The sequence below is a fragment of the Trematomus bernacchii genome, unplaced genomic scaffold (genome assembly GCF_902827165.1).
Source record: "Trematomus bernacchii unplaced genomic scaffold, fTreBer1.1, whole genome shotgun sequence".
Classification (NCBI taxonomy): Eukaryota; Metazoa; Chordata; class Actinopteri; order Perciformes; family Nototheniidae; genus Trematomus; species Trematomus bernacchii.
The window spans coordinates 2,392,914-2,502,953 of record NW_022987581.1 but is presented as its reverse complement, the minus strand read 5'-3'; the positions used below and the strand labels follow the sequence as shown (position 1 = coordinate 2,502,953).

General features: G+C 38.9%; 3 protein-coding genes and 2 long non-coding RNA genes across 6 annotated transcripts; all 5 read left to right on the top strand.

Annotated features, from left to right (window-relative positions):
• The first annotated feature begins 3,425 nt into the window (after positions 1–3,425).
• On the top strand, positions 3,426–31,488 carry LOC117479956 (adhesion G protein-coupled receptor F5-like). Its single transcript, XM_034127059.1, has 28 exons — positions 3,426–3,533; positions 7,546–7,756; positions 7,957–8,045; positions 8,862–8,975; positions 9,076–9,127; positions 11,989–12,135; positions 12,220–12,384; positions 12,716–12,868; positions 13,047–13,217; positions 15,426–15,523; positions 15,644–15,677; positions 15,785–15,934; positions 16,088–16,258; positions 16,727–16,993; positions 19,383–19,805; positions 21,211–21,317; positions 21,404–21,462; positions 21,552–21,694; positions 21,778–21,984; positions 22,161–22,370; positions 22,472–22,621; positions 22,719–22,894; positions 24,819–24,986; positions 25,358–26,764; positions 26,892–26,933; positions 28,485–28,544; positions 30,106–30,169; positions 30,254–31,488. The coding sequence occupies exons 4-28, from the start codon at positions 8,874–8,876 to the stop codon at positions 30,322–30,324; spliced, it is 4,797 nt and encodes a 1,598-aa protein (XP_033982950.1). The 5' UTR covers positions 3,426–3,533; positions 7,546–7,756; positions 7,957–8,045; positions 8,862–8,873; the 3' UTR covers positions 30,325–31,488.
• A 15,331-nt stretch (positions 31,489–46,819) lies between these two features.
• LOC117479955 (adhesion G protein-coupled receptor F5-like) lies at positions 46,820–81,968 on the top strand. Its single transcript, XM_034127058.1, has 27 exons — positions 46,820–46,901; positions 49,581–49,674; positions 51,890–51,993; positions 52,094–52,145; positions 55,421–55,567; positions 55,654–55,818; positions 56,817–56,969; positions 57,694–57,858; positions 58,637–58,780; positions 58,869–59,039; positions 60,344–60,441; positions 65,412–65,582; positions 66,311–66,347; positions 68,737–68,853; positions 73,628–73,734; positions 73,821–73,879; positions 73,969–74,111; positions 74,197–74,403; positions 74,573–74,797; positions 74,899–75,048; positions 75,146–75,321; positions 77,246–77,413; positions 77,785–79,191; positions 79,319–79,360; positions 80,881–80,940; positions 81,054–81,117; positions 81,202–81,968. The coding sequence occupies exons 3-27, from the start codon at positions 51,892–51,894 to the stop codon at positions 81,270–81,272; spliced, it is 4,401 nt and encodes a 1,466-aa protein (XP_033982949.1). The 5' UTR covers positions 46,820–46,901; positions 49,581–49,674; positions 51,890–51,891; the 3' UTR covers positions 81,273–81,968.
• Positions 60,583–64,856, top strand: LOC117479937. Of its 2 annotated transcripts, none has more exons than XR_004555609.1 (4): positions 60,583–60,625; positions 62,150–62,293; positions 62,382–62,552; positions 64,765–64,856. It is a non-coding gene; the product is annotated as an uncharacterized LOC117479937 (long non-coding RNA). The 2 variants fall into 2 exon arrangements; XR_004555610.1 differs by lacking the exon at positions 60,583–60,625 and adding an exon at positions 61,407–61,435.
• On the top strand, positions 64,960–66,197 carry LOC117479933. The gene is made up of 4 exons (XR_004555605.1): positions 64,960–65,001; positions 65,109–65,258; positions 65,412–65,582; positions 66,051–66,197. It is a non-coding gene; the product is annotated as an uncharacterized LOC117479933 (long non-coding RNA).
• Positions 81,969–99,040: 17,072 nt separating the features above from the next.
• On the top strand, positions 99,041–104,527 carry LOC117479953 (adhesion G protein-coupled receptor F5). Its single transcript, XM_034127057.1, has 7 exons — positions 99,041–99,129; positions 99,965–100,068; positions 100,169–100,220; positions 102,048–102,194; positions 102,279–102,443; positions 103,146–103,298; positions 104,487–104,527. Exons 2-7 carry the CDS (start codon positions 99,967–99,969, stop codon positions 104,525–104,527), a joined length of 660 nt encoding a protein of 219 aa, XP_033982948.1. The 5' UTR covers positions 99,041–99,129; positions 99,965–99,966.
• Positions 104,528–110,040: the final 5,513 nt, after the last annotated feature.

The following is a 110,040-nucleotide window of genomic DNA, read 5'->3' as shown; positions in this document are numbered from 1 at the left end:
ACAGGGTGTGAAGATGATTTAACATAACCCTCTAACAGCCAGATAGTCGATCTTAAAGTGTTTAATGACATTTAATGTTTGTTTGTACATTAGTACTGGTTTGCAATAAATCAGTGTACAAAACACTATGGCTCTTAGATGTTTATAAAAAGAATCTAAGTAGTAAAAGGTGCATACAAACATATCAAAAACTAACCATACATGAAAATATAAAGTTAAAAATAAATACAAATAATTTTAAGTAAATACAACCTATACAACTCAGGTGATGTAGTATAAAGCAACAAAGTTGGGCCACTGATTGTGTCCCTTGCCAGTCATGTCAGTTATGTAACCAAGTCACTTATGTAACCAAGTCACGTATGTAACGTAGTACCCTTACTTTTGCTGTTACCTTTGCAACAAAAACACATTTATTTTAACCCAAACCTTAAGCGATCCAAAACCTAACTGAGTAATCCTTTGTCCTAAATAATATTTATGACCAATTGTTTAGCAGAACAAGTTTAAAAGTGGACAGCCCTTGCGTGACTGTTGCAGATTATATCTTGTGTTTGGCAGTCACTGGCACATTTTATTTGAACCTGGTAAGGTATGAGGATGTTACTTGTGTAGTTGGATGCTTTATTACAATTGATTTAGCATGAGTCACTCACAACCACTCCCTTTTCCAAATAATAGTCTAATACGCACAAACTCAGATCAGATTCTCAATAAGCTGTAAGCACCAACCGTGGATTGATTTTAAAATAATTGTACTTACATACAAAGCGCTCAATGGTCAGGCACCATCCTACCTACAGGATCTTTTAATCCCCTATTGCCCCTCTAGGGCACTAAGATCCCAGAGTGCAGGTCTGTTGGTGGTTCCCAGAGTCCACAAAATAAGATCAGGTGCTCGAGCTTTCAACTACCAAGCTCCGTTCCTCTGGAGCCAACTTCCAGTGCTGATGAGGGAGGCAGACAGTGTCCACACATTTAAGAGTAGGCTGAAGACTTTCCTCTTTAGTACAGCGTACAGTTAGGACTGGTTTTAAACTCCCTTTTAAACATCCTCATGGACCCTTCATTTGATGGAATTGTAATTATGTATTCTAACTGTATTTGTCTCATTGTGTTTTGTACCCATTCATTTGTTATGTTCACATTTATCTTGTAATTTTACTATATTCTCAGATATGTTTGTTGTTTTTACATTACCATTCATGTTTGTTGATTTGTGAAACCCTCTGAGACAAATGTGTTTTGTGATACTGGGCTTTATAAATACATTTTAATTTAATTGAATTGAACCTTAACAACACTCAGACAATAGACCAATACCTGTTCATTGTTTGAAGGTACTGGTGTCTCTTAACAATGTTGTTCACACTTGTTATAAGCAAATCCATTTACCATAGAAGTCCAACTCGTAGATATTTGGCTATAGGTAAATAGGCTGAATGAACAAACACCCAAATGACGTTCTGTACTTTTAAGCTTGATACTCTTCCCTACTCGCTTGGACCACACCCATGTTCTACATACTTGGAGCATACTTGGCCTTCAATTGGACTCAACTAAACCCATGTAAAGTGTTACGACTGCATCTTTACGCTGACGATCTAGCACTGATTTGATCTGACATGAGAAGAATATTTGTTTCCCGTAAAGTCTCAGGTTCTTACAGGAAGACCTGTGAAACCTGCAGAGCAAGTCCTCCAGCTTTGATGCGGTCCCTTTTTCATGTGTCATTACCACTGGCACCATCGTAGCTAAAGAGATTGTTGCTGACATTGACCAAACACATCATTAGATCAGGTAGGGGTTGCGTGACTTGCCTAAGGGTATGTTTACAGTCACCAGGCAGATGGAGGGATTTGCAAAAACAACTACAGAACAGGAAACCATTTTCTATCTTTCACAAGAGATTGAAGATGCTCAACTATTTCTTCCAAATTCTGTCAAATGCTGCTTGCATCAAACAAACTGTCTTTAAAAAGAATCACTATTAGGAAGAAGGAACTTTCAGACTTAGGACTAACCCTAACCCTAAGAATAATAAAGAAATATTACTGCAAAGTTATACCCATCATTTTTATTGTATATTCTATTATCGTATGAACAGTTTCTTCTTAAACATCTGACATACCTTTTAAACTATGTTGGCTTACAGTAAAAAAAAAAAAAAAAATCAGAATTCAATGATGATAATTGTGTACAAAGTTGTGCAACTTGTGTTCTTGTCCTTCTGTCAGTTCCCAATTGTCTCCAATGAACAGTGGTAAAATCATGATGTCAAATTAGCATGTGATGTTTTGAACTTTTCATTTTTGAACTGTTTAGGGCCAAGGACCCATACATAGGTTTAATGCTTATTATCATTTGTAGAATTCAAATAATTTCAATGGCATCCATCATAAGTTTAATAGGTATTAGCATTATTGTATCAATGCTGGTGATTTGAAGGAGACAATAAACCAAACAAATTAATTAAGGCTAGCTCACTGCAATGACATAGTTCTAGGGGTTCAACATACACCATGCAGACGGTCTCAAATAAATGACAAAATACGTTTGTGCTTTCAAAAACTTGACTTAAATAAACATGTTTTATATTACGTTAGGTACTTGGATGGGTTTGAGGAAAACTAACGTTGTTTTTGTGCACTTACTTACTGTAGCATTTAGGTTATTTCTACAGGTCAGAGCAACTGGGTTGTAGACTAAATGACAAGTGTGCTTTAAAGTGCAGCTTCTGAGGATACAGCAATGAGCTTTGACGGACACATTTTCCCCCAAGACCAGGTGCATGTTGCGAAAAATGATTGTTACAGTTGATGAAGGGGGTGGGGGAGGGGTGTCTAAAGTCAAAGATGAATCTTGATTGGGCCAAATTTGACCCTGAGTCACCCAAAACAATTCTGCTGGGTCTCCCCAAACCCGAACACCAAATTATATACTTTTTTTTTCAGAGACCTTCAGACTTTGTCAAAATCTGTTTTGTAGTGTTTATAGCTGTTGTGGAGGATATCATGAAGCCTCGTTCCGATAAAAACTAGAGTGTAGTTATTATATAATTTTAACTTGAAACGGGTCACGGGAGACCCGAACACAACATAAGGGTTAAATAGGTGTTACTGTGCTGAGCACTGAGTCACTTCTGATGTTTTGGGTATTGTCTAATCTTTTACCTGTATTGCTGCTAAGGCCACCTCCAGAGAATGCCCCCCAAAGCAAACATTACAAAGTACCTTTCTATTTGATTATGATAAATCTACCTATTGTTCTCTGTGTTAAAATATATGCTTTGTTCCACATGATGCACAGGCACAAAGGCACAATGGCACAATGGCTGATAACATCAGACAGGAAGCTGTGGGAATAATTAAACCAACCAGCAGTCCCTTACTATATTACAGGAAGTTATTTGTGCAGCGTGTTTATCATCGCTCCACTTGCTGGTAGACAGTCTTCACACTCTGCAGGCTCCTGTGAACACCAGTGAGTCCAAAACATTAAAGTGGATAAACAGCAAGAAGAGAAAGATCATGGTAAGAAGCTAACCATCACTTTGAAAATGCATATTTGTTGGGACTTTATTGAATACGTTTTTTTAGTGTTTCACAGGACTGATCTGAGCTTGAATTTCATAGCTTTGTAAATGTGTGTGTTAGTGTGAAAGGATTTCGGTTGTGGTGAAATCACGTGCCCTGAGTTCTGTTTGGTTTGGCTGATCTGCATCTGTGTTTGCTCAGGCTGCACTGTATTTGCTGAGTGTTTTCTGTGACATGATGTACTCTTAATGACTGAAAAGACAATACTAATCAGATACAATTATTCCTTCACATTAAGTCTGTCAATATATATCACATGTATCCATCCTTAGGGATCCAGATTAGTTTTATATAACCATATTAATATTTAATCTTTATCATTTGCATATACAAAAAAGGTGCCATTTTCATAGTATTAACATCTGTATTTTTAAAACTTGATGGCTCTTTTCAAATCAAGTTTTATTTATATAGCACATTTAAAAGCAATTTTGATCGAGCCAAAGTGCTGTACATTTAATAAAAACACATTACTACAATCACAATAACAATTATTTTATCTTCTGCAAAATTGTTATTCATGCATAAAACAATGTATACATTTATTTGAATAATCAACAGAAGTTGAAAATATATTTTTTAAATTCCAAACCACCAACATTAACATTGACTAATGAAAAGAGCTTTAGACACTAAAAAGGAAAAATAGAGCCAAAGAGAAAGGCATCACTTCTGTATTCTTAGCAACTTTTCTTATTTAACTCTTTATTATGAAGATGTTTTATTGTGATATTGGAAAGCAATTGTGCTATGGGAATACGTTATAGTTTTTACTTACAGTACCTACCTGTTTCATACCATTAAGCTTCAAGATCTATTTCCTTAAGGGGAATTTAGTAAAGAATGCAGCAACATGATTGACCTAAAAAGACAAAAATGGAACAAAATGACACCTTTTCTCATTCCTGTCAGGCCGAGCTATTATCAGGTTGTTAAGTTGAGTGAGTTTTCCTGCACTTCTTTTGTATTTTTTCAAAGCAATATTTCGTATTTTCCTCACAGAATATCCCGTTTTTCTAATGCTCATTATGATAGAGGTCTCCTTATATGGCTATGGCTTGGTGCAGTGTACTGTATGTGTGTGCAATTCAGAGACTGTTGTTGTGTCTTAAATCCCACTTTATCGGTGCTCTACCCTTATTGTCCTTTATTTATTAAAATGTTCCAACATAAGGCATGAACATTAAACAGTTTCTGTTGTGGAGTGTTTTTTCCTGTTCGCCGTTAAAGGCAAAGGTGCCTGCCCTAAAACCAGTATTTATATCTGAAGAGGGTAAAAACTTGAAAACATAAGCAGAATGAAGATACAGACAGAATGTTCAGGAAGTTCAGATTACTTAAGTCAGGTACAAGCAGTGTCAGGATATCCGCCAATCAGGCAAGCAAATAGGGGTCCAAACCCCGGGGTCAGAAATGGGCAGATCAGATAACTGAGAAAATACAAACAGACCTCGGAGACCTTGGCCGTACACACCAGACTTTTTTACTTTTCTCTGTCAGGTGTTGTCCCACTCGCTGAAGAGAAAAGGATGACAGTCAGCAGGTGTAGCTGCCTTGTATACTGTGTGCCTGCGCGCGCATTCAGGTAGGCTCGCCCTGATTGGCCGGCTACGTTTATACAACTTCAGTGTATGAACGCTCACGTATCATTGATGAGAGTAGTACCCATAGAGTCCAGTAGAGGGCGGAGCCTGTGTGAGATAGAACAGGCAGTCTGTTCTTTAACACAAACCTGGTACTATTACATCACACAGATTTGATGCAGCTTCACCTTTGTCTTTGCCATGTCCATAGGCATGTTTTGGACATTAACGTCAGAGAAAACCGCTGGAAAATCTCGGTACAAGTGAAACAAGAGTGGGCTGAGAATAGACCCTTGTGGGACACCAGAAGAAGATACAAGCGTATAGTTATAGTTGCTATCCCATACCCACCCTTACCTCGGGACATCTTAAGTTAGTCGATGATTTGAATTACTTTGACTTATGAAATAGTTTTAATAAAAATAAATCTTTTACTGATCAGTTCTAGAGCAAGAGCAAGGTGGTTGTTGTAAAAGTTAAGTGATTAAACGCCAAATAGTCAATAAAGTAGTTATTAGGGATGTCCCGATCACCTTTTTTTGCTCCCGATCCGATTCCGATCATTTGATTTTGACAATCTGCCGATACCGATTTTTCCCGATCCGATCTTTATGCAATGCATTAAGAGGAAAAAAAAGGTAACAGATAACGGCTGGTCATCCAACGCGATGATTTCAGCTATCTTGGCTGTTATTTTTTTGGCCTTTTCACTGTTCTGGGGTAGTTTCTCTTTCCTTTTAAAAGTCTCTGAAAGTGTCGGTTGTTTCAGTGCCGTTACCTGAGTGGCCGCTGTGTACTCGTCGTGTTGTTGTTGGTGGTGTTAGATTGGTCATGTTGAACGTAGCTCTGTTCTTTCCACCACGCGGAACCTCCGCCTTGCAAACATTGCATCTGGCTGTTACACTGCCTTCGCTTTCAATTTTATAATACTTCCAAACTCCTGACATTTTCTCTGTCCCGACTCCCGAGTCACCAGCTGAACGTAGCCTCTTGTTAGCTTACTGCTACTATTAGACACTGCGCCCACTCTGTTGCCAGATTTGAGAGAAATAAGCAACCAGGTCTATGAAAACAAGCCCAAAAGAAGCAACACATACATGATGTTGTGTAATTTTAACCCAAAACTAAGGCCTCAGGATGACTTTAAGACGTGAACATGGTCATTTTTGTTTTGTAACATTAAATAAAATGTATAAAAATATTTTATAAAAAAATTCCGATCCCCGATTTTTTTCTCCCGATCCCCGATCACGTGAAAATCACGTGATCGGCTCCGATCCCCGATCACGTGATCGGATCGGGACATCCCTAGTAGTTATCCAAAGCTCTTTATTACTATTACCATATAGGTTCAGTTAATACAAAAAGAATCACAAGGAGACCCTTGCACACTCCACCCACATCCTACCCCTCTAGCTGTTCCAAATATATTAAAGATAATGTTTGTTTGCTATCTTATAAATCTGTCTTTTAACTGACATTTAACTTGCCATTTTACTATTTACACATTTTGAACATCAAAGGTTGCCTTTGAATACTGTACAGGTTAACAATGAGTCTACTCCTTATCATCCTGACACATTTCAAGGTGTGCATATATCTACAATTACATCTTACGAGATATAATCAGTTCAGTAGCTCTTAAAAAAACTATTGTTTGTTTGTTTGCTTTTAGCAGATGTGATTGACAGTTCTGAGATGAATACATTATATAAGAAAGATTTCCATTGAATAATAAAGAAAGCATGAGGGGTTTCCTTCATGTGAAAGGATGTCTTTGGCTGCAGTTTAATCTTTAAGCTGTTGGTTAAATCAGAAAGTTAATGTACTTCTCGTGTTTGCAACTGTGGGAATTGTATCGCTTTCCATTAGTATATACATGACATTTAATTTAACTGACGCTTTTATCCAAAGCGACTTACAATAAGTGCAATAAACCATAAAGATACAAACTCAGGACGACAATAAAAGTTGCTTCAAATAAGCCAGCCATACAGGTGCATTAGTTTCAAATTGGCTCTTCAATTGCTTTTTTAATTATAATTGAATGGCCAAGTTACAAGCGAAACAGGTTTTTCAGTTTGTGACAGAAGATATGAAGACTTTCTGCTGTCCTGATATCAATTGGGAGTCGTTCCACTATTTTGGAGCCAGGATAGCAAATAGGCTGTTTTTGTTTGTTCTGGTTCTAACTCACAGTGAAGGGAGAGCAAGCCAATTGACTATATGTTTTTTTCCCAATTGGGGTTACAGTAGGTCCAGTTCTAGGTTATTTTACTATTTGATTTTGAATCTGTGTGAAGATCAGTTTGGTACTGCTTTTTGCCTAACGAATAATCCTTTTTTCCTTCCATCCTTGTCTGTAGTTCAGGAACCATTGTGAGAAGTCTTGCTCCCGCAGTTAAAAAAAGTTCGACGAAAAAGAAGAGGATTTGTTGAAATAAAAAGTTGAATTCACTTTTGGAAACAACATATAAGCAATCCAGCAAAAACAAATGCTCTAGAAAATACTGCTCTATGATCTGAGGCTGCTGCGTGGCTTCTAGGAACCAGAAAACTGCAAGAGACCAGAACCAGGTTAACAGGCTTTATTATCTAACTGATAACCTGATCCTGATCAGCTGTCCAGTATCAAGGCCGCCGTAGCCACACCCTACTGCCAAACTGACATGTCAAATACATTCCAGTGCCTTCACTATGTTTCACACTCTTCAAATTCCGAACTAGTCTCTTAATCTTCTTAAAATTGATGAATCTTCTGTTGTTGTGCCACCCAGCAACACTGGATCTTGTTGACTGCCAGACAACACTATGTGGGAGTGTCTCTGTCCAATGCAGTTAACTTGAAGAGGAAAAGTCATTAAAGGTATGTTTACTTGAAAACAACGTGAGGTTGTGTCAAATTGTCTGTAAATAAAAACTACACTATCTATTTCACTTTTGACATGACATAGTACAGCAGGTATAGATAACATGTCACCTCACTGTTAACATTTTCCATTAGTTGGCTTTCATGAGTCTATTTGGGGGAATGGCAAATAACCAGACTGTCAGTAGTGCTCTAACTTCAGCAATAAAGCGACCTGTGATTTGAATCACGAGTAACTAATGTCACGAACAAGTACTTTAATTACACACGCAACAGAGCAACAACAGCCATCATGAAACTTGTTAATAGCTGGGCAAAGTGTTTTAACTTATAAAATACAAAATAACCTGTCCTCACAGATATTGCACCAATCAAATTACAGTACCAATTTTTCCAATAGTAATCAGAAATTCAATCCCCCAGACAAATACATTTTGGAAATTCATTACATAGACTGACTGAGCCAAATACCCATATACATGTGTTGGTTTCCCAGCTAAACTTTATTTGGATAAGTAAATATAGTTATTCTAAAATATACCTTGTACACATTTCTTAAAATGGTGGCCAAACCCAAAGCCATGATTGGAAATGCATCTTTATAGGCCTATAAAGTTGAATCCAATGATGTAATAAGATAATTATTAGGTTAAGAAACCCTCAACAATGTGCTTGACCTTATTTGTTCTGTGGTATAAGAACAAGGTATAATTGTGACAGTGTTGACAATATCTATGTAATTATCTAACAATACAAACAATGTAAAGCTGGGTGGTATAATTATATCATGTTTTCTTTTCTGTCCCTTTTAAGAAATTAAAAGGAATGGCAATATTTAAGACATGCTTGTCCATCTTTGCCCTTCTCCTGACACTAACTATCTTGGAAACAGGGAACTTCATTGAATCTCCAAGTCGGGTTTTGCCGGTAGGTCAACGGTGTTTATAATACTGTACAGAAAATATGGAATCACAGCCTTCAATACACAAAGCAATGATTTGAACCTAAACCCTATCTGTTGTCTCAGGAACACAACGAAGAAGAATCATGCATACCTCACACCAGGGGGAAAAGGAGTGGTAAGTCTCATTATTAAATATTAAAGAATATTGAATAAAGTATGGAAGTCAGCTTATGTCCTGCCTTTACTAAAAGGAGGGGAGGCCACCTTATTAAATAATTATAGACCCATCTCTAAATTGCCAGTTCTGGCCAAGGTTCTTGAACGCCTAGTGAGTGAGCAGGTAAAGGTGTTTTTATGTAAAAATGACATCCTATGTAAACATCAGTCAGGTTTCAGAAAGCAACATAGCACCATCACAGCGACAATGAAAGTGGTAAATGATATTGCGGGTATCTTAGACAAAAAGCAGAGTTGTACAGCTCTGTTTTTTAATCTTTCCAAAGCGTTCTATACCGTCGATCATCGCATCTTAAGTGCCTCCCCTCTCTCGTGCACGCGCTAGCTGCCAGAGCATGTGAGAAAACGAGAAGCTGCAAGTGGGAGTGCAACTGCCGCTGCGCGTCGGCTTGTTGACAAAAAAGACGCCAGAAGCTAAATGTTGAAGTATTTTAGCTATATCTCTGACAGTGAGGGCAAGCCTACGGACACCACGAGGCCTGTCTGTAAGAATTGTTTTAGATCCCTGCAAACCAAGGGAGCCAACACATCAAACTTGGCTAAGCACCTCGCCGACCGGCATCCAGAGCTGTTTAAAGAATTTAAAGACAGACAGGTTAGCGAATGTGATAGATAACATAATTACATCATGCTCAAGCCCATGCCTTCAAATCTAAGTCAAACAAGTGTAATTTATTTTGTGACAAACGAACGTTTTCGTAGTTTGACGAGGCAATTAATGGCAATGATAACTGTCTAATATGGCTATCTTTTTAGCTAACTTACCAATGTGGCTAACATCTGCAATGTACATTTTGTCAATAATTATTTATATTACTGTACTATTACATGTTAATAAAATATAAAGTTAACTATCAAAGAAATCACATAAACTCAAGTATAAAGAAGAGACCATGTTGTAAGAAAACACTTAACAGATAAACTACAATTTTATTAATCATGAAAATAATAAAAGAAAAGTATCGAAAAATAATCGGAATCGCAATTCTTGACTTGGTATCGGTATCGAAACCAAAATGTTGGTATCGTGACAACACTACCACTTTGGATATTGTTACTACGCAAGGACAAGTACTTGAAGTGGTTACCTGTTATAAATACCTTGGTATCTTGCTTGATTATTGTCTCTCTTTTAAACTTCAGGTCAATAAACTGCTTAGAAAGCTAAGGGTGAAGCTAGGTTTCTTTTTCAGAAACAAGTCCTGTTTCTCACTTGAGGCCAGGAAAAGTCTCTGTGACCTTTTTACCTGTGCTGCACTATGGTGATTTGATCTATATGAATGCACCTGCCCATTACTTAATCAAGTTAGATGCCGCCTATCACAGTGCACTGAGATTTGTAATTAACAGTAAAGTATGAACTCATCACTGTACCCTGTATGTCAGAGCAGGCTTGCCTTCACTAACTGTACTGTCAGTCACTGGTACATGTTCATCTACAAAGCCATGTTGGATAAACTACCTTCTTACATCTGCTCTCTGATCTCTCGACGAATTGAAAGTAGCTATTGCCTGAGATCTCATGATGTGGTTTTATTAAATGTGCTAGGACTGACTTAGGGAAAAAAGCTTTTAGATGCGCATCTCCACTAACTTGGAACAGTCTGCAAAAGGAATGGAAACTGAGCAATTTGGTTCCACTAAATGTTTTTAAAGCATGGATAGATGCTATCCAATCGGAAACTGTTGGAACCTGTAAATGTCACTAGCTATGTAAACTGTAGTCACTGTAAATATACTGTAGGATGTACTTTTTGTTTTTCTGTTGTTTTATGTTTTATATGTATTCATGTGGAACCTACTTGCAGCAGGTCACCCTTGAAAAAGAGATCAAAGATCTCAATGGGATTCACCTGCATAAATAAAGGTTTGAAATGAAATGAAATGAAATATTGGAATAATAACACTTTATAACTGATAGCTAGTTTAAAAGATTGAAAACATGAGAGGTGTGACTGTGCTGTCCCCGGTATATGTAGTGTATATAGCTTAACAGCCAGATAAACTCCCTCCGTACACCAAGACTCTGAAGACGTGAATCCTGTGCCTACAGGTTTATTGGTATAAGGATGGTGTGAAACTAAAATAAACAAGAAAAAATGTAATCAATTCTATGATCATTTTTACATGCACAAATATGCACAATGTATATATATCAACACAGCTTTAACATGAATTGAATTGCCTCGTTATATTTACTGTAAGCTTTTTAATGTATTTATTTTAATTCTAGAACTTAAACAGTTATAAATGGCATCATATTTTAAACATATAATCAACCATTTGTACATTTATTCATTTAACTCTCCTTGCATTAACCTTGCAAAAATATTGAGACAACTCCGAAGATCTCCAGCATTAAACACCACAGAATACAATATTTTCAAAAGATAATCATCTGTAATTGTTAATAACATAAACATAAACAATACGTACGTACATACGATGCGATCAAAGGCATGAAGACATATGCAGATGTAGCTGGATTTCTTTACAAACAATAGCACATTGCTCACAGAGCCATGCTTTGCCTATTTCCTCTCTAATGATCACCTGACACACCCATCTGATGATGTCATCCTGATTCTTAAAGGGACCACGACCAGGCACAATAGGCACACAAAAAGTAGCCCAGAAAATGCAAACAATACTAAACTTAGCTGTAACAGAACAGTGACTCATCTCATCGAACTCAAAAAAGTAGTTCCCCAAATACCAACTATTAAGAACTTGTATATTGTGTGTGGATGATTTAAAACAACATTCATATTTTGTTTGTATTTTTTTCAATCTCTCCAGTGGCTACAAACCAATGGAATTACACGCTTGATGTTGTATTGAATGCCTCTGAAGTGGCAATAATTCAGCAGTTTCAGTCCTCTTTGAACAGTTTTCCCATACAACTTGGTAACAACACAGAGATCTCGGACATTACCTTCACAACAGGTGAGTCATTTGAGTAGCTATGTTGACCTTCTTACCAACATATAAACACCTTTTATGCTATAATGATCACTTTTCTTTCATCAGTGTGTTCCTCGACTGCCACTGGCTTCCAGTGTAGATGTGAGGACAATTTTGCTTGGCCATACAGCACATGTGTCACGTATGGAGCCTGTGATTCCATTGTTAGTGGCATCTGTACATGCATTGATGCTATTCCAGCTGATGGACAGTCCTGCCAGGCAATATCAGGTGAACAAGTCATTACTTATTGATTTCCTTTCATTGCTAATTACCAGCAGCAGCCTGGTGAAGGGAGGGCACACAGGGATTTTAGCCTTTGCAGACCATTTACATGCACAAAAACCTTTTTAACCCAAGAAAGCATACCTTTTCTTTTTGAAGGGTCGCAGTGGCTAAAACTTTTAAATAAGAGACATTCAATATTTTACATTTAGAGTGATCATTAATAGACCATTAGCTCTAAGATAAAACACATAATTAAGTATTACTTTAAATGATTACAGCTTAATTTTAGTGATTTCTCTACATTGATGTCAATCATGTTGTTTTTTTACTACAGGGCTTCTGGCTCAGGTTGAGTACGATGTGGATGTTGACCTGCTTTTTACTGATATTGGGACCGTGGACGACCTTAGAAGCATCCTGGATGCAGGTGGCTTTTCCCTAGCCTTGGGTCCAACTGTGAACGTCACACACATTACCATCACCACAGGTAAGCATGGTGGCAAAAGCATGGGGGGAAAATGTTGTTAGACAAGACAAAGGGTGCCTGGGAATTAAAGTGTAGCCAATATCACCACAGGTAAGAACAAATGCATTATATCCTTTTTTAATATCTATTTCAAACTTCTGCCTTTTTCACAAGAGAAAATATGTTATTCTCTTTAAAGTTTGCAGCCAAGATAACACTGGGTTTCAGTGCCACTGTGAAAATGACTATCTTTGGCCGTGTGATAAGTGTGACACCTATGGGAAATGTGATGGTAATACAAGCAACACATGTGGATGCATCAATGCCATTCCTCCTGATGGACAATACTGCCAGCCTGCTGATCAATACAGTAAGTTGGTTTGCAGGTTTGTTTCCTTTTAGGATCATATTTCTATTTTCTGCCTCTACTGTAACATGTCTCCATGCTTTAATGTAGAAAAGCGCTTTATTTACCTCATACTGCCTGTGCTGCAGCACCTCTTTTCACCCTCTGTCTGAAACCAGAGCACAGTGTGCTCTGATTGGTTAGCTAGCCGTTTTTGGGATTGGTCAGGCGCTTAGAGATGTGGTTGAAATGTCCCGCCCCTAAGCGGGTTGCGAGTGTGTGGGAGGGAAACTCCCTCTGGAGGGAACACAGGGATTTTAGCCTTTGCAGACCATTAACATGCACAAAAACCTATATAACACACTACAGGAAAGGGAAAACCCCAAACCACAATAGTGAGATATAAAAATGTAAGATGACTCTTTTAAATATAATATTCAGAAATATATAGTAAGTTTTGTTCAAACTAGCAATGTCACGACATATAAGTAAGTATGTATATCATGTTAATAAACCACATTAAAATATGATGTAAATCATTTCTATTTTTTTATATATTTATTTATTTTTATTGCGAAAGTCGTGAAAGTTGTGACAGCCCTAATTTAAGCTTTTAAAATGTGCGTATGACAATATACAGTAGTAACTATCTTATTAGTCTCACCCTTTATAGTTGTTTCTACTATAGTTCTCTATCAGATAGACGGTTCGGCCACATGAGGCCGACATGGAAACGCAGAAAACGATAACGATAACGGGTCCCAAGGTGGGGAAGAAACGCTCTGGGGGGGCAAACGGCTCCGTGATTACGCCCTATAACGTTCATTTCCTGCTAACAATGACGCAATAGCCCCAGTGTTTCGAGCCAGGTCCCAGTATCTCGCAGGACAGTGCACCCAGCAGGAGCTTCCAGCTAGATCTGATCGATATGGACATAAACGCAAGTGAAGTCTAATCGGACAGGAGAGGAGACACGCAGCTCTGCATGATAGCCTGCAGCTCCGCCCGCTGTGATGGAGCGATGAGCGGAACAAAACACACACTTCAAGTTAGATCATCACCCTTAGCTATTTTAATTACCTCTCAAACTACCTAAACTAGCTACAAATATGTTTATTTTGACTGTCGGGTCACTCATTACTGGATCAGCCAGCTGCATGAGACCACGGATACTGATGGGCTGTCAGGAGAGGGGGAGGAAAAGAGAGGCTCCGTCCTCCGTGTATTATTCTTATATTATTATATAGAGTCGTTATTAATTTGTTTTAAAGCTCAATAAATAACAAAGAAGACCTTTGACTGGCACTTTTCTAATTTTGTCCGGAAGATTTAAACTTTAACGGACATGTTGACCGGCGAAACCCCACCTCTGCTGCTAAATCCAGCGCGGAGAATAAACAGAAGGGCAACCATGGCAACCATGCATGCGCGAGAAGTCTTCTTCGCTGCTTTTGGTGTATTTTGTGGCAGAAGTACAGCGCCACTTACAGGCCCGGCATATGTACTACAGCGTCTCCAGTGCTTTCGAGTGGTCTCGTGTGAACGTACACGTTTCTGGTGCCTATTGCGTGTGGACAGAAGACTTTTTTTATAACGATTTCGGTGCGTTTCCGTTATCGTCCTCGTGTGGCTGCAGCCTAAGATGACTCGACTCTTTTAAATTGTTATATCCAGAAAATGAAGTGAGTGATATTCAAACTTTCTGGTTATATAATAAATACAAATGATAATGTCATGTAAGCAATCCATCGATTTTCTTTTTCCCTTTGGTTATGGGCAGGGGCGCCGCCAGGGATTTTGGGCCCCATGAAAAGATATCACAATTGGTTACTTAAACATTTTTTTCTTAATGTTCTAAAATTGTTTGGGCCCCTGTCAGTCACGGGCCCTTAGAATTATCCTAACTTTTCACCCCCTTACGGCGCCCCTGGTTATGGGAACAGACTTTTCTTTATCTTTCTTGTATATCTATTTTTATTAGCAGTAAACAGATACAACGCACAATAATCAAATGTAAAGATAGATTTCACTAAAGCGTAATATTGTTATATTTCTTTTTGTTAAATGTCTATAGGTATCATGATATTATTATCACTAATTCATTTGGTCACATTTATTTTACAGTATAACATCTTTTTATATTCTGATAGCCCTTTTTCAAGCTCTTAAAATATGCATCATATAACAACGAGAAGCAATTATCTAAGAACTCCTCTCTTTTACTTCTTACAGATGTTACAGCTTGTCCTCTTTTAACAACTCCATCACCAACAACTCCATCACCAACAACTCTTCCTTCAACAACTCCATCACCAACAACTCTTCCTTCAACAACTCCATCACCAACAACTCTTCTTACAACAACTCCATCACCAACAACTCCATCACCAACAACTCCATCACCAACAACTCTTCCTTCAACAACTCCATCACCAACAACTCTTCCTTCAACAACTCCATCACCAACAACTCCATCACCAACAAGTAAGACTTAAAGGACAGTATTTTATAAAACAAAAACCAAATGATAATATTATTTACAAGTGAGACATCAACTGTATTTGTTTTTCTTTAAAATGCTCTCCCTGCAGCTCCTCCTATTCTCTTTGAATACATCATCTTGGCTGAGTTGAGCACCACAGATGTCACTCTAATAAATCAACTGAGTACCATTCTGAGAAGCATCCGTTACCCCTTTATCCTCAACAACGCACAAATCCTTGATGTAAACATTTCTACAGGTGCAGATACAATACTGTAAATAAGTGAAATATGTGTTGGTGTTGTCAACCCTAAGTGTGAATCTACAAGTTGTAAAACACACTTTACTAATATGACAGTTAGAAAAACTCATTACATGTGTGAAATTCATTGTGTTTTTGTTTGGTCTCCAGTTTGCTCTCCGAGCAGTTCTGGTTACCAGTGCAGATGTGAGGATCAGTATCGTTGGTCATGTGACCAGTGTTTACTGTATACATCCTGTGACAACATCACTGGGGACACATGTGGATGCATCAATGCCATTCCTCCTGATGGACAATACTGCCAGCCTTCTGGTCAAAACAGTAAGTTGGTCCGCAGTAATCACTGCATCCTGACCAGCATTTGATGTGCCTTATTGTCAAAGTCTTTATCCTTAATTGCATGACAATCCCTGTGTCTCACTATGTAATTGCTTGCTTTTGGGTTGTCGAAAGACAGGAGCTGGCCTGAGTCAGAAGGACAACTTTGGAAACACTGCCATATGTTGTAGAGAATCTATAATTGTATTTTATTGTTTTTAACTCAAATGTACGTAAAAAGGATTAGGGCCACTTATGATGACCAAAAGTGATGTTTTTGTTTGTGCCGGTAGTCCCAATTTTGATATTCAACTTTTTTTCTCAAACTAAAACGAAAATCACCTTTGGGTCACATTAATCGTACAGTATGGGGAATTTCAAACATTCTGATGGCTCTAGTTCTTAAAATATGCATCTTATCATATGCAGAAGCAATTAACTAAGAAATCATCTCTCTTTTACTTCTTACAGCCTTTACCCTTTGTCCTCTTACAACAACTCCATCACCAACAACTCTTCCTTCAACAACTCCATCACCAACAACTCTTCCTTCAACAACTCCATCACCAACAACTCTTCTTACAACAACTCCATCACCAACAACTCTTCCTACAACAACTCCATCACCAACAACTCTTCCTACAACAACTCCATCACCAACAACTCTTCCTTCAACAACTCCATCACCAACAACTCTTCCTTCAACAACTCCATCACCAACAACTCTTCCTTCAACAAGTAAGACTTAAAAGACAGTATTTAATTTATTCATTTTGAGCAGTTTGGATATTGTATCTTTAAGTTACAACATCTTCTTGTTTAATAGCGATTGTCTCAAAATGGCGCTATGGTAATGGCATTCCATATTATAGTAATAGTATGTAATCCCCAATTCAATAGGAACTCTCTGCTGAGTGCAATGATGCTTTCCACAACAGTCTGGCAAACGGTTCATGATATGTAAGGGGGCGTGGCAAAAGTGTGGGGGCGGGGCACATCATTACTAATGCAACAGGAACTCACTGTCTACGACAATGGGTTCATGGTTCATTTGTTATGAAAGGGTTTGGGGAAAACCAACGATAGGTATCTGACTTCACCATGTTGGCAGATATTTTCTTAGTTGAATTGTCAGATTCATTCTTCAGCTTAACAAAAATGATTGTAAAATTGTGTTTTTAGTCTCAACAACAGTCACTACGACCCGGGTGAACACTCCAACACCCACAATGTCAGCAAAAACAAGTGCAAAATAACAATTGTTAGATTACTTTTCCGTGTTGTTGGTTATCGTCTAAATTGACTTGTCAAACAATGGGTATGATGTTATTCTTTCAGACTGAACAACCGTTGCTTCAATTGGTATAAACTCCACACAAACTTATTTAAATTCAGCTGAGTTGAGTGTGTCCATGATGAAGATTGTTGAGATTATTAAGAATGTATATGCTCGAGATGAACAGTGACTGAGGACCTGTAGGGTTTGATCAGAATAACTCGAACAGTGTTCTAAGGAAATGCTTGAATTGCTGTTGACTTGTTCTCAATGCATTAGGCCATTATTCCTGTTTTGGTAAGAACAAATGGGTTTGAGGTTATATCAACAATGGGGGACATGTGCCTGAGCTTAGAGAACAGATGCAAAGGCTGAAAAGGTCAGAAGTGAGTGGTAGTTGTGTAACGTTAAGAGCAGGTGCCTGTTTTTGTAAGCTTTTGGTAAACAGCGAAACATGGGAATGGGAAGTAAAAAGACAGTGTTGGCCAGTGACTAGTTTAATGGTAGGACTGGTATGGGATGGAGATCCGATTCTGGGACTTGTCTGATATTCTGGAAAGAGAAACAATACAATGAATCAGCAATGATGTGGTGGTAACCAGAAATGTGGGATGCCCAAAGAATGAAATGAAGCTCAGCGCAAGTTCAATCAGGAAGACCAAGCTCTTCATTCAGATTACACGTCACCACATTACACTCTCCTTCCTCATTAAGTGATCGGGGGCGTCACTCCCCAGCTAACCAATCTCTCCTCTCTCCATTCTCACAAGCCTATCATAGCTCCCGCTAATCCCTTTATATTTGCTCTTCCCTCTGTCAGCTGTCATTTCAGGTGACAAAACGCAACCCTCCTCCACCCCTTTCGCCTCCCATCTCCTTCAGGACCAAGCTAAACCTTCTCCCTTCAGTCCGTTCCCACCTACTTATCACCACCACCAATGTCTAGACCCCGGGGGTTTCATCGGAGCGGTTCTTCCCCCTCCTGAATTATTATCCTGCAAACTGGGGCCTAATCTCCAAACACCATTTCATTCTCCTCTTATAATTGTGGCAATCATTATTTCATTCATATTATGTGTCCCGGTAATAAATATGTATTCCATACATCAACGTCTCTCCTGATTGAACTGGTGTTGAGCTGAGATTCAAGTAAGTCTGCGCGGGAGCTGCATGATGTCTAAAGAACAAGATATATATATTTTAAGGATCTACATGAAGGATCAATGTGTGTTTTCTGTGTGGACGAGTATGGATTTCCTAGACCACCAAAGAACAACAGCTATAAAAATGGCTTCTAACACATGGAGCAAATATAAAGACAAGCGGGCCTGTGAGGCGAGATCAATATCCTCAGGTTTGGTGATAAAGAGCTCGAAGAAGAAGGAGATGCAATTCCAAGACAACAAATCTTGCCAAAGACACTTTTCCATCTTGCATGCATCTTCCAGAACAACTCTATTGTAGAGTTAGGGTGGGCTGCAGCTTTATGCAGGTCGGACAGGAAGGATTTTGCTTGAGGAATGGTAAATGGCATAATTGATGTAACCAAGGAGGGCTACAAGCTTGCATTTGCTGCACCTGTCAGACAGCAGGTAGTTTGACAGAATCACAGTCTGAGGTAAGGATAGTGGAATGACAAAAAGACTGTGATAATGCTTGAGGGCATGATTCAAGTCTGTCGTCGAGTAATTCAAGATGGTGCTCAGATGTGTTGGTAGGGTTCACAGGTGATCATTGCTGTTTTTAAGGCTTGGCCCTGCTCTTGAACCTAAATGTACGAATGATCTACTTGACTTGTTAAGGTGTGTATTCTTCAGCTTAACCAACATAATTATGAAATGGTCTTTTCAGACTCAACAATGGCTGCTACAACAGTTGTGACCAATACAACAACCACAATGTCTCCAACAACCACAAGGTCTCCAACAACCACAATGTCTCCAACAACCACAATGTCTCCAACAACCACAAGGTCTCCAACAACCACAAGGTCTCCAACAACCACAATGTCTCCAACAACCACAATGTCTCCAACAACCACAATGTCTCCAACAACCACAATGTCTCCAACAACCACAAGGTCTCCAACAACCACAAGGTCTCCAACAACCACAATGTCTCCAACAACCACAATGTCTCCAACAACCACAATGTCTCCAACAACCACAAGGTCTCCAACAACCACAATGTCTCCAACAACCACAAGGTCTCCAACAACCACAATGTCTCCAACAACCACAAGGTCTCCAACAACCACAATGTCTCCAACAACAGGTAAGGGAAATATACCAATTGTTACATTACATAATGATACATATTCAGGATTTATTATTATCATTATTAAGCTGTTATTAAAACAATTCAGTTAGTCTTTATGTATTTATGTATTCAACATTTTGTATTGGCAAAAACCTTCTGGGAAACATTGTTTGAAACTATTAAGTCATCTCTCCTAATGGGAGATCTGAACGTACAAGTTGTATTTATCTTTTTTCAGATCCAAAAAAAGTGTTAAAATGTTTAACAAGTTTAATCAGAATATTTGGAATCCTGAGTCATCAGAATAAAATAAAATTGAATTGATTAATTGACTCAACATCTATTGACAAAACACATCTTAACACTGCAACACCTAACCTAATCCAGGAATATTTCCAATGAACTTCTTGCTTATAACAATGTAGTCACACCATTGTATATTGTATTTGAGATACACATACTTTCGGTGCAGTTTAAATAAAAAAGCAAGTGATGAAGGCTATAATAACTCGACTCATACTGTCAACAGTAACACACTTTTATAAAATAGTCTTTCAAACGCCAACATCTCTTTCAACCACCATCATTACCTGTATTTAGCAATAAGCGTTTCGATAACTCGTCCCTGGTTGTTATTTGTAGAACATTTTCTGTAATTCACTTTCACGTAAGGTATTTCCCTCTACAGATGATCTTACTTTATTACAGTTAAAAATAACAAAGCAACCAAAATAACAAAGCAGACGAAATTGAAGAAACAAAATATTTTTACAATACTCATAACTCAACCATCAACTAGTGTGACCAGCCAAAATACCACCCTTAGCTCCACATCAGACGTTACCTCGACCCCAGCTCCAACCACAGCACTCATAACTGCTGCTACTACCAAGGCTACACTTGCAGTAACAACGACGACTGCTCCTGGGAAAGGTCTTTTTTATTGACAGAAATGTAGTGATAACATTCATGTGACATCCCTGCAGCCTACATATGCTGATAGCTAAGCTTGTCTTAAATGATGATATTACTTTATTATGCAATTTTTTAAAAGCATCTATACAAAAAAAGCACAGGCGAGCCAAACGTGAAAAAAGGGCTTTGACCTCAGGGTGTAAATGGACGTATATGTCATTCATTCATAAATTAATTGATGAATTATAAATTGCAGTTCTGCTTGAATATAGGTCAGGCTATTTAATTGCTACCTTCCACATGACATCTCAACACTGTTGCTGAAAAGGATATTTGCATTTGATAGAGACATGGGTTTTATACCCTTGATCTGCAAGTCATGCAAACCAAATTAAAAAATGATTCACAATTGTGTCCTCTCTTCTCATGTCTAGCTAGTATATTCTTTAAATCACAACAAACTGAATTGTTTGATCTTGTTTTTATTCTCTTTTCAAATAAATAGGGTTCAATTTGGAAATGACAGTGCAATTAAACAAGACGTTCACAGAAGATTTGAAAGATCCAACAAGTGCTGCATACAACAATCTTAAAGACAGCATGGAAACAGCGGTAAGTGCATTGATAAATACCATATCAAATTGTAACTTGTATTTTCAGTTGAATTGGTAATGTTATTAACCGTATCTCTCCCACAGTTAAACACGGAGTATAGAAGAATCACAGGGTTTATTAATGTTTCTGTGACTAGATTCAGGTATGGTAATTCTGGCATTTAAGACATATGGAGGCAGGAAATCTGTACACATTTGACACCACCATTTTGTTTTGTGTTTGTTCTTACAGAGAAGGAAGCATATTTACAGATTTTGTTGTTGAGACTACAGGGGTTACATCTGCAGAATTGGATGAAGCAAATAAAGCATTTTCAAAAGCAGTAACCTCTACTATTGCCCCTGTCATTGGCTCTGTCACTGCATTGTACAACAGTAAGTCCAACATAGCTAGTAGGTAATTACATTTTGTTTAACTTGTATAAATACCAAACTGATGTGTTTTTCTTTCTCCAAAGGTGAAAAGGAATTAGGGATTACCGCCCCAAAGTATACTGGAAATAACATGACACTGGTGTGCGACCCCATCATTTATGTGGAAGAATTAAGAAAGTCCGAGTGGACATTTCGTGGAAGGGTAATTAAGCAGGCTGGAAAGAGAAAAATAACAAATTCTAACACAAGGTCTGTTCTAAGAATAGAGAAAGCCAATGCTGTGGATATTGGTAAGCAAAAGCTAGTAAAATAAGTAAAATAACAGCTTTTTTAATTGATGCTAATAGACAAATTAATTTGCTGCTTGGACTGGAATTTTCACTATTTAATATACTAATGGTATCATTCTTTTAACTTTTTTTACAGCATACCAATGTAATCATTGTTTTTATTATCTTAATCACAGGACTTTACCAATGCACTCTGATGGGCGACGTATTGCAGTTCAGACAAATAAGGAATGTGACTGGAGATGATATCCAAGAAGCTCCCATCATAGTATCAGAGTCTCACATACCTGTTAGATGTCTGGGGACGGAGGGACAAACAGTACCACTTAAGTGTTGTGTGCAGTTCCCTTTTAAGGTGAAGTGGTTTAGAGGCTCACTTGCTCTTGGTAAGTTTAAAATGTTTCAGAAAACTTCTCAATCTGACCATACTGAAAACACACCTCCAATAACAGTTTATTTTATTAACAACACTGTTAAATGTTTGCAGGATCTACTGTTACTGGAAATGGAAACCCATTCTGTCGCACGTATGAATACACGCTAGGAGCCTGCAGTACACCAACGTCACTAGCATTTACTTGTAAGGTCGATGGTCTCGATTATAGCCGGGTAACAACATTGACAATTTCCGAAGAACGTAAGTGCAATGTTTCAAAAGTGACTATGCTTTTCTTTTGCAGTCTTTTTCCTCAATATTTTGTGTAATACTAATTGATTATTATTTATCTCCTAAGCTTTTACATGTAAAGACGCTGATTATGGAGAAGGACGAGAAGGCGAACAATCTAGTACAGAATGTCCTACAGGTCAAGAGGGGGAAAAGATTGCGAAGTGTGATGATGGAAAGTGGATATTGGTAGAGAACACTTGCGTTATCAAAGTAATCAAGGAGTTGCTTGATTCTTCAGAGGTAAGTGATCAGCTGGGGATAACAATTCATCCCCATATTAAATCTATAAAACACACAGTATACCATAAAGTTATTAAAAAAACGGTCCTTTGTTCACTAGTTCTACGTAACCATATATTCCATGTTATGCAACAATTGTATGTAGGAACAATTTTCTTTCTAACAAACTACACCTGTCAACTCTGAGACACCATCTGTTCAACAAAAGCATGAAGAAAATCTAAATGTCATGTTTCTTATAAATCAACTCAACAGCAGAAATCATTACCAGTTGCTCAAGATAATCCACTGACCTTGTGAGAAGTTTCATTTAGTATGTATTTTATTTCATCTGAAGTACATTCGCGTGAGAAAGTGAGAAAAAATGAACCGAGCTAATTTGTTATAATATTTTGTATTGTTGTAAAAGACCCACGTTTTCGACCAACATCGGCACATTACATCACGGCTTCTGCTGTCCAGTAACTTCTTGTAACTAACTGACCACTGTTTTTATATAAAGTGTGGCTCTGCAACAACACTTCTTTAATCTTTAACCTGTTAAGCACCAAGCCTGTTTTTCATGTTTCAGGCTCGAAAATGACATGCCCAAAACAAATGACTACAACTTAACTTCTAAAAGGGTTATATGAATAATTTATTTTCTCAAAGTAATGATAAACCTGTGAGTTGGATGTAGAAAAGTCAGAATCAATATAGATGTTTTTTATTTTAAAGAAAATTCAGATTTTACATAGTAAAAAACTGTAAATTATAGTGTCCGTCCAAATATTCTTTTTTACTTATAGTGAAAACTACCCTTGGATGATGGGTTAGTAGACTAAAAGCTTTAGGAATCCAAAGTACAACATATAATAAGTACCCTGTATCAAGATTGATGCAAAACAAGTGACATTTGACCTTTTTAGAGAGGTTTAGCCAAAAACACTCCACCTCTGAGGTGATTTGGGTGAAAATTGTTTTTTTTTCATATCTCTGGAACCCATTGGTCGATTTTGATGGTTGACACCTCTTTCTGACCGTTAGAGCCAATAGAATCGAAGGGGGAGTCCCCCACACACACTCATTGTGAAAGAAAAAGGTTGGGGCTTTGCGCATGCAGTTTTGCATTAGAGTGAAGCTACAGTCTAGCTCTGACATCTAGAAACCTAAAAGCATGGATTATCCGTCTGTTTGCTCATGGATTATCAGAAATCATTTCAAAGGGACACAGACACATTGGATTAACCTATGGATTAACTTCAGCAGCGTTTTTATCATTTTAATGCCATTGAAGACCACTTTGGAGAGACTACAGAGCCAAGGTAAAAATGTTAGCATTTTTAGCTAACTAGCGTCACCTGTTTTGATGTCCGTTTTTGCTTATAACGTCGCCATTTCGTATAATTCAGTGATAATGAGGGTACCCATCGATTCTGTGTCACCTCACGATGTGAAACGATGTCATGGATGTAGAGAAAAGATAAATAATAAGGTTTTGTGAGTGATTTTCGGTGCAGTAAGGTGTTAGCATTTTTCGCTCGTTGCTAATTCAGAAGCTCAGTGTTAGCATTGTGGGTTTTCTTTTGAAAAAAAAAAAAAAATGATCAGTTAGATGAGTTTCTTCCCGTTACATGGATATAAAACATTCATAGTTTTATTAAATGAACATGCCCTCAGACACTGTTTCCTGCAAGATGTTGCGGCAGTGCCCTGGTACCGGGGTCTCTCGGGCTTAACAGGTTAATATGGGATAGGTCTCCAAATGGTAGTACCCTGTATCAAAGCACACGGCCATCCCTCACACAATCACATTCTTTTAGCCTCTTCTGTATTTTTGTGGCTTAAAATGTGCAGCTGTTGCCAGAAAAGAAACATCTCTGTATTTGTCATGGTTTACAATCTCTCATTATATAAATGTATGTGTTTTTAATATTTACTTTAGGTGTTGCTGGTGCAAGATGTCCCAGATTTTGTGGGGAAACTGAGTGCAGAGGTCGAAAAGGTGCAGAAGGCAGTAAGAGAGTCACCTAATACCATATCAACTATCGTGGACATCCTGGGCAACATTGCAGATATTGATACTCTGGTAGTCAATCAACCTGTCATAAGGGTAGGTTAAACCTTCCCATCAGCATTATCTTAGTTTAGATATGTCTTTTATGTCAACAAATATGTGAACTGCTCTATTGAAACCAGTCGGATGTCGCAACGGCGCATTGCAATTGGGGTTTTGGTTGATTCTAAAAAAACAATGTCTTGGCTTCAAGAATATCAATCTTTTATATCACATTTATACAATAAATACATTACCCCCCTCGGAAAATACATATATATTCGGAAAGCTAAGAATCTCCTCTTTCCAGTTATGTACATAACTCAAAATGTGTATCGGAGTCGATGTGACTGATTTTTATAGAGCAGTTCACGTATATTTTTTTGATGCGAATGTAACCTCACAATGAAATCTCTCTTCATCTGCAGAGTGTCCTTCAAACAGTTGATTTCATTATTGGTGAGGATTCAAGAGAGTCCTGGAAATTTCTGAATGCAAACGAAAGCAACAACGCAAGCTCTGATTTACTGGGTTCGATGGAACTCCTCTCTGATAAAATAAATGGGACATTTACCTTTGAGACTGCTGCAATCCTCTTCGACAGAAGCACCTTTGACCCTGACCTTATCTCGTTCTCCGCAAATCTGAACAGCAGCGTTGTCCTGAACATTTCTAACAACGGCTTTAGCAACGCCTCTATCACCACTATTACTTTCTTCACCCTAAATAATGTTATGCCAGTACGGAACTCCAGCTTTAACACCAGCCTCTTCAACACCAATAACACTGACCCCGTTAATGCCCTCAACGCAGCTGTGGTGCTGATCAAAGTAAATGAAACAATTCGGAACGTTACTTTAAGCTACACCAAGTTAAAGACGACTCTGACGCAAGATCCTCAGTGTGTCTTCTGGAACTTTAAACTGTTTGACAACAGGGGGGCTTGGGATAGTGAAGGGTGTGAGTTTGTTTCCGATATAAATGACACAGTAACCTGCAGATGCGACCATCTCACCTCATTTTCAATTCTGATGTCAACTGGTATCCCTAAAGAATTCAAAGAACTCTTGGATCTAATCACCTACATTGGAGTTGGGATCTCTTTGGCAAGTTTAGTTATATGTTTAATTATTGAAGGATACGTTTGGAAAGCCATAACTAAAAATAGCACTGCCTTCATGCGTCATGTTTCCATCATTAACACTGCCCTCTCTCTGTTGATCGCTGACATCTGTTTTATCATTGGAGCCTCCATTGCCGACAACCCAGCTGAAAACCCGGAGAACAAGAACTTTAATGTTCCAGTTGAGTCTTGTAGCACAGCAACATTTTTTATGCACTTGTTTTACCTTGCGGTGTTCTTTTGGATGCTAGTTTCAGGCCTTCTGCTATTTTACCGGACAGTCATGGTCTTCTCCCACATGTCCAAGTCAGTCATGTTGGCTATTGGCTTCTTATTAGGCTACGGGTGCCCTCTGATCATAGCTGTTATTACTGTTGCCGTCACAGCACCAGGAGAAGGATACATCAGGAACAAAGAGGCTTGTTGGCTTAACTGGGAGCAAACAAGGGCCCTGTTGGCGTTTGTGATACCTGCCTTATCTATAGTTTGTATCAACATAATTATCGTAATCGTGGTCCTGTTCAAAATGCTAAGAAGAGGCGTGGGAGACGCCGGCCAAAAAGAGGAAAGGCATACGCTGGTTGTCATTCTAAGGTGTGTGGCCATTTTGACTCCTTTATTTGGACTGACCTGGTCTTTAGGAGTGGGGACCATGCTAGATTCGACAAATAGAGGACTCCACATTGTCTTTGCACTCTTCAATTCACTACAGGTATTTGCAACCTTTAAAAATAACAAAATAACAACTTGTTCTTACATAGCAGTATTTTTATATAATACCTATTTTGGTCAATTTCTTTGATGTTAAATAAATATGCGTGTTATTTCATTTTCCTCAGGGTTTCTTCATTTTAGTGTTTGGGACACTATTCGATTCAAAGGTATGTTGTCTTTAAACTAATAATTGTGGATAGATGATTGATACCTCTTTTGATAGTAGTAGTAGAAGTATTCAAATCCTTTAACGTGCCAGAAGGTAAAAATACCAGATTATAACTTAATATCATGCAATGAAAAAGGATTAAAGTCATATCAGTTTTAGCATTATTGTTATCATATCTTATATTCCATAATGAGATTATCATGAAGCATTGAAACAAAATGATAGAGATTTCTGTACCTTTGTGATTTAGTGCCCCCAGTTAAAGATTTTAATTGACCTTTACACCATAACGTTGAGTGTGCATTTGTTATGTTAGCATTACTTAAGATAAAAACTAGCAGGTCGACAACTTTGTTAACAAAGCCAAACATCAACAATCAGAAACAGAAGTCCTTAACTGTCCAACGGCAGGAACATTTACAATGTTACAGCAAGCCCAGTCCCAAAGCAAGAGTACACAACACAATAAATAGAAGGCCGGCTAATCAGCTAATCTGGCTATTGACCCCGCCCACCTGGTTTATGTCCTGTAGTTCAGGCTGTGTTGATGCCGTTACTTTTTAATGGGAAAAAAATTATCCAAAGTGGAGAGAACAAGAAAAACAAATCCTGCCAATTTTAACAGAATTACTGGAAGAATGTTTTCGTTCACCATTTCGTAGTGAAGAGCTTTGGATCTTGGAAATACTGGCAGCCTAGTTTTAAGCCCTTGACTATAAGGAATATATACACACGTGTGAAATGAACTTGCTCACTCCATATAACTGGCTGCAATCTACAGTAATTACGAGAATGCACTCAAAGTATAGATATAAATATAACAACAAAAAAACGTACAGGTAATGCCATCTCAAGGGCTATGAACAAAGGATGGCACAGGATTAGCATGTATCAGCTTCACTGGAGCACACATGCCATTTTAGAATCACTAAAACTATCTTCCTGTCACGTAAGAGCTAGAATTCAAAGCTTAAAAACACACCAAATGGTTGGCGAAGCCATAACAGAGGGTCTCTATCTTCCTTGACAATGATGACATGCTGTATTCCAGCCAATCGTGACTTGCAAAAAGTATTCTGATGAGGTGACGCCATAGATGTTGCCAATGTGAAACATCCATTCATGCTACTCAGAGAACCTCAGAGAACTCAATGTTATTACAGTTGTTGTTCGGCATAGGTGGAGCTTGTTTTTACTGCTTCAAGCTTTGTTTTGCAATCCATTGTTTTTAAGGTAAACTGGTAATTGTTACATGTGTATAGAGGATTTAAGGGCATATTTGTTAATTACTTATCTCTGTAATGGATTGGTTGGAAAGAGTTATATACAAGTTCAGATAACAAAGTGTAACCCAAGGGCAGTACTGGAGAAAATGTAGCCTGCTGTGCGAATATGCTTAGCAGCCCCTCTAAAGCTCACTAGAGAGTTAATGTTAATTATAAAGCAAGTAAGCTTATTTTCTCTAAAATGTTGTGTAAAAATGTTAATCTTCCTGAATGTTTTCCAAATCGCACATAAGTTGATTGAGATGAATTTGATTTTCCTGTAGATCCGTTCTATCCTCGCAAGAAAATCACCTACAACAAGCACAGGCTCCAATACAACAAGAGTAAGTCATTTTAAAGTGTATGCAGTTTTTCTTGTTCATAAAGATATCCTGCAATCACCTATTTATTACGGTGGCCCTGAAGTGCAAGACACCACAGCATTTCACAAAACACAACAGCATTTCACAAAACACTACAGCATTTCACAAAACGCTACAGCATTTCAGAAAACGCCGCAGCATTTCAGAAAACACCACAGCCTTTCACAATGCTTTATTAATTCATGGTTTTTAAGGGGCTTATCTCCATGTAAATGATTACATTCTCATGTAAATACTATGGTAGACTACCCAATATTCGCATCGCTCTAATCGCTTGAGTTTCACCGCGGCTGTAAATCCTATGGGAGATACCAACTACAACAAAATGAACATATTTTACCGTGATTTAATTGTAATACACGTTTCAAAATGATGCCGAAGTAACAACATACTGATACCGGTTAGTAAAAACCATGAATTAATGCTTTGACAAGTCTGCAGACAGACGGCAGGCGAATATCCTTTTAAAATGCGTGTTTTCTGAATGGAATCGGATCGATCAGGCTAAACTAACCTGTAGCTGCTCCGTCCACACTCACAACAGCGTCATACAGACATAAATAAAGCAGCGACTGTATTCACCATGACATAGACAGTCTGTGGTTTGTACATGTTTAACTTTTGTCCAGTTTCTGAACAGATATGAGAAGCTGTGAGCTCTGAGTGTGTGCTAACTGCTAACGGCTGATATGTTGGGATATGTTGGGCTGTCGGGTGCTGCTGACCAATCACGAAGCGTCATTTCTTGACTGGCAGCAAAAACAATCAATCACAGCAGTGCTTCTCTGGCTGGCTGTCCAATCACGAACAAGAAGTGTTCTCCCTAAAGGAATACCCTTTCCGTCCAATATGAAATGCTGCTGCGTTTTCTGAAATGCTGTGGTGTTTTCTGAAATGCTGTTGTGTTTTCTGAAATGCTGTAGTGTTTTCTGAAATGCTGTGGTGTTTTCTGAAATGCTGTAGTGTTTTCTGAAATGCTGTAGTGTTTTCTGAAATGCTGCAGCGTTTTGTGAAATGCTGTTGTGTTTTGTGAAATGCTGTAGTGTTTTGTGAAATGCTGTAGTGTTTTTAAAAATGCTGTAGTGTTTTGTGAAATGCTGTAGTGTTTTGTGAAATGCTGTTGTGTTTTGTGAAATGCTGTAGTGTTTTGTGAAATGCTGTTGTGTTTTGTGAAATGCTGTAGTGTTTTGTGAAATGCTGTAGTGTTTTGTGAAATGCTGTTGTGTTTTGTGAAATGCTGTAGTGTTTTGTGAAATGCTGTAGTGTTTTGTGAAATGCTGTAGTGTTTTGTGAAATGCTGTAGTGTTTTCTGAAATGCTGTTGTGTTTTCTGAAATGCTGTAGTGTTTTGTGAAATGCTGTAGTGTTTTGTGAAATGCTGTGGTGTTTTGTGAAATGCTGTTGGGTTTTCTGAAATGCTGTAGTGTTTTGTGAAATGCTGTAGTGTTTTGTGAAATGCTGTGGTGTCTTGCACTTCAGGGCCACCGTAATTTATACCATATAACATTTGTTTTCTACTTTAGAGTACAAGTGGTGGCATTTCCTCCACTGGAGTGAACTGGTTCCATCGACTGCGTGGAAGAAGAAGCAAGTTTTTATTTTAAATTGAGCAGTTCTTTTCATTTACTGAGATATCATTTCCCTAATAACAATTTGTTATTTGTCTTTCAGACGTCTACCGTATGTCAGGGGCTGCAAACTCGGGCAGTGCTGGTGCGTCGGAGTCATTCTCCAATATCTAAATCAATACATTGAACCGTACACATTATTTCTTTAGGGCTATTTATTCAAAAGATCTGACAGTTATTGTAGGATTTTCAGCACATAATCAGAAACGATGCAGTTTACTGGGATGATATTGTAAGAGATGGTGCAACAGACAAGGTTAGTTTTGAAATCAGAATAGTTTAGGTCCTACACGCAGCATTAAAATAAGTTTGCATTGTAAAGGTACTGTTCTGTTATTCAAAGCCCTAAGAAAGCAAGTGTGACACAACATTGTGAATGAAACTTTGAAATGACATTTTATTTTGAAGTGTGAAATGTGATGGTGCTCTGAATCAATGACGTGCAATGATCAATTATTATCTTAATGTACAGTCGTAGTGAATCATACCTACTAGTTTCTAGGTGTTTCATGATAACATTGATAATACCATGACTATGTTCCTGGGGAAAAGAGCATAATACTTCCTTCATTAAAAGCAAAACCTAAAACCTAAAAAATGTGTAAAAAGATAAATAGATTTTTAGTAACAGTATAACTCAATAATGCATGTTAGCTAAACAGCAGCAGTTGTAAGAACAGCAATGAAATGAAACTAAGTGTAATGTTCATTGGCCCGCCCGCCCCCCCAAAAAAATGCTCGCCATTAAGAACTTTGTTTTTAAAACAGGTGTACAGTTCATAGATGTGTATATACAGTTGTTTAATTTTTTCATAAATGTTTTTTTATTATAAATGAAATGCTTTACAAGATTTAAAGTGTTTTCTCTTAATATAACACAAAGTATTGCCTTCCAACCATGTTCTTTTTCTGTAAATGATCAATCTTTCCCAATAAACATACAAATTAAAGCACTATACATAACACATTTTGAAGATAGATTGGTTCTTTGACAGTCAATATTGTGTTATAATGTTTAAGGTGACCTATTATGCAAAATGCACTTTTTGAGGGATGTTATACATAAATATGTGTCCCCGGTGTGTAAGGAGACTTACAAAGTATCAGAAAATAAAACCCTCTCTCTTTTCTTCCGTACCCACATCTCTAAATACGGGTGTACCATGGAGCTGATCCAGATTTGCTGAGAACTTGACGTCATGTGGTTAATATTTGCCCTTTTACATTTGTTAGATCACATTAATGAATTAAAGTGCTACTTGTTTTTTTGCCCGCTGACCGGCTGGTCCTGTGGCTCATCTTTTTTTTGTAACTAGCTGATGCTCAATCTCATCCTCTTCCTCACATTCTGAAGCCTCTTCCTCTTCCTCTACATCATCATCAAATGGTTCTCTCTCTTCCAAAATAATTTGCAAGGCCCTCTGAGCAGAGAATCTTTTGGCCATCTTGATCAGTTGTGATAAGGACCCAAACTGGCGAAGCTTTATTTATTGTGTCTTGCTCCAAATTTGCAGCTTGGATAGAGTGTGAACAAAATAAAGATTGGTTCCCGCGAGAGCAGACAAGTGTCGGTGCTTGAATTGATCAACAATGTTGCAACCTTGTGCGGGAATGGCAGGGGCAGAAACACAAAAGTCTCATACAGACGCACGCACGCACGCACGCACGCACGGCACGCACGCACGCACGCACGCACGCACGCACGCACGCACGCACGCACGCACGCACGCACGCACACACACACACACACACACTTTGTATTGTATTATTGTATGAGAGAGGTTCCAGGTTGAATTGAGGCGAATATTTGTAATGTTCAGAGGTTGTTGTGTTTAATATTCATGAGGATATTTGTCATTGTTCAAATGATAATAAACAAACATATAAAGCATATTTGTCCACTCATATGTTGATAAGAGTATTAAAAACTTGAAAAATATCCCTCTAAGGTACATTTAGAACAGATAAAAAATGTGCGATTAATTTGCGATTAATCGCGATTAACTATGGACAATCATGCGATTAATCGCGATTAAATATTTTAATCGACTGACAGCCCTACTCAACATACATGGTTACTATCTTCTTAGTACATTCTTGTTTTATCTCAGTTCCAGGTGACAAACGGGCAGACTAATCCAGAGGGAGTTGAGGAGGAGACGCTCCCCTTAGACTTGACTTCCCATGAAACATCAAAAAGTGAATGTGCTACTACTGAGGTAATTCAGTAATATGGAGCTGTCTCCACAATATGTTAATGTTGTCCTTTTCAAGATAGGACCTTTTTTTAAAACTCTTTTCTGATACAGCTTTAATCCCATTACTAATTGAGTGATTTGTGTAGATCTTACTGAGGAAACTGAATTGAACATATTTTTAGACTAGCCATAATGGGATTTGTTACATAAACCTGTCACACACACTGGTTTCTAGTCTTGACCTCATGGGACCCTTTTGAATCATTATGATTATTAGTTATAAATGTTTATTATTTACTGTCGTGTCGGGTCACTCATTCACTGGATCAGCGAGCTGCATGAGACAGAGACGGGCTGTCAGGAGAGAGAGAGAGAGAGAGACAGGCTCCATTTATTAAGCCCGCCGTGTTATTATCCAAAGTTACTGTAAACTTCTGAATAATCTAGTAACTACTAGTCTAGTCTGTCAAAGGGAGAATCTAGTAATTTTTTCACGCAATGTTAGTAACTATTGTGTGATTACTGAATTAATAACAGTTACTTTGTAACGCGTTACACCCAACTCTACTCTTAAACTTCTTAAACCTATGACATGTTATTATATGTCCACCTAGGGAAACAAACATTTGTGAAACGCAGCTGGACGTCGGAGGAAAGTGCTGCTGTGGAACAACACTTTGGTTATGAAATGGACAATCAAGAATCAGGTTCCAGGGAAAGATGCATGTGAGGATTGTATCTCTGCCGAACCTCAAGCCCTAACAAATAGAGACTGGGGAGCCGTTAACTATTACATGAAAAATGTTCTGCTCTCCGAATGAAAATGAAATAAAAGTGAACCAATGCAAAATACGTTCAATGTTGAAAGAAGGATTTCAAGTACCACTACCAAAACTAGGGGCTTTACCTAAACCAAACCAAATTCTCATCCTTGAATCGTCAACTAATACAAATGAAAGGGAAATCAATTGCGTTCCGCTTATGCTGCTAGAAAGAATCATTCATGTTTTCAAAGATTTCTTATTTTGCTTTTAGGGTTTTCCCTCTCCTGTCGTGTAGAAAATATATTTTTGTGCATGTAAATGGTTTGCAAAGTCTACTGTCTAGTTATCTTCTATGTTAAGATGAGGCTAATCACCTAAGTAATTACTTATCTTACCAGAAATGTGAATTTGTTGGTGTAAAAAATATCAAAGTAGAATGTAAATGTTCCTGATGCTGTTCTGCAGTTTCTTTGGTAACAAGGCAAGTAAGTGGGTAAAAAACTAGCATGATGACAAAAGCTTGGAATTATGTTTATTTCAAGTGATTATTGTGATTCTAATTTTTTCCTATATTGTCTGATTTTGCACGGAGGTCTAGTACAGTTGGAAAGGATGGATCCCACAATTGGGTAAAATAAGTTTGGGCCCCACATTTGGGCTTCACAAGACTGTGTGTGTGTGTGTGTTTGTGTGCGTGTGTGTGTGGCCTAGCATTACCATCCTTGTGGGGACCTAAATCTGTTTACACAGTCACGTGTGGGGACCCGCCCCCCTTATGGGGACATAATGGAGGTCCCCATGAGGGGAATCATTCATTTTAGGGTGAAGACTTGGTTAGGGTTAGGTGTATAAGGTTTTGAATCCTGTCGCCGTGAGGCGACAGGATCGAGTGCACACTCCAAACCGGAAGAATGTGAATATATGTAATTTTTGCATCTACTTGTCACGATCTGTCTATGTTTTAGTTTGTCTGTCTCTGTTTCCTGTTTTAGTTTGAAAAGTGTTCCCCCTCCCGTCTTGTCTGTTGCTGGTGATTGTGTTCACCTGGTGCCCTGTGTTTTCTCCTCCCTCCTCACCTGTGTCTTGTTGGTTTGATTAGTCCTGTGTGTATTTAGGTTCTGTTTTCCTGTTAGTCGGTGTGTGTGGGAAATCCTTTTTGCTGGTGACTGTGTTCACATGAGACAGTAATATTGAGGCTGTGTCATGTACCACAAGGAGTAATAAATGCCCACACCGGGTTGTATTTGGACGTTCTGCCTCTGCCTCCTTGCTTGGTCGGGCCGCTCAATGGTCAGCTTCACAGACACCATAAAGGTCTGAAAAAGTGAAGCCATGTGGCAGTGCCTTACATCTGCCTTCTTTTAAATGATAGCAAAATCAGTTTATGGTCTCAATCGCTAGTTCGAAGTCTTCTTTGTAAAAATATTGCCCCATTCAGTGTAAAATAGGTAATATATCAGGGTCTGCAACATTTTGATTGCCTAAATGTTTATGTCCAGCATTCGGTTGTACTAAAAGACACATAAAGGAGTTGGCTGTTCATTTTTTTTACATTACTATTTCCTCTTCTTTCATCTACCAACTCTCCCCACAATGGTTGAGCTTCAGTTATTGTATTTTTTGCACTTGATACAATACATTTCATTACATGCAGGAAAACAACATGATTGATAGTGATGTTGTGCATCCCTTTGTTAGCCTCTGGATGCAGAAGATCATGGACTAAAGTGAAAACATGGTGTGTGAAACTGAAAGCCTACACTTAAAAGACCAGTAACATTAAAGACTTGAGGCAGCAAAAACAGTTTTTATAGTGATGGCATAAACAGGGAAATGACTGTTATTGAAAAATGGACTCTCAGCTCTTGGTCAATAACAAAAATAGGGTTCACTTCAGTGTCCTTCAGCAGAGGGTATTATATATTTCAGGATGAGCAACGTGCTGCCAGTTTGGAGAGTTCATTTAAAATGTTACTGCATGAGAGTCTTCTTTGCAACACAGTGAGTTTAAATAATTGTACTGCATTGACTGGCAAAAGCGCGGGATTTCAGGAGAAAGCCGCAAATCAACGGCCATGCGAGCAGCTCTGTTACCTGCTAAAGGCTAGCATTTGTTAATTAGCAATGATAAAAATGAAAGTCAGTTCTATTTTTTTCTCCATCTAACTCTAATTTGTTGAATTATTAATCATTTTAGATCATGAGAATTCAGGGTTTGGGCAGCATTTTAGTTGCCTTAAAAAATGTCTTGTTCTGCATTCGATTGTACTTTAAGAGACAAGTTTTTTTTGTATACATTTTGTTATAAATTAAATAGTTTTTTGCTACACAATCAATAGTTGTATTACAGTTAACGTGAATTACAGATGGGCCCTGCTAACCAAGCTAGCATTAGCATGTTATTTAATGTTTGCCATGCTAATGAGACCTGGCCCCGCACTTTCTCATCTCCGCCTTCTCGTCAAAATATGGTCACTTTTGATTCCTAAAAAACAAGATGACGGCGTCCATAATGCCATAACCAAGCCATAAAAAAGCCATCATGTTGACTATGCTTACTTACTATATACATGTTGTCTATGATTTTAATATGGTACAATTGTGCAGTCATACCAACTCTCCCCACAATGGCTGGGCTTCAGTTATTGTCTTTGTTGCAGTTATGAAATACATGCATGAAAACAACATGATTGATAGTGATGTTGTGCATCTCTTCGTCAGCCTCAGATGCAGAGGATCATGGACTAAAGTGAAAACATGATGTGTGAAACTGAAAGCCTACACTTAAAAGACCAGTAACATTAAAGACTGGAGGCAGCAAAAGCAAAACCAGAAGTCATTATTATCTCTTTCCCTGATTCATCTTATAGCCGCATTATGCAGAGCTGGTCGCTGGTCTCATGAGTCGAAATAATGAGGACGGCATTGACAGAAAAAATTTGAAATAATTAAAAGAAAGGATAAGAGAGAGAACAGAGAAACGGGCATCCTTTGAGATCTGTAAAGAAAATGTGTGTGTGTGTGTGTTGGTATTCTGCTCAGACTTAAAGCTCTGCTGTTTTCTTCACACACTTTTTGCCGTCGTGCACATGGCTGCTCTCTCTGACAGTCACAGTGTTTCGTCTCTGTTTCCTGAGGGGCTGCTGACAGTATGTTGGTTTATTCAGATCCCTTCACATATTTTTTCAATTTCACATGTGTTGTTCTATGTTTGTTTGTCTGTCTTTCCTAACCACTTTTCCTTAACCTCACCGGGGTCATTTCCCTCAGTGAGAAACGTTCCTGACTAAAAAAAGAGTCTTCTTGGGAGTCATCTTGGGTCGTAACTCTGTCAGTGTCCTTTTGTTTGTGTCTCTCTTTTTTAAATGTGCAATTCTTACATGTATCTCAGCTCCGATTCCCTCCGTACCAAAATGTCTCTTATCCGCTCAATTTTGCTCAGCTCTCCTTCGATGTCCTCGATCGTAATCGTGGAGTCCGCCATGGAAACAACATCCTCTGCTGGAAAACAAACAACAAAACCCATTTTTCTGGGTCTGATAACGGGATAAGTAGAGATACACATATTCAAATAATTCAACTATTATCATCAAACCATTGACACAACATCAATGTGAAGCATTGTACTGTAAACTACTGTATTGTGACAATTTAAAAGAAAACATGGTGGACAGTAGACCCTAAAAAAGGCATTTGGACATTTCAGGTGAAGTAAGTGGCTCTTTTATGCTTATTTTCAGGTTCATGTTACTATTTAGTGTCTCTACTGTGATATGTTTCCATGCTTTAATGTTCAAAAAGCTCTTTGTTTTTCTCATACTTCTTGTGCTTCCCTGGATCCAATTCACCATGCCGCTCTGACCAAACCTCTGTGTACTTCCTCACACTAATTCTTCAAGCATCACAAAATAAAATAAAACAATTTAGCCTGCAGCCTCCTCCTCACCATGAGTCATCCAGCAGAGCTCGGATCAGCTTTTAATTACCAGACCTCGTGTGAAAAGACATTCACACACACTGGATCACCGGGGATTTCGTCTACACACACACACACACACTCCCCAAACACACACACACACACACACGCATCTGCTGAATCCACAACTTCATTCATGTGTATTACTATCACATCCATGCACACACACACAAACACACTCAAGTATAAGTAGTGATACCACAGTGTAGAAATACTTTGTTACAAGTAAAAGTATTGCATTTAAATTCAAGGTAAGTATAGAAGTCTTAGCATCAATATAGATAAGATATATATACGTTTTTATTTGTATATGATTTTTTACTTTATTAGTTGAATGCTCGATTCTGAGGTTATTCATTTTCCAATTTATTCCAAAAATAATTTGGTGGTGGTTTGTTTGTTCTATGCTACAAACTAAGTCATTATTTCTATAAATGTTGTCACTATAATGTCATTTTTATTTGTATATGATATCTTATTTTATTAGTTGAATACTAGATTCTGAACCTCTGACATTCCAGAGGTTGTTAATTTTCCAAAATATTCCCAAAAATGTTGGAAAACAATTAAATGCAGATAAATATTTTAAATATATTTGTTTGTTTTACAGATAGTTTGTGTAAATTCATATTTTTCAACTGGTTGTTTGTTCTACGCTACAAACTATGTCAGTAATTCGATACATGTTGTCACCATAATGTCTTACAGGATTTTTTTTTCATTGCAAAGTTAATATTTATTATTTTATTGGTGGTGTAAATGTGTTTCCATAGCGACCTGACGCTTTAATTATAATATCTGCAGAAAGTTGGGGCAGTTCACACATCTCCTCTATACTTAAAACAGCAACATAATGAAAGCATGCATCCAGTGAAATGTAAACACTAAATGACTTCTAATTATAACTCACTTGATTTCTGCGTTGCTCCCTCCACCTGCGTCTTCTCCAAAGAGTCGTACTGCTTTGAGGATCTTCTCTCCTTTTCCATATTGTTAAAAAAAAATGCTGCTCTTTCAGGACTCTGCGACACAAAGATCTGCAGCCTGTAAAATATTTGTAAGATACTGACCAAGTGCTCTGTGTGAGGGAATATAACGGGAGGAGCTGCAAACATATGCTCACACACTCCTTCCCATACACTGGATAAATGAAGCTCCTTCCTATAACACAGGTTGATGCTCTGCAGGGCGACACCTGCTGGAAGAATCGCAGCATGACGAGAGGTGACGAGAGGGAACTTATATTTGAGTGGTGGTATAAAAAGGTATTAAGATCCTTTACTCTTCTCTAGTGTCTCATTTAAAAGTATGAATAAATCCTATCACTGAAAAAAAATTCTGAGAAAATTCACAATTCTAAAAAAATGTGAAAATATTGGAAGAAAGCTGGACACCTATACAGATACAATCTCCAATTTTAGAAGCAAAACAGAAAAAGCAGCATGACAGTTAAAAGGAGAAATGTAAAAGAAAAAATATGTTTATTTGTTTTTGGGTGCACTGTCCCTTTAAGTCAACATTTCTGAAAAAAGTCAAGATTATGAAGAAGGTACATTTTCCTCGAAAAAGTAAAAAAACTGAGAAAAGTCAAAATTCTGTGAATAAAGTCAAAATTCAGAAAAAGTCAAAATTCTGAGGAATGTCACAATTATAATTGAAGTGAAAATATTGGAAGAAAGCTGGACACCTATACAGATAAAATGTCTCAAACATTAGAAGCAAAACAGAAAGAATAGCACTACAGTAGAAAGGAAAAATGTAAAAGGAAAAATATGTTTATTTGTTTTTGGGTGCATTCTCCCTTTAAGTCAACATTTCTGAAAAAAGTACACTTTCCTTGAAAAGGTCCAAATTCTGTGAAAAGTCCAAATTCTGTGAATTAAGTAAAAATTCTGGAAAAAAAAGAGAAAATCCTGAGAAAGTTCTGAAGAAATTCAATTCTCCTTGGGAAAGTCCAAATTCTGTGAAAAGTCCAAATTCTGTGAAAAGTCAAAATGCTGAGAAAAGTCAACATTTCTGAAAAAAGTACACTTTCCTTGAAAAAGTCAAAATTCTGTGAAAAGTCAAAACGCTTGCTTCCACATATACAATACAATCCCAGTTACACTTTTTTTTCTCAGTATCATTACATTTGACTCTTTGACGCCTTTGGCGATCGTAGACGAGCAGAGCAGAGACATTCTGACATACATAAAACAAAAGCAGGATAGCTAAAGGCAGAGAGCTGAGGGAGTGGCGAGCCAACACAGACGCCGTCTTCCCACACACTGGTCACACCAGTGTGAACACAGTGTGACGATGATTTAACATAACCCTCTGACAGCCAGATAGTCGATCTTAAAGTGTTTAATGACATTTAATGTTTGTTTGTACATTAGTACTGGTATGTAATAAATCAGTGTACAAAACACTATGGCTCTTAGATGTTTATAAAAATAATCTAAGTAGTAAAAGGTGCACACAACCATATTAAAAACTAACGATACATGAAAATATAAAGTTACAAATAAATACAAATAATAACAACTCAGGTGATGTAGTATAAAGCAACAAAGTTGGGCCACTGATTGTGTCCCTTGCATAACCAATAACCAATTTGTTGAACTGATATACCGAAGTTAGTACCAAGTCAGTTATGTAATCAAGTCAGTTATGTAATCAAGTCACGTATGTAACCAAGTCACGTATGTAACCAAGTCACGTATGTAACCAAGTCACGTATGTAACGTAGTACCCTTACTTTTGCTGTTACCTTTGCAACAAAAACTCATTTATTTTAACCCAAACCTTAAGCGACCCTAAACCTAACTGAGTAATCCTTTGTCCTAAATAATATTTATGACCAATTGTTTAGCAGAACAAGTTTAAAAGTGGACAGCCCTTGCGTGACTGTTGCAGATTATATCTTGTGTTTGGCAGTCACTGGCACATTTTATTTAAACCTGGTAAGGTATGATGAGGATGTTAATTGTGTAGTTGGATGCTTTATTACAATTGATTTAGCATGAGTCACTCACAACCACTCCCTTTTCCAAATATTAGTCTAATACGCACAAACTCAGATCAGATTCTCAATAAGCTGTAAGCACCAACCTTGGATTGATTTTAAAATAATTGTACTTACATACAAAGCGCTCAATGGTCAGGCACCATCCTACCTATAGGATCTTTTAATCCCCTATTGCCCCTCTAGGGCACTAAGATCCCAGAGTGCAGGTCTGTTGGTGGTTCCCAGAGTCCACAAAATAAGATCAGGTGCTAGAGCTTTCAACTACCAAGCTCCGTTCCTCTGGAGCCAACTTCCAGTGCTGATGAGGGAGGCAGACAGTGTCCACACATTTAAGAGTAGGCTGAAGACTTTCCTCTTTAGTACAGCGTACAGTTAGGACTGGTTTTAAACTCCCTTTTAAACATCCTCATGGACCCTTCATTTTATGGAATTGTAATTATGTATTCTAACTGTATTTGTCTCATTGTGTTTTGTACCCATTCATTTGTTATGTTCACATTTATCTTAACCTTTTACTATATTCTCAGATATGTTTGTTGTTTTTACATTACCATTCATGTTTGTTGATTTGTGAAGCCCTCTGAGACAAATGTGTTTTGTGATACTGGGCTATATAAATACATTTGAATTGAATTGAATTGAACCTTAACAACACTCAGACAATAGACCAATACCTGTTCATTGAAGAATAACTTCCTTAGGTGAAAAACATTTTGAGTTTGAAGGTACTGGTGTCTCTTAACAATGTTGTTCACACTTGTTATAAGCAAAGCCATTTACCAGAAGGCCAACCCGTAGATATTTGGCTATAGGTAAATAGGCTGAATGAACAAACACCCAAATGACGTTCTGTACTTTTAAGCTTGATACTCTTCCCTCCTCGCTTGGACCACACCCATGTTCTACATACTTGGTGCATACTTGGCCTTCAATTGGACTCAACTAAACCCATGTAAAGTGTTACGACTGCATCTTCACGCTGACGATCTAGCACTGATTTTAATTGACATGAGAAGAATATTTGTTTCCCGTAAAGTCTCAGGTTCTTACGGGAAGACCTGTGAAACCTGCAGAGCAAGTCCTCCAGCTTTGATGCTTACCGGTAGCTGTGTGTCCCTTTTTCATGTGTCATTACCACTGGCACCATCGTAGCTAAAGAGATTGTTGCTGACATTGACCAAACACATCATTAGATCAGGTAGGGGTTGCGTGCCTAAGGGTATGTTTACAGTCACCAGGCAGATGGAGGGATTTGCATAAACAACTACAGAACAGGAAACCATTTTCTATCTTTCACAAGAGATTGAAGATGCTCAACTATTTCTTCCAAATTCTGTCAAATGCTGCTTGCGTCAAACAAACTGTCTTTAAAAAGAATCACTATTAGGAAGAAGGAACTTTCAGACTTAGGAGTAACCCTAACCCTAAGAATAATAAAGAAATATTACTGCAAAGTTATACCATATATATCATTTTTATTGTATATTCTATTATCGTATGAACAGTTTCTTCTTAAACATCTGACATACCTTTTAAACTATGTTGGCTTACAGTAAAACAAAAACAAAATCAGAATTCAATGATGATAATTGTGTATAAAGTTGTGCAACTTGTGTTCTTGTCCTTCTGTCAGTTCCCAATTGTCTCCAATGAACAGTGGTAAAATCATGATGTCAAATTAGCATGTGATGTTTTGAACTTTCATTTTTGAACTGTTTAGGGCCAAGGACCCATACATAGGTTTAATGCTTATTATCATTTGTAGAATTCAAATAATTCCAATGGCATCCATCAAAAGGCCTCAGTTTAATAGGTATTAGCATTATTGTATCACTGCTGGTGATTTGAAGGAGACAATAAACCAAACAAATTAATTAAAGGCCCCATGTCATGCTTTTCCGGTTATTACCCGTCCCCTTGTGTGTTATGAAGGTTTTTATGCATGTAAACAGTCTGCAGAGTCAAAAACCCTCAAAGTACACCCTGTAGGGAGTAAAACTCTAACACAGAAAATACCTCCCCAAAACGCCTCGTTGGAGATTTCTCATTTTCCAATGTTTTCTTCCTGGGTATCGCTACGTAGGGATACCCAGTAGCCACGCCCTCTGCCAGCCTTTCACGAAACAAAGCTTCCCAAACCTTTCAGCGATTCATGCCGGATATGTACAGCGTAGGGCACTGAAGTACGATGCTGTTCCTACTTTGTTTGGACCAGCGGGAGATTCGGGTACACAACCTGTAAGTATTCATTGCTGTTTGTGTATTTATGATGTTGAAAACAAACAAGGTATCTACCACGACTGTTTAAATGGGTAAATGTTTTTCGGGCTACTACGTTGGGATCGCGGAGAAATGTTCTCCGCAGACCAGTGGCGGTTCTAACACATTTTACATGGGGTGGCAAAGGGGGGGCAAGAGGTCATGCAAGGGTAGCATGGGAGGGCGGACCGTACGTGGTATTTTATACTGTATAACCTATTTATTGTTAAATCATGCCCTAACACAAGTGTTCTCAATGCACAAGAGAAACAAGGTGTTCAGACAAACAAACTAAAATATAGTATAAAAGTTGTATAATTTTGCACGGATTCCAGAATCGGGGAAAACTACAATATTCTGGAGTCAATGAGTTCAAATTGTCCAACATGCTATATAGCGCCACCTATGGCCATTTCCATTTTTGGAAAGATATACAAAGTCGCACCGTAACTCCAAATGACCTGAAATTTTGCTCACTTATTCGGGTGGACCTGCTCTACATATAATCTCCTTGAACCCCTAAGCTCCGCCTACTTTTTTTAAATTTAAATTAGCATAATTTTATTAAACAGTTAAATATTCACTTAAATTTCAATTTTTTGTTTTTCAACACCAAACTTAGTATACAGCATCGTTGGAGGGTCAGACACATTACCGTAGAAAATGAGCATGTTAACACGATAAATATTGCCGCCATGAATCAAAACGTACTCGCAAAAAGCGGGGCTTAGATAGAAATGCTCATAACTCATCAACAATGTATCCAAAAAACACACATTTTGGTGGTAAGGTTCATTCTGTATTGGGGAATAGGCACAACAAGTAATTTTCTTTTTGGACTATAGGGGGCGCCAAAAACATGACAAATGTATAACTCAAGAACTGATGGACAAAATCATTTTTTTATTTTTTAGACATACTCTGGGGGTGAGTATGAACTTATATTTAAAGTGTTGCAACGAATGACAAATGTGGGCGTGGCCTGTACTTTTTTTTTATGACGATGTGCTAAAATGTGCTTCGGAACGCAAAACTTGGGACACCCGTCAAAGCCCACGACCTTTTCGAGAATGTAAAAAAAAAACGTAATTTTTCCAAAGATCTGCTCACTAGCACCCCCTATTGTGTGGTAGTCACATATAGTTTCTCAGAACTTCACCAATTTTGGCACACACATTTCTCATGGAATTGCGGACATATTACTAATTTGCTTCCATTAGCCCCGCCCCCGAGAAAGTCGGCCATTTTGAAAAATGTGCGTTTTTCATGCATTTTAAGCACATTCTTGCAAACTCCTCCTGGGGGATTTTTGGAAAAATTCCAATCCAGGACAAGTTCAGCCCCTATCCAATATGATACTTAATTGCGGAGCACATTTTTGAAAAATCACTCGTGGAGGTCGTAAGCTAACAGTGAATACACCATTTTTGACGATTTACATGTCGCAAATTGCTCCAAACTGCTCGCATATAGTTTATCCGATATTCACGAAACGCTATATACAAATTGCTATTATGATTGCACACATATTTCAAATTGCTTTTCATTAGCCCCGCCCCCCAGAAAGTCGGGCATTTTGAAAACTGTGTGTTTTTCATGCATTTTAAGCACATTTTTGCTAATTCGTCTTAGGGAAATGATCGGAAAAATTCCAATCTAGGGCAACTTAAGCGCATATCCAATGTGATGCTACATTACAAAGGAATAGTCGATCGCTTGAACATGGAGCTCGTAAGCTAACGGAGAATGTACCATTTTTGACCATTTATATGTCAGATACTACCTTAAGCTACTGAGACCCGCCTGTCTGCCCGGCACATCAACTCTCACACACACACACAAACAGACACACAAACACACAAACACACACACACTCACCTACTGTTTGTCCAACAACGCCCTTTGCTGGCGGCATATTCATTACAACAGACACCTATACACTCCATAACCCTAACCCTAACCCTAACCCTAACCCTAACCCTAACCCTAACCCTACTGTTTATTTGTAGATATCTCCTAAAGCCTACAAATAAAGTGTGAAATGTAGGCCTGTTACATATATTATTGAACGATATATATTATACACACTGTTCTGCTTTCTGCACTGACCTCAGCAGCTGTTCTCACTGTAAACATCGCGTCACAATGAAAGCAGTTGTATTAAACAAATAAATAGCCTAACATCCAGGGGAGATGTGATTAGTGAGTAAACAAACGGTAAAGGCCAGAAAGTCTGATGCACATTTGATCATCTTAATTAACTTATAATCACAACGTGAACAGTTTGCAGAGCTGTGCTTCATTGACATAACTCCAGCCATACGTCACGCCTCTTTTAAACATCACTGTTGGCTGAAATCCACTCCGGAGAATACATCAGTGTATCCTCGGTTATAGCTCCTCCAGAGAGACTCCTCTCTCCTCTCTCCTCTAAATCAGTGTATCCTCGGTTACGGCTCCTCCAGACAGCCTCCTCGATAATCGATCCTCGACGAGCCTTTAGACAAATTTGTTTTCCTTCGACACGTCGCGCCGACATCCGTTTCCGGGTCGCTGCCGGAGGACCTGGGAGTCTGGGACGCCAAAATTATAGAAATGACAAACGGCTCATTTCGGAGGACTCGCACAGGTCTGCTTGACGGCGGGACGACCGGCTGCCCTCCCCGACAGGCGCACTGACGCGAGGGCCCGCTCATCACTGCGCGCACTTCTGCGAACGCAGTTTTAATTAATATTATGTTTCAAGCTCTCGTCCTTATTAAAAACAAAACCAGTCAAAGGGGAAATGCTCCCAGGGGAAGCTGATCCACCTTCAGGTGCTGGGACAGCTCGGTCTCTCTGCAGCGGTGTGAGCGGTGTGAGCGGTGTGAGTCTGTGTGAACGCCGCTCCGTAGTTTATTGCAGGGCCGTAGCTACGTTTTTAACGGGCCTAAGATGATATTTAAAATGATTTACTTTTAATTCATGAACTGCTTGTTTCGTTTCTTGAGAAGCTTGTGGACATAGTGTAGGTTTGTTTCAACAAGTACAGTTTTAGGGACACAAAAGTTATGGGGGCAGCTGGGGGGGCAAGGCTCTACAGTGGGGGGGCAGCTGCCCCCCCTTTCCCCCCCGTAGATCCGCCCCTGCCGCAGACCCATGCTCACAGCGTTATAAACCTTTTTCTTACTCAATATCAAGCCACACTTATTGTTTTTACTTCGGCTGTGAGTGTTTGTGTGTGCTCAGGATGAGTTTCGCTTGTTTTTGCTGTATCGCCGACACAGAAGCCTGTCTGCTCCTTGCAGCTGCGAGCAGCAGCAACGAGCCTCAACGTCACGACCAATCAGAGCACCCTGGGCTCACAGGGAGGGGGGGGGGGCAGGAGCTCCAACAAGCCGTTTAGGACAGAGAGTGAATACCGGTGAATACACATACTTTACAGAGATGCTGTATGAGAAACCAATGTGAGTTTGGAAAATTGCACAGTATAAATCTATTTTAGTAGACCTCAACAATGGAATTATGATCAGTAGAAATGGCCATGACATGGGATCTTTAAGGCTAGCTCACTGCAATGACATAGTTCCAGGGGTTCACCATACACCATGCAGCCGGTCTCAAATAAACGACAAAATACGTTTGTGCTTTCAAAAACTTGACTTAAATAAACATGTTTTATATTACGTTAGGTACTTGGATGGGTTTGAGGAAAACTTGTGATTTGGGTTAGAAAGGTTTAAGTTGATTGTATCATTTCTACAAAGCTGTCACTTAAGCATAAACTAACGTTGTTTTTGTGCACTTACTTACTGTAGCATTTAGGTTATTTCTACAGGTCAGAGCAACTGGGTTGTAGACTAAATGACAAGTGTGCTTTAAAGTGCAGCTTCTGAGGATACAGCAATGAGCTTTGACGGACACATTTTCCCCCAACCACACAGTCTCAACCCTTCAAAATATGACATGACTAATAAACAGCTGTGCCATGCAGTGTTTATAGGCAAACATCAGCCAGGGTTGGGTACTTAGAACCAGTTCTGATGTGAAAATGTTTTTACAAATTAGGGATACGCCTTTCTTAGGTATCTGAGTGGATAGAATAACATGTAATCAGTGTGCCAACAAAAACAATGCAATTAATACCCTAAGATGTAGTCATAAAGCTAGAGCCGTTTAAGTACAAATACTGACTTTTTGTTCATCCAAACATATGATATCGACGATATTGTTGGCTGTGTCCACTTGGTGCAGGCATTATGTTGTAATTCCTATACACCAAGAAAGCATTTCATTATCAATTGACTTTCTGATAATTCATATTTATGTATGTGTACACAATAAAAGTGAGTCACCTGTGTATTTACCGGCAGCTGCTACTGCACCTCCTACAGTGGATTCAATTAGATATTAATAGGTGTTACGTTGCTGAGCACTGAGTCACTTCTGGTGTGTGGGTATTGTCTAATCTTTAACAGATACACAGCAAGAAGAGAAAGAGTATGGTAAGAAGCTAACCATGACTTTGAAAATGCATATTTGTTGGGACTTTATTGAATACGTTTTTTTAGTGTTTCACAGGACTTATCTGAGCTTGAGTTTCACCTCTTTTCTGATTATTTCCAAATGCTTTTCTAAGCCTTTTAAACAGATCAGAGCTTTGTAAACGTGTGTGTTAGTGTGAAAGTATTTTGGTTGCGGTGAAATCACGTCCCCTGAGTTCTGTTTGGTTTGGCTGATCTGCATCTGTGTTTGCTCAGGCTGCACTGTATTTGCTGAGTGTTTTCTGTGACATGATGTACTCTTAATGACTGAAAAGACAATACTAATCAGATACAATTATTCCTTCACATTAAGTCTGTCAACATATATCACATGTATCCATCTTTAGGGATCCAGATTTGTTTTATATAACCATATTCATATTTAATCTTTATCATTTGCATATACAAAAAAGGTGCCATTTTCATAGTATTAACATCTGTGTTTTTAAAACTTGATGGCTCTTTTATCTTCTGCAAAATTGTTTTTCATGCATAAAACAATGTGAACATTTATTTGAATAATCAACAGAAGTTGAAAATATATTTTTTAAATTCCAAACCACCAACATTAACATTGACTAATGAAAAGAGCTTTAGACACTAAAAAGGAAAAATAGAGCCAAAGAGAAAGGCATAACTTCTGTATTCTTAGCAACTTTTCTTATTTAACTCTTTATTATGAAGATGTTTTATTGTAATATTGGAAAGCAATTGTGCTATGGGAATAAGTTATAGTTTTTACTTACCTATAAGTACCTGTTTCATACCATTAAGCTTCAAGATCTATTTCCTTAAGGGGAATTTAGTAAAGAATGCAGCAACATGATTGACCTAAAAAGACAAAAATGGAACAAAATGACACCTTTTCTCATTCCTGTCAGGCCGAGCTATTATCAGGTTGTTAAGCTTTGTGAGCATACGTTTTCCCGCACTTTTTTTTTTCTTTTGTATTTTTTCAAAGCAATATTTCGTATTTTCCTCACCGAATATCCCGTTTTTCTGCTCATTATGATAGAGGTCTCCTTATATGGCTATGGCTTGGTGCAGTGTATGTGTGTGCAATTTAGAGACTGTTGTGTAAGGGATAATGTGCAGCGAGGCGGTCATTAAGGGTAAAAGAACACCCGACAGGCAGATCAGGAGTCCGACGCGAAGCGGAGGGATCTTGATCTGGAATATCCCGCTTATTACATGACTATTGCGTAAAAAGGAGGGTTTCTGCCCCGTTACTTCTCCTCTGTGTTCTTGTCCCAGTTTGAAAAGCAAACTGCATGCACTTTGCTTTTCAAACTGGGACAAGAATATAGTATACAAGTATAAGTTCAATCGACCGGACTTCTTTCTGCAGATGTAAGCGTCCTTAACAACGGTCAATAAGTCCTTGACAGCAGTCTGTACTACTGGATTAACAACGTGTCACGTGTTCTGAATTGACCAATCAGAATCGAGTATTCAACTAAACCATGTAATAATTGTGTCTTAAATCCCACTTTATCAGTGCTCTACCCTTATTGTCCTTTATTTATTCAAATGTTCCAACATAAGGCATGAACTTTAATCAGTTTCTGTTGTGGAGTGGTTTTTCCTGTTCGCCGTTAAAGGCAAAGGTGCCTGCCCTAAAACCAGTCTTTATATGAGGGTAAAACTTGAAAACATAAGCAGAATGAAGATACAGACAGAATTTTCAGGAAGTTCAGATTACTTAAATCAGGTACAAGAAGTGTCAGGATATCCGTCAATCACGCAAACAAAAAGGGGTCCAAACCCCGGGGGCAGATCAGATAACTGAGAAAATACAAACAGACCTCGGAGACCTTGGCCGTACACACCAGACAGTCTGGCAGGGAACAAGTGAGAGTGAGCGGGTGTATATACTGTGGGTCAACTGCCTACGTGCTTTTGAGCAAGGCATCTGACCCCATACCACTTCCTGGGCATTGTATACAGTATATGTAATAGCTAGCTACCTACTGTTCTATATAAGTTAATATCGTTACAGAAAAAATAAAAAAAATAAAAAAGAGTAAGCTAATATATTAAATATAGAGACAAGCACAAATTAGTAAAACATTTCGTTTTTAAATTACCTTTTTGTTGTTGTTATTACCACTTTTATTTTATTCCCCTATTACCATTTCTATCATCCAAAAACAGCACGTTAAAACTAATTTTCATCATGTTATCTATGTTAGCTAAAGATGGCACACCAATTAATGTACATTAAACTTTTAGCTTGCCCTTATTGTGCTGTTTGATCATTTGCAGGCAGTTTGATAATTGACAAGATAGACAACAAAGAGTGATTATGTATGCCTCTATGTCTGTATGATGAATCACACTTTACATTTCGTGACATCAGTCCATTTGATGAGTGCTGCACCTGTGAATGAATTACTTCCAGTAACATGCCACTGTCACCATAACACATCAGCTATTTTTGTCACAACAAATTACACTACTGTTCATCTTAAGGTGTACACTTGAGTGTGCCACTGGAAATACACACATGATTAGATTCATTTTTCTGCTTTTTTCCCCCTTGTTGTTAAAATGCTTCAATATGTTTCACACTCTTCAAATTCTGAACTCGGCTCTTAATCTTCTTAAAATTGATAAATCTTCTGTTGCTGTGCCATCCAGCAACACTGGATCTTGTTGACTCCCAGCCAACACTACTGTATGTGGGAGCGTCTCTGTCCAATGCAGTGAACTTGAAGAGGACAAGTCATTAAAGGTATGTTTACTTGAAAACAACGTGAGGTTGTGTCAAATTGTCTGTAAATAAAAACTACACTATCTATTTCACTTTTGACATGCCATAGTACAGCAGGTAGATAACATGTCACCTCACTGTTAACATTTTCCATTAGTTGGCTTTCATGAGTCTATTTGGGGGAATGGCAAATAACCAGACTGTCAGTAGTGCTCTAACTTCAGCAATAAAGCGACCTGTGATTTGAATCACGAGTAACTAATGTCACGAACAAGTAATTTAATTACACACGCAACAGAGCAACAACAGCCATCATGAAACTTGTTAATAGCTGGGCGAAGTGTTTTAACTTGTAAAACAAAAAATAACCAGTCCTCACAGATATTGCACCAATCAAATTACAGTACCAGTTTTTCCAATAGTAACCAGAAATGCACTCCCCCAGACAAATACATTTTGGAAATTCATTACATAGAAATTCATCAAATATAATGTATATAATTGATCAAAAAAAAAGTCAAACAAACACCCATATACATGTGTTGGTTTCCCAGCTAAACTTTATTTGGCTAAGTAAATATAGTTCTTCTAAAATATACCTTGTACCCACTCAAATTAAAGACATACATACACATACCACCTTCACAGTTCACTTAAAAACATGGTTCACTGAGAACTACACCTGCACACACTAGTCTGTGTTGAGTATGGCGTGAGTGTTACATGTTGTGTTTAGGTCTGTCAGTCGATTAAAATATTTAATCGCGATTAATCGCATGATTGTCCATAGTTAATCGCGATTAATCGCAAATTAATCGCACATTTTTTATCTGTTCTAAATGTACCTTAGAGGGATATTTTTCAAGTTTTTAATACTCTTATCAACATATGAGTGGACAAATATGCTTTATATGTTTGTTTATTATCATTTGAACAATGACAAATATTCTCATGAATATTAAACACAACAACCTGAACATTACAAATATTCGCCTCAATTCAACCTGGAACCTCTCTCATACAATAATACTGTGTGTGTGTGTGTGTGTGTGTGTGTGTGTGTGTGTGTGTGTGTGTGTGTGTGTGTGTGTGTGTGTGTGTGTGTGGAGACACTGTGATGGATCGTTGGAACTATGTGCCGCTCAAGGCATATGCTCGAACGTGTGCTGCCTGGACGCTGCAATCATGTTGCGCGTACTATCCGTGCTGAGTGTGCTGACTTTTCGTACAATGTCCCACTGTCTGGCTACCTGCATAAAGTCAAGTGCTCGGCGCAGTTGTCGGCGAAATGTCATTGAAACAGCTCCTTATATCCGTTAGCGCAGCTAGCTAGCACCAGATGCTAACAACAACAACACGTAAGGTGTGCCTCGCTCGCGCGAGTCGCGCCACACATACACACTCCCTCCCGGTCCTCCCGATGGCCAGTCCGGAGCGGGGCTGTCAGCATCAGCTTGTAGATGTATTTTAAACTCGATGCGCTCTGAAACTACGGGGCGGCGAGGACAAAAAATACACATGCGTTAATCGCGTTAAAATAATTAGTGGCGTTCATTTTTTTTTTGCGTTAACGCGTTATTAACGCGTTAACTTGACAGCCCTAGTTGTGTTACATGTTGTGTTACATGTTGTGATCATGGATGTTGCCCCTCGTTTCTGTTATGTGATTGTGATGTGCTATATGTGACATGTACTGTATGCGTATTGTTTATTGTTCTCTTTTATCCTCTAATCCTTTCGCCTGTATCTACTTGTCTTTCATCCTTTTTATTTTATTTTATATTTTTTTATAACTAATGCTGTTGATATATTGTGATTCTAAGGGTGTCTATTACCATCTGGCCGTGGACAACAGCTGGAAAATAGCCATGTCGGCTAAAGCTGCTCCATTTACTGTTTTTATGACAGTTCATCGATGGGGACTGTCCACGACACAATAAATAAATAAACTAAACTAAACTACATTTCTTAACATGGTGGCCAAACCCAAAGCCATGATTGGAAATGCATCTTATAGGCCTATACAGATGAATCCAATGATGTAATAAGATAATTATTTGGTTAAGAAACTCTCAACAATGTGCTTGACCTTTATTTGTTCTGTGGTATAAGAACAAGGTATAATTGTGACAGTGTTGACAATATCTATGTAATTATCTAACAATACAAACAATGTAAAGCTGGGTGGTATAATTATATAATGTTTTTTTTCTTTTCTGTCCCACTTTCTTAAAAGGAATGGCAATATTTAAGACATGCTTGTCCATCTTTGCCCTTCTCCTGACACTAACTATTTTGGAAACAGGGAACTTCATTGAATCTCCAAGTCAGGTTTTGCCGGTAGGTCAACGGTGTTTACAATACTGTACAGAAAATATGGAATCACAGCCTTCAATACACAAAGCAATTATTTGAACCTGAACCCTATCTGTTGTCTCAGGAACACAATGAAGAAGAATCATGTATACCTCACACCAGGGGGAAAAGGAGTGGTAAGTCTCATTATTAAATATGAAAGAATATTGGAATAATAACACTTTATAACTGATAGCTAGTTTAAAAGATTGAAAACATGAGAGGTGTGACTGTGCTGTCCCCGGTATATGTAGTGTATATAGCTTAACAGCCAGATAAACTCCCTCCGTACACCAAGACTCTGAAGACGTGAATCCTGTGCCTACAGGTTTATTGGTATAAGGATGGTGTGAAACTAAAATAAAAAAGACAACATGTAATCAATTCTATGATCATTTTTACATGCACAAATATGCACAATGTATATATATCAACACAGCTTTAACATGAATACAATTGCCTCGTTATATTTACTGTAAGCCTTTTAATGTATTTATTTTAATTCTAGAACTCAAACAGTTATAAATGGCATCATATTTTATATATAATCAACCATTTGTACATTTATTCATTTAACTCTCCTTGCATTAACCTTGTACAATATTGAGACATCTTGGAAGATCTCCAGCATTAAACACCACAGAATACAATATTTTCAAAAAATAATCATCTTTAATTAGGGATGGGTATAGTTAGGATTTTATCGATACCGATACTGCTTATCGATACCGGTATTTTTCGATACTCTTATCGATACTTTTCAATAATTTGGTGCTCAAAATTATAGACATGATTACAAGATGTGAAGATTAAACAACAGTCATTTTATTGTAATTTATTTTTATTTATTATTTAATGTAACTTTTTCAATGTCATACCAAGCAGGTATGAGTGTGTTTGACAGTGTGTCTCTGGAAGGGGGGCGGTAATTAGGGGCAGTTCATAAATCCATGTAAACATGACCATTATTCAGTTAAAATGAGACGCTGCGTGCGCACGTCCTAAACCGGAAGCTCCGGTCGGCTAATCATTACAGTCCGTTTATTGCGTTTATTATTTATAATGATGGATTATCAGTAATCATTTTAAAGTTACACAGAGACATTGGATTAACCGTTTTTATGCCCTTGAACACAACTTTTGATCACAAAACAGTAAAGGTAAGACTTAATTATCATCATGGCTACGTAAAGTGAAGTCGTTTTCTTGCTATTTCCTGGTTGCTAGTTCAGTGAGTTGTGGTCATACAGTGATGAGACTTATACCAATGGAAACTGTGGAATCTCAGCTTTCATGTGATATGTCGTTTGTGCAGATAACATGACGTAGAAAATATCGATTTGCCCAGTTATGGGCTAAAGCAGGGGTTCCCAACCTTTATTGTGCCAAGGACCGGCAGATACATTAAAAAAAAATCGCGGACCGGTTGTCAATTTTAACTGATTTTAATATTTACTCACCACCAGCAGGTAGCAACAGAGGCTAATTGTATGTAACAGCCTGAACAGATACTAGAACAATATGCATCCAAAACATATTAACAAAGTTAAAAAAGAACCGGTGTCATTTTTTGGTTTTTCGGAAAACCAAAAAACCGACGTTATTCAGTTTTTAAACCAAAACGGGAAAACAGATAAATTAACGTTTTGGTTTTGTTTGTATGATTTACGGATAATCCAGTGAATGCTGGGAAAACGAGGAGAAGCCGCATTATGAACACTGGCATTTGTTTTCAGAAGATATTATGATAGTGTCGTTCGTTCCGGTGCACTCCGACAGCATTAGCACTACATCGAGATTAAGATTAAACTAATTTATTTTGGGAACAGCCGCATATATGGAGTTAGCCATATGTGTGTAAATTACTGTTCATAAACATTTGAAAACAAATGCCGGTGTCGGACAGACACAAACACACCGAACACACAGAGCTGAGCTGAGCAGAGCACATACACACACACATCATGCGCCTTGGTGACTGACTGGACATCTCCTTCATAAAACTAATAAAAGGGGGAGTAATCGGGCAGTTCGATGTGTGTATAGGTGTGTGTGGTTAACACGTAGCAGCCTGCAGTCACTCTTAAACTGTGCTGATGAAGTTAAACACAGTCATACTGGTGCTGCACTTCTCAGAAGCGGAGTATACGTGCCGCTGCCTCCGGATGCTGCAGCCGTTTTAAGAAGTGAAGGAGGGTTTCCGTCTATAAAGCAGCTGCGGGTCCGAGAGTCCCGGACATTAATTCATAGATCAAGGCAGACTGGTTTACTCTTCTGTTTTGCCAATCCGGTGCTTAAACAAATAGCTCTACACCCCTGGCCGACATGTCCTTAAAATGAAGTCCGAGTTTGAAATATATCTCAAATAATGTATGCACCACCATTTCCCCACATAAACATAACAGTCTGCAATCAAACGGTTGTCTCCTGTGCGCTCCTCTTCCTACTTGGCGCACCGGTAACATGCTCGTGCGCACGAGAGGAGACCTTATAAGGCTGAGCCGCCGAATCCCTCATCATAAAAGCCATTTTCAACGGTTTTCTGGTGAAAGATTAACTAGCTACTGGATGAAATAATATGACTGGTGGCATAGGTGCGAAAATTAAACACTTTTTGAAAAAATATTATGATAAAATATTTTTATATATTTATAATTCTGCAAATATTACGATAAACTCACAGCTATTTCGCGGCCCGGCAGTAACACCTCTGCGGCCCGGTACCGGTCCGCGGACCGGGGGTTGGGAACCCCTGGGCTAAAGTAGCCGTTAGCCCCGTTAGCCCGTTTAGCTAAGTGTTGATTTAGACTCTTGGTGTTGGACTTCTGTTCCGTGTAGGTAAAATGCAGGGCCGCCCCTCCCTACAGGCAGATCACGCAGACTGCGTGGGGCCTCACCTTGCGGAGGGGGCCTCATCTTGCGGAGGGAGCCTCAACTGAGCCGCAAATGCGGCGCACCTATGCGCTTATGCGGCGCAATTAGTGTGGCGCAGCACGGTTTTCGCCGCTGCGAGGCTCCACTAGCACCCACCACCCCCCAATAACAATGCGTACATACGATGCGATCAAAGGCATGAAGACGTATGCAGATGTAGCTGGATTTCTTTACAAACAATAGCACATTGCTCACAGAGCCATGCTTTGCCTATTTCCTCTCTAATGATCACCTGACACACCCATCTGATGATGTCCTCCTGATTCTTAAAGGGACCACGACCAGGCACAATAGGCACACAAAAAGTAGCCCAGAAAATGCAAACAATACTAAACTTAGCTGTAACAGAACAGTGACTCATCTCATCGAACTCAAAAAAGTAGTTCCCCAAATACCAACTATTAAGAACTTGTATATTGTGTGTGGATGATTTAAAACAACATTCATATTTTGTTTGTATTTATTTAAATCTCTCTAGTGGCTACAAACCAATGGAATTACACGCTTGATGTTGTATTGAATGCCTCTGAAGTGGCAATAATTCAGCAGTTTCAGTCCTCTTTGAACAGTTTTCCCATACAACTTAGTAACAACACAGAGATCTCGGACATTACCTTCACAACAGGTGAGTCATTTGAGTAGCTATGTTGACCTTCTTACACCAACATATAAACACCTTTTATGCTATACTGATCACTTTTCTTTCATCAGTGTGTTCCTCGACTGCCACTGGCTTCCAGTGTAGATGTGAGGACAATTTTGCTTGGCCATACAGCACATGTGTCACGTATGGAGCCTGTGATTCCATTGTTAGTGGCATCTGTACATGCATTGATGCTATTCCAGCTGATGGACAGTCCTGCCAGGCAATATCAGGTGAACAAGTCATTACTTATTGATTTCCTTTCATTGCTATTACCAGCAGCAGCCTGGTGAAGGAAGAGCTATAGTTAGGGTCAATTCAATTCAGTAAAATTCAATGAATGTTACTTACATGTAACACTGATTTAAAGGGGCCATGAGCTGACATCTTTTTGAACGTTGACTTAAATGTGTTTTGTAAACAAATTACACATCATTTTATTTGGTTTGTTGAAAGCAATAATATTAAGTTTAGATTAAAAATAATAGGTTCAACTCAATGCCATTGGATTCAACTAACCTAATACAATTACAGTATGTGGAACCTGTTGACTTAATACATTTAATTAAAGTCAATCTTTAATTTTTTCAGTGTGTTTTGCTCATTTTCAGGTTCATATTTGTATTTAGTGTCTCTACTGTGACATGTCTCCATGCTTTAATGTTCAAAAAGCTCTTTATATTTCTCATACTGCCTGTGCTGCAGCACCTCTTTTCGCCCTCTGTCTGAAACCAGAGCCCAGTCTGCTCTGATTGGTTAGCTGGCCGGCTCTGTTGTGATTGGTTAACTGCTCAGTAAAGTTCCGGCCCTTAGCATATCACGTACAATGTGTTGGAGCGCTAGCCAATAGATGTCATCATGTCACTATGTTACAGAAGTAAACAAAGAAGATGCGTTTCAGGAAGGGTGGGGGGATGGGAGGGGGGGGGGGGGGGGAAACTCCCTCTGGAGGGCACACAGGGATTTTAGCCTTTGCAGACCAATGACATGCACAAAAACCTTTTTAACCCAAGAAAGCATACCTTTTCTTTTTGAAGGTGGCTAAAACATTTAAATAAGAGACATTCAATATTTTACATTTAGAGTGATCATTAATAGACCATTAGCTCTAAGATAGAACACATAATTAAGTATTACTTTAAATGACTACAGCTTAATTTGAGTGAATTCTCTACATTGATATGTCCTTTAACCAAAAGAGACCCTAAATCATGTTGTTTTTTTACTACAGGGCTTCTGGCTCAGGTTGAGTACGATGTGGATGTTGACCTGAATTTTACTGATATTGGGACCGTGGACGCCCTTAGAAGCATCCTGGATGCCGGTGGCTTTTCCCTAGCCTTGGGTCCAACTGTGAACGTCACACACATTACCATCACCACAGGTAAGCATGGTGGTAAAAGCACGGGGGGAAATTGTTGTTAGACAAGACAAAGGGCGCCTGGGTATTAAAGTGTACTGTGTCCTTTTTCCTAATATTTTTTCCAATTATTAATCTTATACAAGTTTCATTTTTTAGAATTCCAAGTCTGAAATACATACTGTTTACAGTATGTCCAGAGTAAGGAATGTTTGAACAGACGATTACTCCTCAGCACAATATCATCTAAAATATGTCCCATTGGACCTAAAGCCTATTCTTCCAGCAACCTGTTACCTAGAAACCAAACACCTCGTCTCAGTCCAAGGAACAGAAGTACATGGCTAATTATTAGGCAGAATGGTGTAATCAGATTGGGCCTGCCAAGAGTTTTTTATGTTGGCAAGTTTACTATGGCAAAGGGTAGAGTAGAGCAGGTCATGCCTTTCCCAACAGGAAAAATATCATGAAGGTCCATCAGTCTGCATAACAATAATCTATCTGCTTCTGTTTGTTGCGCAGGGAGGGTTTATCTTTGGAGCGAAGGGGCCTTCAAACAATAGGTGGTTGTTTTTTGGGGGTAATGTGCTGTTGGACATATTGGTTCAATGGGACATCTTTCTGACCATTAAGCTGCTTTCACATGATACACGTCGAAATGGCTCTGCGCTCACGTACTTTGAGTAGTGGTAAGACTACAAAGCATTATAACTGATTATAATGTCTCTTTAATTGTTTTTTAATGTAGTTTGTTACCCAAATGGTACAAACTTCCAGTGCAGATGTGAGGAACAGTATGTGTGGTCATTAAGCAACTGTAATACATATGGAGCCTGTGATGACATCATTGACAACACATGTGGGTGTATCAACAATATTCCTACCAATGGACAATACTGCGTGCCACAGACAGGTGATACACTTTTCCATTCAAAGTAACATCACACATATGGATATAATATTTACTGGTATTTTTTTCGGGCACTGTAATCTGTATTTGGTTATTTAACCTGTTAAGCCCTGATCCTGTTTTTCAGGTCTCAGGCTCGAAAATGACATTCCCAGAACAAATGACCATATCTTCCCTTCTAAAAGGGTTAAATTAATCATCTTTTTTCTCAAAGTAATGATAAACCTGTGAGTTGGATGTAGAAGAGTCAGAATCAATATAGATGTTTTTTATTTTAAAGAAAATTCAGATTTTACATAGTAAAAAACTGTAAATTATAGTGTCCGTCCAAAAATTCTTTTTTACTTATAGTGAAAACTACCCTTGGATGATGGGTTAGTAGACTAAAAGCTTTAGGAATCCAAAGTACAACATATAATAAGTACCCTGTATCAAGATTGATGCAAAACAAGTGACATTTGACGTTTTTAGAGAGATTTAGCAAAAAGAAACCATTTCTGGGGTCATTTGGGTGGATTTTCCATATCTCTGGCTTCCCTTGCTCGATGTTGATGGTTGACACCTCTTTCTGACCGTTAGAGCCAATAGAATCGAAGGGGGAGTCCCCCACACGACAAGATGAAAAGAATGAGGTTGATAGAAATATGAATAGCTATTCTTGACCATAATTGCATTTCACAATCTTCACTCAGCAATTTTGCCCAGATGTCATGACATGACCTAGATTTGGAACAAATTACTGACAAATAATTGTCTCTAATTCGACTCTCTTTTTCTACAGTACCTTTAGTATTTTATGAATACCAGATTATTACCGAGGTGAATACCAGCGATGTGGATCAGCTGAGAAACGTCCTGAACAGTTTAACTTTTCCTGTCCAGATCAGCTCCTCAGTTAACATATTAGATGCCAATATCACCACAGGTAAGAACAAATTCATTATATCCTTTTTTAATATCTATTTCAAACTTCTGCCTTTTTCACAAGAGAAAATATGTTATTCTCTTTAAAGTTTGCAGCCAAGATAACACTGGGTTTCAGTGCCACTGTGAAAATGACTATCTTTGGCCGTGTGATAAGTGTGACACCTATGGGAAATGTGATGGTAATACAAGCAACACATGTGGATGCATCAATGCCATTCCTCCTGATGGACAATACTGCCAGCCTGCTGATCAATACAGTAAGTTGGTTTGCAGGTTTGTTTACTTTAAGGATCATATTTCTATTTTCTGCCTCTACTGTAACATGTCTCCATGCTTTAATGTAGAAAAGCGCTTTATTTACCTCATACTGCCTGTGCTGCAGCACCTCTTTTCACCCTCTGTCTGAAACCAGAGCCCAGTCTGCTCTGATTGGTTAGCTGGCCGTTTTTGGGATTGGTCAGGCGCTTAGAGATGTGGTTGAAATGTCCCTCTGGAGGAACACAGGGATTTTAGCCTTTGCAGACCATTAACATGCACAAAAACCTATATAACACACTACAGGAAAGGGAAAACCCCAAACCACAATAGTAAGATGTAAAAATGTAAGATGACTCTTTTAAATATAATATTCAGAAATATATAGTAAGTGTTGTTCAAACTAGCGATGTCACGACATATAAGTAAGTATGTATATCATGTTAATAAACCACATTCTAATATGATGTAAATAATTCAGCGTTCTTTTTCTTTTTTTTTATTGCGAACGTTTTGAAAGTTGTGACAGCCCTAATTCAAGCTTTTAAAATGTGCATGTGACAATATACAGTAGTAACTATCTTATTAGCCTCACCCTTTATAGTTGTTTCTACTCAGCAGCAACTCCACTTTCTCTCCCATGTGACAGATTTAACAGCTTGTCCTCAGTGCAGATGTGAGAATCAGTATCGTTGGTCATGTGACCAGTGTTTACAGTATACATCCTGTGAGAACATCACTGCGATTAAAGTCACTATTCTTATATTACAGTTTTTTCTCAGAACAAAAAAAAATTCAGTTTTGGTCAGATCTAAAAGAAAAAATTCTTATGTGGCCCTAGTCCTCTTCCATACAATTATAATTATACAATTATACATATAATACAATAATATAAATTGTTATATCCAGAAAATGAAGTGAGTGATATTCAAACTTTCTGGTTATATAATAAATACAAATGATAATGTCATGTAAGCAATCCATCATTTTTCTTTTTCACTTTGGTTATGGGAACAGACTTTTCTTTATCTTTCTTGTATATCTATTTTTATTAGCAGTAAAGCAGATACAACGCACAATAATCAAATGTAAAGATAGATTCCACTAAAGCGTAATATTGTTATATTTCTTTTTTTAAATGTCTATAGGCATCATGATATTATTATCACTAATTCATTTGGTCACATTTATTGTACGATATAGCATCTTTTTATATTCTGATAGCCCTTTTTCAAGCTCTTCAAAAATGCATCATATAACAAAGAGAAGCAATTATCTAAGAACCCCTCTCTTTTACTTCTTACAGATGTTACAGCTTGTCTTCTTTTAACAACTCCATCACCAACAACTCTTCTTACAACAACTCCATCACCAACAACTCTTCCTTCAACAACTCCATCACCAACAACTCTTCCTTCAACAACTCCATCACCAACAACTCTTCCTTCAACAACTCCACCACCAACAACTCTTCCTTCAACAACTCCATCACCAACAACTCTTCCTTCAACAACTCCATCACCAACAACTCTTCTTTCAACAACTCCATCACCAACAACTCCATCACCAACAACTCCAACACCAACAAGTAAGACTTAAAAGACAATATTTCATTTATTCATTTTGAGTAGTTTGGATATTGTATATTTAACCTGTTAAACCCTGAGCCTGTTTTTCAGGTCTCAGGCTCGAAAATGACATTCCCAGAACAAATGACCATATCTTCCCTTCTAAAAGGGTTAAATTAATAATCTTTTTTCTCAAAGTAATGATAAACCTGTGAGTTGGATGTAGAAAAGTCAGAATCAATATAGATGTTTTTTATTTTAAAGAAAATTCAGATTTTACATAGTAAAAAACTGTAAATTATAGTGTCCGTCCAAAAATTATTTTTTACTTATAGTGAAAACCACCCTTGGATGATGGGTTAGTAGACTAAAAGCTTTAGGAATCCAAAGTACAACATATAATAAGTACCCTGTATCAAGATTGATGCAAAACAAGTGACATTTGACCTTTTTAGAGAGATTTAGCAAAAAAAAAACACTACTGGGGTCATTTGCGTGGATTTTCCATATCTCTGGCCCCCCTTGCTCGATTTTGACGGTTGACACCTCTTTCTGACCGTTAGAGCCAATAGAATCGAAGGGGGAGTCCCCCACACACACACGTTGTGAAGAGAAAAGGTGGGGGCTTCGCGCATGTAATTTTCAATCAGAGTGAACCTATCTCTAGCTTTGACATCTGGAAACGGAAAAGCAGTTTTAATGCTTATGGATTATCAGAAATCATTTCAAAGGGACACAGACACATTGGATTAACCTATGGATTAACTTCAGCAGCGTTTTTATCGTTTTAATGCCATTGAAGACCACTTTGGAGAGACTACAGAGCCAAGGTAAAAATGTTAGTATTTTTAGCTACCTAGCGTCACCTGTTTTGATGTCCGTTTTTGCTTATACCGTCGCAAATACGTATAATTCAGTGGTAATGTTGGTGTCAATCGATTGTGTGTCACCTCACGATGTAAAACGATGTCATGGATGTAGAGAAGAGATAAATAATAAGGTTTTGTGAGTGATTTTCGGTGCAGTAAGGTGTTAGCATTTTTCTGCTCGTTGTTAATTCAGAGGCTCAGTGTTAGCATTGTGGGTTTTCTTTTGAAAAAAAAAAAAAAAAGATCAGTTAGATGAGTTTCTTCCCGTTACATGGATATAAAACTTTGATAGTTTTATTAAATGAACATGCCCTCAGACACTGTTTCCTGCAAGATGTTGCGGCAGTGCCCCGGTACCGGGGTCTCTCGGGCTTAACAGGTTAAAAAAAGTATTTGTGTCCTTTCAATTCTCTCTCACTCAAGGTGACCTCGTATTTAATAGGCCTACTATAGGATTACAAACATGAGCAAATCTAAATGAGCAAACAGAAAATATCAAACAATATGACAAGATGAAAAGAATGAGGTTGATAGAAATATGAATAGCTATTCTTGACCATAATTGCATTTCACAATCTTCACTCAGCAATTTTGCCCAGATGTCATGACATGACCTAGATTTGGAACAAATTACTTACAAATAATTGTCTGTAATTCGACTCTCTTTCTCTACAGTACCTTTAGTATTTTATGAATACCAGATTATTACCGAGGTGAATACCAGCGATGTGGATCAGCTGAGAAACGTCCTGAACAGTTTAACTTTTCCTGTCCAGATCAGCTCCTCAGTTAACATATTAGATGCCAATATCACCACAGGTAAGAACAAATTCATTATATCCTTTTTTAATATCTATTTCAAACTTCTGCCTTTTTCACAAGAGAAAATATGTTATTCTCTTTAAAGTTTGCAGCCAAGATAACACTGGGTTTCAGTGCCACTGTGAAAATGACTATCTTTGGCCGTGTGATAAGTGTGACACCTATGGGAAATGTGATGGTAATACAAGCAACACATGTGGATGCATCAATGCCATTCCTCCTGATGGACAATACTGCCAGCCTGCTGATCAATACAGTAAGTTGGTTTGCAGGTTTGTTTACTTTAAGGATCATATTTCGATTTTCTGCCTCTACTGTAACATGTCTCCATGCTTTAATGTAGAAAAGCGCTTTATTTACCTCATACTGCCTGTGCTGCAGCACCTCTTTTCACCCTCTGTCTGAAACCAGAGCCCAGTCTGCTCTGATTGGTTAGCTGGCCGTTTTTGGGATTGGTCAGGCGCTTAGAGATGTGGTTGAAATGTCCCGCCCCTAAGCGGGTTGCGAGTGTGTGGGAGAGAAACTCCCTCTGGAGAAACACAGGGATTTTAGCCTTTGCAGACCATTAACATGCACAAAAACCTATATAACACACTACAGGAAAGGGAAAACCCCAAACCACAATAGTGAGATGTAAAAATGTAAGATGACTCTTTTAAATATAATATTCAGAAATATATAGTAAGTTTTGTTCAAACTAGCGATGTCACGACATATAAGTAAGTATGTATATCATGTTAATAAACCACATTATAATATGATGTAAATCATTTTAATTTTTTTATATATTTATTTATTTTTATTGCGAAAGTTGTGAAAGTTGTGACAGCCCTAATTTAAGCTTTTAAAATGTGCGTGTGACAATATACAGTAGTAACTATCTTATTAGTCTCACCCTTTATAGTTGTTTCTACTACAGTTCTCTATCAGATAGACGGTTCGGCCACACGAGGCCGACATGGAAACGCAGAAAACGATAACGATAACGGGTCCCAAGGTGGGTTGATCTGCGGAAGAAACGCTCTGGGGGGGCAAACGGCTCCGTGATTACGCCCTATAACGATAATTTCCTGCTAACGATGACGCCATAGCCCCAGTGTTTCGAGCCAGGTCCCAGTATCTCGCAGGACAGTGCACCCAGCAGGAGCTTCCAGCTAGATTTGATCGATATGGACATAAACGCGAGAGAAGTCTAATCGGACAGGAGAGGAGACACGCAGCTCTGCATGATAACCTGCAGCTCCGCCCTCTGTGATGGAGCGATGAGCGGAACAAAACACACACTTCAAGTTAGATCATCACCCTTAGCTATTTTAATTACCTCTCAAACTACCTAAACTAGCTACAAATATGTTTATTTTGACTGTCGGGTCACTCATTACTGGATCAGCCAGCTGCATGAGACCACGGATACTGATGGGCTGTCAGGAGAGGGGGAGGAAAAGAGAGGCTCCGTCCTCCGTGTATTATTCTTATATTATTATATAGAGTCGTTATTAATTTGTTTTAAAGCTCAATAAATAACAAAGAAGACCTTTGACCGGCACTTTTCTAATTTTGTCCGGAAGATTTAAACTTTAACGGACATGTTGACCGGCGAAACCCCACCTCTGCTGCTAAATCCAGCGCGGAGAATAAACAGAAGGGCAACCATGGCAACCATGCATGCGCGAGAAGTCTTCTTCGCTGCTTTTGGTGTATTTTGTGGCAGAAGTACAGCGCCACTTACAGGCCCGGCATATGTACTACAGCGTCTCCAGCGCTTTCGAGCGGTCTCGTGTGAACGTACACGTTTCTGGTGCCTATTGCGTGTGGACAGAAGACTTTTTTTATAACGATTCGGTTTCCGTTATCGTCCTCGTGTGGCTGCAGCCTAAGATGACTCGACTCTTTTAAATTGTTATATCCAGAAAATGAAGTGAGTGATATTCAAACTTTCTGGTTATATAATAAATACAAATGATAATGTCATGTAAGCAATCCATCATTTTTCTTTTTCCCTTTGGTTATGGGCAGGGGCGCCGCCAGGGATTTTGGGCCCCATGAAAATATATCACAATTGGTTACTTAAACATTTTTTTCTTGATGTTCTAAAATTGTTTGGGCCCCTGTCAGTCACGGGCCCTTAGAATTATCCTAACTTTTCACCCCCTTACGGCGCCCCTGGTTATGGGAACAGACTTTTCTTTATCTTTCTTGTATATCTATTTTTATTAGCAGTAAAGCAGATACAACGCACAATAATCAAATGTAAAGATAGATTCCACTAAAGCGTAATATTGTTATATTTCTTTTTTTAAATGTCTATAGGTATCATGATATTATTATCACTAATTTATTTGGTCACATTTATTTTACAGTATAACATCTTTTTATATTCTGATAGCCCTTTTTCAAGCTCTTAAAATATGCATCATATAACAACGAGAAGCAATTATCTAAGAACTCCTCTCTTTTACTTCTTACAGATGTTACAGCTTGTCCTCTTTTAACAACTCCATCACCAACAACTCCATCACCAACAACTCTTCCTTCAACAACTCCATCACCAACAACTCTTACTTCAACAACTCCATCACCAACAACTCTTCCTTCAACAACTCCATCACCAACAACTCTTCCTTCAACAACTCCATCACAAACAACTCTTCCTTCAACAACTCCATCACCAACAACTCTTCCTTCAACAACTCCATCACCAACAAGTAAGACTTAAAGGACAGTATTTTATAAAACAAAAACCAAATGATAATATTATTTACAAGTGAGACATCAACTGTATTTGTTTTTCTTTCAAATGCTCTCCCTGCAGCTCCTCCTATTCTCTTTGAATACATCATCTTGGCTGAGTTGAGCACCACAGATGTCACTCTAATAAATCAACTGAGTACCATTCTGAGAAGCATCCGTTACCCCTTTATCCTCAACAACGCACAAATCCTTGATGTAAACATTTCTACAGGTGCAGATACAATACTGTAAATAAGTGAAATATGTGTTGGTGTTGTCAACCCTAAGTGTGAATCTACAAGTTGTAAAACACACTTTACTAATATGACAGTTAGAAAAACTCATTACATGTGTGAAATTCATTGTGTTTTTGTTTGGTCTCCAGTTTGCTCTCCGAGCAGTTCTGGTTACCAGTGCAGATGTGAGGATCAGTATCGTTGGTCATGTGACCAGTGTTTACTGTATACATCCTGTGACAACATCACTGGGGACACATGTGGATGCATCAATGCCATTCCTCCTGATGGACAATACTGCCAGCCTTCTGGTCAAAACAGTAAGTTGGTCCGCAGTAATCACTGCATTCTGGCCAGCATTTGATGTGCCTTATTGTCAAAGTCTTTATCCTTAATTGCATGACAATCCCTGTGTCTCACTATGTAATTGCTTGCTTTTGGGTTGTCGAAAGACAGGAGCTGGCCTGAGTCAGAAGGACAACTTTGGAAACACTGCCATATGTTGTAGAGAATCTATAATTGTATTTTATTGTTTTTAACTCAAATGTACGTAAAAAGGATTAGGGCCACTTATGATGACCAAAAGTGATGTTTTTGTTTGTGCCGGTAGTCCCAATTATGATATTCAACTTTTTTTCTCAAACTAAAACGAAAATCACCTTTGGGTCACATTAATCGTACAGTATGGGGAATTTCAAACATTCTGATAGCTCTAGTTCTTAAAATATGCATCTTATCATATGCAGAAGCAATTAACTAAGAAATCATCTCTCTTTTACTTCTTACAGCCTTTACCCTTTGTCCTCTTACAACAACTCCATCACCAACAACTCTTCCTTCAACAACTCCATCACCAACAACTCTTCCTTCAACAACTCCATCACCAACAACTCTTCCTTCAACAACTCCATCACCAACAACTCTTCCTACAACAACTCCATCACCAACAACTCTTCTTACAACAACTCCATCACCAACAACTCTTCCTTCAATAACTCCATCACCAACAACTCTTCCTACAACAACTCCATCACCAAGAACTCTTCCTTCAACAACTCCATCACCAACAACTCTTCCTTCAACAAGTAAGACTTAAAAGACAGTATTTAATTTATTCATTTTGAGCAGTTTGGATATTGTATCTTTAAGTTACAACATCTTCTTGTTTAATAGCGATTGTCTCAAAATGGCGCTATGGTAATGGCATTCCATATTATAGTAATAGTATGTAATCCCCAATTAAATAGGAACTCTCTGCTGAGTGCAATGATGCTTTCCACAACAGTCTGGCAAACGGTTCATGATATGTAAGGGGGCGTGGCAAAAGTGTGGGGGCGGGGCACATCATTACTAATGCAACAGGAACTCACTGTCTACGACAATGGGTTCATGGTTAATTTGTTATGAAAGGGTTTGGGGAAAACCAACGATAGGTATCTGACTTCACCATGTTGGCAGATATTTTCTTAGTTGAATTGTCAGATTCATTCTTCAGCTTAACAAAAATGATTGTAAAATTGTGTTTTTAGTCTCAACAACAGTCACTACGACCCGGGTGAACACTCCAACACCCACAATGTCAGCAAAAACAAGTGCAAAATAACAATTGTTAGATTACTTTTCCGTGTTGTTGGTTATCGTCTAAATTGACTTGTCAAACAATGGGTATGATGTTATTCTTTCAGACTGAACAACCGTTGCTTCAATTGGTATAAACTCCACACAAACTTATTTAAATTCAGCTGAGTTGAGTGTGTCCATGATGAAGATTGTTGAGATTATTAAGAATGTATATGCTCGAGATGAACAGTGACTGAGGACCTGTAGGGTTTGATCAGAATAACTCGAACAGTGTTCTAAGGAAATGCTTGAATTGCTGTTGACTTGTTCTCAATGCATTAGGCCATTATTCCTGTTTTGGTAAGAACAAATGGGTTTGAGGTTATATCAACAATGGGGGACATGTGCCTGAGCTTAGAGAACAGATGCAAAGGCTGAAAAGGTCAGAAGTGAGTGGTAGTTGTGTAACGTTAAGAGCAGGTGCCTGTTTTTGTAAGCTTTTGGTAAACAGCGAAACATGGGAATGGGAAGTAAAAAGACAGTGTTGGCCAGTGACTAGTTTAATGGTAGGACTGGTATGGGATGGAGATCCGATTCTGGGACTTGTCTGATATTCTGGAAAGAGAAACAATACAATGAATCAGCAATGATGTGGTGGTAACCAGAAATGTGGGATGCCCAAAGAATGAAATGAAGCTCAGCGCAAGTTCAATCAGGAAGACCAAGCTCTTCATTCAGATTACACGTCACCACATTACACTCTCCTTCCTCATTAAGTGATCGGGGGCGTCACTCCCCAGCTAACGAATCTCTCCTCTCTCCATTCTCACAAGCCTATCATAGCTCCCGCTAATCCCTTTATATTTGCTCTTCCCTCTGTCAGCTGTCATTTCAGGTGACAAAACGCAACCCTCCTCCACCCCTTTCGCCTCCCATCTCCTTTAGGACCAAGCTAAACCTTCTCCCTTCAGTCTGTTCCCACCTACTTATCACCACCACCAATGTCTAGACCCCGGGGGTTTCATCGGAGCGGTTCTTCCCCCTCCTGAATTATTATCCTGCAAACTGGGGCCTAATCTCCAAACACCATTTCATTCTCCTCTTATAATTGTGGCAATCATTATTTCATTCATATTATGTGTCCCGGTAATAAATATGTATTCCATACATCAACGTCTCTCCTGATTGAACTGGTGTTGAGCTGAGATTCAAGTAAGTCTGCGCGGGAGCTGCATGATGTCTAAAGAACAAGATATATATATTTTAAGGATCTACATGAAGGATCAATGTGTGTTTTCTGTGTGGACGAGTATGGATTTCCTAGACCACCAAAGAACAACAGCTATAAAAATGGCTTCTAACACATGGAGCAAATATAAAGACAAGCGGGCCTGTGAGGCGAGATCAATATCCTCAGGTTTGGCGATAAAGAGCTCGTAGAAGAAGGAGATGCAATTCCAAGACAACAAATCTTGCCAAAGACACTTTTCCATCTTGCATGCATCTTCCAGAACAACTCTATTGTAGAGTTAGGGTGGGCTGCAGCTTTATGCAGGTCGGACAGGAAGGATTTTGCATGAGGAATGGCAAATGGCATAATTGATGTAACCAAGGAGGGCTACAAGCTTGCATTTGCTGCACCTGTCAGCCAGCAGATAGTTTGACAGAATCAAAGTCTGATGTAACGATAGTGGAATGACAAAAAGACTGTGATGATGCTTGAGGGCATGATTCAAGTCTGTCGTCGAGTAATTCAAGATGGTGCTCAGATGTGTTGGTAGGGTTCACAGGTGATCATTGCTGTTTTTAAGGCTTGGCCCTGCTCTTGAACCTAAATGTACGAATGATCTACTTGACTTGTTAAGGTGTGTATTCTTCAGCTTAACCAACATAATTATGAAATGGTCTTTTCAGACTCAACAATGGCTGCTACAACAGTTGTGACCAATACAACAACCACAATGTCTCCAACAACCACAATGTCTCCAACAACCACACTGTCTCCAACAACCACACTGTCTCCAACAACAGGTAAGGGAAATATACCAATTGTTACATTACATAATGATACATATTCAGGATTTATTATTATCATTATTAAGCTGTTATTAAAACAATTCAGTTAGTCTTTAAGTTTCAGTGATGTTAAATGCTTGTCCAGTATTTATGTATTCAACATTTTGTATTGGCAAAAACCTTCTGGGAAACATATTGTTTGAAACTATTAAGTCATCTCTCCTAATGGGAGAGCTGAACGTACAAGTTGTATTTATCTTTTTTCAGATCCAAAAAAAGTGTTAAAATGTTTAACAAGTTTAATCAGAATATTTGGAATCCTGAGTCATCAGAATAAAATAAAATTGAATTGATTAATTGACTCAACTTCTATTGACAAAACACATCTTAACACTGCAACACCTAACCTAATCCAGGAATATTTCCAATGAACTTCTTGCTTATAACAATGTAGTCACACCATTGTATATTGTATTTGAGATACACATACTTTCGGTGCAGTTTAAATATCTTAAAGCAAGTGATGAAGGCTATAATAACTCGACTCATACTGTCAACAGTAACACACTTTTATAAAATAGTCTTTCAAACGCCAACATCTCTTTCAACCACCATCATTACCTGTTTTTAGCAATAAGCGTTTCGATAACTCGTCCCTGGTTGTTATTTGTAGAACATTTTCTGTAATTCACTTTCACGTAAGGTATTTCCCTCTACAGATGATCTTACTTTATTACAGTTAAAAATAACAAAGCAACCAAAATAACAAAGCAGACGAAATTGAAGAAACAAAATATTTTTACAATACTCATAACTCAACCAACAACTAGTGTGACCAGCCAAAATACCACCCTTAGCTCCACATCAGACGTTACCTCGACCCCAGCTCCAACCACAGCACTCATAACTGCTGCTACTACCTGTCACGATCTGTCTGTGTTGTGTTTTGTCTTGTCTTTTTCTGTCTCTGGTTTCCTGTTTTGTTTTGAAATGTTTTCCTCCTTGTGTCTTCTCTGTTCCTTCTTCCTGTGTTTGCCTTCCTGTCTTAGTTTCCCTGGTGTGTCTGATTGTTTGATTGTGTTCACCTGTTGCCCTTGTGTTTCTGCCTCCCTTACCCCAGCTGTGTCTTGTCTTGTGATTACCCCTCTTTGTATTTAGTATTGTCTTCCCCTGTGTGCCTTGTCGGTTCACTGGTTCTCCTGTCTCCCACCATGTTGGTCACGGTCAGTTTTTGTAGTACCTATGTGTTTCATGCCATGTTTTTGTTCAGCTTTTGGAATAAAGCTCGCTTTTGTTTCTAGACCTTTTTACCTTGTTTTGTAGTCTGCATTTGGGTCCTACCCTTTCCACGCATCCTAACAGCATGAACCGACCAAATATGGACCCAGCGGATTTTGAAGATTTTAAGGTAGATCTGTTCGATCTAGACTTTTCCCTTCAATGTTATTATGTCGAGTGGAGTGGAACCTCGTCAAGAAGGGACAAAGAGGCTATCCTCAAGAAGGCACAGATGGAGGTGTCTAACATGCCATGGCTGAGGAGCTCGTTGCCTGAATGGCTCAGAGTATTTTTACGTAGCCCCGAGTGCCAGTCTCCATCCTCTGACCCTTTTTTGGGATCCCGTCTGGCGTTTGGAGGTCCACGGAGCCTCCAAAAGACCTCAAAGAAACGCAAGGTCAGGAAGCCAGCTCGTAATCCAGTACCGGCCCACACAGCCATGGATCCGTGCACCAGTACCGGCCCACACAGCCATGCTTCCGTGTTCGATTACCTGGCTCACACAGCCAGGGTCCAGGCTTCTGTTCCGTGCCCAGCAGCCATGGTCACTGCTCCAGAACCGGACCTTACAGTCATGTTTCCGTGTTCCAGTGCCGGCCCACACAGTCATGGTACCGTGCTCCAGTACCATCCCACACAGCCATGGTTCCGTGTTCCGGTTCCGTGCCCAGCAGCCATGGCGCCTGCTCCAGTACCGGCTCACACAGTCATGGTTCCGGCTCCAGAACCGGCCCACACAGCCATGGTTCCGGCCCCAGTTCTGGCCCCAGCAGCCATGGTTCCGGCCCCAGTTCTGGCCCCAGCAGCCATGGTTCCGGCCCCAGTTCTGACCCCAGCAGCCATGGTTCCGACCCCAGTTCCGGCCCCAGCAGCCATGGTTCCGGCCCCAGTTCCGGCCCCAGCAGCCATGGTTCCGGCCCCAGTTCCGGCCCCAGCAGCCATGGTTCCGGCTTCAGTTTCGGCTCCAGTGTTGGCTCTCCGGCCGACGCCACCCCCCGTGTTTTGTCAGTGGTTCGGCCCACTCCAGCCCCTCGTGTCCTGTTGGCTCTCCGGCCGACGCCTACCCCATGTCCTGTACCGTTGGAGGTCCCGCCGACTACTCTTCTGCCGGGGGTCCTGCCAACCCTATATCCTGTAATGTTGGAGGTCCCGCCGACTACTCTCCTGCCGGGGGTCCTGCCAACCCTATGTCCTGTGATGTTGGAGGTCCCGCCGACTACTCTTTTGCCGGGGGTCCTGCCAACCCTATGTCCTGTGATGTTGGAGGTCCCGCCGACTACTCTCCTGCCGGGGGTCCTGCCAACCCTATGTCCTGTGATGTTGGAGGTCCCACCGACTACTCTTCTGCCGGGGGTCCTGCCAACCCTATGTCCTGTGATGTTGGAGGTCCCGCCGACTACTCTCCTGCCGGGGGTCCTGCCAACCCTATGTCCTGTGATGTTGGAGGTCCCGCCGACTACTCTCCTGCCGGGGGTCTTGCCAACCCTATGTCCTGTGCCGTTGGGGGTTCCGCTGAGGGTCCTGCCAACTCCACGTCCAGTGTCGTTGGGGGTCCTGCCGACCCCATGCCCTGTCCCGTTGGGGGTTCCGCTGAGGGTCCTGCCAACTCCACGTCCAGTATCGTTGGGGGTCCCGTTGGGGGTCCCGCCGACTACTGCTCCGCCGGGTTTCCTGCCAACACCAGATCCTGTCCTGTTGGGGGTCCCGCCGACACCTGCTCCGCCAGATTTCCTGCCTACATCATATCCTGTCCTGTTGGAGGTCCCGCCGACACCTGTTCCACCGGGGGTCCTGCCAACTCTGTGTCCTGTTCCGTTGGGGGTCCAGTCGACACCAGCCCTTGCTCCATCCGGGGTCCCATTGACACCAGCCCATGTCATGTTCAGGACCCCGTCTACGCCTGTCCCGTCGGCTCCGGTTCCTGTCCGGCCGATACTGGGTCCTGCCCGTCCTCCGGAGCTGTCCCGTCAGCGCCTTCCTGCTTGTCCTCCGGAGCTGTCTCGTCGCCGCCTTCTTGTTCGCCCTCGAGCCCGGCCCCCTGAGTGCCGCAGTCTTCGCCCTCGAGCCCGGCCTCCTAAGTTCTCCAGCCGCGGTCTTCGCCCTCGGGCTCGGCCCCCTGATTCTTCCAGCCGCTGCCTTCGCCCTCGAGCCCGGCCCCCTGAGAGCCGCTGCCTTTGCCCTCATGCCCGGCCCCCTGAGTTCGCCCGCTGTGGCCTTCGCCCCTTTTTGGACTCTGCCTTGCCCCCGGGCCGTCCGCCCGGGACCCCTTCCGGGCCCGTCCTCCGGACCCCCTCCACCCACCCTTTTGGAAATGTTGGACTATGTTTTTTGGGACGTCTGGGATCCGTCCCTTGAGGGGGGGGTTATGTCACGATCTGTCTGTGTTGTGTTTTGTCTTGTCTTTTTCTGTCTCTGGTTTCCTGTTTTGTTTTGAAATGTTTTCCTCCTTGTGTCTTCTCTGTTCCTTCTTCCTGTGTTTGCCTTCCTGTCTTAGTTTCCCTGGTGTGTCTGATTGTTTGATTGTGTTCACCTGTTGCCCTTGTGTTTCTGCCTCCCTTACCCCAGCTGTGTCTTGTCTTGTGATTACCCCTCTTTGTATTTAGTCTTGTCTTCCCCTGTGTGCCTTGTCGGTTCACTGTTTCTCCTGTCTCCCACCATGTTGGTCACGGTCAGTTTTTGTAGTACCTATGTGTTTCATGCCATGTTTTTGTTCAGCTTTTGGAATAAAGCTCGCTTTTGTTTCTAGACCTTTTTACCTTGTTTTGTAGTCTGCATTTGGGTCCTACCCTTTCCACGCATCCTAACACTACCAAGGCTACACCTGCAGTAACAACGACGACTGCTCCTGGGAAAGGTCTTTTTTATTGACAGAAATGTAGTTATCAGGCTCTATGTAGCTCATTGCTTTATAACATCTCCATTACCTTTTTTTGGTAAATACATATAGATTTTTGTCTTTTCCCCTTGGTCACCAAGACTTGAAAGAAACTATTTTCTGAAGTCAAGAGTCTTGTAAACTACTTTTCACTGTGGGTTTTGAATATATTTCTGAGTGATAGTATTCATGTGACATCCCTGCAGCCTACATATGCTGATAGCTAAGCTTGTCTTAAGTTATGATATTACTTTATAATGCAATTTTTAAAAAGCATCTATACAAAAAAAGCACAGGCGAGCCAAACGTGAAAAAAGGGCTTTGACCTAAGAGTGTAAATGGACGTATGTCATTCATTCAAAAATTAATTGATGAATTATAAATTGCAGTTCTGCTTGAATATAGGTCAAGCTATTTAATTGCTACCTTCCACATGACATCTCAACACTGTTGCTGAAAAGGATATTTGCATTTGATAGAGACATGGGTTTTATACCCTTGATCTGCAAGTCATGCAAACCAAATTAAAAAATGATTCACAATTGTGTCCTCTCCTCATGTCTAGCTAGTATATTCTTTAAATCACAACAAACTGAATTGTTTGATCTTGTTTTTATTCTCTTTTCAAATAAATAGGGTTCAATTTGGAAATGACAGTGCAATTAAACAAGACGTTCACAGAAGATTTGAAAGATCCAACAAGTGTTGCATACAACAATCTTAAAGACAGCATGGAAGCAGTGGTAAGTGCATTGATAAATACCATATCAAATTGTAACCTGTATTTTCAGTTGAATTGGTAATGTTATGAACCGTATCTCTCCCACAGTTAAACAAGCAGTATGGAGGAATCACAGGCTTTATTAGTGTTTCTGTGACAGGATTCAGGTATGGTAATTCTGGCATTTAAGACATATGGAGGCAGGAAATCTGTACACATTTGACACCACCATTTTGTTTTGTGTTTGTTCTTACAGAGAAGGAAGCATATTTACAGATTTTGTTGTTGAGACTACAGAGGTTAAAAATGAAGAATTGGCTGAAGCAAATAAAGCATTTTCAAAAGCAGTAAACTCTACTATTGCCCCTGTCATTGGCTCTGTCACTGCATTGTACAACAGTAAGTCCAACATAGCTAGTATAGGTAATTACATTTTGTTTAACTTGTATAAATACCAAACTGATGTGTTTTTCTTTCTCCAAAGGTGAAAAGGAATTAGGGATTACCGCCGCAAACTATACTGGAAATAACATGACACTCGTGTGCGACCCCAGCATTAATGTAGAAGACTTAAGAAAGTCCGAGTGGACATTTCGTGGAAGGGTAATTAAGCAGGCTGGAAAGAGAAAAATAACAAATTCTAACACAAGGTCTGTTCTAAGAATAGAGAAAGCCAATGCTGTGGATATTGGTAAGCAAAAGCTAGTAAAATAACAGCTTTTTTTAATTGATGCTAATAGACAAATTAATTTGCTGCTTGGACTGGAATGTTCACTATTTAATATACTAATGGTATCACTCTTTTAACTTTTTTTTACAGCATACCAATGTAATCATTGTTTTTATTATCTTAATCACAGGACTTTACCAATGCACTCTGATGGGCGACGTATTGCAGTTCAGACAAAAAAGGAACGTGATTGGAGATGATATCCAAGAAGCTCCCATCATAGTATCAAAGCGTCAAATAAACATTGAATGTCTGGAGGGACAAACAGTACCACTTAAGTGTTGTGTGCAGTCCCCTTTTAAGGTGAAGTGGTTTAGAGGCTCACCTCCTCCTATTGGCTCACTTACTCCTATTGGTAAGTTTAAAATGTTTCAGAAAACTTCTCAATCTGACCATACTGAAAACACACCTCCAATAACAGTTTATTTTATTAACAACACTGTTAAATGTTTGCAGGATCTACTGTTACTGGAAATGGAAACCCATTCTGTCGCACGTATGAATACACGCTAGGAGACTGCAGTGAACCAACGTCACTAGCATTTACTTGTAAGGTCGATGATCTCGATTATAGCCGGGTAACAACATTGACAATTTCCGAAGAACGTAAGTGCAATGTTTCAAAAGTGACTATGCTTTTCTTTTGCAGTCTTTTTCCTCAATATTTTGTGTAATACTAATTGATTATTATTTATCTCCTAAGCTTTTACATGTAAAGACGCTGATTATGAGGAAGGACGAGAAGGCGAACAATCTAGTACAGAATGTCCTCCAGGTCAAGAGGGGGAAAAGATTGCGAAGTGTGATGATGGCAAGTGGATATTGGTAGAGAACACTTGCGTTATCAAAGTAATCAAGAAGTTGCTTGATTTTTCAGAGGTAAGTGATCAGCTGGGGATAGCAATTCATCCCCATTTTAAATCTATAAAACACACAGTATACCATAAAGTTATTAAAAAAACGGTCCTTTGTTCACTAGTTCTACGTAACCATATATTCCATGTTGTGCAACAATTGTATGTAGGAACAATTTTCTTTCTAACAAACTACACCTGTCAACTCTGAGACACCATCTGTTCAACAAAAGCATGAAGAAAATCTAAACGTCATGTTTCTTATAAATCAACTCAACAGCAGAAATCATTACCAGTTGCTCAAGATAATCCACTGACCTTGTGAGAAGTTTCATTTAGTGTGTATTTTATTTAATCTGAAGTACATTCGCGTGAGAAAGTGAGAAAAAATGAACCGAGCTAATTTGTTATAATATTTTGTATTGTTGTAAAAGACCCACGTTTTCGACCAACATCGGCACATTACATCACGGCTTCTGCTGTCCAGTAACTTCTTGTAACTAACTGACCACTGTTTTTATATAAAGTGTGGCTCTGCAACAACACTTCTTTAATCTTTAACCTGTTAAGCACCAAGCCTGTTTTTCATGTTTCAGGCTCGAAAATGACATGCCCAAAACAAATGACTACAACTTAACTTCTAAAAGGGTTATATGAATAATTTATTTTCTCAAAGTAATGATAAACCTGTGAGTTGGATGTAGAAAAGTCAGAATCAATATAGATGTTTTTTATTTTAAAGAAAATTCAGATTTTACATAGTAAAAAACTGGAAATGATAGTGTCCGTCCAAAAATTCTTTTTTACTTATAGTGAAAACTACCCTTGGATGATGGGTTAGTAGACTAAAAGCTTTAGGAATCCAAAGTACAACATATAATAAGTACCCTGTATCAAGATTGATGCAAAACAAGTGACATTTGACCTTTTTAGAGAGGTTTAGCCAAAAACACTCCACCTCTGAGGTGATTTGGGTGAAAATTGTTTTTTTTTCATATCTCTGGAACCCATTGGTCGATTTTGATGGTTGACACCTCTTTCTGACCGTTAGAGCCAATAGAATCGAAGGGGGAGTCCCCCACACACACTCATTGTGAAAGAAAAATGTGAGGGCTTTGCGCATGCAGTTTTGCATTAGAGTGAAGCTACAGTCTAGCTCTGACATCTAGAAACCTAAAAGCATGGATTATCCGTCTGTTTGCTCATGGATTATCAGAAATCATTTCAAAGGGACACAGACACATTGGATTAACCTATGGATTAACTTCAGCAGCGTTTTTATTGTTTTAATGCCATTGAAGACCACTTTGGAGAGACTACAGAGCCAAGGTAAAAATGTTAGCATTTTTAGCTAACTAGCGTCACCTGTTTTGATGTCCGTTTTTGCTTATAACGTCGCCATTTCGTATAATTCAGTGATAATGAGGGTACCCATCGATTCTGTGTTACCTCACGATGTGAAACGATGTCATGGATGTAGAGAAAAGATAAATAATAAGGTTTTGTGAGTGATTTCCGGTGCAGTAAGGTGTTAGCATTTTTAGCTCGTTGCTAATTCAGAAGCTCAGTGTTAGCATTGTGGGTTTTCTTTTGAAAAAAAAAAAAAAAGATCAGTTAGATGAGTTTCTTCCCGTTACATGGATATAAAACATTCATAGTTTTATTAAATGAACATGCCCTCAGACACTGTTTCCTGCAAGATGTTGGTGGCAGTGCCCTGATACCGGGGTCTCTCGGGCTTAACAGGTTAATATGGGATAGGTCTCCAAATGGTAGTACCCTGTATCAAAGCACACGGCCATCCCTCACACAATCACATTCTTCTAGCCTCTTCTGTATTTTTGTGGCTTAAAATGTGCAGCTGTTGCCAGAAAAGAAACATCTCTGTATTTGTCATGGTTTACAATCTCTCATTATATAAATGTATGTGTTTTTAATATTTACTTTAGGTGTTGCTGGTGCAAGATGTCCCCGATTTTGTGGGGAATCTGAGTGCAGAGGTCGAAAAGGTGCAGAAGGCAGTAAGAGAGTCACCTAATACCATATCAACTATCGTGGACATCCTGGGCAACATTGCAGATATTGATACTCTGGTAGTCAATCAACCTGTCATAAGGGTAGGTTAAACCTTCCCATCAGCATTATCTTAGTTTAGATATGTCTTTTATGTCAACAAATATGTGAACTGCTCTATTGAAACCAGTCGGATGTCGCAACGGCGCATTGCAATTGGGGTTTTGGTTGATTCTAAAAAAACAATGTCTTGGCTTCAAGAATATCAATCTTTTATATCACATTTATACAATAAATACATTACCCCCCTCGGAAAATACATATATATTCGGAAAGCTAAGAATCTCCTCTTTCCAGTTATGTACATAACTCAAAATGTGTATCGGAGTCGATGTGACTGATTTTTATAGAGCAGTTCACGTATATTTTTTTGATGCGAATGTAACCTCACAATGAAATCTCTCTTCATCTGCAGAGTGTCCTTCAAACAGTTGATTTCATTATTGGTGAGGATTCAAGAGAGTCCTGGACATTTCTGAATGCAAACGAAAGCAACAACGCAAGCTCTGATTTACTGGGTTCGATGGAACTCCTCTCTGATAAAATAAATGGGACATTTACCTTTGAGACTGCTGCAATCCTCTTCGACAGAAGCACCTTTGACCCTGACCTTATCTCGTTCTCCGCAAATCTGAACAGCAGCGTTGTCCTGAACATTTCTAACAACGGCTTTAGCAACGCCTCTATCACCACTATTACTTTCTTCACCCTAAATAATGTTATGCCAGTACGGAACTCCAGCTTTAACACCAGCCTCTTCAACACCAATAACACTGACCCCGTTAATGCCCTCAACGCAGCTGTGGTGCTGATCAAAGTAAATGAAACAATTCGGAACGTTACTTTAAGCTACACCAAGTTAAACACGACTCTGACGCAAGATCCTCAGTGTGTCTTCTGGAACTTTAAACTGTTTGACAACAGGGGGGCTTGGGATAGTGAAGGGTGTGAGTTTGTTTCCGATATAAATGACACAGTAACCTGCAGATGCGACCATCTCACCTCATTTTCAATTCTGATGTCAACTGGTATCCCTAAAGAATTCAAAGAACTCTTGGATCTAATCACCTACATTGGAGTTGGGATCTCTTTGGCAAGTTTAGTTATATGTTTAATTATTGAAGGATACGTTTGGAAAGCCATAACTAAAAATAGCACTGCCTTCATGCGTCATGTTTCCATCATTAACACTGCCCTCTCTCTGTTGATCGCTGACATCTGTTTTATCATTGGAGCCTACATTGCCGACAACCCAGCTGAAAACCCGGAGAACAAGAACTTTAATGTTCCAGTTGAGTCTTGTAGCACAGCAACATTTTTTATGCACTTGTTTTACCTTGCGGTGTTCTTTTGGATGCTAGTTTCAGGCCTTCTGCTATTTTACCGGACAGTCATGGTCTTCTCCCACATGTCCAAGTCAGTCATGTTGGCTATTGGCTTCTTATTAGGCTACGGGTGCCCTCTGATCATAGCTGTTGTTACTGTTGCCGCCACAGCACCAGGAGAAGGATACATCAGGAGAAAAGAGGCTTGTTGGCTTAACTGGGAGCAAACAAGGGCCCTGTTGGCGTTTGTGATACCTGCCTTATCTATAGTTTGTATCAACATAATTATCGTAATCGTGGTCTTGTTCAAAATGCTAAGAAGAGGCGTGGGAGACGCCGGCCAAAGAGAGGAAAGGCATACGCTGGTTGTCATTCTAAGGTGTGTGGCCATTTTGACTCCTTTATTTGGACTGACCTGGTCTTTAGGAGTGGGGACCATGCTAGATTCGACAAATAGAGGACTCCACATTGTCTTTGCACTCTTCAATTCACTACAGGTATTTGCAACCTTTAAAAATAACAAAATAACAACTTGTTCTTACATAGCAGTATTTTTATATAAAACCTATTTTTGTCAATGTCTTTGATGTTAAAGAAATATGCGTGTTATTTGATTTTCCTCAGGGTTTCTTCATTTTAGTGTTTGGGACACTATTTGATTCAAAGGTATGTTGTCTTTAAACTAATAATTGTGGATACAAGATTGATACCTCTTTTGATAGTAGTAGTAGAAGTATTCAAATCCTTTAACCTGCCAGAAGGTAAAAATACCAGATTATAACTTAATATCATGCAATGAAAAAGGATTAAAGTCATATCAGTTTTAGCATTATTGTTATCATATCTTATATTCTATAATGAGATTATCATGAAGCATTGAAAGAAAATGATAGAGATTTCTGTACCTTTGTGATTTAGTGTCCCCAGTTAAAGATTTTAATTTACATTTACACCATAACGTTGAGTGTGCATTTGTTATGTTAGCATTACTTAAGATAAAAACTAGCAGGTCGACAACTTTGTTAACAAAGCCAAACATCAAGAATCAGAAACAGAAGTCCTTAACTGTCCAACGGCAGGAACATTTACAATGTTACAGCAAGCCCAGTGCCAAAGCAAGAGTACACAACACAATAAATAGAAGGCCGGCTAATCAGCTAATCTGGCTATTGACCCCGCCCATCTGGTTTATGTCCTGTAGTTCAGGCTGTGTTGACGCCGTTACTTTTTAATGGGAAAAAAATTACCCAAAGTGAAGAAAACAAGAAAAACAAATCCTGCCAATTTTAACAGAATTACTGGAAGAATGTTTTCGTCCACCATTTCGTAGTGAAGAGCTTTGGATCTTGGAAATACTGGCAGCCTAGTTTTAAGCTCTTGACTATAAGGAATATATACACACGTGTGAAATGAACTTGCTCACTCCATATAACTGGCTGCAATCTAATTACGAGAATGCACTCAAAGTATAGAACAATAAAAAAAAGTACAGGTAATGCCGTCTCAAGGGCTATGAACGAAGGATGGCACAGGTTTAGCATGTATCAGCTTCACTGGAGCACACATGCCATTTTAGAATCACTAAAACTATCTTCCTGTCACGTAAGAGCTAGAATTCAAAGCTTAAAAACACACCAAATGGTTGGCGAAACCATAACAGAGGGTCTCTATCTTCCTTGACAATGATGACATGCTGTATTCCAGCCAATCGTGACTTGCAAAAAGTATTCTGATGAGGTGACGCTGTAGATGTTGCCAATGCGAAACATCCATTCATGCTACTCAGAGAACCTCAGAGAACTCAATGTTATTACAGTTGTTGTTCGGCATAGGTGGAGCTTGTTTTTACTGCTTCAAGCTTTGTTTTGGAATCCATTGTTTTTAAGGTAAACTGGTAATTGTTACATGTGTATAGAGGATTTAGGGGCATTTCTCTGTAATGGATTGGTTGGAAAGAGTTCAGATAACAAAGTGTAACCCAAGGCATTACTGGAGACAATGTAGCCTACTGTGCGAATATTCTTAGCAGCCCCTCTAAAGCTCACAAGAGTGTTAATGCTAATTATAAAGCAAGTAAGCTTATTTTCTCTAAAATGTTAAACTATTGTTGTTTAAAAATGTTAATCTTCTTGAATGTTTTCCAAATCGCACATAAATTGATTGAGATGAATTTGATTTTTCTTTAGATCCGTTCTATCCTCGCAAGAAAATCACCTACAACAAGCACAGGCTCCAATACAACAAGAGTAAGTCATTTTAAAGTGTATGCAGTTTTTCTTGTTCATAATGTTTCTACCCATTAAATAACAAAGATATCCTGCACCTATTTATACCATATAACATTTGGTTTCTACTTTAGAGTACAAGTGGTGGCATTTCCTCCACTGGACTGAACTGGTTCCATCAACTGCGTGGAAGAAGAAGCAAGTTTCTATTTTAAATTGAGCAGTTATTTTCATTTACTGAGATACATTTTCCCTAATAACAATTTGTTATTTGTCTTTCAGACGTCTACCACGTGTCAGAGACTGCAAACTCGGGCAGTGCTGGTGCGTCGGAGTCATTCTCCAATATCTAAATCAATGCATGGAACCGTACACTTTATTTCTTTAGGGCTATTTATTCAAAAGATCTGACAGTTATTGTAGGATTTTCAGCACATAATCAGAAACGATGCAGTTTACTGGGATGATATTGTAAGAGATGGTGCAACAGACATGGTTAGTTTTGAAATCAGAATAGTTTAGGTCCTACAGGCAGCATTAAAATAAGTTTGCATTGTAAAGGTACTGTTCTGTTATTCAAAGCCCTAGGAAAGCAAGTGTGACACAACATTGTGAATGAAACTTTGAAATTACTTTTTATTTTGAAGTGTGAAATGTAGTGGTGCTCTGAATCAATGACGTGCAATGATCAATTATTATCTTAATGTATAGTCGTAGTGTTTCATGATAACATTGATAATACCATGACTATGTTCCTGGGGAAAAGAGCATCATACTTCCTTCATTAAAAGCAAAACCTAAAACCTAAAAAATGTGTAAAAAGATAAATAGATTTTTAGTAACAGTGTAGCTCAATAATGCATGTTAGCTAAACAGCAGCAGTTGTAAGAACAGCAATGAAATGAAACTAAGTGTTTTGAAGATAGATTGGTCTTTGACAGTCAATATTGTATTATAATGTTTAAGGTGACCTATTATGCAAAATGCACTTTTTGATGTATGTTATACATAAATATGTGTCCCCGGTGTGTAAGGAGACATACAAAGTGTCAGAAAATAAAACCCTCTCTCTTTTCCTCCGTACCCACATCTCTAAATACGGGTGTACCATGGAGCTGATCCAGATTTGCTGAGAACTTGACGTCATTACTAAAATGTGGGCTGGCTTTACATTGAAGTCCTGGCAACGTTCCTTATCAGAAACGTCTCTGTATCAGAAACAATGTGCGACGTGTTTTGGAAGTAATATGGTCTGTGTTTACATTAGCAAGCATCGCTAACACTCTGAGCTAACGCTGTACTGGAGAGAGTATGTGGAAAAAAGCAGGATATAACAACTCACCTTGTGGTAAACCCTGCGAGAGAGAAAGCATTTGAGCTCCATACTGTTTCAGAAATAATGCTTGATGTGGTTTGGGACATAATATGGCGTTTAATCACGGCAGCGTTTAGGTGAGTTTCTGCTGGTAGACAGCCTTCTCTTCACAGAGCTCACTGCTTGCATGCAGAAAGGGGCGTGGCCAGCAGAAGCTCGGTTTATATTTGAAGCTACAGACCCAGAATCAGCACTTTAGTAACAGGGCTGAAATAGAGGGGTATGAGGCATGGCTACAATGGGTGATCTGTTTGGTATTTTGAGCAAAACACTTCATAGACCTGTTTTGTATCGATATGGCCCAATAATATATTGTTCAAATATAGCATAATAGGTGAGCTTAAAGTTGTTTCCCCAGTCTTTTAGCTTTTAGTGCCTTAAAAATAGGGTATTGGGTAAGGTTTTCAGTGTAGGTACAAACTGAGTACAAACTGGGGACAAACACTGCCGTCGCGCTTCTTCTTTAATGTGCAAAAAGGAACTCACCTTGTGATAAACCCGCAAGAGAAAAAGCATTTAAGCTCCAAACTGTTTCAGAAATAATCCTTGATGTGGTTTGGAACACGATGGCGTTTAATCACAGCAGAATTTAACTCTTGTGTGGTGTTCATATTTTTGTTACTCAGCCAGTGTTCCTGGGTCTGGTGGACCTGCTGCCTTTTTGGGCTTCAATTCAACACAATCAAACTATTTCATGTTAAAATACTCAACAGATGTTTACTTCATCCCAATTACAAGCAATATAAACAGCATATATGGTTAATATTTGCCCTTTTACGTAACATTTGTTAGATCACATTAAGGAATTAAAGTGCTACTTGTTTTTTTGCCCGCTGACTGGCTGGTCCTGTGGCTCATCTTTTTTTGTAACTAGCTGATGCTCAATCTCATCCTCTTCTTCAAAGTCACTGTCAGACTCAAGATTCTCAGAAATGTTATCCTCACATTCTGAAACCTCTTCCTCTTCCTCTACATCATCATCAAATGGTTCTCTCTCTTCCAAAATAATTTGCAAGGCCCTCTGAGCAGAGAATCAGTTGTGATAAGGACCCAAACTGGCGAAGCTTTTTTTATTGTCTTGCCCCAAATTTGCAGCTTGGATAGAGTGTGAAAAAAATAAAGATTGGTTCCCGCAAAACATAATGCGGGAATGTGAGAGCAGACAGGTGTCGGTGCTTGAATTCAACAACAATGCAGGAACACAAAAGTCACACACACACACACACACACACACACACACACACACACACACACACACACACACACACACACACACACACACACACACACACACACGGCTCAGACAGGTGAAAATTCCCTCACTTTTGTTAGCCCTGGGTCCAGTGAACCCGAACATCCTGTATGTAATGTAAATGTGTAGGTGGGGTGTACAGTGGGTGGTCATTGAAAATGTGCTCTGATGTGTGTTTTTTGAGCAGTCGGAAAATGTTTGTCAAACCTGTATTTCAATTTCACGAAACATGTCAAAAGGTGTATTTTTATGTCTTAGAAATCATTAGAGATGTGTGTTGAAAATAAAATATGTTGTCTTAAAGGGACAGTGCACCCAAAAACAAATAAACATATATTTCCTTTTTAAATTTTTTCACTTTTTTCTCCACAATTTTTTTTTATTCACAGAATTTTAACTTTTCTCGACATTTTTACTTTTTCGAGGGAAATTGAATTTCTTCAAAATGTTGACTTTTCTCAGAATTTTGAATTTCTTCAGAATGTTGGCTTATTCAAGCAAAGTTGAATTTCTTCAGAAATGTTGACTTTTTTCAGAATGTAATTGATTTTCTTCAGAATTTTCTAAGGTTTTTGACTTTTAACTCAAGGCAAGGCAAGGCAAGTTTATTTATATAGCACCTTTCAACACAAGGCAATTCAAAGTGCTTTACAAAAAAATGAAAGACATTAAGAAAATGGCATTTAAAATCAGTCATTAAAAAGAAAAGATAATAAAATAAACATTAAAAGAAAAAATACATGGATAAAAGTTACAGTGCAGTTTAAAATGTGAATAGTTCAATTAAAAGCAGCGACCAAAAGAAAAGTCTTCAGCCTGGATTTAAAAGTAGTAAGAGTTGCAGCGGACCTGCAGGTTTCTGGAAGTTTGTTCCAGATATTTGGAGCATAATAACTGAACGCTGCTTCTCCATGTTTAGTTCTGACTCTGGGGACAGAAAGCTGACCAGTCCCTGATGACCTGAGAGTTCTGGATGGTTCATAATTTAGCAGTAGGTCAGAAATGTATTTTGGGCCTAAACCATTCAAAGCTTTATAAACCAGCAGCAGTATTTTGAAATCTATTCTTTGACACACAGGAAGCCAGTGTAAAGACTTCAGAACAGGAGTGATGTGATCCACTTTCTTAGTGTCAGTGAGGAGCCAGTGTAAAGACTTCAGAACAGGAGTGATGTGATCCACTTTCTTAGTGTTAGTGAGGACTCGAGCAGCAGCGTTCTGAATCAGCTGAAGCTTTCTAATAGATTTTTTAGTGAGACCTGTGAAGACACCATTGCAGTAGTCGAGTCTACTGAAGATAAAAGCATGGACAAGTTTTTCCAAATCCTGCTGTGACATTAGTCTTTTAATCCTAGATATGTTCTTTAGGTGATAGTAGGCAGATTTAGTAACTGTTTTAATGTGACTGTTGAAACTCAGGTCAGAGTCCATGACTACACCTAGATTTCTGGCTTTATCTGTTGTTTTGAACATTGCAGACTGAAGCTCAGCGCTAACTTTTATACGTTCTGCCTTGGCTCCAAAAACCATTACCTCAGTTTTATCTTTGTTTAATTGGAGAAAGTTCTGACACATCCAGTCATTGATTTGCTCAATGCACTTACTCAGTGTTTGAATTGGAGCATAGTCTCCTGGTGAAATTGTTACGTAAATTTGTGTGTCATCCGCATAGCTATGGTAACTTATTTTGTTGTTTTTCATTATCTGAGCCATTGGTAGCATGTAGATGTTAAAGAGAAGAGGCCCCAAGATGGAGCCTTGAGGTACCCCACATGTCATATTTGTCAACTCAGATGTGTATTTACCAATAGAAACAAAGTTTTTTCTGTCCTTTAAGTAGGACTCAAACCAATTTAGAACTGTTGCCGAAAGTCCCACCCAGTTTTCTAGTCGGTCTAGTAATATGTTGTGGTCAACAGTGTCAAACGCAGCACTGAGATCTAATAATACTGACACTGAAGTTCTGCCACTGTCTGTGTTTAAGTGGATGTGATTGAAGACCTTTACAAGAGCAGTCTCAGTGCTGTGGTTTGGATGAAATCCTGACTGGAACACATCCAAACAGTTATTTAAATGCAAGAAGTTACTCAACTGTTGAAAAACAACTTTTTCAATGATTTTACCTAGAAATGGCAGGTTTGATATTGGCCTGTAATTGTTCATTACTGAAGCATCTAGATTATTCTTTTTTAAGAGTGGTTTAATGACTGCAGTTTTCAGGGCCTGTGGAAAAATACCTGAGTGAAGAGATGTGTTTACTATATGAAGTAGATCTGAGGCCATGGAATGAAAAACATCTTTGAAAAATCCTGTTGGAATAATATCAAGGCAGCAGGAGGAGGATTTCAGAAGTTGAATAATGTCCTCTAGGTTTTTATCATTAATCTGATGGAATTGTGTGTGTTTGAATTGATATTAGGTGGACATAGGGACAACACATTTGCTGTACCTGATGCAGAGGCACTGACTGCTTGTCTAATTTTCTGAATTTTGTCAGTGAAGAAGGAGGCAAAATCATTGCATGCCCTGGTGGATAGAAATTCAGAGGCTACTGACACTGGGGGGTTAGTTAGGCTGTCGACGGTAGCAAACAAGGCACGTGCATTGTTTTTGTTTTTGGTAATGATGTCAGAGAAGAAAGACTGTCGTGCGTTTTTCAATTCCAAATTATATAGGCCAAGTCTCTCTTTATAGATTTCAAAGTGAACCTGGAGATTTGTTTTTCACCACCTACGTTCAGCTTTTCGACACTCTCTTTTCTCTGTTCTCACGGTCATGGCCTTTCTCCATGGAGATCTTTTCTTGCCAATCACTTCCTTTACCTTAGTTGGAGCAATGGTATCTATAACATTTTTAATTTTTTAATTAAAATGATCTACTAGCTAATTTACTGAGATGTTAGCAGGGGCAAGTGTGGATGAAAAATTATGAGTAAACATTTCCCTAGTATTTCCGGTTAAATATCGCTTTGTGGTTACCTCTTTCTGAACATTTTTGTGAACAGAAATAGAGCTCTCAAAGAAAACACGGAAAGGAAAATTAATTTCTTCAGAATTTTGACTTTTTTTCAGCATTTCTTTTTCATAATTTGAAGTGAGACACTAGAGAAAAGTAAAGGATCTGAATACCTTTGTAATACCACCACCCAAATATACTTCCCTCTCGTCACCTCTCGTCATGCTGTGATTCTTCCAGCAGGTGGCGCCCTGCAGAGCATCAAACTGTGTTATAGGAAGGAGCTTCATTTATCTAGTGTATGGGAAGGAGTGTGTGAGCATATGTTTGCAGCTCCTCCCGTTATATTCCCTCACACAGAGCACTTGGTCGGTATCTTACAAATATTTGTCAGGTTGCAGGTCTTTGTGTCGCAGAGTCCTGAAAAAGCAGCATTTTTTTTAACGATATAGAAAAGGAGAGAAGATCCTCAAAGCAGTACGGCTCTTTGGAGAAAACGCAGGTGGAGGGGGCAACGCAGAAATCAAGTGAGTTATAATTAGAAGTCATTTTGTCAGGTTTGGGGAAAATAGGACCCAAGTGCAGTTAAAAAATACAAAAGGTTTGTTAACAAAAAGCGAGCTTTATTATAAAAAGCCGAAGGCATGAAAACAACAAGAAACTAATTAACAGAAACAAAACCGGGGAGCACAACAGACAGGAACAAACTTACAGACGGGAACAGGCAGGAGACATGGACAAGCATAGACGACAGGTAGCAGGGACATGAAATGACGACAAACAGACATGGAGCACAGGGGAAGACAAGACTAAATACACAGAAGGGTAATCACAGGACAAGACACAGCTGGGCAACGGAGGCAGAAACACAAGGGCAACAGGTGAACACAATGAGGCACAATCAGACACACCAGGGAAACTAACGACAGGAAGGCAAACACAGGGAGTAGGATCAGACAAGACACAAGGAGGAAAACATTTCAAAACAAAGGTGGAAAATGAAAACATAAATCCAAAACCATGACACATATCGTGTTTATATTTCACTGGATGCATGCTTTCATTATGTTGCTGTTTTAAGTCATTAGCAAAACAAGTGATGTGTGCATGGCCCCAACTTTCTGCAGATATTATAATTAAAGAAAATTCAGATTTTACATAGTAAAAAACTGTAAATTATAGTGTCCGTCCAAAAATTATTTTTTACTTATAGTGAAAACTACCCTTGGATGATGGTAAGGTAGACTAAAAACTTTAGGAATCCAAAGTACAACATATAATAAGTACCCTGTATCAAGATTGATGCAAAACAAGTGACATTTGACCTTTTTAGAGAGGTTTAGCAAATAAAACTCCACCTCTGAGGTGATTTGGGTGGAAATGGTTTTTTTCTCCATATCTCTGGCCCCCCTTTGTCGATTTTGATGGTTGACACCTCCTTCTGACCGTTAGAGCCAATAGAATCGAAGGGGGATTCCCCCACACACACACGTTGTAAAACAAAAAGGTGGGGGCTTTGCGCATGTAGTTTTGCATGAGAGTGAAGCTATCTCTCGCTCTGACATCTAGAAACGGAAAAGCAGTCTTATTGCTCATGGATTATCAGAAATCATTTCAAAGGGACACAGACACATTGGATTAACCTATGGATTAACTTCAGCAGCGTTTTTATCATTTTAATGCCATTGAAGACCACTTTTGAGCAGACTACAGAGACAAGGTAACCATGTTAGCATTTTTAGCTACCTAGCGCCACATGTTTTGATGTCTGTTTTTGTTTATAACGTCGCGATTTCGTATAATTGAGTGATAATGAGGGTACCCTTCAATTCTGTGTCACCTCACGATGTGAAACGATGTCATGGATGTGCAGAAAAGATAAATAATAAGGTTTTGTGAGTGAATTTCGGTGCAGTAATCTGTTAGCATTTTTCGCTCGTTGCTAATTCAGAGGCTCAGCGTTAGCATTGTGAGTTTTATTTAAAAAAAAAGATCAGTTAGATGAGTTTCTTCCCGTTACATGGATATAAAACATTCATAGTTTATTAAATGAACATGCCCTCAGACACTGTTTCCTGCAAGATGTTGCGGCAGTGCCCCGGTACCGGGGTCTCTCGGGCTTAACATGTTAAAAGCTGATCCAAGACTCATGGTGAGGAGGAGGGGCAGTGCAGCTATTTTACTAAATTGTATTTAATTTGATTTAGTGATGCTTGAGGAATTAGTGGGAGGAAGTACACAGAAGTTTGGTCAGAGCGGGATGGTGAATTGGATCCAGGGAAGATTTAATAAAAAATAAAGAGCTTTTTGAACATTAAAGCATGGAAACATGTCCCGTAGAGACACTAAATAGTGACATGAACCTGAAAATAAGCATAAAAGAGCCACTTACTTCACCTGAAATGTCCAAATGCCTTTTTTAGGGTCTACTGTCCACCATGTTTTCTTTTAAATTGTCACAATACAGTAGTTTACAGTAGTTGCTTCACATTGATGTTCTGTCAATGGTTTGATGATAATAGTTGAATTATTTGAATATGTGTATCTCTACTTATCCCGTTATCAGACCCAGAAAAATGTGTTTTGTTGTTGTTTGTTTTCCAGCAGAGGATGTTGTTTCCATGGCGGACTCCACGATTACGATTGAGGACATCGAAGGAGAGCTGAGCAAAATTGAGCGGATACAAGACAAAAAGTGTGTGAAGAAAACAGCAGAGCTTTAAGTCTGAGCAGAATACTAACACACACAAGGACAAATATTAACACATGATATGGGAAAACAGACAATTAACATAATGTTCAACACGGTGGTTTCAGACAAAAAATCTGTGTACCCTAAAAATGGAGCAGCAATAAAAGTCTTTATTGAAGCAGCATTGCAAAGATGACAAAACATTTACATCAAAATAATACAAATATAAATAAAGTTGCATTATTTTGATGGTAACATATTTTAAGAAAGTAGACTGTAAGGCATTATACTTAACGGCTAAATATGAATCAGGCAATCAAGACTTTGGTTTGAATTATGGTATGTTCCCTTTTTGTCAACATCTGATGAAAGTAAAAGGCTCTCAGCTGCTTTCCTTTCCTAATAAAATTATCTTCTTACATTACCTCAATATACGGCATTTCTCCTCCGATTTTCCTCCTAATTTAACTATTATATATATATAATATTATATATCTGGACCAACAATTACCTGGATGATGAAATGATGAAAGCATCAGTCTTAATAATACCCATAATACTCTGCTTACAGTACTACAGCAGGTGTAGTTTCTGCCCGTATTCACATCTTAATATATCACAATGAGCAGCCATAATAATATCTAAATATTTTAATTAGACAGAAAGCAGCATCAGTTTAGCCAGACATCTTCCCCTCTGCAATATATAAATGCAGTATTTCACAGAATCACATAATATACTATAAATATACAACTTTCATGTTACATTTATACAAGCATATGAAGATAAATGCAGATAATCTTTACGGCAGACATACAGCATAGACATATACACCCTAACCCTAACACTAGGGAGGCTCAAATGTACGTCCATACACACACACACACACACACACACACACACACACACACACACACACACACACACACACACACACACACACACACACACACACACACACCATGTTTATATTACTTCAGGGGACATTACATTGACTTACATGCATTTCCTGGAGACTTATCCTAACCTTAACCATAACCAACACATGCCTTACCCTTACCCTAACCCTAACCAAGTCTTCACCGTAAAATTAATGATTCCCCTTATGGGGACCTCCATTATGTCCCCATAAGGGAAGCCAGTCCCCTCACGTGACTGTGTAAACAGATGTAGGTCCCCACAAGGATAGTAATGTTAGGTCACACACACACACACACACACACACACACACACACACACACACACACACACACACACACACACACACACACCATGTTTATATTACTTCAGGGGACATTACATTGACTTACATGCATTTCCTGGAGACTTATCCTAACCTTAACCATAACCAACACATGCCTTACCCTTACCCTAACCCTAACAAAGTCTTCACCGTAAAATTAATGATTCCCCTTATGGGGACCTCCATTATGTCCCCATAAGGGAAGCCAGTCCCCTCACGTGACTGTGTAAACAGATGTAGGTCCCCACAAGGATAGTAATGTTAGGTCACACACACACACACACACACACACACACACACACACACACACACACACACACACACACACACACACACAGTGTTACATGATGGAGCAGGTGAAGCCGCAGCAGTCCTTCAGCAGTGTAACTCAAGTTTCATTGAAATATGGCGGCGATGTCTTTTGCGATTTGGACGCCACCTTCTGATCTGGCAAAACACCTGATAGTAAAGGAGAAGTGAAAGTAAAGTATTTGATTGGACACATTGTACTGTGTTTCTCTACCTTTACATTTAAAGTTATATGTACTAATACTTCTCCAGCCTTTATTGTAAAAAACAACTTATAATGTGCCCTTATTCTGAAAAACCAACAGATAATGTGCCTTTATTGTGAAAAACAACTTATAATGTGCCCTTACTCTGAAAAACAAACTCATAATGTACATTTATATTGAAAAACAAACTGATTATGTGCCCTTATACACATACACACACACACACACACACACACACACACACACACACACACACACATACCATGTGTACATCACTTCAGGGGACATTACATTGACTTACATGCATTTCCTGGAGACTTATCCTAACCTTAACCATAACCAACACATGCCTAACCCTAACCCTAACCCTAACCCTTACCCTTGCCCTAACCCTAACCCTAACCAAGTCTTCACCCTATAATTAATGATTCCCCTCATGGGGACCTCCATTATGTCCCCATAAGGGGGGCGAGTCCCCACACGTGACTGTGTAAACAGATGTAGGTCCCCACAAGGATGGTAATCCACACACACACACACACACCAACACACTCTCACTCCCTAAACGTCCAGGAGCGACGCTTGGTCAGGGTCCCGTGGCGTGCAGTTGGGACGCGCCGAGGCTCCTTCAGCTTCATAAACGCACGCAAAGAGCTTTCAACTGATTGCAATGTATTCCCATTGGCGGCGGTATTTGACGCTCATGGAAGCACCGCATCCGTTTATGTCAGCGGCTGTTTAAAGGCAATGTGAGCGTCCATTCCCATTGGATAACGGAGGATTTTACACCCGGAAGTAACTATTCTCCTTACTGTCGATTGATTTTACAGTGATATCTGCACTACTCATATACTCAAAAACACCAGATTATCCTTGTTAATTACACAACATTGATTGGTTTAAATTGTGTGCAATGCTTTTGTATTTTTCCCCTTCGATTCGGAGAAATAAAAATATTTGTTCGGAGTTTAGAATGGCAGAAGACACTACACTACCCAAAATCCTCAGCTATCGTTTAGGACTACACCATGTGCTTTGTTTGACAAACCCCGTGATTAGTTCTCAAGCTCTGTGATTGGTTGACCTCCAACTGCATTCCATATGAAAAAAAAACGTTTCGTAAAAGATAAAATCATACTTTATTCAGCAGTGCTTGCTTTACTCTTTGAAAGTCATCACATGAATGCATTGTAATAAATGGTTCGGCTGCATTAAATATTAAACATCTGTCGTAGTTCTTTATTTATCTACAGAGATCGGGCCTCAGAATAGACCGGAAACTATTCTTTTACCGTTCTGTTTTAATTTCACAATAAAGTTAGTAGTAATATTTTGTTTTGATATTATTGTTTTTTATTAACTACTAGACCGCTGGGTCATGTTAACCTGTTACGCACCGCCCCCCCCGGTACCGGGCCGATAAACGCATCATTTGCAGGAAACAACGTCTAAGGAATCTTAATATTTAATAAACTATGAATGTTTTATATCCATGTAACGGGAAGAAACTCAGCTAACTGATCTTTTTAATTTTTTCCCCCAAAAAACCCCACAATGCTAACACTCAGCCTCTGAATTAGCCACGAGCGAAAAAATGCTAACCTATCACTGCACATAAACTCACTCATAACTCCCTTATTACTTATCCTAGATGCACAGCCAACCCATCGATTAGCATCTCCTGGAGACACAGAATCTGGGGGTGCCCACCGCAACACTCAGTGATAAACATTTGCGACTCTATAAACGAAAACGTACATCAAAACATGTGGCGCTAGGTAGCTACAAACGCTAACATGGCTTACCTTGGTCAAAACTGGTCTTCAATGGCATTACAACCATAAAAACGATGCTGCAGTTAATCCATAGGTTAATCCAATGTGTCTGTGTCCTCTTTGAAATGATTTCTGATAATCCATAAGCAATAAAACTGCTTTTTCGTTTCCAGATGTCAGAGCGAGAGATCGCTTCACTCTGGTGCAAACCTGCATGCGCGAAGCCCCCACCATTTGTTTTCACAACGAGTGTGTGTGGGGGACTCCCCCTTCAATTCTATTGGCTCTAACGGTCAGAAAGAGGTGTCAACCATCAAAATCGACCAAGGGGGGCCAGAGATATGGGGGAAAAAAACATTTTCACCCAAATCACCTCAGAGGTGGGGTGTTTTTGGCTAAACCTCTCTAAAAAGGTCAAATGTCACTTGTTTTGCATCAATCTTGATACAGGGTACTTATTATATGTTGTACTTTGGATTCCTAAAGCTTTTAGTCTACTTTACCATCATCCAAGGGTAGTGTTCACTATAAGTAAAAAATAATATTTGGACGGACACTATAATTTACAGTTTTTTACTATGTAAAATCTGAATTTTCTTTAAAATAAAAAACAGCTATATTGATTCTGACTTTTCTACATCCAACTCACAGGTTTATCATTACTTTGAGAAAAAAGATTATTAATTTAACCCTTTTAGAAGGGAAGATACGGTCATTTGTTCTGGGAATGTCATTTTCGAGGCTGAGACCTGAAAAACAGGCTCAGAGCTTAACAGGTTAATGTCTTTCATTTTTGTAAAGCACTTTTGAATGTGTTATATTTTATGAAAACATTTAAATATTAAGAGTATATACAAAATAGGAGGAAAGTACAAGGTCAATGATAGAAATATAGAATAGAAAATATCAAGAAGATACTGTAAATGGTATCTAGAATAAAACAGTTTATTGCCGGATGTACAAAGATATTAATAGGAGGATGTGCAAAACAGACAAACTAATTAGGCTTTATTTAAACATTAAATAATACTTTAGGTTAAGGTCTTCTTTTAAATACATGGAAGCAAAAAGCTTTGGGGGTATCTATATTAAGCCTGACAAAGTACTAAACGTTTAATATATTGCATGGTTTGTTTTGGGACTTGACAATCAACTTTTCTGCAATGTTAACTATGTTGAAGCACTTATTTTAACCAATATTATACATATTTATTATACTCTTATAAGATGTATGTAGATAGAATAAGAAATGTGCAGAATATGACAGTTTAATGGTGGAGGTACACACATATTGATAGATCTCTTGTTGAGGAACCTATGACCCAAGTTTGTCATCATTGTATAACTAGTTGTGTATATGATATTTCAATAAACCTTTGAAAATCTTGAAATCTTGAAAGGGATGTGCAAAATAGCCATTATATACAGTTTTTGATGAACAATTAGAGAATAACGAGTAATGAATATGCTTTATAGGGGGGGGGGGGGGGTAGGACACGTCCGAGTCTTGATTTGGATAGTGTGCCGTCGATGGGTTTCATTCCATTTCAAAGTGCTGTTTGACGCGGTGTAAACTTTGCGCACTGCCACTCCAACATCCAATCACAGAGCTTGAGAAGTAATCACGGGGTTTGTCAAACAAAGCACATGGTGTAGTCCCAAACGATAGCTGAGAATTCTGGGTAGTGCCATCCTAAACTCCGAAAAAATATTTGTTTCTCCGAATCGAAGGGGAAAAACACAAAAGCATTGCACACAATTTAAACCAATCAATGTTGTGTAATTAACAAGGATAATCTGGTGTTTTTGAGTTGATGAGTAGTGCAGATATCACTGTAAAATCAATCGACAGTAAGGAGAATAGTTACTTCCGGGTGTAAAATCCTCCGTTATCCAATGGGAATGGACGCTCACATTGCCTTTAAACAGCCGCCGACATGGACCGATGCGGTGCTTCCCTGAGCGTCAAATACCGTCGCCGATGGGAATACATTGCAATCAGTTGACAGCTCTTTGCGTCCGTTTATGAAGCTGAAGAAGCCTCGGTGCGTCCCAACTGCACGCCACGGGACCCTGACCAAGCGTCGCTCCTGGACGTTTAGGGAGTGAGAGTGTGTTGCCATTGTCATGAAATGTTTTGAGAGGATCATGGTGCCGCTGCTAAAGAAAGAGGTTGATGTACATTTAGACCCTTTTCAGTTTGCCTACAAGCAACGGCGTGGCATAGACGATGCTCTAAATAGCATCACACACCTGGTCACTAAACACCTGGAAGACTCTAAGGCAGGGGTGCCCAACCAGTCGATCGGAGATTCCCAGTCGATCGCGAGATGTGTCTAAAAATAGAACAACAATATTCTGTTTTATCGTTAATGTCCTATAACATAATCTCCCTGTGCCAGAATAATGCACTTGAACGCATCAAAGCTTTGTGATTGGCGTGACCCCATGTGTCGGGGCGTGGCTGGTGGGCAGTGGGCACTAGTTAGCTGACGTTGTCCGTGTCAACAGGAGTGACAGTCCGCACACACACAAGACCGCAATTATGGCAGAAGCAAAAAAGCCCAAAATATATAATTTTCACTCCGAGTGGGAGGATGATTATTTTTTTGTTTATTCAAATACAAAGTCCATCTGTGTCTCATCTGCAATGCGAGCGTGGCTTTACCGAAGAAGGGTAATTTAGAGAGGCATTTCAAAATGGTGCACAAACGCTACCAGACGGAATTCCCTCCTAATTCTGCATATGTAACAGAGTTAAACATGTGAATACATAATTATAAGTTTGTGAATGTTTAATTCATAATAAGTTGTGAATTTTAAGAGATGAGATTGTTTCATTTAATATTTTAAGTTTTGTTTCCCGTGGGAACACCTTCCTGTTGCACGTCTTTGTTTACTTCCGGTATATATTTTCCACCCTCCGCGGACTGGCCATCTGTAGAATCTGTAGAATCACAGAATGGCCGGTCGTCAAGGGCCGGCTCGATTTGCTGACGGCCGTCACCGCCCTTCATTTTTTATGTTTTTAAATGGCATCATTGAAGTTGCACCGACAGAGGTCCGACGTTTCCCAGTTGACAGTTCACTAGCATCCCCCCCCCCCCCCCCCCGTTGACAATTCACTAACCCCCCCCCAAATGTACGCCTACTGAGTGTGGATTTTAGCTCGGCTTTTAACACACTGCAGCCTCACATCTTGCTTAAAAAACTGATAAAGATCAGTATAAATCCTTTTATCTTGAAATGGTATTTTTCGTTTTTAACCAATCGCACTCAGCACGTCAGGGTCAACAATGCCCTCTCAGAGCCCCGGACCATCAGTACAGGAGCCCCCCCAGGGTTGTGTGAGCTCCCCGGTCCTCTTCACACTGTACACAAACGACTGTACGAGAGTTCACCCTCAGAATTATATCATCAAATTCTCAGATGATACAGCCATCCTTGGCTTAATGCACAAAGGCAGCAGTTCATCGGCTTATCACTCTGAAATAGAGAGATACCCTAACCCCTAGATTCCACCGGGTCCGTCTGCGGCGCGTTACGGGCGCGTTACGGCTGCGCCGCGGTGCTCACGGCGATCGCGGCCACTCTAGTCAATGGGTGCTAGTCCACCACACGCGGCGCGTTACGGCTCAGAAGCGTCCCAGAAGCGGCTCGGCGCAGGGCTCCTCTAAAATTAGGATCGAATCCTATTTTTGTCGCGGCGCAGCCGTAACGTAAGGTCGGGCAGGCAGGAAGTGGAACGTTCAGAGCTATATAGACCTATATATATACACACACACAAACTAATTTTGCAGACCCTATCCCTCCGTAGTCTTTCAAGTAGGAGGAGAAATGCCAGCGTTCTCCTCCGGTTTACAGGCACTGTGTAAATTATATATATATAGAATAATGATGATGAATGCATTTTTTTACCACTAAAATACAGCAACACATCTTTGATTCATGTCATTTATAACTGGAATATTACAGTTATTATTAACTGTGTCCGTACAAAGTAGCCTGTCCAGGAAATATGCCCAAATCAACAAAAACTGCGAGCCGGCAGGCAAGACGCTCCGCTTCTGAAATGCGCCTGGTAGGGTATGACGCCGGAGGAGGCCGGACCAAAACCGCAACGCGGGGCAGACGGACCCGGTGGAATCTAGGGGTAAGATGTAGTCATAAAGCTAGTGCCGTTTAAGTACAAATACTGACTTTTTGTTCATCCAAACATATGATATCGACGATATTGTTGGCTGTGTCCACTTGGTGCAGGCATTATGTTGTAATTCCTATACACCAAGAAAGCATTTCATTATCAATTGACTTTCTGATAATTCATATTTATGTATGTGTACACAATAAAAGTGAGTCACCTGTGTATTTACCGGCAGCTGCTACTGCACCTCCTACAGTGGATTCAATTAAATATTAATAGGTGTTACGTTGCTGAGCACTGAGTCACTTCTGGTGTTTGGGTATTGTCTAATCTTTAACAGATACACAGCAAGAAGAGAAAGAGCATGGTAAGAAGCTAACCATGACTTTGAAAATGCATATTTTTAGTATTTCACAGGACTGATCTGAGCTTGTTGTTTACAGTTTCACCTCTTTTCTGATTATGTCCAAATGCTTTTCTAAGCCTTTTAAACAGATCATAGCTTTGTAAACGTGTGTTTTAGTGTATAAGGATTTCGGTTGCGGTGAAATCACGTCCCCTGAGTTCTGTTTGGTTTGGCTGATCTGCATCTGTGTTTGCTCAGGCTGCACTGTATTTGCTGAGTGTTTTCTGTGACATGATGTACTCTTAATAACTGAAAAGACAATACTAATCAGATACAATTATTCCTTCACATTAAGTCTGTCAACATATATCACATTTGTTTTATATAAACATATTCATATTTAATCTTTATCATTTGCATATACAAAAAAGGTGCCATTTTCATAGTATTAACATCTGTATTTTTAAAACTTGATGGCTCTTTTATCTTCTGCAAAATTGTTATTCATGCATAAAACAATGTATACATTTATTTGAATAATCAACAGAAGTTGAAAATATATTTTTTAAATTCCAAACCACCAACATTAACATTGACTAATGAAAAGAGCTTTAGACACTAAAAAGGAAATATAGAGCAAAAGAGAAAGGCATAACTTCTGTATTCTTAGCAACTTTTCTTATTTAACACTTTATTATGAAGATGTTTTATTGTAATATTGGAAAGCAATTGTGCTATGGGAATAAGTTATAGTTTGTACTTACCTATAAGTACCTGTTTCATACCATTAAGCTTCAAGATCTATTTCCTTAAGGGGAATTTAGTAAAGAATGCAGCAACATGATTGTCCTAAAAAGACAAAAATGGAACAAAATGACACCTTTTCTCATTCCTGTCAGGCCGAGCTATTATCAGGTTGTTAAGCTTTGTGAGCATACGTTTTCCCGCACTTTTTTTCTTTTGTATTTTTTCAAAGCAATATTTCGTATTTTCCTCACCGAATATCCCGTTTTTCTGCTCATTATGATAGAGGTCTCCTTATATGACTATGGCTTGGTGCATTGTATGTGTGTGCAATTTAGAGACTGTTGTGTAAGGGATAATGTGCAGCGAGGCGGTCATTAAGGGTAAAAGAACACCCGACAGGCAGATCAGGAGTCCGACGCGAAGCGGAGGGATCTTGATCTGGAATATCCCGCTTATTACATGACCGTTGCGTAAAAAGGAGGGTTTCTGCCCCGTTACTTCTCCTCTGTGTTCTTGTCCCAGTTTGAAAAGCAAACTGCATGCACTTTGCTTTTCGGCCAAACTGTATACAGTTCAATCGACCGGACTTCTTTCTGCAGATGTAAGCGTCCTTAACAACGGTCAATAAATCCTTGACAGCAGTCTGTACTACTGGATTAAAAACGTGTCACGTGTTCTGAATTGACCAATCAGAATCGAGTATTCAACTAAACCATGTAATAATTGTGTCTTAAATCTCACTTTATCAGTGCTCTACCCTTATTGTCCTTTATTTATTAAAATGTTCCAACATAAGGCATGAACATTAATCAGTTTCTGTTGTGGAGTAGTTTTTCCTTTTCACTGTTAAAGGCAAAGGTGCCTGACCTTTTGTCACAACAAATTACACTACTGTTCATCTTAAGGTGTACACTTGAGTGTGCCACTGGAAATACACACATGATTAGATTCATTTTTCTGCTTTTTTCCCCCTTGTTGTTAAAATGCTTCAATATGTTTCACACTCTTCAAATTCTGAACTAGTCTCTTAATCTTCTTACAATTGATGAATCTTCTGTTGCTGTGCCATCCAGCAACACTGGATCTTGTTGACTCCCAGCCAACACTACTGTATGTGGGAGCGTCTCTGTCCAATGCAGTGAACTTGAAGAGGACAAGTCATTAAAGGTATGTTTACTTGAAAACAACGTGAGGTTGTGTCAAATTGTCTGTAAATAAAAACTACACTATCTATTTCACTTTTGACATGCCACAGTACAGCAGGTAGATAACATGTCACCTCACTGTTAACATTTTCCATTAGTTGGCTTTCATTAGTCTATTTGGGGGAATGGCAAATAACCAGACTGTCAGTAGTGCTCTAACTTCAGCAATAAAGCGACCTGTGATTTGAATCATGAGTAACTAATGTCACGAACAAGTACTTTAATTACACACGCAACAGAGCAACAACAGCCATCGTGAAACTTGTTAATTGCAAAGTGTTTTAACTTATAAAATAAAAAATAACCAGTCCTCACAGATATTGCACCAATCAAATTACAGTACCAATTTTTCCAATAGTAACCAGAAATGCACTCCCCCAGACAAATACATTTGGGAAATTCATTACATAGAAATTCATCAAATATAATTTATATAATTGATCAAAAAAAAAGTCAAACAAACACCCATATACATGTGTTGGTTTCCCAGCTAAACTTTATTTAAGTAAACATAGTTCTTCTTAAATATACCTTGTACACATTTCTTAAAATGGTGGCCAAACCCAAAGCCATGATTGGAAATGCATCTTTATAGGCCTATACAGATGAATCCAATGATGTAATAAGATAATTATTAGGTTAAGAAACCCTCAACAATGCGCTTGACCTTTATTTGTTCTGTGGTATAAGAACAAGGTATAATTATGACAGTGTTCAACATCTATGTATTATACAATACAAACAATGTAAAGCTGGGTGGTATGATTTTTTTCTTTTCTGTCCCACTTTCTTAAAAGGAATGGCAATATTTAAGACATGCTTGTCCATCTTTGCCCTTCTCCTGACACTAACTATTTTGGAAACAGGGAACTTCATTGAATCTCCAAGTCGGGTTTTGCCGGTAGGTCAACGGTGTTTACAATACTGTACAGAAAATATGGAATCACAGCCTTCAATACACAAAGCAATTATTTGAACCTGAACCCTATCTGCTGTCTCAGGAACACAATGAAGAAGAATCATGTATCCCTCACACCAGGGGGAAAAGGAGTGGTAAGTCTCATTATTAAATATGAAAGAATATTGGAATAATAACACTTTATAACTGATAGCTAGTTTAAAAGATTGAAAACATGAGAGGTGTGACTGTGCTGTCCCCGGAATATGCAGTGTATATAGCTTAACAGCCAGATAAACTCCCTCCGTACACCAAGACTCTGAAGACGTGAATCCTGTGCCTACAGGTTTATTGGTATAAGGATGGTGTGAAACTAAAATAAACAAGACAAAATGTAATCAATTCTATGATCATTTTTACATGCACAAATATGCACAATGTATATATACATAGCTTTAACATGAATACAATTGCCTTGTTATATTTACTGTAACCTTTTTAATGTTTTTATTTTAATTCTAGAACTCAAACAGTTATAAATGGCATCATATTTTATATATAATCAACCATTTGTACATTTATTCATTTAACTCTCCTTGCATTAACCTTGTACAATATTGAGACATCTTGGAAGATCTCCAGCATTAAACACCACAGAATACAATATTTTCAAAAAATAATCATCTGTAATTAGGGATGGGTATCGTTAGGATTTTATCGATACCGATACCGATACTGCTTATCGATACCGGTATTTTTCGATACTCATATCGATACTTTTCAATAATTTGGTGCTCAAAATTATAGACATGATTACAAGATGTGAAGATTAAACAACAGTCATTTTATTGTAATTTATTTTTATTTATTATTTTATGTAACCTTTTCAATGTCATACCAAGCAGGTATGAGTGTGTTTGACAGTGTGTCTCTGGAAGGGGGGCGGTAATTAGGGTCAATTCATAAATCCATGTAAACATGACCATTGGTCAGTTAAAACGAGATGCTGCGTGCGCACGTCCTAAACCGGAAGCTCCGGTCGGCTAATCATTACAATCCGTTTATTGCGTTTATTATTTATAATTGTAATGATGGATAATCAGTAATAATTTTAAAGTTACACAGAGACATTGGATTAACCGTTTTTATGCCCTTGAACACAACTTTTGATCACAAAACAGTAAAGGTAAGATTTAATTATCATCATGGCTACGTAAAGTGAAGTCGTTTTCTTGCTATTTCCTGGTTGCTAGTTCAGTGAGTTGTGGTCATACAGTGATGAGACTTATACCAATGGAAACTGTGGAATCTCAGCTTTCATGTGATATGTCGTTTGTGCAGATAAGGAAATAGAAAAGAAAATATCGATTTTGCCAGTTATGGGCTAAAGTAGCCGTTAGCCCCGTTAGCCCGTTTCGCTAAGTGTTGATTTAGACTCTTGGTGTTGGACTTCTGTTCCGTGTAGGTCAAATGCAGGGCCGCCCCTCCCTACAGGCAGATCATGCAGACTGCGTGGGGCCTCACCTTGCAGAGGGGGCCTCATCTTGCGGAGGGAGCCTCATCTTGCGGAGGGAGCCTCATCTTGCGGAGGGAGCCTCAACTGAGCCGCAAAAGCGGCGCACCTATGCGCTTATGCGGCGCAATTAGTGTGGCGCGGCGCGGTTTTCGTACGATAACAATAAGTACATACGATGCGATCAAAGGTATGCTTTGCCTATTTCCTCTCTAATGATCACCTGACACACCCATCTGATGATGTCATCCTGATTCTTAAAGGGACCACGAACAGGCACAATAGGCACACAAAAAATAGCCCAGAAAATGCAAACAATACTAAACTTAGCTGTAACAGAACAGTGACTCATCTCATCGAACTCAAAAAAGTGGTTCCCCAAATACCAACTATTAAGAACTTGTATATTGTGTGTGGATGATTTAAAACAACATTCATATTTTGTTTGTATTTATTTCAATCTCTCTAGTGGCTACAAACCAATGGAATTACACGCTTGATGTTGTATTGAATGCCTCTGAAGTGGCAATAATTCAGCAGTTTCAGTCCTCTTTGAACAGTTTTCCCATACAACTTGGTAACAACACAGAGATCTCGGTCATTACCTTCACAACAGGTGAGTCATTTGAGTAGCTATGTTGACCTTTTTACCAACATATAAACACCTTTTATGCTATAATGATCACTTTTCTTTCATCAGTGTGTTCCTCGACTGCCACTGGCTTCCAGTGTAGATGTGAGGACAATTTTGCTTGGCCATACAGCACATGTGTCACGTATGGAGCCTGTGATTCCATTGTTAGTGGCATCTGTACATGCATTGATGCTATTCCAGCTGATGGACAGTCCTGCCAGGCAATATCAGGTGAACAAGTCATTACTTATTGATTCATTTAATTAAAGTCAATGTTTAATTTTTTCAGTGTGTTATGCTCATTTTCAGGTTCATATTTGTATGTAGTGTCTCTACTGTGACATGTCTCCATGCTTTAATGTTCAAAAAGCTCTTTATATTTCTCATACTGTCTGTGCTGCTCTTTTCACCCTCTGTCTGAAACCAGATCCCAGTCTGCTCTGATTGGTTAGCTGGCTGGCTCTGTTGTGATTGGTTAACTGCTCAGTAAAGTTCCGGCCCTTAGTCTATCACGTACAATGTGTTGGAGCGCTAGCCAATAGATGTCATCATGTCACTATGTTACAGAAGTAAACAAAGATGTCCAATTGATGCGTTTCAGGAAGGGTGGGGGGATGGGGGGGGGGACAAACTCCCTCTGGAGGCCACACAGGGATTTTAGCCTTTGCAGACCATTTACATGCACAAAAACCTATTTAACCCAAAAAAGCATACATTTTCTTTTTGAAGGGTCGCAGTGGCTAAAACCTTTAAATAATAAGAGACATTAAATATTTTATATTTAGAGTGATCATTAATAGACCATTAGCTCTAAGATAAAACACATAATTAAGTATTACTTTAAATGACTACAGCTTAATTTGAGTGAATTCTCTACATTGATATGTCCTTTAACCAAAAGAGACCCTAAATCATGTTGTTTTTTTACTACAGGGCTTCTGGCTCAGGTTGAGTACGATGTGGATGTTGAGCTGAATTTTACTGATATTGGGACCGTGGACGCCCTTAGAAGCATCCTGGATGCAGGTGGCTTTTCCCTAGCCTTGGGTCCAACTGTGAACGTCACCCACATTAACATCACCACAGGTAAGCATGGTGGTAAAAGCATGGGGGGGAAATGTTGTTAGACAAGACAAAGGGCGTCTGGGTATTAAAGTGTACTGTGTCCTTTTTCCCCACATTTGACCATGTGATACATTCAGTTAAATCAATTCTATTTTCTTTCAAGTGTTTACAGAGTAATGGCTCACTTATTAACTTTGGACAAAGTGCAATGCGAGAATATGCTCTCGTGACCTTCATATCACTAAACTATTTTTGTTTAAACACACTTTATTTTATATTATACAGTCCTCCTCTAACATTGGGAATTTCCCTTCTCATTGAGGTGAAGCAAGTTTGGAAAGTTCAAGAATGTCCACATACTTTTGAGTGTCAAAAAGAATAATCCTCCAGGGCTTCTCAGACAGGGCACTAGCAAGGCGTGTGCACAAGTTAAACAATAATTGTTTGTTTGTTTGTAGCCTTTATTTAACCAGGTTAAAAAATCCCATTGAGATCAACGATCTCTTTTTCAAGGGAGACCTGCGGTACATTAGTTACACATAAAAACAACAGAAAACAAAAGGACATCACAACATAATTACAGGGGTATACATTAGCAACCTATTTACAGTGACAGGTATCCAATAACATTTCATCCAGCCGTGCTTTAAAATGATGCAAGGGAATCAAAATGCTCAGTTTCAATGTTTTTTGCATAGTGTTCCAAGCTAGAGGAGCAGCGCACATAAAAGCTTTAGTACCTAAAACAGTCCTAGAACTTGGCACATGTAATAATATATAATATATTATATAATAATAATAATGTTCTTTCCAATTATTGATCTTACACAAGTTTCATTTTTTAGAATTCCAAGTCTGAAATACATACTGTTTACAGTATGTCCAGAGTAAGGAATGTTTGAACAGACCATTACTCCTTAACACAATATCATCTAAAATATGTCCCATTGGACCTAAAGCCTATTCGTCCAGCAGCCTGTTACCTAGAAACCAAACAACGAGTCTCAGTCCAAGGAACAGAAGTGCATGGCTAATTATTAGGCAGAATGGTGTAATCAGATTGGGTCTGCCAAGAGTGTTTTATGTTGGCAAGTTTACTATGGCAAAGGGTAGAGTAGAGCAGGTCATGCCTTTCCCAACAGGAAAAATATCATGAATAAAATATCAGTCTGCATAACAATAACCTATCTGCTTCTGTTTGTTGCGCAGGGAGGGTTTATCTTTGGAGCGAAGGGGCCTTCAAACAATAGGTGGTTGTTTTTTGGGGGTAATGTGCTGTTGGACATATTGGTTCAATGGGACATCTTTCTGACCATTAAGCTGCTTTCACATGATACACGTCGAAACGGCTCTGCGCTCACGTTGTGTATATTTTGGAGAGAGCAGTGCTGCCCGACTAGGCGAAGCGCTTTGACTGTGGCTCAGGATGTAAAGTTGGTCGTCAACTAATCCGAAGATCAATGGTCAACACACTCTCACTCCCTAGGCGTCCAGAAGCGACGCTTGGTCAGGGTCCCGTGGCGTCCAGTTGTGACGCGCCGAGGCTCCTTCAGCTTCATAAACGGACGCAAAGAGCTTTCAACTGATTGCAATGTATTCCCATCGGCGGCGGTATTTGACGCTTAGGGAAGCACGGCATTCGTTTGTGTTGGAGGCTGTTAAAGGCAATGTGAGCGTCCATTCCCATTGGATAACGGAGAATTGTACACCCGGAAGTAAGTATTCCCCTTACTGTCGAGTGATTTGACAGTGATATCTCCACTACTCATCAACTCAAAAACACCAGATTATCCTTGTTAATTAAACGACATTGATAGGTTTTAGTGTGTGTACAATGCTTTTGTCACGTTTTCACCTTCAATTCTGAGAAACAAGTCGTTTTCTATGAGTTTTGGATGGCCGAAGACATTACATTACCCACAATCCTCTGTAGCAACCGTAGACTGTATAAAAAAATTAAATAATACATTATTCCGAGTGTGCTTGCTTTTCTCTTCAAAAACACCAGATTATCCTTGTTAATTAAACGACATTGATAGGTTTTAGTGTGTATACAATGCTTTTGTCACGTTTTCCCCTTCAATTCTGAGAAACAAGTCGTTTTCTATGAGTTTTGGATGGCTGAAGACATTACATTACCCACAATCCTCTGTAGCAACCGTAGACTGTATACAAAAATTAAATAATACATTATTCCGAGTGTGCTTGCTTTTCTCTTCAAAAACACCAGATTATCCTTGTTAATTAAACGACATTGATAGGTTTTAGTGTGTGTACAATGCTTTTGTCACGTTTTCCCCTTCAATTCTGAGAAACAAGTCGTTTTCTATGAGTTTTGGATGGCCGAAGACATTACATTACCCACAATCCTCTGTAGCAACCATAGACTGTATACAAAAATTAAATAATACATTATTCCGAGTGTGCTTGCTTTTCTCTTTGAAAGTCATCACATAACGGCATTGTAATACAAATTTGTATCTACAAATAAATATTAAGCCTGACAAAGTACTTAACGTCTAATATATTGCTTTCCTGCAATCTTAACTATGTTTAAGCACTTATTTTAACTGATATTATACATATGTATTATACTCTTATAAGATGTATGTAGATAGCAGTGGCGGCCGGCCCATAGGGGCGCTAGGGGCGCCGCCCCCCCCTCTTCCCACATTAAAAAATAAATAAATAAAAAAAATATATATATATATATTTAAAAAATATATTTTTTATTTTTATTTTTATTTTTAATAAAGAAGGTAAATATTATATAATTAGTATCAGTAAAATGTATAATCTACAATAAAATCTCGTTTAAAATTGTGTTACGATGTCTAAAGTTACTGATAAGTCACATGTTTCCTGCCTGGCCTTGCCCGTGTATCATTACTCCCTCTCGTCTGGGCGCTATGCACAGCGCCCAGACGAGAGTGCAGCAAGTGCAGCAGAAGCCAACTGTTGCTATCTTTAAACTATGCCGCCGAAACATAATTTCAGCCAATCAGCGTCGTCAAATCTGATGGTCACAGGGCTCCTACGTGAGCGCCCGGTGCAGTCTGTGAGTTGTTTGGACTCGTATCCAAGGAGACAAAACAGCAAGCTGTCATACACTCTGGAAGCTACCATTAGCAGCTAATGAAAACTCCGTTTTTGACATAAAAATGGAATTATGGATCATCAATCATTTGTGACAGACACATTGGATTAACCTTCAGCTGCATTTTTCTCGTTTTTGATCAGAATTGTTATTCTGCAAAAGGTGAGCATATCTCCGTGTTTTGCTACCTAAAGCTACGTCGTGGGATGTCTGTATTTGCTTCCCCTGTCGCGAGTTCTGATCGCTCAGTGATGATACTTATATTTCTAGAATCTGGAATCTCAGCTTGTTAGCACAGTTTATGCTGTAGAAACTATGTCCAGGACAAGGTGTTTGGAAGTTTTGGAAGATTCATAGCTAACCACACTGAAGTTATGGAGGTATTGATCAGTCTTCTCATATTTTTAAGCCTCAAATTGTCCTCCCCCCTCCCCCTCTAACATCACCAGAAGTCATAATTTAGGGGGTCTTTTCTCAAAAAAATGCCCCCTAGTATTGTTTGATCACCATTTCCACAGCCCCACCTAAAATATTTTCCACCAGCTGGTAGATAGTATAAGAAATGTGCAGAATATGACAATGTAATGGTGGAGGTACACACATATTGATAGATGTCTTGTAATGCACTGTTGAGGAACATGCGACCGAAGTTTTTCATTCATTGCATAACTACACCGTAGTTGTGTATAATATGATATGTCAATAAACCTTAGAAAATCTTGAAATCTTGAATGGGATGTGCAAATTCTCCATATTCATCTTCTATACCCCCAAAGCTTTTTTCTTATTCAAAAGAAGACCTTAACCTAAAGTATTCTTTAATGTTTAAATAAAGCCTTATTAGTTTGTCTGTTTTGCACATCCTCCTATTAATATCTAATAATAAAATTATAAAATGCAATAACGTGCTTTAACCAGTAGGTGTCCCTTTCTATCAGCTGTGCACCGTTATGGCGTAAATACAGCCTATCTACCAATTGGATCAAATATAAAAGTCAGCCGAATTAGTGTTGATACTGCAAGGAGACGTATTGTGTGAAAAGAAATGTAAGATGTTGTTTAATTGCATATATATTTAAGATCCACGTCAAGTTTTCAGTTTTGGCGGCAGTTCCTGTTTGTCTAGAAGTCTTGTCATCAGGGCTCTATAAATAGAGTTAACTACGGCAGATATGTCATATTTAATGCAGCCGAAACGTGTATTACAATGCCGTTATGTGATGACTTTCAAAGAGAAAAGCAAGCACACTCGAAATAATGTATTATTTAATTTTTGTATACAGTCTATGGTTGCTACAGAGGATTGTGGGTAATGTAATGTCTTCGGCCATCCAAAACTCATAGAAAACGACTTGTTTCTCAGAATTGAAGGGGAAAACGTGACAAAAGCATTGTACACACACTAAAACCTATCAATGTCGTTTAATTAACAAGGATAATCTGGTGTTTTTGAAGAGAAAAGCAAGCACACTCGGAATAATGTATTATTTAATTTTTTTATACAGTCTATGGTTGCTACAGAGGATTGTGGGTAATGTAATGTCTTCGGCCATCCAAAACTCATAGAAAACGACTTGTTTCTCAGAATTGAAGGGGAAAACGTGACAAAAGCATTGTACACACACTAAAACCTATCAATGTCGTTTAATTAACAAGGATAATCTGGTGTTTTTGAGTTGATGAGTAGTGGAGATATCACTGTCAAATCAATCGACAGTAAGGGGAATACTTACTTCCGGGTGTACAATTCTCCGTTATCCAATGGGAATGGACGATCACATTGCCTTTAACAGCCTCCGACACAAACGAATGCCGTGCTTCCCTAAGCGTCAAATACCGCCGCCGATGGGAATACATTGCAATCAGTTGAAAGCTCTTTGCATCCGTTTATGAAGCTGAAAGAGCCTCAGCGCGTCACAACTGGACGCCACGGGACCCTGACCAAGCGTCGCTCCTGGACGCTTAGGGAGTGAGAGTGTGTTGCAATGGTCCTGCTCCTTCTGTCTGCATTGAAGTGTCATTGGGCAAAGATACCATAGCAAAGTATCTCCCAAGGCACAGCAAAATGTGGAAATAAGCATTAGATAGATCCTCATGAGTCCAGTTTGTCAACTTGTGGATATCTTGACATGTAAGGCAGAGGGACTTTGAGTAGTGGTAAGACTATAACTGATTATAATGTCTGTTTAATTGTTTTTCTTTTTAATGTAGTTTGTTACCCAAATGGTACACACTTCCAGTGCAGATGTGAGGAACAGTATGTGTGGTCATTAAGCAACTGTAATACATATGGAGCCTGTGATGACATCATTGACAACACGTGTGGGTGTATCAACAGTATTCCTACCAATGGACAATACTGTGTGCCACAGACAGGTGATACACTTTTACATTTAAAGTAACATCACACATATGGATATAATATTTACTGGTATTTTTTTCGCGCACTGTAATCTGTATTTGGTTATTTAAAAAAAGTATTTGTGTCCTTTCAATTCTCTCTCACTCAAGGTGACCTCATATTTAATAGGCCTACTATAGGATTACAAACATGAGCACATTTAAATGAGCAAACAGAAAATATCAAACAATATGACAAGATGAAAAGAATGAGGATGAGAGAAATATGAATACCTACACTGTAAAATGTTTGGCTGTAAAATTACAGTAAATTACTGGCTACTAGTTGCATGCATTTCACAGTAATTTACTGTAAATATTTCACAGTAATTGACTGTAAATATTTCACAGTAATATACTGTAGATATTTTACAATAAATTAGAATAAAAGTACAACTAAATACTGTGACTTTACAGTTGCCATGCCCATGGAATTACTGTGATATAGCAGTACAGAGCTGTGGTATTATGGTACCTTGCTGTACATAAATTACAGTAATTACCTGTATTTTCACACTGTTACTGTAGAAGTAATGCAACACAGTAGCCAGTAATTTACTGTAAATATACAAATGTAAATAATACGATAATATATTGTAAATTTGACTAGTTAACTGGAATTTTACCATAACTACACAATTCAATCAGCTCAATCAACAAAGAAAAACAAAGAAAATGCCCATTTTAACTTTTTATTACTCCATTGAAGTGCAAAGTACATTTCACAGTGTCTTGGACATATTGTTACGGCCCCAACCTCTACTCCGCGGTAGTGGCTCGTGCTGAGACCCGCAACATGAAATAATACACGCAATAACCGGTACTTGGTAACGAGCATTTATTGATAATCAGCCGTTTGCGCACACAAGCGAAACGGGAAACAAAAAGAGGTCTGGAGGACTGGCCAAAAGGAACAAACAGAAGGAGGGAACCCGAGCCAGCCACACCACGGGCTGTAGGACCCAGAGCTTCCCCCCCTGACAAGAAATCAAATATAAACCCTATGGGAAACAAAATAAAGCAGTGAAAACTGGACTACCAGAGGCCTGTACTACGAAGCTGGATTTTCGCTTAGCCGGCTAAATTCAGGGAAATCTCGGGCTTTCCGGTCCTACGACGCTGGTTCTCTTTTTAGCAGGCTAGATTTCCATGGTAACTTATGCTGAGCGGCAAACCTGCTCCGGAGCAGGTTAGGTGGCAGGCTAAGAGATCAACTCAGTGAAAGCACCGCCTGCTGACCAATCAGAGCTCCGTGTGCGGAGTTTA

Bases quoted from the DNA above. Each gene is read 5' to 3' on its own strand.
- LOC117479956 (XM_034127059.1), top strand. From the start codon at position 8,874: ATGGCAATATTTAAGACATGCTTGTCCATCTTTGCCCTTCTCCTGACA. The intron at 21,985-22,160 runs GTAAGCAAAAGC...TCTTAATCACAG, and splicing joins AGCCAATGCTGTGGATATTG to GACTTTACCAATGCACTCTG. The intron at 26,765-26,891 runs GTATTTGCAACC...CATTTTCCTCAG, and splicing joins CACTCTTCAATTCACTACAG to GGTTTCTTCATTTTAGTGTT.
- LOC117479955 (XM_034127058.1), top strand. From the start codon at position 51,892: ATGGCAATATTTAAGACATGCTTGTCCATCTTTGCCCTTCTCCTGACA. The intron at 68,854-73,627 runs GTAAGGGAAATA...TCAAATAAATAG, and splicing joins CACACTGTCTCCAACAACAG to GGTTCAATTTGGAAATGACA. The intron at 77,414-77,784 runs GTAGGTTAAACC...CTTCATCTGCAG, and splicing joins TCAATCAACCTGTCATAAGG to AGTGTCCTTCAAACAGTTGA.
- LOC117479953 (XM_034127057.1), top strand. From the start codon at position 99,967: ATGGCAATATTTAAGACATGCTTGTCCATCTTTGCCCTTCTCCTGACA. The intron at 100,069-100,168 runs GTAGGTCAACGG...CTGCTGTCTCAG, and splicing joins CTCCAAGTCGGGTTTTGCCG to GAACACAATGAAGAAGAATC. The intron at 103,299-104,486 runs GTAAGCATGGTG...TTTGTTGCGCAG, and splicing joins CCACATTAACATCACCACAG to GGAGGGTTTATCTTTGGAGC.